Below are 133874 nucleotides of genomic sequence, written 5' to 3' on the forward strand. Positions count from 1 at the left end.
AGAAAAAAAAGCCGCAGCTGCCCTTTGGTCTGTCTGTCAGCAATTCCCACAAATAACACGGCACAATAAAATCATCGCCCAACAGGCCCACAGGCGTTTTCAAAAGGCTGCTGACGGCGATCTATAAAGCACAGTAATGGGTCACTTGTCATGGGGCGTGAAAGGGAAGATCTACGGCGGCTCTCCGGTCGCTCTCCTGGGAGCGCAATTAATCAAGGGCGAATAGTATCAGCATGCAACAAAAGCCGTAAGGTTATTACAGCCGCTGTTCTGCTGGATGAAATGCGATGATAGCGCTAATTGCAAAAAACAGCTGACCGCACACGAGACGCGGAAAGCAAGATGAAGGGCAGATGAAAAGGATGGAGACAAAAGGAGGGGATGTAAAAGGAGGAGAAGTTGTGAAGAGAGTTGGTGAAGTCAGGGCCCGGCCCGGCTGACAAGATAAGCAGGGGTGTTCGCTTACATTTCTGCCGCTCTGCTCTTGTTTTACGGCATGGTTCATTTTCATTTTGACACTTAGGATTTCATTACAGGCTATAAGCGAATCAGCTATGGGTCTTGATTACTAACACTCTGGCTGCATCCGGAATCACATTCTCTCTTGAGTGGGTACTTATTTAGAATAATTATTTCACGACCGCTAAAAACGAATGTTCCATACAGAATGAATGTGTAAATGTAATCTGGACTTACTACTTTCGCCATGTTGTCATTATCATGTGACATACCAGTCGCTTCACCATCATTCACAAATCCTCTCTCCATTTTTACCTGATGTTGGATCAGTTTTTTAAAGTTGTAAACGTTTGTAATGACACATTTGTATAATAAAAAAGGAAGAGCAGTAGTTAATTGTCTCTAATTGGACTGACTAGCCTAAATGCAAAAACAAGCCCTAGAAATGAATAAAAGAACACATGCAGTATTATACAGACACTTCATATTTAATGGTATTTGATGATTTTAATATTCCATTTAATAGATTAAAGGAAACACTTTTTGTTATGCTGGTTGAAACTCTCTTCCACGTCCTGAGAGAAATCAATAATAGAAGTGGTTTAAATATAAAAAATGTGCATATGTCTTCATTGGAAGACTTCAAAACCAAAACATTTTCATCCAATCATTGCATTCAGACAGAATGTCTTACCCGCCTGTCAACCTATGTATGCTTTACCTGCTCATCATCAGTATGTTCCTTTATGAGGCTATGCAGAGTTGTAGACAGACAGTCACGAGTGCAGTTCCTTCTGAACCAAAACTACGAGCTTATGCTGCGCTCACGCCATGTAGTAATTATGGCATTAAAGAGATGGCATCCTGTGACGTTTAACTCTGAGCTGTTGCATTTCAATGGCAACACTTTAAACGGCAAAATGAATCTGCAGCAGTCAGCTGATAAGTCAGAGCTCTTCAAGTTGTTTATGTTCATTATTATTGTAATGTTATGTGCTTTGAGATATGAGGTAGTTGTATTCTCCCTGCTGTACACGTTCATGTTTTGGAGGAGGAGGATAGCTAGCTTGCTATTGCTAGCCTCTCTGAAATTGCCTACCCTTTAACCTTTCAAGAAAACATTTGTAATTGCTTGGTAAAAGGTGTTTTTGTGTATGTTTGGGCTGGGTTTTCGTTGCATTTACACTGTTTTGACCAGCAGGTGTCACTAGCCTGTGGTGTTTCAAGGGCTTTGAAACAGTGAATCAAAGCAATGGTTTAATTGATTCAGAGTATTAAAAAGCTTTGTTACTCCAATCACTACTGAAACCAAAGGTAGCTGCTACTTAATCAGTGATTTAACAGACAGTGTAGTTTATTTGATGACACCTCTTAAAGGACTTTGGACCCCACTGACTTTCATTGTATGATTAGATTATATTCTTTTGTGTTCTGCATAAGAAGAAAACCATGAGGGTGAGTAAATGATGAAAACTTTCATTTTTGAGTGAAAATTTTCATCCCTGTAAAGGGACTATGTGTAGCTTTTTAGGTATTTTATTATCTAAAATCAATATTTTTATTCATAAATATGCCCTCAATGGTGTACAAATACCTATGCCAATGATCAGACTAATCCTCGTAAACGAAGAATTTATTATCTTTATATACATGGGACGGGTAGGTCCACGGAGGCTTCCATGTAGTCCCGCCATCTTGAAAAACTATAATAGCAGAGAGGGGCAAAAAGTACTAGGCCAACGCGTTTTCGTTCAGAACCAGCGTCTGAAGCCAGCAGAAGCGGAGGCGCAGAGCAGTGAGAGGCGCTTGTCACTGCCCCGGCAAGTTTAAAAGGATGCACTGCACGGTTATTTGTACACGGTTCATTCATACATTTGCTACGTCACAGGATAAGGAGTCCTCGTCGTCGAAAAAGTCCAAAATAGACCGTAAAAGGAAACGTGACTGGAGATTACAAAAACAAGGGTTAATGTCGGGATAGCTAATGCAGGAGAAAGCTTTCAAAAGAGACCCTGAAGTTGCCTGCTTTCTTCTCGACAGGTAAGTCAATGTTACGGTCTTAATTACAAGCTTTTTTTTTCATTGCTTGGTTGTGTACTTTATTATATAGACAGTAGAACATTTATAGTTAAAAGTTAAATAGGCTCTTTGATGAATAGCAGCTATTGAGTAAAGTAACGTTAGAGAAGGCTCTGATGATGATGATGATGATGATATCTAACAATGCATGTACTTCAAAAAATATAACGAGTACAGAAGGCATTACTACTAATTACCATAGTTAATGTTTTTCACAGTCAGTAATTGATAACTGAAATATTCTTTTTTTCGTTGTTTCAAGTTTCAGTTTGTTTTAAATAACAAACCTGTTCACCCGAAGTGCTATTATAAGACATCCTGGCATAGCTTTTTGGTACATAATGGCTACCGTAGATGCAACGCGCATTTGAAAAAGTGAGGCGCTGGAGAGCATTATTCGTTGGAATGCAAAATACAATCTCACCACTAGATGGGAGAAATTCCTACACCCAGTCCCTTTAAGTGGGAGTCGTGGGTGTGTCAGTTAAAGAATCATGTGGAAGCGAAATGTTGGCTGCGTCTGAAAGCTTAGGCATAATGACTTGTTGCCTCGCTGCCCTATCAGGCAATGACTCTTCACAAAACGTATACAGCATAACGGTTTAATGATCTACAACAAATTAGAAAGAGCTTTGGTGATAACAAAGCAATTACTTAGTTATTCCAATAGTAAGTTTTCGTTGGAAATGAAAAAGTTGGTCACACAAACTGACCACCACCTGCAACTTTCAGGCTCCAGATTTATTTTTTCGCTCAACTATCATGGAATCGAGCACGCGGGGTTGTGGGAGACCATAGGCAGTGCATGATACATCTCTGCTGCCTTCAAAAATGAATCAGATGAAAGTATCTCAGGATGTTCAGACAGAATGTGGCACCAACATTGGATTCGGACGTGCCTCGTTGCCTTCTCTGTATCCGGCCTGCAGAGACAGCATTTTTCAGCTTTCAGACACAGCCGCTGTACTATTTACGCATTTTGTGCAAAAGGCATGCCAGAAAACACTACTAGTTCGTGAGGAACGTTCATGGCAAAACTTAATTTCTCATCATTCTCTGTCGGCAGCATATGAATAATAAAATACACAGATAAATGCAACCTTTGCTGTTCACTTTGTTGCAATAGCACTTTCTAAAAGCCTTTCTTTGTCAGGATGTGAAAAGAGCTGAAGTTATATGAAAGTGCTTAACTGTGTCCATTTACTTCCAAACAATATCACTTAAATGAACCAAATCACTTGTGAATCATGATGCATCAAATCACATATCAGAATTACGACTTCAGAACTCGAAAATTCTCAGAAGGCTTTGAATTCTGATGATCAATGTAAATGAGCTTTAGACAACCAAGTGAATATTTAATAACCGCAATGCAAGCTGAAAAATGGCATTCAGAAATTAATTTACAGTACTTTCAACCGCTCCGTCAGATGCCATTTTTATTCTTTGAACCAACTGTACAGATTTATGGAATCATTGTTAGTGAAGTAGACACACATATATGTAATAATCACTTTAAAAACCACTAGATGGAGCAATTTCAGTAAATATGAATATAAACTATATAAACAATTGCTGCGTTTCAAATGAATAAATTCTGAAGGGCACTTCGGAGTGAGAACAATCATGGCCAGCATATTGAAGTGCTTAAAACTGGCCACTTCAATGGGAACCTTCAGAGTGAAGGGTTTCGAAGGGAACTACTGATGGACACTTCGCTCCCATGATTCTTTGAGCAGGCAAGCAGCGTGCACAATTGTGCGACCACTGCGCCTCCAAGATGACGCAGAAGTGCATTCCAAGGAACAGTTTTTTTTGTCCCCTATACACCTGTCTTCCCTTCGAAGCATTTCACTTCAGTAGTGTGACATACTTCTGGGGAAAACCCCATAACCCATGCAGTCACAGTACCTTACACATTTGTAGGTAACACTGAAAGTGCACAAACTGTAAAATAAAGTGCAACCAAAAAAAGTGTAGGGAGGGACCATAGACTGTAAAAAATAGGGAGGGACTTAATTTTGGGATTGGATTGGATTGGATTTGAAGTTAAGGAACGTCAGCCAAACATGGATTGTTTCCTACAGTCCTGCCTGATAATGATAAGGCAGCATTTTGAAGATTTCGAACACAGTCATTGAATTTTTTTGCAAAGGTGCACCTGTACTGTGGCCTGCAGCACAGATGCTGACTGACTATAATCCTTGTTCAGTAATTATGGGTTATGTGACATTGATCTGCAAGCCCAACAACAATCAGCAATGGTTCAGATCCAAACAAGCCATTTAACTCTCAAACACACCAGCACAGAAGATCTGGCATCGGTCGGCTGGGTGTTCCTCATGTGTTCCATATGTCCAACTTTAGTGGTCACCATCATCTCTCTATTATTAACTACCCAATCCATCGACATCACATCATCATCAGCTCTGGTATTCTCACTACCATTACCATCTTCATATCACCAGCTCAATGTCATTTATTAATCAAAATTCCACACAGTTATGAAATAAATACATAGTAAATCTGGATCACTACACTTTAAATCAGGAATAGCTGTCAATTATGTTCATGTGTGTGTGTGTGTGTGGTTGTATTGTTTTTGTTATTTTTTTAATTTGGAACTAAAATTATAACAATATATTAAAATGAAATAAATAAACAATTATTATAAAATCTCATACCATTTCCAACATCCTTTATGCTCCGTCAGTAACTCAGACGTACAACGCATTTTTCTTATTTCAAAGCTAATTTCTAATAACAATCTAGGACTTACCTGTCGTTGAGCCGTCAATAAAAGTGAAGGGATAATAACGGTCTCATTTGCTCTTCATTGTCAGAAGTAAAACCCCAGCAGTGCCAAAGACTGATAATTTCCCTTTGCGCAAAAACGATCCCGAGAAAAGCATCACCTACAGATTCAAACAAGAATGCAAATCAAATTAAAACGATTCCTGCGCCAGTTCAGAAAGTCTCAAATGAGTCCTTCAAACTCCCACTCTCCAAAGTTCCTTCAGATTCGTATGAACTTTGCGCGCTGGAACGGATCTGAATAAGCATGGATGATGAGACATTTAGTTGCAGTTATTATAACGAAGGGTTCAAATATCCATTCTAGGTTTCTCATGTGGTTGTGAAGTGAGGGCTTTGGGCTGCTGCAGTCATGCGTTCAGGATGGCTGCTCGCTGTGTTGTGTGGAGAGGGATGGTGAGGTGCTCGACTCGCCTCTCAAGTGTTCAGCACTTCAAGCATCCGGAGGAACCCATGGGAGAGGGTTCTGTGCGCGCCCGGCGCTGTGGAGAAATGGCGCCCCCTGGTGGCTACTGAGTACCGAGTCGTTACACGTGATAAATGAATGCCATTGCTATTAGATTGCAAAATATCAGACCCATTGACATCTGTACGGAAGCCAGTTTCCGCCACATATGACACTTTTATGTCATCATTTTGGCATTTTAATTAAAACTATGTTTTTTTTAAGTCATAATTTTGACTTGACATCTCATACATTTTACTTAATGTGTCAATTTTTACTTTTTATGTTTTTTCCCTTTATGTGGTGGACATGGGCTTCCATACATACAGGCGTATCTTTTCATAATCATTTATTTGAATAATTTCATAATTTAAAAAAGATATTTCTTGAAGATATCGAACTTTTGAGATAAAATGATGAAATTGTGACATACTAAAACATAAGAGATCAAAAAAATCGAAATTGACATACTAAGTCATCATTATTACTTTTATATCATAATTATGACTTTTTGTCATAATTTACTTTGTGTGTATAATTATTACTTTTATGTAATAATGTCCACATTTTATTAATGATTATGACTTTTTAATTCATAATTTTGACTTTTTAATGTCATTATTATGATTTAAGTCATAAGTTAGATTTTTCTTCTCATAAGTATGACTTAGTGTGCCCTAGTTTCAACTTTTTATGTCTTAATTTTAGTCTTAATTGTTCCCCCTTATGTGGAGGAAATGTGCTTCCATACATTTGCTTACAGGCATATATTTTCATAATAATACTTATGATAAATATTGAATATTAACACATTTTATAAGAACTTGTGTATCTTAGAGCTACAATTTTGCCTAACTCAAAAGAAATATTATCATTGAAATTTTTCAAATAAAAACAAGCATATTCATTTTTAAAAACTCTAGCATAATTTGTTTGCAGATGTAACTTTATTTGAGATTTTTTAAATGCAAAGAAATTAAGTTTATTTAAAATTCAAAATACTTTTGGAATCAAAAGTAGGGGAATACAGATCAAAACACATGTTAATGAACCCCAAATTGCACAGAACTTTGATAAACTAATCACTTATTTAATTTGTTCAGTCAATTCCAACATGATTTCCTCTGAGAAGCGAGTTTGATATTGCATGAATGATTCTGCTTTGCAAAGATGGCCGCACTTTTCTCAGCTGCCTCACAAAATGAAATGCATGTTTTTGCTCCGAATATGGCCTCTACTGTTATTCTCTATTAGATCTCACTCATAAAATGGTTCCATATGGTAATTCCAGTACTATTATGACTTCATCAGATTGCTCTGGCTTCCCACTTCCATAAGAAGCAGATGGGAAGAATAATCAATGAGGTCAGTGATTGCTTTGGCTCAGGAAAGATGCACAGTACATTAGTGTTCACCTTTAATGGCCATACACTCTACTAGCATCATAAACAAAACCCTCCCGCTGATGGCTCGTGCCTGCACAAACCGATCAATGCTTTTTGCTGTTATTGTTGCCTTTTGTACGGTTGGTCCATTTTGAGAACTTTTACAAATATAAATTTTTAAAACAGATAAATAAATCAAGATATCAGGTCATCTAATGACCCAAATGCAACATGAAGTCAGTATCAAGGTTCTCACAAAAACATTAAAATGAAAAGACAAAGTATATATTCTGCCTAAAAGAAATAAAGCCTATTTATGACCATGAAGATTAATGACACTATTTTCATGACAACACATTGTCATTACCATAATGAGTCTATTTGCAATTTCCATTATTCTTAAAGGTGATTCCTTATTGGAATACAACAGATTATTTTTTTTTTTATTATTATCTAGAGGAGCTAAAATTAGCAATAATACCATAATGTTGAAATACTTCACAGTTAATTAACTAAAATGATATATATTTCACATAACAGAATTTTTTTGCATTACGGTAATGAGAATTGGGTAGAGCCTTATCATGTAAGAAACTTTATGGTCCAATTGACTTCATTTTACATTTTATAGTGAAATATAGCAAGACATGTTCTTGACAGTGGTCATTCTTAATTATTATTTACATCTACTTAAATTACACTATAAAAAATCTGTTTTGATTTTAGTAAACAAAACTTAATTTACTGTGTTTATCCAATTAATTTGTCCAATGAGTCCAAATTACCATAACTATATATGTGTGTGTGTGTGTATGTATATATGTATATATGTATATATATATATACATATATATATATATATATATATATATATGTATATATGTATATATATATATATATATATATATATATATATATATATATATATATATATATATATATATATATATATATATATATACATATACATATACATATATATATATATATATATACATATATATATATATATATATATATATATAATACACAGTGTAGCAGTACAACAATAAGATCATGTTTAAGTGGATGGATGGATGGATGGATGGATGGATGGATAATTTTTTTTTTTTTTTTTTTTGCATTACAGTAATGAGAATGGTGGGGGGGTGTTAAGGAGGAATGTGTTATATACTGTAGGCTATATACTGTCATAATAAAAAATATGGTCCTAAAATAGACCTCTTTTCACATTTTATAGTGACAAGTTCTTGACAGTTTTCTTGATTCACCTATAAATAAATGAACATGTTAGCCATGTAAAGTGATGGTGTGATTTAGAAAACTACTAACATTTGCAGCTCTTATGCTCAGATGAACAGCTGATTTTTTGGTGCCATATGAAATTAACAAGCAAAACTGATCCAAGACTAGTAACAGAAACACAATATTCCCGTCCTCAGCTGTGGTGTTGTAGCACATAGAAGATGAGGAACATGAAGGATCTGAATTGTGGAGTAATCTGTCCTCATTATCATGATGGATGTGTGTCTGTGGGACTGCGTTATATAACCTTTGCTCTGAAGGTGCTTCATCTTCGCTGGCCGTGTAATATTCCCAAAGAATTGCTGGCAGTGCATGCATCAAAACAAAATTGAAGCAGGACGCCACTATATCCAGGTTGGAACACATGACATGATTGTGAAATAACAGCTGTGATGTAATGACATGCCCTTGGGTCATTTGCACAAACTCTGAATTCTAACGGGTTAGTGAAAGACACATGAGAACTAAGTGACAAGTGGCTCACATCTGCGTTATGCTGAGGATAAGGACTGCTCACATTTGTCCTTATTTGGAGCCAGCACTTTTGGTGCATATCTCATTTAGTCATTCGCTTAAGGGTGAAACTCAAGCCTCGGAGATAGATAGAGTGTTATATGTTTCCTGAGATTCCTTTGTTTCAGGGCCAAAAAGTCCATCACACTGTGTGGAGACGCAAGGGCATGAAGCAATTGTGACTGTGAGTGGAAGGCTGACTGGGACACAATAGTGTTTTTGTGTGTGTGGAAATACATAGAGCAAGGTTTAAGGCCAAGGTGTCATTTCATATAACTCTAACCTTCACTGAAACACGTAATTTTTGCTCAAATCTAGCGAGAATTTGATACGTTTAATAAATTATTATCGAACATAAAATATATAGAAAAGTAGATACATTTACAACGTTTATTGTAAAAAAATCAATATTTTTATTTTATTTTATTCAAATATTCAAATAAGAGTTAATATAGGCTACTCAAAACAAATTTAGGACAAAATTGTTGCTAATTTCTGGAGTATTATTTGATACATTTGATTAACTATTATTGAAATAGTTATCAAAATATATATAGAAAGAAAAGCAGATTTTAAATGTATTTTTGTTTATTGTAGAAAGTCAATATCTTTTTATTTTTTATTATATAATTTTATTTTATTTTGTAATCACACAACCCTGAGTTTGAAATTGTATTTATACATATCATAAATTAAATTAAATGAAAACAGGCATGCCATAAACTTTATAGAAAATAAACAGAAAATAAGAGTTCATACTCAAAACATATTTAGGCCTACATTTTTGAGAATTATTTGATACGTTTGATAAACTCTTGCTGAACATAAAATATATATAGTGTCGCAAGAAAAGTAGTTTTACATTTATTTTGTTTAATTGTTGATAATCAATATATATTTATTGATCATATATATAATTTTATTTTATGTTTTATTTTATTTTGCAATCACACAACCATGAGTTTAAAATTATTTATACATATTCTAAATGAAAATAAATGAAAACAGGCATGCCATAATCTTATATTATATTATAAACATATAAAATACAATTTAAAAAAGAGTTCATATACTCAAAACATATTTAGACTGAAATTTAAGATTTGAGTATTTGAATTGCATATAAAACTTCCATCCATTTGGATTACAGTTTTATTATAAACAAACTAATAAACTTAATGTGATGCATATTTCAGTCATAAATGAAACGGGTAAGATTTCTGTAGTAGTACTAATAAACTGAATTTATTTTCAATACAAAATAACCAGGTTTATTTATCATCAATAAATCCATGCATTTTAACTAAATGAATATTGCTTGTTCCACAGCTATCCAGAACTGAACCATGTTCATACTTTTTAACTGAATAAAATTAACAGATTCATACTGATTGCTCTAAGCAATTTAAATAAATACATTATTTAAATGAAATCAAATAGATTCAAAGTTAACAATAAACTATGCATGATTTTTGAGTGTAGAAATATTACCTGTTTATTATCGGTTTTCATTTATGCATGACTGATAAATATGCAACACATTAAGTTTAATAGTTTGTTATGTTAAAACCCAACATGAGGGTTTGGAGAATAGATGGATGGAGTTCATAAAATATTAGGTTTGACCTCCTAAGATGTGGTAGAAGAAATATTTCTGAAACATATGCGCACCTTGCTAAAAACAACAACAACTTTGTTAAAAAAATTCAATAAAAAAAACTCACTTCCAGGAAGACTAAAGTGTATTTCAGTCTAACAGGGTACAGCTATTCATTGAGTCAAATAAGATTGCTCAAACAAAACCATGTTCTTCATTTGAACTCTCTGTGAATGTGATGAATGCAGCTTGTCTTGAGCTTTAAAACAAAATTAAAGTGTAATGTGGAGGAAGAGAGAGAGAACAGGGAACTAATGGTTTCGGGGGAAAGTAGCTGTGAATCAATAATTCAATATGAGTTCCTGTTATTGCCAACATGATGCAACAGGTTCACAACACACAGTCATGGAGAGTTATGTACACATAACTGTGTGTTCATTTACACTTTAATCAATAGACTCTCCCAATATAACCTGTTATCTGCAGCTGGTCATACAATGGTTGATCCAGTACCTTGCATTTCCTGTGGAAAATCAAATAGAAATATTTCAGCTATGCTATGGGGGACTTGCAATTTCAAGTGAGAGCCAGTAGATGTCAGTCTTTAGCTTAGAATGAGAAAGAGTCCTGGAAAACTTTAGTGATTCATGAGTGAGTGAAAGATTTTATCTACCGTTTTCTTTTGTTTTTATAATAGAAAATGTTCAAGATTCAAGATTCAAGAACTTTATTTGCCATTTGTGCTTGCACACATAGGAACTCTTGTGCGGTTATTGCTCAAGAGTCAAGTCAGTTTAAAAAGACACACAAGGAAGACATAAATCTATCTATAAAACATATACATTGAAAATTGCACAAAACCCATTAAAAAGTGTACATTTGCATTGTGAAATTACACAAGTATGTTGCATATTGCACAAGCCCCAGAGACAACATAATATAATACAATATGATATATTATACTACAAAGTTGCGTTATAAATAAATAAATAAATAAATAAAATAAAATTGTAGAATCGATCTTCGATTGTAGAATTTTAAAATCTACCATTTCAGTGTAAATGTCATTAAAGTTGCTGCCTTAAATTTTTAAGTACTATCAACTTGGATGTTTAAGTCATTTCAACTTAAATTACATTAAGGTATAGCGGAGGTTTTTCCCTAATTTTAGAAAAGAACCGCCATCTCCACTTTTTGAAAAAATGCACATCAACACTCTACCTGCTCCCGAGAGGGTACGCCTATAAAACGTGTGCACGAAAGAGCATGCACGAGCTAATCATAGCTAACATTAACTTTTACTAGCAGTGATTTTAAATAGCATGACAAACTTTACCTGTCAAGTAGAAACTTCGCGACTGAGGCATCAGTGGGAAGCCCAACCTGTGTTTTGAGCGCACGCCATCGTGTGAATCGTGTGCACGAGCACGTACGACGGCCTTACGTAAACATATCACCAGAATGATTGACACTTAGGAGGACCAATAGTCTTGATGATCCACCCGGAAAAAGAAAATCCTCCGCTATACCTTTAAACTGACTTAAAAAAAAAATGTTGAATCTGGAATAACTTATAAAAGTTAAAAATGGCTTAACTTATTTTGGTGAGTTAACGCAATGTAAAACACATGTTGTCAACTTATTGATCATATAATTTTTTACAGTGTACTGTGATAAGTTCATTTGAAAATGTTATAAAGAAGGAAAAGTAGGAAAAGTCAGCATCTCTCACAATAAATATATTAGCATACAGTACAGGTCAAAAGTTTGGAAACATTACTATTTTTAATGTTTTTGAAAAAAGTCTCTTATGTTTGGTAACTACATTCATTAACATGAACTATTAATGAACTGCACTTCTACAGCATTTATTAATCTTTGTTAATTTCATCATTTACTAACATAATTAAAATCAAAAGTTGTATTTGGTAACATTAGTTAATGCACAGTGAAGTAACGAACAAACAATTAAAAAAACATTAACAAATACAGTTACAATTGCTCGTGGTTCATGTTAATACACGTTAAGAAATTCAACATTTTTGAAATTTAATTAGGCTAACTAAAAAAAATTCAAACAAGCGAGAAACAATCTTTTAGTGAAAAAATAAAATGTTGATTCAATTACATATGCTATGCGTGACCTGGAATAAGAAGAAAGAAATACTAAAAGTATGTAATATATTGCATGAGTAATACTATTGCACTATATTACAATTCTTCTTAAGTTTTGTAATAAAGCAGCGTTGCTTTGTTAGCTCTGTATGATGAACAAACTGAAATTTAAATTATTCAGTGATTAATAATTGGCTTAAAAACTGGGGGTCCAGAACTTACTGTCCATGAGCAAACATGGCAGATTTCAAAACCTGTTGTCTTATTTTTCATTTTGTATATTTATTTATTAATTCATTCATTTATAAGTTTGTTTGTTTACTTATTTAGATGAAATATTCCTTGGATGTCCACATAATTTGATCGTTTTGCATACTGGCCCCAAACTAATGAGATGAATTAACATATTCATATGACAAGTGCTCTGACTGTGAAGAAGTGGAAGAGCTGCTCTCCACATTAAGATGTCTGCTATAGGCAACTAAATGTTAATTACTCTTATGGACAATCATTGCAATGATAATACTGCTGATATCACTCAAAGATTATTGTTTTCAAGCACCTGCTTCATTCTGAGTGCTAAGAGACACTGAGAGAGAACGGATGGAGGTAAAGCAACATCCTGAACAATTGCAGGCACACTCTTATGAATATGATTATCTAGATAAAATGAATATTTTAATGTAAAAAAAAAAGACATAATAGTAACCATAATAGTCACAACAGATTTTTTACATTTTCCGAAGAAAATGTGAGTGCTTGCCACCATGATGCTAGGGTGTTGTAGGTGGTTGTCAGGGTGTTGCTATGTAATCTAGAGAACTAGGGTTCATCACATATCAAAAGCTACTTGCTATATATATATGAAGAGTTCAGATGCAAAAGCCTCTAAGTGCCATCTGAAATATTCTTCTAAAATGTGCATTTTTATCAAGCTTGTATATTTAAGTTCAGTAATTTTAACTTTAATGACATTTAATAGGTCATTTTCATTGCCATTAAAGTGAAATAACTGAACATAAACGTACAAGCTTGATAAAAATTATCATTCAATTTCAGATGGCACTTAGAGGCTTTTTTCTCTATATATATTTGTTTATTTAGCTGCTTGCTATATGAGGTAGTGAAAATATTTGCTGAGTGCTGGCTGCATGCAGGCTGAAAAAAAGAGAACCAGTGTGGCTAAACCCTGACACGCTTTGATGATAGAAGTGTCAGACATGGTATTTAAATGTTTACCAGTGTCATATGAAACAACAGGGCAGGCCGTATCTCTCAGTGATGGATGCTTCAAGGTCTCAGAACATGGAGAAGAGAGAGGCTCCTTCAGAAGGTTCTGAGAGAATAGAGAACATCTGAAGGCATCTTTGATTTAGTGTATTTCTCGTCTCTCACTGTGAGTGTTACTGAGAATACAGTGTGATGGCGTCTCAGACCATCGTTCCTTCTCAAGGATCTCAAGGGAAACACTGCACCCCCGCAGAGAGCTTCTGTCAGAAACACCTTGGCTTTGATTCAATAAAGATGATGCTAAATCATGTGTTAATATGTCACATTTGATATCCACATCCAAGACAGTGTATGTAGTTCGTCTTAAAGGGATTTCACTAAAATATAAAGTAGTATAATCCAATATCCATATCAGTATGGATCCATAAATTCTATATCTCTGTTACTTTGTGGAGAAGAGGAGATGAGTATCCTTAACTGAACAGAGCTGCTCACACTTACATGTTCGTTAAACTAAAACGAGAAAAAGACATGATAGGAAATGATTGTTACAATTTTTAAAGTTATAATTTATAGACATTTTAAAAATGAAATCATTTACCTGTTGAGAGTATGTTGACAGTCTGTGTATAGATGTATAGCTGAGCTCTAGAGAATCAGTAATGAGGAGGCTTTGACAGTTACAGATTTGAAAAACAAAAAGGCTGGAATACAGAACCCTAAACTCTACGCAAAGAACCATTACAGCATAAAGGGTTCTTCAGGACGATGCGGTTCTAAATAGAACTATCTACATGTAAAGAACTTTTAAAGGGGTGGTTGATAATGATTTCACTTTTCTAACTCTAGTTAGTGTGTAATGTTGCTGTTTGTGCATAAACAACATCTGCAAAGTTACAACACTCAAAGTGTAAAGCAAAGGAAGATATTTGCTTTTAAAGAAATCGTTTTTTCAGGACTACAACAAATGGCTGGTAGAGACTACACAACATTCCTCTTGGGTTAGTGAAATCACCAACCCTAAAATTTACATAAACCCCGCCCCCAGAACATGATTTATAGATTATCAAGACAGAAAAAGGACACAAGCATCGCTCTCTGTGCTGGGAGCAGCAGCTCATTTGCATTTAAAGGGACAGACACAAAACGGTGCATTTTTGCTTGCCCGTGTGACAAATTTAACATGCTATAAAAATATCTGTGGGGTATTTTAAGCTAAAACTTCACATACACACTCTGGGGAGATCAGAGATTTATTCTACATCTTGTGAAAAGGGCATTATACCACCCCTTTAAAGAGTGTAGATTTTAACCGCTATTTCAAACAGTTCAGCACTAATAGGCTAAATTAAGCCTACTAGATTGTGTTTTTTCAGTGTAAGTGTGGATTCCTGCAGTGGTTCAAGCTGCAAGACTGCCAAATGACTAGAAACGTTATTAGCCAGATGGTAGAAAACTGCACATTTCTTGTCTATTCCACCCACTGCCACTTATACCAACGACGGAAATAAGCGCAGTTACAATAGCTTAATATTTTGGGTTTAGCGTAGCTATAGAGAGTGACAATATTGTATTGCAATTTGTAGCAATTCAAAGTCAATACCAAATCAAAACTAGTTAGCACATTAGTTGTAAGTGGTTTAAAGGGATAGTTCACTTTGAAATTAAATTTTGGTATGTTTTAGCTTACCTCAAGGGCATCCAAGATGTAGGTGTCTTTTTTTCCTCAGTAGTTTCAATTTTTTTTTTTTTTTTTTTTTTAATATAAATGTATAATGAGGTTGTACATATCACAGCTTCTGTATTAGACAGATTCAGAGCTATCTTGTTTTTTTTTTTTTTTTTTTTTTTTTTTTTTTTTAGGGATTTTCAAATAATACAAACAACCGAGACAGAAACAATCAAACAAACATACAAACAAACAAACCCCAAGCGCTGCAAGTTAAATAAAATGTACAAGTGTATCTGTTAACAAAAAGCATAATAAATCAAAACAGAAGAAGCCAAAACTCTCTAAAAATAAAAATTTCAAATTTTGTGTAGGAAGGATTGGAGAGGATCCCAAAGTTTCCTGAATTTGTCCTGTTTGTGGTTGAGGTCATAAGTTAATTTCTCCAAAGGAAGAAAGGCTGACAGCTGAGAAATCCACATGGAAATAGTTGGGATCTGAGATGTAGACCATTTTAGTAATATACATTTCTTAGCCAGAAATATAAGGGTAGTAAACAGAGATTTGAGGTCCGAGTCAAAAAGGTCTTTAGGAATGTCATTCAACAAAAAAAGTGAGGGGGATAAAATAAAACGTTTCCCTATTATCTCCTGGATTGCAGAGTGGACCCCTCTCCAAAATGGTTGGATGTGAACACAAGACCAAAATACATGAAAGAATGTGCCCTTACAAGTTTTGCATTTAAAACAGAGGTCGGAACAACCTGAGAACATTTTATGCAGTCGAACAGGTGTAAAATAAATTCTGTGGAAAAATTTAAAATTTTGTTCGTGTATGGAAATTGAGGTACATTTTGGAAAGATACCATCGCAGATCTTGGTCCAATTTTCAGAATTAAACAGAACTCCTAGGTCCCGTTCCCATAGTGGTTTCAAAGAATCATACACTGAAGAATCAGAATGAGTTAGTAAGGCATAAAATTTTGAAATAAGTCCTTTGAACGATTTAACCGATAGTATGGTTTCTTCCAATTCCAATAATTTAAATCGGAATCTATTTTGTTTTAACAGAGACTCTATAAAATGCCGAATTTGAAGATATTTGAAAAAGTCTTCGGAGGGAATATCGAACTCTTCTCTAATTTGTTCAAATGATCTCAAAGTTTCAGAGGTAAACATTCCTGAGAAGTCAGACAAACCTTTAAAACTCCAATCCAGCAATCCGATGCTCCTAATCTGAATGGGAATGTCTGGATTCAAAGCCAGAGGGGAGTGTATGGATATAGTTTGGGGGATTTTCAAATGTTTTTTCACATCATTCCAAACCAATAGTGTATTATAGACAATCACATTATCATTAAGAGAGTTTATCTGAGTTATATTATTAATAAACCACAGGGAATCTAATCTTCTTGGATGGCAAAATAAAGATTCAAAATCAATCCACATAGCATCCTGCCTATTCATAACCCAGCTTGTTATCATTTTGAGTTGAGCAGCCCAATAATAAAGCTGAAAATTGGGTAAGGAGAGACCCCCAAGGTCCTTCGGTTTACAAAGTTTAGAAAGACCAACTCTCTGCTGCTTATTATTCCAGATATAACGAGATATATAAGAGTTCAAAGTTTTAAAAAACGATGTAGCTAAATAGCATGGGAGATTTTGAAAAAGATAGTTAAGTCGAGGAAGTATGTTCATTTTTATGACGTTAACTCTCCCAAGAAGAGAAATTGGCAGAGGGGTCCACTTTTCTAAATCTTTTTTAACTTTTTGGACTAAAGGAGAGTAATTTGCTTCAAATAAATGATTCAAATCAGGAGTGAGGAGAATGCCAAGATACTTAAAACCTTTTTTAGAAACCTCAAAAGGAAATTGTATCGTAGGGTTATTAAAATAATTAAAAGACATAGAAACAGACTTTTCGATGTTAACTTTGTATCCCGACACAGTGCTGAACAAAGCCAAGGAAGTCAGAACTGCAGAAGTAGAGGTCTGTAAATTTTCTAAATATAAAAGGACGTCATCTGCATACAGAGAGATGACGTGTTTTTTCCCATTAATTATAATTCCAGATATCTCAGGATTGGTCCTGATAGACTCTGCCAAAGGTTCAATAAATAGTGTGAACAATAAGGGCGATAAGGGACATCCCTGTCTGCAACCTCTACGTACTGAAAAACCTTCAGACATCAAACCATTTGTGTTGACGGAGGCAATAGAGTCTGAGTAAAGATGCTTAATAACATTAATAAAATTAGAGCTTAATCCAAATTTTTCCAAAACTAAAAACAAAAAAGGCCACTCCACGCGGTCAAAAGCCTTCTCGGCGTCCAAAGATAATATCATTGATGTTTTTTTCTGAGTATTAAAATAATGTATAGCATTAAGAGCACGACGTACATTATCCGAACCATGCCTGGATTTCACAAAGCCTGCTTGATCAGGATTTATAACCTTAGGAAGAATTGAATCCAATCTGGAGGCCAGAACTTTTGCCATTATCTTATAGTCTACATTAAGGAGACTAATAGGCCTATAAGATGAACAATCTAGAGGATTTTTATCTTTTTTTAGGAGTAAACTAATTGAAGCCTGTCTCCATGATGGGGGGATTTCACCTTTCCAGATATCATTGATCGCAGGCATAAAAATCGGATGGATATTGGACCAGAATTTTTTGAAAAATTCCAATGGGAAACCATCTGGACCGGGGCACTTCCCATTTGGCATGGATTGAATTGCTGCCCAAACCTCCTCTACTGAAAAAGGAGCATTTAGGTTAAAACGATCCTCCTCAGAACAAAACGGTAATGTAATATTACTTAAAAAGGCAGCAATGTCAGAGTCCGTCGCTTTAGATTCAGAACTATATAGCGATTTATAGAATTCCTTAAAAGTACTATTTATGACTAAAGGGTCACTAGAAATGACACCATTTATATTCCGTATCATATTAATTGACCTGTCGTTGTTTTGATTCTTTAATTGGTATGCCAGTAACCGGCTAGATTTATTGCCAAATTCATAATATTTTTGTTTAGTAAAGAGAAGAAGCTTCTGAATATGGGAGGTATGATCCATATTTAGTTTAGTTCTTGCATTCACCAGTAATTTTAAATTTGAAACTGTAGGGAATTGCTTGTGTATTTGTTCCAATCTAGTTACCTCCTTTTCAAGGTTTTTCCTATTACTATCTTTGGCTCTTTTAAGGTGGGAAGTGTAAGAAATAAGATGACCGCGTAGAGTAGCTTTGGCTGCATCCCAAATTATGGCAGAAGACACAGGAGAATCTCTGTTGTCGAGCCAAAATTGGGATAAACTATCTGAAACAAAAGATGAAAAATGATCACTGTTTAAAAGAGATGTATTAAATCTCCAATTTGAAGATCTAGGTATACTGAAGGCAGGGTCAATTTGCAAACGTACTGCTGCATGATCTGATAGGACGATAGAATCAATATGACAAGTCTGAACTGCATGTAAAAATTGTTTAGGGAGAAAGAAATAGTCCAGCCTGGAATATGAATTGTGGGGGTGAGAAAAAAATGTATAATCCCTCACTTTAGGATTTAATTGACGCCATACGTCTATCAAACCGGAGTCAGAACATAAATTATTGAGCACCTTAGATGATTTAGGGTTTGATACGTTTGCAGATGAGGATTTGTCCAGAGAGGCATTCATTATACAATTAAAGTCTCCAGCTAGAAAACCTAAGCCTTTACAATGATGAGTGAACAGTAAAATCATCTGTGTTATAAAATTAGGGGAATCAAAATTTGGAGCGTAGAGATTTAGAATTGTTACATGGCATTTGAAGATCGATCCTGTGATCATAATAAATCTCCCTTCAGGATCTGATTCTTTACATTCTAAAATAAAAGGTAGATTTTTATTAATAAGAATGGCTACCCCTCTTTTGTTCTGTGAGTAAGAAGAAAAGTAGACTTGACCAACCCAGTCTTTCCCTAGCTTTGAGTGTTCTGCGTCGGATAATTTTGTTTCCTGAAGCAAAACTATATCAGGTTTTTGTTTTTTCAAATGAGTTAGAATTTTTTTCCTTTTAATTACATGTCCAATCCCTTGAACATTCCAAGTGATAAGTTTAAGTGAACCAGCCATGAAAGGTGCGAATTAATAAAGATAAAGCGATTTTATTTGGCGAAAAAAGGCAACAGAGAGTTGGCTTACAACAAACGCATAAAACATCAAAGAAAACCTTGCAGCGCGTACCCACCCCCACTCTGTCCCCAAACGACAGAGTAAAACCCCCCATAATGAAGTCAACGAACGTAATAATCAATACAAATCCAAACTCAATTTAGTGACCACAATAACAATTCAGTCGCCAGAGACAACGGCCAAACCAAGAGACTGAATAAAAAAAAGAAAAACATAAAAACGCTATGGGGAAAAGAGAGTCCCTTAGGAATAAAAGAAAAACTATATTATAAATGGGAAGCTATAGCCTACTTAAGATTAATCAAACCTCCCAGTTATTTCAAATTACTTTGAATCAGATATAGAAAACAAAAAAGTGAGTAGCCTAAATAAAAACGGGTTTGCTCCTTTAAATAGTCTTAAAAAATAAAAAATAATGAAGGGACTCGCTGTAAATCAAGTCAATAATCCTCCTTAACAAACGAGAGTAGCAGCAAAACTACCTCAAGTAAGAGATTCCAAAAAGGCAGCGGCTGATTCAGGGGTATCAAAAAGACGAATTTGCCCGTTATGAAGACAGCGAAGCCTCGCAGGGTAGGCAAAGCCACGATACATATTCCGACGGGCCATCGATTTCCCCACGGAGTCAAACTCACGACGTTTGCGCAGGACTTCCGCCGAAAGGTCAGAGTAAAACCTTAATCTGGATTCATTGTAGAGGATGTCGCGCTTCTTCAAAGCTGCCCTGAGAACCGCTTCTTTCTGAGAGTATCGGAGAAATCGCACAAGAATACTTCTTGGAGGCTTATTCGCGTCCGGGCTAGGGACCAGAGCGCGATGGGCGCGTTCAATCTCCAGAGGAGGAAAGTCAGCAGGTAGGCCGACTAAAGTTGGAATGATAGTTTGGAGAAAGTCCGCGAGTGAAGTGGAGCCTTCCGCTTTCTCCGGGAGATTGACGATCTTTAAATTCTTTCGACGCCCGCGGTTCTCCAGGTCGTCAACCTTCAGCTGCAGCATATCCACTATCTTTTGCATAGCTGATATTTGGACTTCGCAATTGTCGCGACTATCCTCGGTATTTGAGATCCGAGTTTCGGCTTCATCCATTCGTTTTTCCAAATCTGTTGCTCGATTAGATAGATTGGAAAGAGAAAGCTCAACTGACGTGATAGATGTTTTAATGTCACCCAGAGCACTGTTTATCGTATTCAAACGAGCTTCGACAGTTTCATCCATGTTATTAACACGGGAGGCTACAGATTTGATTTCAATCAAAATCTGATCCATGGTAGTCGTCGAGCAGGTGGCCTCCGGGGTGTCAATTTCGCCATGCTTATCTTCATCAGTGGAGCACGCGGTCAGTCGAGTCCAGTGGCGTATCCAGGACATTTTTACTGGGGTGGCCAAGATGGGACACAAAACTTGAGTGGGGTGGCCATATATAGCCTACTATAAAGTAATGTTATGAAAACCCTTAAACTCTTATGAACAATAGAGGATTTTAATAATAGTAACAAAGTGCAAACTTTATTTTTAAATAATGGTACTATTTCATAAAATGTAAGATACAGTCACAGGCCTATTTAGGAGATGTGTTTACTATAGTCTGTTATTAATTACCGTAGTGGGAATATGATTTAGGCTACTCAATTAACTTGTCCATTAACTTGTCTGAAAATGCACTTGTGTTTATCTGCAAAAAGGTTCACATACACTAGATTGCAGCCTAGGCTACTTTTAATGTAAATATAATGTTAGTCGTTTGTTTTTCAATTCATAACACATGTGGACAATATGGAGTGAGCTGTAGTCTCTGTCTTATATATTCTTAAATTCTGTCTTATATTTTTTATTTATTTATTGTTTTAACAATTTTTATATTTATTATGCACTGGCCGTAGAGCATTGCAATTTCATTGTATACTTGATATACATTGACAATAAAGATTCTTACTTAGATTCTTACTTACTTTTTAAAGTCTACATTAGAGACCTGCGCAGGACGGATTTCTCCCTTAATAATTCCTAAAAAGCTGACATCTCAGTTCATCGTGATCTCACAAATCTCTGTTATTATCAATGAAACTGGCTGCATAATGAATCTTTCATAATATATACACTTTGTTTGCTATAATCAGATGATTTGCCAGTAGCCTATGCAGAAATCAGCACTGAACAAAAAGTCCATTTTGAGCGGTGAGGGGATTCTATCTTAAATGTCTCTGATTGGCCACTGCGTTCAAGAAATCAACACATATGTCTGTGATTGGCTACATTGTTGCAAATGCAAACATGTTATACATAGAGACTCTGGCCTGTAAATCGTTTCTATTTTGTTTTAGTTGTTCTTGTTGCTTTTGTGCAACAGATGAATGACAATTTATTTGTTTTTAGATGTTCAGTTTATAGATAATTCTATTTTGCGGGAGTCCCGCGAATCGTTTTACTCTCCCGCAACCAGCACACACACGAGTGCATTACCGCCCGTGCCCGCACTCGGCCATCAGATCTATATTCCCGAGCCGCACTCTGCTGCTTTGGATCCCGACCATACCTCTCAATAGACTGATTCCAGCGTTTTTATTGTTGTTGTATTGTTGCAACTGTGTAACCGTCACCGTCCTCTTGTTTCACGGACTAGCAGCAGCAGGTGCACCGTGCAGCGCACGTACTTTCATCTCATAAGTCACCTGACCTGCATGGCCAAACGTCCGCTGAGCAGAAATCAGCTCTCAAAGTCTCAGTTTGACCGTTACTGTGTTAGTTAAAAAATTTAAACTGGCCCTAAATCAGTTGATCAGCTGTCATCATTGATTGGCAACATTTCTCATTTCTTGGGTTGACGAACTTGACCAACTACCTATCAGATCTGGGGTGGCCACAGGGGTGGCCAATGAGCTTTCAGGGGTGGCCCCGGCCACCCCAGGCCACCCCCTAGAATCGCCACTGGTCGAGTCGTCGTTTTCTTTTTCCCGGTGGACGGGCCAGACGACGAAAATATAGGAAAATCTTTGTCACGAGGAGGTTTAGGCATACTTGAGATAGAAATTAACTGATTAAGTGACGTTTGCCAAGCGAAAAAAAGAACTTTAAACCTTGGTTTAGCAAGGAGCGAAGTCTCAAGCGTCCATCTTGCTCCGGGTCACGTGACCACCCCAGTAGTTTCAATTTTGATATTTTTAGGTCAAACCATTCTTGTCTGTCAGTCATATAATGCAGGTCTATGGTCACCACCTCAAAGAGCATGCACAGAGAAGTCCATATTAAACAATTCCCCATCGTAAGTACACATTGATCGCCTAAGACACGAAATGAGCGGTTTGTGTGAGAAAATGAACAGTATTTATATAGTTTTTACCTCTTGTACACTTTCCGGCGCTTGCGGAGAATAAGCCAGAACGCGCGCACACGTCACACACCAGGAAGCGCGCGCGCCCTCAGATCACTTGGATGTGGTTGTGTAGAGATAAAAACTATATACTGTTTGTTTTCTCACACAAACCGCTCGTTTCGTGTCTTAGGCCATCAGTGTGTACTTACGATGGGGAATTGTTTAATTTGGGGAATACTTACGGTGGGGAATTGTTTAAATTGTTAAATCCTACATCTACTGAAATTTCTTTGAAAGATTTGTGGTGTTTCATCTGCAGAACAATCCAAAAACACATTAAAAAGTAGGCTACTACAACCCACTGAAGATAGGCCTACAGCCTCGCTTTCATTGATCATTCCTGTAAAAAAAATGGTGCTGCTGTGAATAAGGTCTATTTAAAGGGATAGTTCACTCAAAAATAAAAATTTTGTCATCACTTGCTCTTAAGTTGTTCCAAACCTGTATGAGTTTTTTTCTTCTGTTAAACACAAAAAAATAATTTTGAAGAATGTTGGTGATCAAACAGTTGACGAATGGCTACCTAAAAAAAAAAAAATACTATGGAAGTCAATGGCTACCGCCAACTGTCTGCTTAGTTACCAACATTCTTTAATATATATATATCTTTGTGTTCAACTGAAGAAAGACACTCATGCAGGTTTGGAACAACATGAGGGTGAGTAAATGAAAATATTTTTGGGTGAACTATCCCTTTAAGTAGCCTAATGCCATTATCACTTGCATATCATATATATATATGATATGCAAGACATATATAGTATATGATATGTCTTGTATATATAGTATATATGATATGTCTTGTATTAGATAGTGTATATATATATATATATATATATATATACACACTATCTAATAATAATAATAAATGAATTCTAATCATAATAATAAACTGTTAAATTAACATTTCAAATATTGTATTTGTACTGTGCTAATAATGACGATTTTCGTTTCGCCAGATGAACCTCGGCAGATTGCGTCCTGAAATTACCTTTAAATTTACATTTTTTATTTTTACTATTAATATTATTATTATAAAAAAAAGAATTAAAAAGGCGAAATTCCTTTATAATAGTTCGCCCCTCGGTAGTCATTGTCTAATTCGGACGGTGTGTAGCCTAGTGTACATTCACAGGCTGGTCGGCTGAGAGTGCTATAGCATAGGCAGCGCTTACATCTTCCGTGCCATAGGCGGATATAAGCCTCTCTCGGGTGATGATACACACTCTCTGCAGGGAGAGGGTTTTTTTCGACGAGGAAAACATTCTCTGTCAAATCGTCACATGGGGTCAATCGCTTCCTGCATCGCGACTGAACTACTTCGTTTTTGCCGCTTGGATCGTATAGTGTTATTATTTCGTTAAGATCACCGTTCCTCGCGCGCCGCCTATGTCACATATTTCATTGCGATGATAAGCAAAGTTAAAAATGCCATGTCCTCGCTGGTGGGCGGAATTATCCCGCACGGCCACCACCATCAGCAGCAACAGCACGGATCCGCGCAGAACGGCGGCACGGACGGGCTCCCGCCGCGCTTCCCCTACAGCCGCCCCGAGTTTCTGGACCTGACCCCGGAGCTGCTGCAGTACTCCACCGAACACGCGTCCAGACCGGTCATCACGCTCAAGAGAGACAGCAGGCTGCAGTGGCGAACGGGATACGCGGAGTGAGTCGTGTTTTTGTATGTCTAAGATGCGCATACTATGAATTGTTGGTTTAAAATGATACGGTTGAAGTGACGTCATTACTGAGGAAGGTTATATGTCACGCCTAACCAAGGGCAATGGCTCATCATCATCATCATCATCCTCTACGCGCTCTAGAGTCAGCTGGGATGTTGGAATGTTTTCACTGAAATGTGTCGTAACTGCTCCGATGATGACGCAGCTTACAGTTCACGTGAATTAATCATTGCATTTAAATATGAAAAACGCTGCATATGTCAGGTTATACACTAATGGATATCCTATAGTGGTCATTGAATGCATCTTTACCACAGGACAGTGAGTACTGGTATTCTCAGTACAGTGAGTACTGGTATACAGTGAGTAGGGAATTCATGCAGCTTTAAAAACCTGCAGCTACCTGATTTCCAGGGCCTAAAAGAGTCATGGAAATGAATAAGAGCATAAAGGACTTTCTCTAGTTAATGCTCAGCTTCAGGGCTGCTGTCTTGGGAGACACCTGGGAACATTGTCCTGAGCTCCATTGATGCATTAGGGCATCATATTGGTGCATTCAAGTCATGTCAGAATGATGGTATATTTAAAGGGATAGTTCACCCAAAAATGTTTTAAGTAGATATTTTGAAGAATGTGGGCAAACAAACAGTTGACAGTGGCCATTGATTTCCATTGTATGGAGGGAGTCAATGGCTACCATCAACTGTTTGGTTACCCAGATCTTCTGTTTAGCAGAAGAAAGAAATTCATGCAGGTTTGGAACAACTTGAGGATGAGTAAATGGTGTGGGTGAGAATTTTAATTTTTGGGTGAACTATCCCTTTAAGTGTTAAGTTTGTTTAAAGTCATAATTTCCAGGGGGGATCTTATAGGACTTATGACTTTCACAGTTGGTGGAATTAAAAACATCAAGGTAATAAGTAATTGTGAATGTTACCTATCCACTCTTTACCTATGTTTGCTGTAAAATAAATGGTAATCTTATGAGATTTTATAATTTATTTGATAAAAAAATTCTTAGATTTATTATACATTTTAGATTTTATTAATATGTATTATAATAATCATGAATTAAATGTAAACAAAAAAAATACAAAAAAAAAATTAAATATAAACAAAAATGTTGCAGTAACATCACACATTGGTACAGGTGAAGGATGTTAGTGATGGGTGATAAAGGACTTTTTTTATGAAACATTTCTAGTAAAAATACAACTGCATTATCAGTGTATACATTTTAGGAACTGGAGCGTATTTTATTTAGTAAAATTCATTATTTACAAGCAAATAGAAAAGTAATGGAAATGTATTGGTAAAAAGGGATGGGAATCCAGACTTTCATCAGGCGTGATCTGTTGAGTGAAGATCAAGACCATACTTGCACTAAGTGGCCAAAGATCAAAGCCAGTGAGATGATGCAGTCTTGAGTCATGCCATCAAATTAATGATTATAATGTTGGGTGGTTTTGGAAAAAATTTCATATTTCTGTGACTCAGACCTATACAGAGCCCAGTGTGAAGAGGAGTTGGAGAGAAAACAGGCAGTGATACTGAAATATGCCCAGTTAGCCTCTGGCTATTTCATCTATTATTAACTACAGTACAAGAGAAGAACTTTGTCTGGGGCTGCGTGATGACAGAATTTGAAACTGAGCATATTCTCTTAAGCGTGGAAACAAAAATCCTCTATAGCTATTAGCTTTAGCATGTGCTCATACACAGGCTAACAAACAGCTTAAAGTTTTTATAGTTCATAGTTTTTATAGTTTATAGTCTTCACAATCCATTTTACTTTGAACATGATGTATTGAGTAAAATGTGCTACTAGAAAAACACAAAAAGAGAAGATTGTATAGTTGCTGTTTTCCATGCAATTACAGGTAATTGAAGACTAAAGCTTTCAAGCTGTGAGGAGGATGCAAAAGCACCATACAAGTATCATGGAGGTGTTCCATATGTCGTGTGGGACATGTTCTGAAGACCAAATACAACAAAATTGAAGTTAATCTTAAATAATAATCTTTTCCTGCAGTGAGTTGTTAACCATATCATTGAATCATGGAGCCATATCAGTTTGATACATAAATGAATCATTCAAATAGGTTTTGTAAACTGTAACAGCCGATTCTCTAGATTCAAAATAGTCAAAATAAGATTTCCTCCCAGTAAGGCCTCAGACGACTACAGCACACGAGAATAATTTAGAATACATTTCTAGCGCTTTTTAAGTTTTATTCAAATCGCATGTAAAAAGCGGCCAGCGCAATTCTTCAGAATGTTTCCTTTTCTGCTGTGGCTGGTTGCATTAAAAAAATTTAGTAATCTTTTTTTTTTTGGCATTTGAATCCGAAAAATATCATTATGAAATATGATATGATTGCGGCTAACTTCTAGTTGGTCAGATTAGTTCTTGTAACACAGTCTTAAGGGACAGTTCTTGCAAAAATAAAGATTCTGTCATTAATGACTAATTTATCCATGCACATTATTATCATCAATCATGTGCCCTCATGACCTTTAATCAAAAGAACTTCCCCTTCCATTTCCATCTCTTCTCTTCTCTGATGACGTGTTTATTGGCACTCACATAAGATCGACTATTAGCAAACCAAAACCATCCAATTAATTCCCCATGGTCAAAATCAAGTCCCGGCCTACATTTGCTCTTGTACAAGACACCGTTTTACTTGGATATACATGACAATAAGAAAGAAAAGATGATCATAACTTCTGTTTCATGTTGACTTTAAAACTCTGACGGCCTCTCAAAGACACATTGTTGGCTGTAGATTAATGGCAGCAGTTTCAGCAACTTCAGATTCCCCAACACACACTCATTCTCCATAAGATATTACTGAGTCATCCACTGTGGCTCATGGAGATTGGCTCTCTATGAACATGGTGCTGGCAAACAGATCCAGCATTCACCCACGCCACAATAGGTGAATTGCTGTCAATACACATGAGTGCAAGTGAACTATAATCATTGGTTATCTGTAGGGATAGGTTGACACTAGTCATTTTTTAGTCGCTCAACAACCAGCTTGTCTGTGAGTGAGTTCGACTAGTTCATCTATATTTTTTCTAGATAAACTAGTCATGTTTCAGTTTCGATATCTTGGGTGACTGCTTTAATTAGCATGCTGACACTGCACTTTGCCTAACTTGTACGTTAAACCTAGTCAATTAAAAAAAATTCACTTTTGCATTAAGAATCTCATTGTCATTTCAGTTTGACCTAAACGGTTTGTGTGCCGCATTTCTGTGTGGATTTTGAGGGATGGGTCGGTGCAAACAATATTAATCAGTCAAATAGGATACTCATTTATTTCTTTGTGTTTCATATTTCTTAATCTACTCGACAACTAAGATAGGAGGCACAATTCAAGATAAACAGTGCCATAAAAAGTGCCCATTTATTCTCTATTATTAAGCACAGTGGGTGGAGGTGAAGAATTTTGAGTGTCTTCTCATGAAGACATTATGTTTATATAGTCTGGCCTGAAGCCCTGCATTAATAAAACTCTTCTCAGATTTTCAGATCAATGATGTGAAAATGTACTAATCTAGTGCACACCATACCAGCGTCAGTTTTTTAAATGCCATGTGATTAATCACTTAGTAAATTTATAAAATATTCACTGGAAAAACAGCTCATAAATTAAATATTTTATGTTTCTTGGAACAGGTTTATTTTAATACACAGTCAATAAAGAGAAACGTTTTTTTCCTACAGAATGGTGTAGTTCTGGGATTCCACCAGCAGGGGAAAACTAGCTCATGCTAATCAGCCAAACCTTGCCCTTTTGATTATAAAATTAAATAAAATGGATAAATAAAATGGCAGCTTAGCATGACTCTTCTGCTCAAAAAAGAAAACCATTGTCAGTTAACCAGTCACCTGAGACAGGAAATGCTAGTTGCCACTTTAACGCTAGTGGTGGTAAGCCTGGCTAATAAAGGGTTGTTTTGTGGCTTTAGCTCATTGCTCTACTCTGTATGTTCCACAGATCATGAAGTTAGTTCTGCTTTCTTTTTCTTTTGCACGCACAATGGTTGTGCTTCTCTTAAAAAGCACAATTTTCCATTTAATGTGTGTTACTTTCATTTAAAGAAATCACATTATGTTGAAACCTAATGTGGCAGAAGTAAAGAAATTGTAACTTCAGAAGAAGGAACTTGCTACAATGAGACACTTCCTCTTTTGGGAGTAGCTACAGTGGGGCTTTGTCAGCTGATTCTAAATGAAAACCGCAGCATAAAGAAAAAAAAGATATACGCGTGTAGTATAATGATGTACTATTATGCTTTTTTTATGGGTATATTGCTTAAATGGGTCATGAACTGGCTTTTTAAAAAAATTATAATGTTGTCTGAGGTCAACTTATGACGTTTGCTTTTTTTTTTTTACATTCAAAAACATCAAAATGAATAAGTAATAGGCTATTTTCTACCCTGGTTTTGAGCCTAGCTCCTGAAACGCTCGTGCCGCATTGAAGACTTGGAAGTAAATGCCCACTGCTATGATTGGATAACAGTTTTGCATATTATAATGAGTTTCTTGTAAAGCGTGAATCGGTGGGCGGGGCTAAACAGGCAGTGTTGTAGCGGAGGCGGTGTTTGATACCCTTTGACGTCATAGATCCCCACTTTGAAAAACCTGTCGTTCGCTGTGCCTGGTGTCAATAAAAGCTTTTATTGGACTAACAAGGAAGTTTTTAGTTCTGAAAATTACAGGATATTCTTATAGTATGATGACCTCTTGTATGTCAAAAGCTCAAGGAAAATTAGATTTCTCAGTTCATCACCCCTTTAAAACTCTTTTGAAGTAGTATGTCTCCGACATCCCAATTTTAAGTATGCATAAAGTAAGTTGGTTGAAATGCATCTTTGCTACTTATTTCTTATTTTTACATCTTATTTTTTCTCTTAAATGGGCATATAAATATATATAGAGAGAGAGTATGATTTGACAGACAAATGTACATAATTATAAATAAAACAGAGACTTGCATGTTTCCTGTACAGTTTCTGATGTTAAATCTGGTCTTAAATAATCGTTTTTTTTTTTTTTTTTTTATGCGTAGGGATTTGTAGAAGAAATATTGAATAAGGGTCACAGACTTTTGAAGAGAACCCCTAACATTTATATAAATATCTCATCAGATCTGATGGGTCATGACTGTGGCCTCTGAATCATCTTACTGCTCTCAGCAGATTAGGAAGAGTATGGGTTTTTATAATCCAGATTTGGGGAATAATGGCTTTATGTTTCTCTTCATGTTAGACTGCCATCATACCAGAAATGATATTTAGCTTGTTCTCCTATTTGTACACATACACACACATATTCTTTTTTTAATTTAGGAAAATAATTAAATGACACCAATGATTTTGTCTCTCTCTCAGGGTGATAAATGCTGGGAAGAGCATGCTGAATGAAGACCAGGCTTCCTGTGAGCTGATGTATGTCAAGAAGATAAGTAGCAAGCATCAGCGCAGCTCCATGTTACTGGAGGACGGTGGGGTAAGTTGGTCTATGACACAACATCCTGAAAACAACAGGATGCAGCCAAACAGTTTTGTGGCTGTGTCACTGTCATCATTGTTTTGTTTGGATAAAAAAATTGCGTTTGAATACTGCAAGATACATTCTAATGCCAAACTCTATTCAAATCAATAGTTAAGTGAGTCTCCAGTGCACTTCAATTCTCGGTATCAATACTTTTTTTTTTTTTTTTTTTTTTCATTTTTTATTTTTGTTTCGAACATATTACAAATAGACAAAGGAAATACAATATAACATATATAAGTTGTAAACAAAGCAACAAAACAAACAAAGTATTTATCCACAATATTTGAATAAATAACTAATGTGTTCGAAAAGGAGCAGGAGGAAGCCAAAGCTTATTACTTCCCACCCCTAATTTCAATGCTCATAATTACACTTATGTTGTTACACATAATTACACTTATGTTCAAATACTTATGAACACCTACATAAAAAAGATCCCTGATCTACTTTTGCAATGCAGTTGTTGTGGATCAATTGAACTGGACAAAACTGGTCTCAGGTAAGATTATGAAAGATTTAGCTTGCTGAGGGAAACTCAGCTCGCTGACCCTGGCGATCACATTGAGCTCTGGCATTAGGGCTGCACGATTTGGGGAAAATGTCATATTGCGATAATTGAGGTCAATATTGCGATTGCGATATGCGATATAATAAACAAATGGTTTCATGAGTCAACTTGCTTGGTTCTCAAGGAAAATAAATGCACACACAGATTAGTGATAATCTGCCTAAAGAAAAAAGTTCTTTAGTCAAGAGCAGTGCGTGTTTTTCTCTGTTCCCTTTGTTCTTTGATTAACTTAGCGACAGATATAATTAGTGGCTACTGTGTACTGTCCCTTTAAGACCAGCCGCTGCTGTCAGAGACGCGGATCTCACACTCGCCTCATTCTCTCACGAGTCACAACTCTTCACGTTCATCATAAGACTACTCTTATGTTATGAAGATACTCGACAAAAAGACATTTTGGCATAATTGTGTGTGTTATTGTTCGTTCAAGCTCGAAAGAGAACTGGATTCTGGCATGCTGTTTTGTGCGCACGCACGATATTAGCGCGAGTCTTTCTGCGTGTCCCAGTCAGGACATTAACAGGCAGCGCGTTCTTTTTTGTCTTATCGCGCATTAATGGTTTAAAAGCATTTGCATCATGTAACACTAGCCAAAGGATGGCAAAAATTAACAGATGCTGCGTTAATTGCGTTAACAGCGCTAATGAAGACAGCATAAAACAGTGTTTTTAGTTGTTTTCATGGATTTGTGTGAACGGGATCATTTTGACATGTAAAGTATGTATGTATGTATGTATGCAAACAACGCAAAGAAAAAACTTTTTAGAACATCGTTGTCGCATAAATGTACCCTAAAGCAGCACGGCACAAAGCTTAATGTGCTTGTCTCCTAATTAGAACCCGAAATGGATATTAAGTCTGCTTTCTAAAACAAAGAACAAAGCAATGGTATGAGAATGCGCAAACAGCGGGAAACTCTGTATTTTTGTGCAGTGACATAAACACGCGCATCAACCGGATCTTTTACAAGATGTAATATAAGCATAGACTGGAAAAAAGATGGACGACGCCCCTTCACTCTCTTCCATTGGTGAAAAGTGAAGCCACCAAAGTCCTAATATGGCGCTGACATCTTATTCTGATTGTGCTGATTATTCTTAGTGCTGATTTGGGACCTGATTCTGCGCAGTAGTGAACGCGGGACTTGAGTCTGCGCAGTAGTGAGCGTGAAGTGAAGCCGATATCAAGGTCCTGCCCTCACTCCCGCAGAAATGGTTAGTACAAAGTTTACTGTGTGAAATAAACAGTTATGGACATGTAGAAATTAAAGTTGAAGCTTCAATCTCCTCCTGAAAATCCAAAAAAAGTCTGTTGGTGCCTCAGCGACTACTTCATTTAGAGGAGCTTGAATATAAGTCTCAGGTGTCCCCAGAATGTGTCTGTGAAGTTTAAGCTCAAAATACTCCACAGATAATGTATTATAGCATGTTGTAAATGCCCATTTTTAATGGAAGGAGAAACATGCTGTTTTCGTGCATGTATCTTTAAATGCAAATGAGCTGCTGCTGCCCATCCTGCTTTCCAGAAGAGGGCGGAGCCTTTACAGCTCGTGCCTCCGATACTCTGCCAAAAACTAAAACATCAGTTTGGTTTTGATTATCATCTCTTATCGCGGTCACGCTCACGTGACATTGCAGTTCTTCATCATCCTGAATGTTTATTATCTGCGTGCGTTTTAAACCCATATCAGTCTAAACTTCTGATAAATGGTTTCTGTGCGCACATAAAGCTGGATGTCAGACGGCACATCGTCAGAAGTTCTCTTTCACTCTTATTGCACTTAGACTGTCAAATACACACAGAGTTCTCATTATAAGTCGGATATGTCTGTGAACCTAAACAGCAAGTAAAGAAATCGCATGTGTATATTAAATCTGAGTAGCAGTGTAATATACAGTACCTACTGCTATATATGCTGTTAATATGAATCAAACAACAAAAGAAAAACAGAAAATCACTCTCTGCTCTTGATTGAATAACTTTAATAGCTTTAATAAGAATACATTTCTTAGTTGAATGCTGCTGTTAAATGCTCTGGCGAGGAGATAAACATGGCGGACTGTGTACAGATTACTCAGGACGGGTCTATGCTAATACAGCAGTCGTGGGCGGGGCCTGTGCAATGTGACATCATATTGCATAGAAACTGCAAACGGCTTATTCTGAGACATTGCTTATGATTTATGGGGATTTAAAAAAGGAGTGGGTGGATCTTTACCATTATAGGGTGGTTGTGTACACACACTGCCGATGCACATTTATGTTCAAACAACATGTAAAAGTTAATTTTGCATAATAAGTCCCCTTTAAATCCACCAATAAACATCAGCTAAATCAATTTTACAGATTATGTGAAACTCAGTTATGGAAAACTAAATCAAAATATAGAACAGCCTCATTGCATGACTGCATGTCTAGAATGATATATTTATAAAGCTGAAGTTTCCAATACAAGCTCTCTTTCAAAAGGCCTTTTTGTCTTTGTGAACATGTTGAAGTGAAACTTCTTTCTTTTTTTTTCTTTGTGAGAGTTTTGATCATGTGATGTGGTCCAGGCAATGTTTTCACCTATCCTGGACTTATGACCTTCAAAGTGTGCGTTTGTGTTTGTGTGTTGTATGCGGGCATAAGTCTGATCTCTCTGATCCTCATCTGCAGTTGACCCTTATATACCCTCCGTCTTACCTCAAAATGACACGTAATCCAAAGTGGAAAGCTGTTCAAGTCTGATTGATTAAACCGTCTCCTTAGATAATATTGCATTGACAATAAGAAGGGTTGTGACATCTCTTCAAGGGAGGCTTTGGTTTTGTGCAGACTGACGTATTTCTCTCTTGATCCCTCTGTTACATTCCTCTCTCTTCACCATTCTCACTTATTTTCAAGTATCTCATGTTTCTCCTAAAATTGCACAGAAGAAATAAAAAATAGAAATAAATGAGACAATAGTTGATCTGTATTGTTGACAGTAAAGCGTAAAACTTACCACCACAATTCTAGGAAAATACTAAAGAAATGTGTTTGGTTGCCAGGGCGTTGCTATGCACTTGTTAAAGTATTTTGAGTATTTTTTTAGCATGCTGCTGTTTCTATGCAGTTCAAGTGTTTTTAGCAAGTTGCTATATGTTTTCCAACCCTTAGAAAAAAAAAGTTTATTCAAGTGTGCTATTAGTATGCTTTTTAAAAACTAAAAAAAAGAAAGTATACTTTCAGTACTTCTCAAAAATGTACTGTATATACATCTCAGAAATATACTTAAAATAACACATGACTTATACTGACAGAAAAGTCTAAGTATATTTGGCCTATACTTGGTTATATTATATATTGAGATATACTCAAACGTATAATTAAGTATTATCCGCTGGATGAGAATGTTTTTTTTTTAAATGCTGGCGAGGAAATAGTTAAGGTACAGTTAAAGGTATATTTCAAGTACAAAAATGAATAAATAGGAACATAATACTTATAGTTTACTATTTATATATAATTTTATTGCACTTTAAGTATGATGTTACTTTCATACTTTCATGAGCTAAAAAAATGTGCTACAAGACAAGCATTTAAGTATAAACTATCAGTATACCTATAAGTTCATTTGTAGTATAGTTGCAGGACAAATGAAAAATGTAGTTGTAAACTAGTTGTATACTCAAAGTTTACTACTCTTAGGCTGCATCCGAAATCACATACTTCCCTACTATATAGCTGCTGAAAAACAGTATGGTACAAAAGAAGTAACATTGATATTATTAGTATACTTACTACATTAAGTATACAATTTTTTTTTTAAAGTATACTTAAGTATAAAAATTTACTTAAGTATACTTGTAAAAAATTAATATAGTTCAAGTTAATTTGATTAAGGGAAGGAGTTGTGGTCAGTTGCCAGAGAATTACTATATGGTTGCTAGTGTATAATGGGTTTCCAGGGCATTTCTATCCAATTTTTCTTTTTCTTTTTTCTTTTTTTTTCATGTTGCTATATGGTTGCTAGGACATTATTTACCTCAATTTGCTCCCTATTTAATCTAATTGATGTTTACGATAAACAATTATTTTCTCCTATTATTTCTTTTGCGTAGGTGGTTTCAAACAATCAGAAATGGACTGGTATTTCCAGCAGTGTTTACTCACGAGAGGTTATTAACCAGGACAGTGACTTCTGTCTCTCTTTCGCCTCTGCTTAAATCACGTGACGTTGCCCTCCCCCACTTAATACCCTTTTTCAACTCCTCTAAATCAATTACATCATCCTATCATCTGCTGTGTTGCCTGTCCGCAAGAGTCAGACAAACAGGCAGATAAAAAGATACCAAGAACACGTATTCACGTGACGTGGACCTCTTGCTCTTTAGAAACAGAGATCCAGCCACAAACATTTGCTGCTGCCAGACACAGGCTTTCCCGGCTGATCTGACATGATTGAGCGGGTGTAATCTTGTCAACAGGTAATGACAGGAAATTGAGATAGGACAGTATTTCTAGAAAAGCTGTGGAAAGTGTCGAGATGCCCCCCTGTGGTTTTAATAAGGCTTTGCATGTTATTGTGCAGTCTTATGTGACTCTTTGAAATACTTGATACTGATTGGTCCATTGTGGCATTCTACAGTCAGATGTTTTTGTAGAACCTTTTTTTTTTAATTGTGTAAATGACCTATGTCCCAGAAACCCGATTAATCTGCTAGTATTATTGATTTTAAACCACTTTGTTTCACTAGTCAATACCTAAAGGGGAAGCGTATAATATATATATACAATACAGTCTCTCCTATTCCAGCATGATGTGAAGAGACATTTTTAAGTAAGCCACTAGTAGTTTGAGTTCCTGAAATGTGTAAACAGCTATTTGAAAACATTGCCTCAATTGTTTGAACTAAGAGGTCAAGGTTCAGCTAGTTGGCATGATCCAGTTTAAAGGAACACTCCGACTTTTTGGGACTTTAGCTTATTCACAGTATCCCCCAGAGTTAGATAAGTCCATACATACCTTTTTCATTTCTGTGCGTTCTGTAAGTGTTATTTGACGCACACACCGCTAGCCTAGCTTAGCACAAAGACTGGATGTAAATGGATAAGGTAGCATACTAATCCCAATAAGTGACAAAATAATGCAAACATTTTCCTATTTACATGTTGTGATCTGTATAGTCACAGCGTGTACAAATAACAAGGCTATATGAGACAGAGACCATTTTTAATCGTATAAATACTGGGAACTATATTCTCACTAGGCGTAGGAGCACAGCTACTTGGGCGGAGTGATTAGCGCAGCACACGAGACGCCCTGTTGATGGTTCCGTAAACAAAACAAACGTGACTACCTAGCTAGTAGCGAACGTGACTCGTGATCATGGCTGACTTTGAGGAATTGTCAGAGGAATTTTACTGGGTATCAAACCAAGATCCAGAACCATATAGTTTTGAGCCAGAATACACAGACGAGGAGTTACAAACTTTGGAAGCTGTAAGACAAGATACAGCGAACACCCATGATTGTAAACTATAAATTTACTATCTAGTAATTGCTGACTCTATTACTCTAACTCTGAGCGAACTCTCTGCTCCTCATCACAGGGCGTCTCGTGTGCTGCGCTAATCACTCCGCCCAAGTAGCTGTGCTCCTACGCCTAGTGAGAATATAGTTCCCAGTATTTATACGATTAAAAATGGTCTCTGTCTCATATAGCCTTGTTATTTGTACACGCTGTGACTATACAGATCACAACATGTAAATAGGAAAATGTTTGCATTATTTTGTCACTTATTGGGATTAGTATGCTACCTTATCCATTTACATCCAGTCTTTGTGCTAAGCTAGGCTAGCGGTGGGTGCGTCAAATAACACTTACAGAACGCCCAGAAATGAAAAAGGTATGTATGGACTTATCTAACTCTGGGGGATACTGTGAATAAGCTAAAGTCCCAAAAAGTCGGAGTGTTCCTTTAAACCTACTGGTAGAAGCTGATACTGCAACATAATGGAGCATATTAAAAAGCATTAAAATAAAGAGCATCTTTCTTAACTGACACTTTCAAAAGTAGCTGTTTATTTATTCTGACAGTTAATAAGACTAAAGTAAATAAGAATAAAGTATACATGCATATTTATATAAAATATTTAATGTAAAACATTTTGGTTGCTTTACAAAAAGGTTTCACTTGTTAACATTTGTTAACTGCATTAGTTGACATGAACTAACAATGAGCATCTTAGTTTATGTTAATCTCAATATTTACTAATACATGTGTATGTCACTGTGAACTAACATGAACATGAATATTGTTATTAACTAACATTAACAAAGGTTAATAAATCGTAAAAGAATATATTGTTCATTGTTAGTTCGTGTTAGTTAATGCATTAACTAATGTTAACAAATGAAACCTTATTGTAAAGTGGCAGTTTTTCAAACAATATTTGTTATGATATATTAAATATTATCAATTAAAAATCTGTGTTTCAACAGGTCAACGTGGCTCGCCCAATTGCATAAGTTTGGGGCGAAGCTACCTAATTATTTGAACAATGACATACAGTGTAGGAGAGAAGAAACTGTTTTTGCAATTCTGTTTCATGCCACTAATGATGCAGAAATCACACACCTTCTCCTCTTCCTTATCCCTTCAGGACACCTCAGGCATTCCCATCCACTTCTGGGGAGTGTTTGATGGACACGCTGGCTCTGGTGCTGCTCTCATGGCGTCCAAAGTTCTCCACCGTATCATCCGCGATCGGCTTTGCGATGTCGCCCATCTTCTAGAAAATCAAAACAGCCCTCCGCCTATCTGCCTGGCCAAGAACGGGAGCCCCTTCCAGGCTGAGGCGAAGAAAGGGGCCTGCCTAGATGGAGAGGACCAGGACGGGCCCCCGGATGAGCCGCGGTTCCACATGGAGAAAGACATCAGTGTGGAGAGCCTGGTCATGGGCATCATAGAGACCGCCTTCAAACAGATGGTGAGAACTGATAGACCTGTGGTTTTAGTCTTTTTTGCCTTTGGAGGACTAGCCGAGCCACTAAAAAAGAAAATAATTATCAATGTATTCAAAAATACCAATGTAAATAAATAAATCACTTTACAAATTGACAAATATTTAAAACAATTTATTTAATGATGTTTAAATGTTTTTAGATGTAACAAATGTTACATTTATATATCATTTTAACTGCAAAATTTGCATTATTATAAAGCATTTGGCAACTAATAATTTTTAATAATGCTATTGGACATATTGTGCATATTGTGAGCAGCCAATTAATTTTTAAGGGGTCCTATTATGCCTTTTTACATTTTCAGCCTTCTTTAGTGGGCTTGTTGAGTTGCGTTAGTAGTGTGTTGAAACTTGCGGTTATGGTAAGGGCTGTGACATTTCCGAAACACACTCGAAGCAGTTGACCAATCACAATGCACTGGTCATAAATGTTTCCGACCCGTGGTCACGACGCAAAAATACTAATAAAATTATAATTTGAAAAATACTTTATATTAAAAAATAATAGAACTGTTTTTCTATTAATACAGCACAGAGTACAGGTAATGACAACCCTGTGATCTCCCAGTGTTTTACAGTATGCACAGTTTAGCATTATGTGATTAATTTACAACAAAACGAAATAAAACATAATGCCTTTATGCCTTAAAAATAAAGTGCTTTTTGAACATTCACAAACATTGAAAACCTATTCTAGAAGACCCCCAAACAAAATGTAAGACTAAAATCATAATAGATCCCCTTTAAGACATGCATGGCATGTTTTATGCGTTTAAAAATGTATTGTTTTACTGTGACATTTAATTTTTTATATTTATTATTATTATAATTTTTTTTTTTTTTTTCGGCAAAGGATAGACTTCAGAATTCACGTTGTTAGATCTAACATCCATGTGTTACTGGCACGAATAACACTGGGCATTATACATAGAATTCAGATTTTCAGAATGTGATTTTGCTGAATGTTGTGCGGATGTATGCATTGAAAACAGAAGAAAACACTGAGTCTGTGTTGTGCCACTCAACAGGACGACCTGATCGAGAAGGAGAAAGAATCTTACAGTATCTCTGGTGGCTGTTGTGCCTTGATCGCAATTCACTTGATGGGGAAACTCTATGTAGCAAACGCAGGAGACAGCAGGTAAGATGCCTTTAAAAAAGATACAATGATTAAATGTGTATATTATATTAGCAGGCTAATAGAACATGGTCTTTATTTTTAGATAAAAGAAGGAAATGTACAATCAAAAAGTTAATTATACAAAATAATTAGTTTTTAAACTTAATCTTGACAAGATGCATTGACTTTAAAGCTTTTTTTCATTGGAGTTTAGTGAGTGTAATGTCATTTTTGTATTTTTTATAATAGGTATTATATTATATTATATAGGTATAATATGTATTATATTTGCCGCAGTAAACTGATTTTTATAATGAAAGTTGGAGGAAATTGTTATTGCCTAAAATGAAAAGATTACATAAATTTGTCTCTAAGGAGAAACAGTAAAATCCATGTTAATTTTTCAAAGATGTTTCCTTGGATGTTTCCAAATGACTCAATTACTGTGACAGTTACCCATCATGATCATCTTGGGGATTTTAGCAATAAATGAGAAATATCAAAATAATGCAAATCAAATACATATATTTCTTGCTATTTACCATCCAGTGTTTCTGTAGGTTGTGACATCTCTTCAAGGGAGGCTTTGGTTTTGTGCAGACTGACGTATTTCTCTCTTGATCCCTCTGTTACATTCCTCTCTCTTCGCCATTCTCACTTATTTTCAAGTATCTCATGTTTCTCCTAAAATTGCACAGAAGAAATAAAAAATAGAAATAAATGTGACAATAGTTGATCTGTATTGTTGACAGTAAAGCGTAAAACTTACCACCACAATTCTAGGAAAATACTAAAGAAATGTGTTTGGTTGCCAGGGCGTTGCTATGCACTTGTTAAAGTATTTTGAGTATTTTTTTAGCATGCTGCTGTTTATATGCAGTTCAAGTGTTTTTAGCAAGTTGCTATATGTTTTCCAACCCTTACAAAAAAAAAAAAGTTTATTCAAGTGTGCTATTAGTATGCTTTTTAAAACTAAAAACAAGAAAGTATACTTTCAGTCTACTTTTTATGTACTTCTAAAAAATTTACTGTATATACATCTCAGAAATATACTTAAAATAACACTTGACTTATACTGACAGAAAAGTCTAAGTATATTTGGCCTATACTTGGTCTCAATCTTTTGATTGAGATATACTCAAACGTATAATTAAGTATTATCCGCTGGATGAGAATGTTTTTTTAAAAATGCTGGCGAGGAAATAGTTAAGGTACAGTTAAAGGTATATTTCAAGTACAAAAATGAATAAATAGGAACATAATACTTATAGTTTACTATTATATATATATATATATATATATATATATATATATATATATATATATATATATATATATATATATATATATATGTGTATATATATATTTTTTTTTGCACTTTAAGTATGATGTTACTTTCATACTTTCATAAACTAAAAAAATGTGCTACAAGTATTTAAGTATAAACTATCAGTATACCTATAAGTTAATTTGTTGTATAGTTGCAGGACAAATGAAAAACGTAGTTGTAAACTAGTCAAAGTTTACTACTCTTTCCTGCTACAGTGCTATGCATAAGTTTAGACACCCATACTAAAGTTGACTAAAAAGAGGAATAAAAAATCATCTTTTGGAAACTGAACTTAATGGCTTAATTTAAAAAATTAGGAAAAATCCAACCTTTAAGGGCACCAATTTTCTTTGTGAATGAATAATGTATCGTAAATAAATAAATGTTCTTCCTTAAAATACAGGGTGCATAAGTTTGGACACCCCTATGTTAAATTCCCATAGAGGCAGGCAGATTTTTATTTTTAAGTATTTAAAAAAAAATTTTTTTTAGGATACTATGCATCCTGATAAAGTTCCCTTGGCCTTTGGAATTAAAATAGCCACACATCATCACATAGCCTTCACCATACCTAGAGATTGGCATGGTTTTATTTCAGTTATGCTAATAGCTGGTTTGATTTGCATTGAGAGATGATCTTATGGAAAGTACTCCATGCCAATCTCGAGGTATGGTGAAGGCTATGTGATGATGTGGGGCTTTTTAATTCCAAAGGCCAAGGGAACTTTATCAGGATGCATAGTATCCTAAAAAAATTTTTTTTTTAAATACTTAAAAATAAAAATCTGCCTGCCTCTATGGGAATTTAACATAGGGTTGTCCAGACTTATGCACCCTGTATTTTAAGGAAGAACATTTATTTATTTACGATACATTATTCATTCACAAAGAAAATTGGTGTCCTTAAAGGTTGGATTTTTCCTAATTTTTTAAATTAAGGCATTAAGTTCAGTTTCCAAAAGATTATTTTTTATTCCTCTTTTTAGTCAACCTTAGCATGGGTGTCTAAACTTATGCATAGCACTGTATATAGCAGGAAATCAAATACATATGTTTCTTGCTATTTACCATCCAGTGTTTCTGTAGGTTGTATAATACATAACACAATCACCTAAAATAATATTATTTCCCCACAGAGCCATAATTGTCCACAACAATGAGGTCATCCCCATGTCCAATGAATTCACACCAGAAAGTGAAAGACAGCGGCTACAGTACCTGGTGAGTCAGTCACCTGTGTTATTGTCCCAATAGAATTCCCATTGTAAATCCTGTTCGTTCATTATCCTGCGTGACTGCTCCATTACCATTTTAGATCTTCAGTTCTGTAACACTTCCATCATGTTTGTGTTGATTTTGTCTAGGGCTTCCTCAAACCGGAGCTGCTTGGGAACGAGTTTACACATATAGAATTCCCCAGACGCATCCAACACAAGGAACTCGGCAAGAAGATGCTCTACAGAGACCACACAATGACTGGCTGGTAATTAAGATTCACACATATGAGGATGAATTATAGCAGCAGCTATTATACCAAACTATATACTGTATTCAAGTCTTTTACTTTATTGCATTCATAACCATTACCTGTTATTATTTCAGGGCATATAAGACAATTGTAGAAGATGATCTCAAGTTCCCGTTGATTTATGGGGAGGGGAAAAAGGTAAGTGAATAATTCAGCTTCTTTTCTATTTGACTTTTATTTAACTTGAAAAGGTTCTGTAAATGGATTTTATTTTAAGCTGCATAACAGTAACTAATCTGTTACAGACCTAACATATAATCTAATGAAGGTGTCTGAAGCTTTTTCCACACAGTTTTCACAGCTATTTATTACAAAGCAGGAGTAGTGAGGTGTTGCAAATGGGAATTGCCATAATGTTCTGCCAGATGTAAGGCAGAATAATGTATTGTTTGAAAAAGTTTGCATGTATATAAAATAACCCTTTTGCTGTCAAGGCACATGAACGTCCAACTGTGTGTGTGTGTGGTTCAGGTATATCCTACGTTATGGGGACAAAAATGTACCTACAAGGAAGGCAATACCAGACATTTTCTGAGGAAAACAGCTTATAAATCATACAGAATGTTTGTTTTTGAAAATCTAAAAATGCAGAAAGTTTTCTGTGATGGGTAGATTTAGGCTTAGGGGATTAAATATACAGTTTGTACAGTATAAAAATCATTATGTCTATGAAATGCCCCCATAAAACATGAAAACCCAACTGTGTGTGTGTGCTCGTAGGCTCGAGTCATGGCTACTATTGGAGTAACGCGTGGTTTAGGGGATCACGACTTGAAAGTGTACAACTCCAACATTCATATCAAACCCTTCCTATCCTGTTGCCCAGAAGTGAGTATATAAATGGGTATTTATGTGAAAATATTTGCAAAGCCATTTATTCTTCTTGATTTAAGTGGACAGTACACCCTCCAAGAAATGTTTTTTGTGTACATTTAAAAATACAGCATTACTGCATGAAAATAGTATAATATCATGCTCTTATCTAGGTTAAGGTGTACAACATCTCTGAGCACAAACATGGGCCTAATGATGTCCTGGTCATGGGTAGTGATGGACTGTGGGACGTTACAACCGATAGAGATGTTGCGGACGCAGTATCAACTTTCCTGTCTGGCCGTGAGCCCAATGATCCCATGAGGTGAGCGTTTGATCTTTACATCATAACTGACCTGATCACAGGTAGAGCTCCTGGAGATCACTTCATTTTGCCATAATGAAGCGCACACATTTTTCCCACACATTCACAAAATTGGTTAAGCTAAACGCTAAAGGCAAATAATAAAATGCAACTAACACCACTGTTCAAAAGGTTTGAGGTTTGTAAGATTTTAATGCTTTTGAAAGAAGTCTCACAGAGGTTGCATTTATTTGATCAAAAATATGGTAAAAAACTTAATATTGTGAAATATTATTACAATTTAAAATAGCTGTTTTTTATTTTAATATAACTTCAAATGTAACTTATTCCTGTGATGTAAAGCTGAATTTTCAGCATCATTACTCCAGTCTTCAGTGTCACATGATCCTTCAGAAATCATTCTGATATGAGACCCTGGATCACAAAACCAGTCACACGTCGCACGGCTATATTTTGTGGCAATAGCCAACAATACATAGTATGGGTCAAAATGATCGATTTTTCTTTTGTGCCAAAAATCATTAGGATTTTAAGTAAAGATCATGTTCCATGAAGATATTTTGTAAATTTCCTACCGTAAATAAATAAAACATTTATTTTTGTGAGTGAATGAAGCATAATTGCGAACATAAATGGACAACTTTAAAGGTGATTGTCTCAGATTTCAGATATTCAAATAGTTGTATCTCGACCATATCCTAACAAACCATACATCAATGGAAAGCTTATGTATTCAGCTTTCAGATGATGTATAAATCTCAATTTAAAAAAATTGACCAATGTGACCAGGGTCACATATGCTGATTTGCTGTTCATGAAATGGTAGTGCAAATCAGGTGTGAATCAGGTGTGTTGTAGTAGTTACACCAGCAGATGTCAGTATACAGTTTGTCATGACTAAGGCCCTCTATGGTCATTTTGAATTTACTTTAATGTTCAAATGATGATGTCATGTTTGTCATTTTCTGCTTTTAAAGGTACACTCTAGCAGCACAAGACCTCCTGATGCGGTCGCGTGGAGTCCTGAAGGAGCGAGGTTGGCGGCTGCCCAATGAAAGACTTGGCTCGGGTGATGACATCACCTCGTTTGTCATTCCATTGGCGGGGGCAGAGTTAGAAACATGACCAGGTTGGTCCACCTTCACTGGACAAGCACAGCAGGACACGTCCTTGGCTCCATCCCAGAGAAAGGGCTAGGAAAACCAAGAAATCCATTTTCAATCTGTCAGATGGCTCGGATGCGAGAGACGTTAAATGCAACTTTCCCTTGTCCTCCTTCTCCTCCTCCGAGTCGTACCATGAATATCGTCAAGCCCATGTCAGGTGTGAGGTGACGTCATCAAGTGCCATTCCTCTCGCTCTCCATCTCCTTTCTGATTTGTCGAACTCAACCTCCGCAAGTCAGTACGGGTCTGGAGGGCTCATAATGTTTGGGTATTCTTTAACACCAGTGGGTCATTTGAATCTGAATTTCAGCGTGGCAAAGGAATAAGCCAATACTGCTTAAACATCAACGCCCTGATGGCAAGGGAAATAAAAACGAAGCACTTTATATGTAGCAGAATCCATTTGAGCTGTAATTTAAACTGCTGATTATATTTCCTAACTGTTCTGTCTCCAAAGAATGTTTTTGTTGACTGAATTTAAAGGGATAGTTCACCCAAAAAAGAAAATTCTGTCATTAATTACTCACCCTCATGTTGGTCCAAACCCGTAAGACTTTCGTTCATCTTCTGAAGACAAATGAAGATCTTTTTGATGATATCTGAGAGCTTTCTGTCCCTCCATTGACAGCTACGCAACTACCACTATGACGCTTCAAAAGTTCATTAAGAGATCGTAGAACTAATCCATATGAATTGAGCGGTTTAGTCCAGAATTTTCTGAAGAGACTTGATCACTTTTTATGATGAACAGAATTAATTCAGGCATTTATTCACATATAAACATTCTTCAGAAAAGCGTCAAAGTGGTAGTTGCGTAACTGTCAATGGAGGGACAGAAAGCTCTCAGATTTCATCAAAAAGATCTTCATTTGTTTTCCGAAGATGAAAAAAACTTGTACGGCTAATAACAGAATTTTCATTTTTGGGTGAACTATTGCTTTAAGGTTTTCTATAGCAAGATGCAATCAAACAACAAAAAACAGTGGGCATTTCCTGTGAATGCATTGTTTTTTTGTTCATCTCAGCTGTTTCGGGTTCAGTCAGGCATAGTTTTAAATGGACCCAATGCAAATGTCTATATTCTGGAACAAGTATTAATCACACTTCTGTAAAACTAGTTGAACCAAGCTCATTTTCCCTACATCGGTACAAATATGTACATGTACAAATAACCTAAAACATCATTGACATGCACCAGGCTTTCTATACCCAAATGAACTGATTGCTTGAACTGCTGAATGACCTGTTTATTTTGCTGTAGATAAAACTGAGTTTGGTCTGAAACTGTGTCAGTAAAGAATCGCAAATCAAACAACCATGTAGATCCAAACCTGACACTGAGAAACCTGAACTTAGTCATTGGTCTTTTTGTACACCTTGAATGTACCTTATTTCCTTTACTTGATGTCAGTGTTGTGTCTGTGTAGTATAGTACATATATAAATTGATTTCTGCCTTTCAAATGATGATTCATTGTCAAAGGAGCTATCTTTGCAAATTATGTGACTAATTCTAAATAAATCTATCCTTTTTATAATGACCCTGTTGTTGTATGTTTTTGTGCTACATAAATTTGCTCTATTGTGCATGAGAAATGAGTGTTACTGGTGTTAATGGTTTATGATGTGATTTGTGCTACCACTGCACCCTGCTGTGGCGGGACAATTGCAGCTATTTACAGATACTTATTAAGACTATAATAAGCATTATAAAACCTGCGGGTGAACATGATTTCACCAAGTACAACGTGTTCCTGGGTCAAAATCTTTGTTGATCCTGGAACAACATTCCAATCAACCAATTAGATTTGGGACAAGTTTACAGTTTATGGCCAGTTTAGGCTTATACAGCCACGGTTAGGTGCTTCTACATCAGTGTTATTCATCCATCATTTCCCTCTGATTTTAGGGATAATTTATGGGTAGGGTTAGGTTTAGGGGTAGAGTTAGGATTACATTTTCGTTCAGGAATGTTGTTCCAAAGTCAACAAAATAAGTGGATCCAGGAACATGCCTTAATTGGCAAATTCACTGTGACCTAGTGACCACTGTCATCTAATTCAGACATATAAAAACATAATGTTTTTGAAAGTCTCTTATTCTCAACAAGGCTGCATTTATTTAGTCAAAAGTACAGTAAAAACAAAACTATTTTGAAATATTATTACAGGTGAAAATAACTGTTTTCTATATTAATATAACTGTCTTAAAATGAAATTTATTCCTGTGAGGCAAAGCTGAATTTTCAGCATCATTCCTCCAATCTTCAGTGTCACACGATCCTTCAGATATCATTCTTATGCTCATTTGCTTCTCAAGATTTCTTATAATTATCAATGCTGAAAAAAGCTGTGCTGCGCTTAATATTTTTTTTTAAGTTGAAAAGAACAGCATTTATTTGAAATAGGAATCTTTTGTAACATTAATGAGGTATGTTTATGGTTATACTTTTCGATATTTTAGATAACATATTATTTTATAATATATGTCACAATAGAATAATTATGTCACAATGGAACAGTCTATTATAGACTTTTCAGCCCAATTTAAACAGTGAAACAATTATGAAATATTGATCACATTTAAAACTCATGTGACAACTTCCCTTTGCTTTCATGAAAAATATTTTTTGTTCTGGAAAGAACAAGGCAGTTCCCCATTTCGATTACATCCTAATTATACGGTTCTTGTCCCAGTGCATGTCAGTGAGGTTTTATTGTGCTCACTTGCAAAATATGCTGATCATAGCACAGGAACCAGGCAACACAGACAGCTTGCTTGATTTAGCGGTCTGTGTGGTGAACGACACCGGGCAGCTTCTCTCCAGTCCACAGCTTCAGAAGAATGATGTCATTATTCTCGGTGTCGGAGGGAGGGACCGCAGTGATCCTCCTCAGTCCTCAGAGCCGAACCGCCTCCTTCACCAGAGTCAACATCCAGCAGCGCAGCGCTCGACAGTCGACACTGATTCACATTATTGCGGGCGGGTCTTCTGTGAGTCGAGCTTCGTCTCTCAGCAATAACAACGTGAAATTTCTCCACATTGCGCCTAAAACTCGGACACTCTATCGACAGGGAATATAACCCCCGCGAGGATATAAGGTATTTATGTTTTCATTTTGTGTGCATGACATCTTTACTTGACATGTCGGACTTTAGGAATTTTGGTAGAAAACAAGTTTGCCGAGGCGGTGTGGGAAAAGTAGGTGGTGGCTCGTGAACTGCGAGCTGCGATAGTTCTCATACAAGCTCGTTTATGTTTTTAATCGCTCACGGTTACGTGGGAATTATGTCAAATTTATAGTTTAAAGATTAGATAGTATGACTGACCCATACTAAACAGTGAGAATCCACATTTTAGAGTTCTATAGAGTGTATTAAAAATTACACATTTGCGAATCATAAAGCTCCGCGTGAGTTTTGGATATATTCTTGCGAACTAATTAATTGCTCGCGTTTCGAGTCGTGCGGAAATCAGTTTCCTTCAGTCATACAAGGGCGTTGCAGTCGACAGCGCTTCAGTTGAGTTGAAAACTTTTCCCTTAAACCCAGCCGAGCGACTAACTAACCTGTTGTTCCACCGAAGAGAGTCTGTCAAGATGCCATGTCTGCTTATCTATTCTAGCACTGCCGTCTTCAAATGTGCCTTAGGCCAAAGGCTGTGTTCTGTGGCAACCAAATGCTTGGATAAGACTTAAGACAGGCCTGATCTTTAATCCTTGAGGTGTTGTAGGCCATTTTACACTCCTAGCCTTGAGTTCTGATAGCCTTTGAGATATATTTCATAGTTCATATACCCAGATTTCCGTATTATGTATGATATGAGGGAAAACTGTTGTTTGTGTCAGCATGTTCCCATGGTTCTGGAAAGTGGAATTCCTAGAAATGTCAGGGAATGTCAAAAGTGTGTGTTTTTTTTTCTCTTTTGGGGCCTGGGAAATTTCTCATGGAATTTAGTGAAGTTGTAAAAGGATTTGGAAATTTGTATAGTCTATGCTCAGGTTTTTTTCCCCCCGACCTTTTAATAATCATCTAGTCATCAAATGGATATTCTTTGATTGGAAAGAGTGTTGTAATCTCACTTTATCAGTAATATGATATTGGTAACACTTTACAATAAGGACTCATTTATTAACATTAGTTAAAGTATTAACTAACATGAAATAAAAATGAGCAATACATTTTGTATACAGCTGTTCATTGATAGTTAATTTTAGTTCACTGTGCATTAACTAATGTTAACAAATACATTTGATTTTAATAATGTATTAGTAAATGTTGAAATTAACATTAAGATTAATAAATGCTGTAGATGTATTGCTAATTCTTAGTTCATGAAAAGTAATTAACTAATGAAACCTTATTGTAAAGTGTTACCATGATATTTAAGGGTAAACAAAATAGCACGGGCATGAACTAATGTTTCAAAATTTGGTTCAAAGTTGATTCTAAAACATAAGAAGTGTATTTTGCACAGGTTTTGTTATACATAACTTTATTTTTTTTCAACGTAAGTTGCTAATAGGTTGCTAATGGTTGTCCTTGTCAAGCATGTAAACCCACATCCTTGTTAGTTGTAGTAGTCCTTATTTAACTTGTTAAAAAAAAAAAATGCAATGTTTATAAAACTGATGTTTAGGTTTTGACTTTGTGTATTTAAGGTTGTTGGAAGTCCTCAACGTCTAATAATGTCAACGCCAGACCTTAATTTAGAACTAAACTGAAAAATGCCATTCTAACAACCTAAACAAATTCAACCGAACCCAGATTACAAATTGAACTGAACAGGTTCTTTAGAAAAATGCTGTTCAAAATACTTTTAGACATGTGGAGGCCAATTGACGCATATGTTAGACATAATGTCTGCCACAAGTGGAATTAAAAGGCTATTAACCAGGCCTCTCGGGAAATGACAAGAACTGAGCGCCGCCTAAATCCAAAGCTTATTAACTGTTTCCACCTTCTGTCTGTTTATTGCTTTTCTGATTATTAAATTCATTTCGCATTTGAAGAGAGAGGAAGTAGTTATATCATGCTGCTGAACTATTGAAGACTGAATGATTTAAGACTTATAATGCATCAAATATATGCAATAATGGTAAAACTTGTTGCTGTTTTCTGCAAAATCAATCCAAATCTTGAACAACTCTTCTCGTGTAATAGTTTGGTGCATTAACTTCACTTGGAGTCTGACCCCAGACTAAGATAAATGAGCTAATATGGATTAGGTTTGCTGAAAATGAAAATTGACTGGTTTCAGACCAGCTCAGCATTACAAACTGCTCCAGTGTGCTTCCTGTTGCATTAAGCCCCTGGCTGCCTTTGTCAACCTGCCATCTGGTGAACTTTGCCACACTTTTCAAATATTTTCCTGCAGCAGAAATGCATTTAAGTTCTACAGCATCTAAGGCTCATACACCATTATTATTTTTTTTTTTTTTTTTGAATCACATGAATGTAAATGTCAAAACTTTTAAAGATAAGACAGACACTACTTAGAACAAATTACAGAGTAGTGTTCTGAGACTGAAGCAGTCCCAAAATGATTAAAAATATAAAAGCTTTACATTTGAAAACTTGGACTGTGAATACAGAGAGAGGTTCTTCTACACACTCTGATGGACAAGAGGAAGTCAAACCAGGACAAAGATGTTATCACTGTTTACTTAAACCAGATCTCTTCAGTTTATTATCTTCTGCATTGATGAGGTGGTCATGAGGTCATTGCATCACTTGCAGCGTCATATGAAATGAGTCAGTTTCTGTCCCTCGTCACAAACAAAGGTGATTTCATTTTCTTCGGGTGGCTTCATTCTCAAAAAAAGATTTATATATTTGAATTGCATACAAAATTTTCTATCCAGTTGGATTACAGTTTAACATAAACTAATAAACTTAATGTGATGCGTATTTTTGAGTTTAAGATTTTTTTTACTTGGTATGCATGCAAAGTTTGATGTTAAAATCAAGTTAAAGTTAGCTTGAAACGGAAGTTGCAATGGTCTTTTCTTCCGTATTGTGATGTATATCTGAGTCAAACAGCTTCTCGATCAAAAAAAAAAAAAAATGTAGGACGGCACTTGATTTTGTCTATTGGGAATTGATTGGATGGTTGTGGTTTGCCATTGGTCAATCTCATGTGAGTGACAGGTTGTCCCACCCTCATGCCGGTAAACATCATCAGAGAAGAGAAGTCGCTGCAAGAGGGAGGGGAAGTTACTTTGATTAAAGATTATGAGGGCACATGAATACAAAAATAAAAAAAGTAATGACATGCATGGATAAATCATTTATATAAATACTGCAAAATTCCATTAAAAAAAAACAAGAGTTGTCAGTTTTGATGTCATGGTGATTTTAAGTGTGAGTTTTGGCAAACAATTTTTTAGGAGATTATTTAGTTGATTTCTCTTTTGTTACGTTACACCAGCAAGAGTCAAATTGTTATTCTTACTGTACTATTAAATGTTCCTAATATAATTCTTGGCCAACTGTCAAGTACTTCAGTGTTATTTATTCTATTCACACGTTAGTTTTGGACTTTGAACGGTAAACTCCTACAAACACTTTGTTTGGAGACCTTTCAAGTGTTGGCATTTGTATTTGAGAACTTTGCTCTGGTTGTGTAACCTTATAACCTTATTTAAGGCTAGGGTTCCTCAAATCCATCCCTGGAGGGCCACTGTCCTGCTGAGTTTAGCTCAAACCACGATCAAACTCACTCTCTCACAGTTACTCTGAAGACCTTGACTTGAAGACCTTGTTCAGGTGTGTTTAATTAGGGTTGGAACTAAACTCTTGAGGGCAGTGGCCCTCCAGGACTGTAAACAAAGGATAGATTTGTAAACCGTCTATTAAAGGAAAGGGTTAGGCTAGTTCACCCAAAAATGAGAATAAGAACCAATGAGGTTCATGCTTGTGTGTTATGCAGCACGATTGAGCTTCCGTTCTTACCAATATTCCCCTCTTATTAATTCCAGTAAGGTAAAAAAACATTTAGTCAAACATTATTATTCTGTCTTTTGGCAAAACAACTGGACTAATTCATTTAAATTTCAGACATTATTAAAGACATATAAACAGTAATAAAATCAAAACAAATTAGCAATAGCACAAATAAATACAACTGAACAAGTACAGAAATTGTAATCAAATGTAAAATAACACTGCATAGTTTACTTTGTATAGGCTAAATAAAATATAGATTAATCCTTATTAAAGCTACAAAAGTTATTTAGTCAAGATTTATTTTTTCTTTTTCATTTGTTCTCTTAATGACACAGACGGCAGCAGGGTTATTAGACTGCTGTCACTTTAAAGGGCTACTCCACTTTTTTTTGGAAATAGGCTCATTTTACAACTCCCCCAGAGTTAAACAGTTGAGTTTTACCGTTTTTTAATCCATTCAGCCGATCTCTGGGTCTGGCGGAGTCCCCAAATAGTCCCCAGCTCGGTAGACTATAGGGTTGACTATTTTCAGGCGCTGCGTCATATCATTACGCCTGCTGGACTCATGGTACGGCAGTAAAGTTTCTTGATTATTACGCAGGAATGAGAGTATAGTTCCTAGCCATATCAGCCTAGAAAATCGCAACTTTTCATTTTCCGTCGGTTTTAGTACACGATGTAACTACAGAAGAGTCAAGTTTTAAATAGGAAAAATATCGAAACTCTTTGGTCATTTTTTTGAGAGAGATGCTAATGGTCCTGTCTGCTTCAATGATCTATGCTAAGCTATGCTAAAAGTGGTACCGCCAGAACCGGAGATCGGCTGAATGGATTCAAAAACGGTAAAACTCAACTGTTTAACTCTGGGGGAGTTGTAAAATGAGCCTATTTCCAAAAAAAGTGGAGTATCCCTTTAAGGTGTCACGCTTGATCCCATACTGTTACACATGCGTTTTCTTTCTCAACTGTTTACTTTCACTTAGGACAAAATCGACTGTTTACACAAAGACATTTTGCCATCATTTTATGTGCATTTGTGCATTCAAGCGCAAGAAGACGCGTATGAGAGCTTAATTTAGTATTGCGCACTATATTAGAGACGGCTCTATGTGCACAATTTGGATGTGTGCCCAAAGAAAACAGCTCAGTACCAAATTGAGTTTTCTTTTGTGTCTTATTGTGCTTGAATATTAAAATGTGCACATTGACCTAAGTATCTGATTCCAGCATTGAAATCCATTTTTGATTCCCAACCCAAGAATAGAGTGACACAAATTTCCTTAAAAATATCTTCGTTTGTGCTTCAAAGACAAGACGAACAACACGAGGGAGAGTAATCGATGACAACTTTTTAATTTTTGGGTGAATTAACCCTTTAACTGCAACATATCATACTGCAAGTTACTATGTAGTTTGAACCTCAAAATAAATGTGTTTGGGATTAGGGTTAGGATTAGTTGGACAGTCCCCCACCCTTAACTAGAAACTAATACTAGTTATGTTATAAAAACAATGTTTGTTTTGAAAAACTTTGGGATGTGTCCTGTCCAGATATGTGACAGGAAACTATTTTAAGCTGGTGCTGTTTACATGGATTTGAGTTTCTCTCTTTTACCTCGCGCACAACTGTGAGTCTGTTTGCTTCTGTAACCTGAATTACCTGCTTTCCTTTATTTGTGTACTTCTCTTGTGTCAATAATTGTACAGGCATTTTTCAGATGACTCATTTGAGGGTTTAACATGTTTTTGAACACATGAATCATGACTTCAGTTAAAGGTCTATTTACAGGGAAATGGAAAACAGCAGGGAATTCCATGCATATCAGACTCTGCTACACAAAAGATACAATGCTGATCAGTTGTTTTCTTTCAAAGAAAAGTGTCCCTGAGCATCAACGAATTTCCTCTGAGCTTTTGTTTCTTTTTTGATATCTCGGATAGATTTCTCCGATCAACCAGGATTTCTTTTAGACGGTGTTGTGTAACATTTAAAATAACGAAACCTTTAATTACTGTCAAAAAAAAAAAAGATATGATTAATAGTGGTGTTTGGCTGTCACAATAATGAAGAATATCTCTCCTTCCTTGCAACATTTATACAATGATATATAGAAATTATATATATATATATATATATATATATATATATATATATATATATATATATATATATATATACATTATTAATTATTTAAATAAAATGTATCCCTTAAAGGGGGTTAGTTCACCTAAAAATGAAAATTCTGTCATTAATTACTCACCCTAATGTCATTCCAAACCCGTAAGACTTTCGTTCATCTTCTGAACACAAATGAAGATCTTTTTGATGAAATCTGAGAGCTTTCTGTCCCTCCATTGACAGTTACGCAACTACCACTATGACGCTTCAAAAAGTTCATTAAGAAATCGTAAAACTAATCCATATGAATTGAGAGATTTAGTCCAAATTTTCTGAAGAGACTTGATCGCTTTATATGATGAACAGATTGAATTTAAGCTTTTATTTACATATAAACATCCATCAACTCACACATCAGTTGTTGTAAACGGAAACTCAAGCATGTTTGCTTGACGTGTGAGAACCAATGCGGTTCATTCTCGTGTTATGCAGCACGTTTGAGTTTCAGCAAGAACCAATGAGGTTTGTTCTCGCGCATCAATCATGTTCGGTTAAGCTTCTGTTTATGCTCGCTGATCACTGACTAAACCGCTCAATTCATATGGATTAGTTTTACTATCTCTTAATGAACTTTTGAAGCGTCACAGTGGTAGTTGCGTAGCTGTCAATGGAGGGACAGAAAGCTCTCAAATTTCATCAAAAAGATCTTAATTTTTTTCCTGAAGATGAACAAAAGTCTTATGTGTTTGGAACGACATGAGGGTGAGTAAGAATTTTCATTTTTAGGTGAACTATCCCTTTAAGTTACATCTTGTATTAATTTTCCGAGGCATCCCTCCACAAAAATTGAGACTGAACTTTTGCTTTTTTCCTCAATTAAATTCTCCTAAAATGTTTTGTATAGCATCACATAAGAGCAACAAAACTTGTCTAATTTATTATGTCACAGAAACTGCATCTTCTTTTCTCCATTAGTTTTCTCTTCTCCCTCTCTGTTTCTAGGAAGTAAGCCCCTGCTTATGTGGGTGGATGGAGCTTGATGCGAGAGAGAAAGAAACCCAGGCCGTACTAAAAATAAAGTTCTTTCTGCTCAGAGGAAGCACAATCTGATGGAGGCCGGCTGATAAGTAGTCGTGTTAAAACAAGCCCAGACAGTGTTGAAGAGTGTGTGTTTTATCTGTGTTTGTAGTCTTTGAATACTAAGGAAGAATAGATGAGTATTGGGAGGCTTGGAACGACGATATGCACAGCTGTGCTTCCCTACTGGCACATATTCATCATGGATGCGGGACAAATCTCCTTTATCGCCCACACAAAGACCCAAGCGCAACCTCGCTCACAACGCCTTCCTCAGAATTGTCACACTATCACTAGCTCCAAATAAACAAGCGAGTTAGTTGAAATTGATGGTGATCAAAAGTGTGACAGATCAATGCGATAATACATTCTCCTCAGAGATCTCGCTAAGATAATTGAGTAAATGCTTTCCTCTTTCGCACAACTGACATCTTGCAGTTTATAATGCAAATTGATTTGAATTGTGTAGTCCAGAATTAACACTCGCCAAGAGGCAGATGTGAATAAATATTGGGTTTGCTGAGTAAATAAAATGCAACCTCATTATACAAGGTTTAAATCAAACTGTTAGAACTTTGTCTGTCGTTAAAATAAAAGATGTAGAATTTGATTGTTTAAATGAATTGACAATTTCCATAGCCGTCACTATGAAATAATCTTGACGTCTATTTGTGTTCAGAAGCCTTGCGTGCGTTGTGATTGTGATATGTGTTTTGTAGCCCATGAGGATTGTGTCCTCTGAGTTTTGCATCAGGTTCACATTAAACAGATGTTCATATCATGTTTGCGTACACGTTTTCCGCTTCTGCTCTTGATTCAGCGGCTTCCATTTGCCTTCAGGTCTGTTGTTTTGTCATGGTGGACAACATATGGCTGAGCGATAAAGATAACACTGGGATAGGCTTTACTTTAAAAAAGAGCAAAACAAGTAGTTTTGTGTCACGCTGGAGGACCAAGCATGGAAATAATTGAAGAGCTGTTTAGTGTTGAATTTTAAAGAATTTCCTGGCCACAATAATAAATAATAATAGTGAATGATAGCAGGTCTATCACGCTTCAAAATGCCAAAAACATTACAAAAGTGTCCGGAAAGTGGTCCATTTTGAGAACAATTTGCACTCAAAGACAGACTTTTTGGACTGGAGCTAGAGCTGTATGATTAATAGTTAAAATATTGCGATCTTGATTCAAACACCCACACAATCTCACTATTCGCTTGTCTATTAAACCTTTGACAAAATCACACCGGAACATTCAGATATGCGTTTGCGTTGCCGCAGTTGTCATATGAAATGGCTTCACAAACCATTTTTTCAACCACACAGTAGGCCTATCATTATTTCTGTGTTACAAATATTCATTTTAAAAGTTTTTAGTTCAGATAAACACTGATGTCTACAGAAGCAATCACAAAAAAATGTATCGTCATTGAATCATTCACTCAAGAGATTCGTTCAAAAACACTGATTCATACAGTACTAATGAAACAAGTGAAGTCTTTATGAGTGAGTCATTGAATCGTTCATTCAAAACGTTTTTTGTTTTAAATGATTCATTCAGATTAATTAAACATTTTAAACCTAAACCTCTAGTAAATTTAATTACATGTTATTTTGTTTAGTTGTCTGATCAGATTTGCGATCTCTGTTTGAGATCGTGATTCTCAATTTATCCAGAATCGTGCAGCTCTAACTGGAGCCAAAATTATTGTACGTTTCTATAGTGCAATCAGCTCTTATTTCAAAAGATCAAAATGAAAGAGTATTTTTATGACATGGAGCCGATTGTGGTTGAAGCAAATCTCGTATTTCCTCTCCAGGTATGGCTGCTATCAGGAAAAAGCTGGTGATCGTGGGAGATGGAGCATGTGGGAAGACCTGTCTACTCATAGTGTTCAGCAAAGATCAGTTTCCAGAAGTCTACGTGCCCACTGTGTTCGAGAACTACATTGCAGATATCGAAGTTGACAGCAAACAGGTTGGTATTGATTCTTGGGCGCCTCCAAACCCCCCAAAGCCTGTTTTTATACAACACATCTTAATAATATTTTCATACCTTGAGGTTTGGGGTAGTTTTGGAAATTGCTAATTGTGAAACCCAAGCTGAGATCTATAAGTAACCCAGAACGTGTCATTAGTTTTGTTTTCATTAGTCAGTTTTACCGTCATATTCATCCTGAAACCAGCTTAGAATCTGTGAACACTTGTTGTTATTTTAGTCTAATATGTCAGTATATCCTCTATAGCCTATTTATCCAAACAATTGCACCAGTAAGTGTAAAATAATAGGCAATTTTTGGAACTAAAACTATTAAAAATAATTTTCGGGAATTGAAATAAAGCTGAAATAAAACAATATATAAATATTAGATGAAAAACTTTTAAAAAATTATGGTTAACTAAAATAAAATAGGTTTGAGTAATAAAATGACCAAAACTGAAATAAAAAAACAGTCAAAATAGAAATTACATAACAAAATTACTAATTGAATAGCCATTGTTTTGGAACAGTTGTTATTGTGGACTAAAACTATACCGAAAAATCCTTTTCAGCAATTTAATTTAATCTGAAATAAAATAATATATAAATATTAGATTAAAAACTTAGTAATGTTGCCTTGTAACTAACTTAAAATAAAAGTAAATTAAAGCTATATAGAAAGAAAACAAAGAATAAAAAATGACTAAAACTTAAACTAAAATTTTAACTAAAAATATAAAAATAAGCCAATTCAAAATATGAATAAACACTATAATAGTATATAAATAACAGTGCATTGGAATGGGTGACGTGAAGGGGTCTTTTGCAGCCCTGACCACTACGAAATCTAAAGGGGACTTGGCAAAACAGGAAATGGCTGTTCTCTCTGGTTTCCTGACTGGACTCAAGATATCCCCGCCCCTGTTGCTGTGACTCGCCAACCCTATATAGCATGATTAAACCGACCACTTCATTTCCTGTGATGGAAGAGGGGTTTTTTTGAGGAAGGTGGGCTCATTCTGTGTCTCCAGCACAGGAAATGTTGAAGTCAAGGAGCAGGATGGCATCTCTTCTAAAACCCCTCGCTCTCTCAGCAGTGTTACGCTGCTAGGTTTCTCAAAATATAGAAGCTTCCCAGTGGCGAACGAGAATAAATCTTTCCGGCCTTTGGGAACATTCTCTACTTTATTCGCGCCGGTGGATAAACATATATTTTAAAGTCAACATAAAAATTGGCTCCATTTACTTTCTTAATACACGTTCCTGATTCAGCAGTGCATGTTTCTCCAAAGAGGAAAAATACATTTATCTTCATAATCTTTCTCTGAGACCCGCAACCGATATGGCATTCATTTTTGGCTGATGTCACCAATGCATGTTCTTTGAAAAACGATGAGCCATTCAAAGCATTATGGGCTTCTTTACTCTGCGCTGAACAGATTATTTTGATGTAGAGCTTCAGATCAGTGCACAACGGAGGGACAAATAGTCTCCTCTCTCAGTGAATTGAGGAAAGGTTGTGTAATGATGTGGCATCAGGCTCGGTGTATGACTCAGCGGCGGTATGAAACTAAGCTTCAGTCCTACAGCAGAGCAGAAGGGATGTAGTTTGATTCCCTCTAATCTCCCGTTTAACTAGGCTTGTGATTGGATAAGCCAAGGCTTGTTGTTGCCCTGTACAGATTATGTGAGGGAAGAGTGACATATGTGAAGGACTGATACCTTAAAGTTCATTTGTTTTTGCAGTAGGGATCTTCAATATATCTGACAACATATCAGTGTTGGCTGAATCTGAGAATAGTTTTGCAAAATAATCAGCATTTCTCTGACATTTCATTTCTCTGAAGTAGAAAGTAAACTCTCAAAATGATTTTTCACAGTTGTAAATAAAATATAGTATGTTTTACAAGAAAATACTTTTTTTTATAGATTTTTTAGTGTTGTAAAATCATTGTAATTGCTGTGTTATATTTATTAGCAATTTCTGAATGAATTTTTTCAGTGTAGAAAGGCGGTTTTAACCCACTTAGACCATCACATTCATCCAGACATTCATTTTTTTTTCACTATTAATTTATTCATAAAACATCAAATGCATTTTATACATACAATGACTTGAAAATGACTGTTGGTGACCATGTTTTGGTTGTTTTTTTTTGTTTTTGTTTTTTGTTATGCTGTTGTCTTAATAAATAAATAATATTTGAAATTTAAATATTTCAAATATTTTTTTTTTAACATTTAAATTTAGTTTGCTTAAAGGGATAGTTCACCCAATAATTATCCCATGATTTACTCACCCTCAAGCCATCCTTGGTGTCTATGACTATCTTCTTTCAGACGAACACAATCGGAGATGTATTTAAAATGTCATAACTCTTCTAAGCCTTTATGGGAGGCCTTTATTAACCCCCTGGAGCCGTATGGATTATTTTTTATGATGAATAGATGCATTTTTTTGGGCTTCAAAATCTCAACCCCCCCATTCACTACCATTATAAAGGCTTGGAAGAGCTTAAACTTATCAACTTAATAAACTTATCAAACAATTTAATGGTACACATGGTTTTCAAATCATCTAAAAAGGTGCAAATAAATAAATAAATTATGAAAAAGTAAATTATAAGCCCAAAAAATTCTATATTGGTGCATCTGCATTAGTGTAGAGAGACATTGCATCATAATAACCTGAATATATCTGGTCTAAATAGAAAGGGCTTGTGTGAAGGAGGGAGCTACACACGTAAGCTGTCTTAAGCCTGAACTGTTACTTTTAGGAATGTGTAATGCTCTTTTTTTCTTTCTTTTTTTTTTTTGCCTCACTTATTGTATAGTGGGTTGTACACTCCTAAGAGAGACTAGGGTTGCATGGTCTTAAAGTGTGTATTAAAGGAGCTGTGAACTTTAAAATGAAAATAGTTGCAATCCACTGCCATAATAAAGCTCGGGAGCGCCTGGGTGTTTATTAATATAACTCTGATTGTATTCGTCTGAAAGAAGAAAGTCATATACACCTAGGATGGCTTGAGGGTGAGTAAATAATGGGGTAATTTTCATTTTAAAGTGAACTACTCCTTTAAGTGCCCTTCTGCTTTTGTCCAACTTATTTGGTTGTAAATAACCCAAGATGTGAAGTCCAGTGTGCTGTAGAGATCATTAAGGCCTTTGACTAGCTGTTTCAACTGAGGTCTGACTCATCCTGTCCAATTTTGATCCACAGGTGGAGCTGGCTTTGTGGGACACAGCAGGACAGGAAGACTATGATCGCCTGAGACCTCTGTCTTACCCAGACACAGATGTCATCCTCATGTGTTTCTCCATAGACAGTCCCGACAGTTTAGGTAAACATTTTTTTTTAAAGAGCCCAAAATCTGCTTTATATTTTAATTGTGAGTCATCCTTGTTTGTGTCAAGGCCGTTCTTACTGGAAATACAATTCACTAAGTCATCAAATTAAGCAGGAAGTTCCTGTGTTTTGTCTAAGAGTCGAGGCGCATCATGATAACACTTGTGTCCATGACATCACTGTCCTTTATCTCCACCAGCTTCCCGTAGGAACATCCCAGTTTTTTTCCTTGTTATAATACATTCCGGGAAGCTTGAATAAATTATATAAGTTTGTGTTTAAAAGTTATCGCAGACAGTTCTGAGATTATTCAGAATTCAGCCACTTGATTCTGCAGAGTTCAAAAGATCAAGATTATAAATCACTCACATAATTCCCCCAGCAGTGAAATGGAATGAAACCACCAAACATGAATTACTTAAAGGGCACCTATTATGCCCCTTTTTAGAAGATGTAATATAGGTCTTGGGTGTCCCCAGAATGCATTTGTGAATTTTCAGCACAAAATACCCCACAGTTAATTTATTATAACCATTTGAAAATGTCATTTTTGGGGCCTGTTTTAAAAAGAGCTGTTTTGGCGTCTACCACTTTAAATGTAAATGAGCTGCATATCCCCGCCCTGCTGGACCCAGATGATGAAGAGACTCCGGCACAGAATAAACACGAATGAGAATGGACTAAACGTCTCGGAATGGTTATACATTTATGTACTTACAAAGTTTTAATCGCGTCCCCTTTGCCATTATGGATGTGCAACACACACACACACACACACAAACACACACACACACACACACACACACACACACACACACACACACACACAAACTGTGATAACGTTCGCGCAATTTTTTGAACCTGCACACACACACACACACACACACACACACACACACACACACACACACACACACACTACTGTGATAACGTTTGCTAAGTACAAACGATTTATTTTTTTTTTTCTTAAGGGGAGGGAGATAGACGTTTATAAGGCCTACTGCTAATGGAGATAGAGCAGACCTTAATTTATTTACATTTGTAAATGCTGCAAAATAATGCCTACTGAGACATAAAACTGTCTGACGTTGTTTGTTGAGACATCCTATGACGACGACAATAAATAGCTTTAGACGCATTTGTTGTTGAACTGGCTGACATCGATTGAAATGACTATTTGCTCATAAATCATAAAATACACTTACTTCTTCTGGAGGTGACGTTGGATCGCGAACAGTAGGCAACGATCCACACTTGATGATTAACTTTGACCCTCGTTCACTAAACAGTCAGTCAGAAAATGATTCTCGTATTTAGGAAGTTTAAGTGGTGCCTTTTCTTCATAAATAAAATCCATCCGCTGTGTTTTCAGTGGCTCTGATGTCAGTGAAGACTAGTATGTCCATTCTTACATCCCACAACAGAACAACTACACTTCTTAGGAGACATTACCGGCTGTCGTTGAAACAATGGAGGATGGTGTACAGATCACTGGGGGCGGGGTCTATGCCAAAACCAGATGTCAATCAAATCATGTCGGTGGGGCTTAGCTCATTTCTACGTCACAGTGAGGGAAATCTAGAACAGGGCGTTCTGAGACAGTGCTTATGATTTATTGAGATTGTAAAAAAACTACTGGGTGGATTTTTATCATTCTAGGGTGGTTTTGCTCACACACTGCCAACACACATTTATGTTCAAACACCATGTAAAAGTGAATTTTGCATAATAGGTGCCCTTTAATATCAATAATAGGATTGGATTTGTTTGGGCAAATCCCTTATTTCACTCACAGTTTCTTTGGGTCACATTAACATCATATAACAAGGTTTTATAACACTATTTGTAAGTATTATTTAACCTTTCTGTCACCATATTTTCCCTTCAAATTACAGTACCTACAAAGACTTTCTCATTATATATTATATTATATTAAATGACATGAATATGATAGTGGGCAACTGAATATAGCGCAGCATAGATTGAAAATCGATATACAAAGATTTGTTTTAATGATATAAATGCGTATTCGCTGAATGCTTGACGGTAAATGAGAAAGTAATGTAGTGTTTGTCTGTTACTATACAATTTTTTTTTTCGTATACAGTTTACTTTCTTTGTTTAACAGTTCTATCTAACGCAGGGCCGGAGTGGGGCCACTTTTCAGCCCGGGAGTTTCAGGCCCAAGACCGGCCCACTTTTTCCATGGTGGAATTCCAAATTATTTAGGAATTCTAAATTGGATAAATGAAGCAACAATTCAGCTCGTACTATTGTGTAGTTTGTATTAATACCATGGGTTAACAAATAATGTAGCCTAAAGGTTAAATAATAATTCACTTAGACTTTAAGCAATTGTGATTATTTCACACAATTCTGACTTTATATTTCACAATTCTGACTTTATATTTCGCAATTCTGACTTTATAACACGCAATTGCGACTTTATATCACACAATTCTGACTCTTTATCTTGCAGTTCTGACTTTAAGCAATTGCGACTTTATTTCACACAATTTTGACTTTATAACACACAATTGCGACTTTATATCACGCAATTCTGACTCTAAAACTCGCAATTCTGACTTTATAACACGCAATTGCAACTTTATTTCACGCAATTCTGACTTTATATCTCGCAATTCTGACTTTATATCACGCAATTCTGAGAAATAGAGTCAGAATTGCGAGATGTAAACTCGCAATTGTGAGATAAAAAGTCACAATTATCTTTTAAAATGTTTTATTCTGTGGCGAAAACAAAGCTTCCATACCTCCTGGCCTCTTCCTCCCATCCATCCTCCCTGACGCGTACCGTTACGGTAGGGCCGGCCCAGCTATCGGTAGGCGCCGGCGGTACCGCGGTGGCCCACCTGAGAAAACGTTTTGGGAAAGACGGGCTATGGACCCAACCAACTCTATAGGAGGGGAGGGGAGAACTCCCTCACATGGTACAACCCATGCAGAGGCTGCGCTCTGCGCTGTCAGAATGCGGAATGTGTGTAGCCTAATGTAACTAACGTGACATTGAAATGTAAAAGAAAAAAAAAATTCCTCGACCGGCCCAAAAGTGAAGCGGCCCACCGGGAATTCTCCCGATTCTCCCGATTACCCACTCCGGGCCTGATCTAACGTATTATACAAAACTGTTAAACAAAGACCGTGAATAATGAATATGGAAAATGGGAGCACCATGTGCTCAGGCAGCGCCATCAAAATAAAAGTCCCGCTTCAACAGGTCGGCCAAACAGAAAAACTTATCTGCCGATGATGATGTTTAAAAAATGCCAAATATCCACCGATATATCTGCCTGTCGACCACTTATAATATTATATTTATTATATTATGTATTACTTTGTTTAATAAATATAGTATTTCCAGACTTATTCAAACTATGGATACTGTAATTTGTACAGTATAATAAAAAAAATCAAATATACATGAAAAAAAAATCCGTATACATGCGTACCTACATGTGTGTATGTATTTTATATATTTATATATTATTTTATTCATGTATATTTGATAGTTTAGGGGGGAAAATTCACATACATATATGTGTGTGTGTGTGTGTGTATATATTGTGTGTGTGTATATATATATATATATATATATATATATATTTCATTTATAATGTATATTTGAAAGTTTGTAAACTCTTTTTTTATATTTTATAATTGCATATTTCTATTTTATTTTATTAAAGCTGCAGTCCAAAGCTTTTGGCGCTCTAGTGGTCAATAAACAGAACTGCATGTGTTGTGCGGAAGAACATTGTAGCCGGATCTACAGGTACTGGGCTACTCCACTGCGGGACGACCCGTACCAGTCTAAAATAGTCCCAATATAAACACTTATTTTAGGTGGACCGTAGCGATTCAGGATAAGACAAAAACATGGTTAGGAAAATGGATTCATGGTGTAATTGCTTATTATATACATTTTATAAATGTTTCAAACAAAAAAGTTACGGACTGCAGCTTTAATTATTTATGTGCGTGATTATACTGTAAAATTCAAATTTGTGTTAAAATGATATATCAATCTTGAATGTGTGTGATCTCATAGAGAATATCCCAGAAAAGTGGACGCCAGAGGTGAAGCACTTCTGCCCCAACGTTCCCATAATCCTCGTGGGCAATAAGAAGGATCTGCGGAATGATGAGCACACACGGAGAGAGCTGACTAAGATGAAGCAGGTGTGTTCCCGGGGCCTGCCGCATCACCACGATGGGGAGTCCCATTAAAAAGCTCTTAGCAGCCAGCATTACTGTCACTCCAGAAGGCCTGATCATTATCATTTGTCAAACCTCTCGTACTCGAGCGATCAGTCCGACCTCTAATAACCAATGACTGATGCTATCATGCCTCGCCCCTTAAATGATGTGTCAGCAATAGTGTTCGGTTATCTGGGCAGATGGCCTCCGTTAAATCTATTCATTTAGCGAGCGGAATTGACATTGCATGTCATAAGTCAGGCTTTAGCTGCAGACAGTGCTGCGCACAGTTCACACAGTATTATGGTTCTAAATCTTATTGAATGTGATGATTCAGTTCCAACTCATCTGTTTCGTAGGAGCCGGTTAAACCTGAGGAGGGCAGAGACATGGCCAACCGTATTAGCGCCTTTGGATACCTGGAATGCTCAGCCAAGACTAAGGAGGGCGTGAGGGAAGTATTCGAAATGGCCACCAGGGCGGCGCTGCAAGTCCGCAAGAGGAAGAAGAGGAACGGGTGCTTGCTGTTGTAAGAGAACTTTCCGGTCTTTTTCCAGAAGGATCTCCCCGCGCTGACCAGGAAATGCCAAACTCCACAAAACATTTTTTTTTGACCAAACAAACATAAATACACTGGACTGTATGTCACATTTCATGCAAACCAACAGGTGGGAAAGTCAAAAAAAAAAAAATGCATTAAATGGACAGAGGCTGGGCAGAAAGGCAGGTTAGATCAAAATATATCTATGTCACTATATATCTTGATTTAGTTTTCCTCTATGGCACAATTTTTTTTCCTCCAGTTTGTACTGTACGGATGGCGTCAGTCACAACGTTATTGTATTTTTGCATATTTATCAGTTGACCATTATAATCTGGTGAGAACATCTTCATATTATTGTAATCGAAATTAATTTAACCACGTAGAAATCTCTTAATAGCACAGAATTTGGTAATAAAAACCAGTGCCTTCATGATCGTTCCCTCCACAATTTGAATGTAAAGTGTGTGTGTTTTGAGCTTCTCTGTGTCTTCTACACAATTTTATAGTAGTGAATAACTCCAATGAGCCAATTAAATGTATTTAAAAATGCTAAATCTTCAGTAATGTTGAGTATATAGCTTTCATTCCCCAAATAAATATCAATTACATGTAAATTGGAGACTCAGTCGGGTCTAAAACCAACCAGGAGCATGACAGTTGTCGTTTTTGTCCTCCACACAGGCATAAACACACACGTGCACATGGACTGAGCTCTATAGATACTTAACTGGTTGAACCTGCCTCAAATATCCAGGCTGAGCTCATGCCGTCACATAATCTGACTGTATTGTCCTCGCATTAGCCGGCACACATGCTTGAGAATTGTTAATGCAAATATTAAATTTAAGGTGCGATCACTTTTGAAGGTTTCTAGCATTGCGAAACATCAAATAAATTCACAAACTGATGATTGTTAACGAATGTGTATTAGTTAGAAAAGGCCTCGAGTGCCTTTCCAGTTCCCACAGAATTGTGTGCCTTTAGTTATCAGTCTGTACTGCGCTCGGGTGGAGATGAGATGAACGGTTATGTCCATGCATGCGTTAGGTCACGATCAGTGTTGTAATGTTGCATGCCAGTAATCATGAGGTGTTCGGATCATCGTGTTTCTGACAATAACCTTAGCTAATCACGCAGAGTTGTGCTTCTAGAAGAGCTGTAGCTTGTATTAGCTGGTGTAGAATCCACTTCCACTACTGTGCTGCTGGTGCCATGAGATGTCTGACATGAGGTAAATTATCAACGCTACATAAATCCAGCCCCATGTTTCCTGTCCCTGTTGACTTTGAACGAGCGTTTAATTCATTAGCATGGTGGAGCCGTGTTTCAATCTGGTCTGATATTGTAAAATAAGAAAATCACAAAAAAACAATTAAGAATGTGTTCTGGGTCATATAGCAGCTAAAAATGAAATAAAAAATATATAGTTTGCATTGAGAAAATAAAAAGATTTGGGTGGAAATTTTGATGTATCATTAAAAATTTAAATATAGAATTTATAGAACTAAATTTGTATTTAATGCTACACACACACACACACACACATATATTCATACAAATTACATGTATGTATTAAAATTGGTTTGAATCAATATATATATATATATATATATCTCAATTATATACATTTATACACACACACACACACACACACACACATATATATATATATATATATATATATATATATATATATATGGTTTATTTTAAGGTGAAATATGACCCAGGCATTTCTTTGTGAGGTTCATCCAAAAAGAGTGAGGAAATTTGATATCTTCCTTGGGGTATTTTATGTTTAAGTCCATCAGAAGCACACAGATCGTTAAAATAATAACCATCTGTATAATTCTTGAAGGCATGGAACACTATGCCATGGATTTTAATTTATTAAACAGGGCATTATTGAAATACTGACTGCAATGCACTGAATGCACAAGGAACATCCCATTAGACTACGTACAAACTACACACTACTCACAGATCTTGTTCTTTATCTTTTTTTTAATGTACTAATTTGTGGAGTCCTTGATGAAATCCTCGATGCAGGAGTGATAATAGACCGCATGAGGACTACAGCAACCAGTCTTAGCATCAACCAGCTGTCTTCATATGGTCTCCTTTTCTCTGGAAGTATTCAATTTGATTTATTAATCCAGATTTTTATGAGCGCTCATAGTAACAATGCTTTGTAAACGGGACTAGTAGTAATTGTTTGAAAGAAGTGAAACCAACTTATGTTAATAAACTATTTTTTCGAAACAAAATAATGTTGCACTCTTTCTTCTTTTGTGTGAAATGACAGGCAATGAAAAGTAATCCAGCATACAAATATTGGATAATTTACTGTTGAAAAAGAATTTGGCAGGTATTTTCTGCCTTTTTTTCTTTTTTTAAGTACAATCAGAAGACATACAAAACAATACCACAACAAATTAGCAGCAATAAAGTCATGCATTCCAGAACATATTCTTAATGCCATGATATAAAACCTATTTCTTTAAACAAAAAGTTTCTCTAAAAATAAAAAAGTTCAAGATATATATTGCCATAATTTGCAATTACATATTGACATAAATTTCAGAACAGGTTTATATTGTTTTTAATAGCCATTTTAAAAATGTACTTGCTGGAAACACTGTTTCAATGAATTTGAAATGAATAATTGTTGGTAAAATAATGCTGTTTGAATGAAAGAAATGAAGTATTAATAAACTGTTGATTAGTAAAAGTGATATTGCGACTGGTCTTTGATCTACATCAGTTTGCATAATTTCTAGAATCTCAAGTATTAACTCAGTAGTATATAAATTGACTGTTTTGCTGAATAATGAAATGAATCGGTCATTTGCATTGTTTTACTGGCTGCAATCAATATTAGAGTGAGTTCAAGTGACATATCAATACTGCTTTACTGATAAAAAAGCAATTTCACATTTTCTCGAGATGTAAACTGATGGTCTCATTTGATTGTAGTGAATCTGGTCCTCATTGTTCAGCTCTCCACTCCGGGTGCACATGCTGCTGTAGTGGGCTCTCGTCCGTATCTAGACATGAACACGCGATGAGTCATACGAGCACATAACACACTCACACTTCAGGTCTGGATGTGTTACGTAAGGCTGCGTAGTGCGTACCTTCAGAGCTGATTTTTAAAGATGCCAGACGGCTGACCACATCCTCCTCTCCTTCAGCATCTTTGTAGTCAAAGCCAGTGTTGCCCTGCTCAAGCTCACAGTATCGGATAAACCTACACAATAAATGCACACTAATAAACTACTGCATACACTGTGGAACAGATTATCAGTTAAAGGGATAGTTCACCCCAAAATGAAAATTATGTCCTTAATTACTCACCCTCATGTCATTCCAAACCCGTAAGACTTTCGTTCATCTTCTGAACACAAATGAAGATCTTTCACAACTACCACTGTGACGCTTTAAAAAGTTCATAAAGAGATCGTAAAACTAATCCGTATGAATTGAGAGGTTTAGTCCAAATCTTCTACAGAGACACAATCACTTTATATGATAAACAGATTGAATTTAGGCTTTTATTCACATATAAACTATCCACTCACACATCAGTTGTGGTAAACAGAAGCTCAAGCATGTTCGTTTGACGTGCGAGAACCAATGAGGTTCATTCTTGTGTTACGCAGCACGTTTGAGCTTCTGTTTATATTTGCTGATCAATGTCTATATGTAATAAAAGTAAATTCATTCTGTTCATCATATAAAGCGATCAAGTCTCTTCAGATAATTTGGACTAAACCGCTCAGTTCATATGGATTAGTTTTACAATCTCTTTATGAACTTTTTGAAGCGTCACAGTGGTAGTTGCGTAGCTGTCAATGGAGGGTCAGAAAGCTCTCAGATTTCATCAAAAAGATCTTCATTTGTGTTCTGAAGATGAACGAAAGTCTTACGGGTTTGGAATGACATGAGGGTGAGTAATTAATGACATGATGTTTTGATATGGTATGTTATAAACAATGCTGGCAGCCAATCAGATTGAAGCTGGCTGTTTGCTCATTTTGAGTGCTACATGCTTCAAAATGGTCTGCAAGTTGTCTGCGGGGATGCCATTAAAGATTTGGACTAGTTGTCATCGGGTTACCATAACTAGGGTCTTACCTCTGCCAAGTAGGATCCTTGCTTAGGATAACTGGGTTTCCCACCACAATGAGCAGGGCTTTGGCTCTCGTCATGGCCACATTAAACCTCTGTGGGCAACAGAAAGGGTTTACTACAGGATGGCATCATTTCTCTAAACTAAGTCCAAACAGATGGTCAGAAACATGCATTAGGCCTCTTTTCCAAATAGTTCTATGATTACGAGCTTCTGTGATAAACTTTTTAACTTTTACTCTTGCAGCTAAAACAACCGGTATTAGATTCCACAAATGCCAACCAGTAGCTCTTGTTTAGCTCTATATACACTACTGTTCAAAAGTTTGGGGATTGTAAGCTTGTTTTTTTTTTTTTTTAGAATGAAGTTAATACTTTTATTCAGCAAGGATGCATGAAATTGATCAAAAGTGACAATAAAAACCTTTACAATGTCACACAAAAAAAAGTCCAATTCACATAAATGCTGTTCTTTTGAACTTTCTATTCGTTTTCAACATTGATATTAATAATAAATGTTTCTTGAGCAGCTAATCAGCATGTAAGAATGATTTCTGAAGGATCATGTGACACTGAAAACGGGAAAATTCAGCTTTGTCGTCACAATAATAAATTACATTTGAAATATATTAAGAATTAAAAAAAATGTCATTTTAAATTGTAATAATATTTCACAGTATTACTCTTTTATTGTATTTTTGATCAATTAATTGTAGCACTAGTGGGCGTATAAGAGACTCTTTCAAACTCAAACTTTTGTATGGTTGTGTATATGTATATATAATTGATTTAGTGCAGTAAAAATGGCTACTTATCCAATAGAGATTAAGTATATACACCTTCTCATTTGAGAGGAAGCCAATGTTGAAGTCTTGGTCCATCCTGACATAGTTGACGCTACTACGGACAGTAGAAACTATGATGACTTTTCTCTCCTGTCCCTGAAACTCTTCCACTGACCCCACCTGCAAAAGTCAAATAATCAAGCAGCAGAAATCACTTATTCTGAGTTCAGAGAGGCAATTTAAGGGGGAAAGAAAAAAGAAATTCACATGCCAACCTTGATTTCTTTCCACTTGTGTAACTCCGTCACAGTGTTCAGAGCTTTCCGCATTTTTTCCACCTTAAATTAATGAAAAAACCTTTTGTTAAAATGTAAAGATGAGTTTGACCCTTTTTTGCTCCAAATTTTGCCATTTTTCATTAGTAATAGAATACATTTTCTAAAAAAAAATTATCCAATAGGATTTAAAATCCTACATTTTATTCTAAGCTAATTTTACAACACAGTACTTTCTCAGTCTTGCCTGTTTCCTGTAAGGAGCGATAATGCCAATGTCATTGGCGCTGAGCTTTGGCAGGCCCTTCTTGCCCTGCGTTTCCATAAGCTTGTTGAGGTAGCTGACGATGACCTCGATCTCTGTCACGTTGAAGAATGAAGGACTGTTGGCCTCTCTTTCATCTTTCCCCATCACTCCATGAAACACAACAGGAAATCCCTGTTCGTCACAGAAACAAGAAAAGTGCTTTTTTCATTTATTGTACAATATCAAAGCTTCCTATTTTCGCCTTTTATTTAAAATCTTATCTGCATCTCCCAAAAGAGTCCACAAGTTCTGTCGTTATCAACCATAGTTCCAACAAACATACCCAAACAGCATCACAAACTGCTCTTGGGCACAATAAGCAAGCTTTTATCCCATTTAAATATCCTTACTCTATATATTTCAGCATGTCAACAATCAGCGCTGTTTTTGAGGAGGGCGCATGTGCATAAATGCATAAGGGAGTATGATATATGAGGGAACCTGCGATGAATCAAACTTCAAATAAAACAAAAGTGTATGCCAAATACTGCATGTTAATGTGATAAAAAAGTACTGGCTTTCTGTTGTGTATGTAAATGAACTATAATAATATTAAATACATTACTTGCGAAGCGAAAACGAAAAAAGAATATATTTTGAAGAATGGTGGTACTTCCATATTATTATTTGTTCTTACTATAAAAGTCAATGGCTACCATCAACTCTTTGATTACCAACATTCTTCAAAATATCTTCTTTTGTGTTCAGGTTTAGCACAACATAAGGGTGAGTAAATGATGACATTTCATTTTTGGGCGATCTATCCCTTTATTGACTGTCCTATATTGTTGAACTAAAGTGGTTAAGATGACAGAGGTGTGACCGGTTTCGGTAAATTAGTTTAAACAACAATGCATCATACTATGGTGGTTAAGCAGTGAGTTACATCATTGTACGGGACACGCACCCCTGAATAGTGACACATGCTCTAACACATAGATAACTCGACAACACTCTAAAAAATAAAGGTTGTTTGTTGGCATTTATGGTTCCATGAAGAACCTTTAACATCCATGGAACCTTCCCATTGCACTTAAGGTTTTTTATAGTGGAAAAGGGTTCTTTATATTATTCAAATGTTCTACAGCAGGGGTATTCAATTAAAGTTCCAAGAGGTCCGGTCTCTATGTTTCCTTCCCAGCTGAGGTTTCGACAATACTTTTTTGGAACAGTTATATTATTAGTATCTATTTTGCTTCTTCCTGTGTTTCTGCTACTGTTGTTATTAAAATAACCGTGTCATCTGCAGCTCTTAATGTGACGCTTGAATGAAGCACATTGGGCTCTAGATAAGAATATTATAGATATAGCTCCGAAAGATCATTACCATAAACGAGCGCTTGTGGTGTATCCGCTTCGTTGTTTTGACGCTCTGCTCACTTTAATCTGTAGAAACGGTAAAATGGCGCAATTATGTCCCGCGGTCCGGATGGTCAGCCATTTGAATAACACTGTTCTACACACTAAGAAACTTATCTGGCATCAGAATCAGAAACCTTTATTTTTAAGAGTGTAAAAACACCAGGGGCCTCATGTATCAATCTTGCGTACGCACAAAAACTTTGCGTACGCCAGCTTTCACGCTCACGGTCGGATGTACTAACAGTGAAATTAACGCGAGAATGTGCGTTCCTCCACGCCAATTTCATGTCTGGCGTACGTATATTTCTCACTGTTTTTGTCCGTTGGCGACTCTTACAGGCAATGAAGTGAAGTTGCAAACATTACACAACGAATTGTTCTACAAGTCTATCGCACCACCACCTGTGGGAAGCATTGCTATTAATTTGCAATTTATAAAATAATTTACATATATTGTCACACGAGCCTTATGGGAATATTCTATCAATTATGCAATTAAGTAAGAACATATAAAAGCATATGCAAATTGATACAACCCTTAGTCTATAAATAAAATAAAATAAAATAAAATAAAATAAAATAAAATAAAAAATAATAATATCAAATATAATATAATATAATATATATAATATAATATATTATATATATAATAATTTATATAATAATTTATATCATAATAATAATAATAATAATAATAATACCGCATTGACGGCATCAGCCAAACTCTCCCACTCATATTTTTTCCTTTTGTTATTAATTCTGGAGGACAAAGTTCCAAATAAAACATTTTTTTCTCGTTTCTACCTCCGATAGTAGCACCTCCAATTCACTTTCTGTAAAGTTTCGTTTCTTTAGCCGTTCGCTTGCTTTAGCCATTTTCTTACTGCTTTCTTTTGCCAAAGTGGGCTCATTACCATATTTAAATTGACTTAATTAAGGGAGGAGACTGGGTGGGGCGTTGTGCTCGTGCATGTGCGCTCAATTTTACGTGAATTGGGATGTACAAAGAGAATATGCGTGGGATCCTTCATACGCAGAGATGCATACATCTGTTTTTTTTTTTGTGCGTACACACATTTACAGCTTTGTCCGTACGCAATGTTTTAGTATGAATTCAACGCAAGTCTTTGTACATGAGGCCCCAGATTACACCTGGTTTAGCCACTTTACAATGTGTTTAGTATATTTCGGCAAGACTGATTCTGTTTGAACATCTAAATTATCTATAAAAAAACAGCAAATTTCTTCGCTTCTTGCATCTTCGACACACAAAAAAAACCCAAATGAGCTTTTGTGGAGCGGTCTGGTACCTCTTTAGGGAGATGCTCCCAGCGACAGAAGGCCTCCCGCTCCATCTGGTTTGCAAACACCTGCAGCTCATTCTCATAGAAGAGCTCGTTGGGGATCTTGAGGATGGCGGGATGAGACCTGGGATGGGGTGAGAATAACTCAATTATAAGTCATCCGTCAACACTTATGACATCAAAAATTGATGGGAGAAAAAATACCCCATCGGTACCTGTAGTTGCGGAGAAGTTTGGTGACGAAGCGAGTGTCATATCCAGAATGACCATCCTGGCTCTTCTGATAGAGAGAGTTCTGTTTCATTAGCCTCTCCAGGAGGGACTGACCTGTTTAATATCAAACGATATCTGTTAGGACTGAAATCTAACTGGGTTAAAGAAGAAACAACCAATGTAAAAATATAAAGGTAATCATGAAAAATATTTTGAGTACTCAGTCCGTGTAGTTGTGCCAGTGGAGATCTCAAAACAGGACCCAACTGCTGCGGGTCTCCGGCCAAAACCAGCTGGCCCTCCCCAGGGTGGAGCAAACCTTGGGCACAGAGAGCGAGCGCAATGTAGAAATAAACAATCTGTTTTTCCGTTTGTGCTCTAATTCATGTTCTCATTCTCCTCTCCCAACCCTTCCTCCTTTACCCGCAATTCCGATGATACACTCAGGCTCCACGGCTTGTCCAGCCTCATCTATGAAAATGTGTGTGAAGTGACCTATAGCAAAACCTCCTGACACGAGCCTGAAGAGCACACAAATGAATATTCCTTTTAAGCCATCACAGCAGAACATCCTAGCTAGCACAAGGTAACGTGACAGAGGATATGACTGGACTGTGACAGTACCTTCCAGCGGTGACCAGTGTAACCACAATGACAGTGTAGTTCATCAAAGCCTTTTGAGATGGGAGCAGGAAGCTGTCCTGTTCTTTATTCCAGTTACTGTGTTTCTGTAGGAATGGATATTTAGGAATACATCTTCTGTTTTATTAATATAGTTAAATATTATAGGTTAGTATGATAAATATAACATACATTTATTAATATATATTTATTAATATAAATACTTCACACATTTTATTTATATTAAATATTTAATATGATATATTTATTAAATATAATGTATATATTAAATGTGTGTGTATATATATATATATATATATATACAGTATATATATTAAAACATATCAATATTATTTAAATAGTATATAGTTAAATAATATATAGTTAAATATTATGGGTTAGAGTATTAGAAATATATATTCATTCACATACATATATATATATATATATATATATATATTTTTTTTTTTTATAATAATATTATTAATATTAACATTTGTCAATCCTGAAACAAACTGCATTGTACTGTATTCTGCACAGTGTAATTTAGATGCCATCTGCATATTCCATGTATACAGAACATTTGTGCACATGATACATACATCCTTCAAAAAGTATGAGAAGAATGGTTGTATGCCATTCTGGACATACCCCATGCATATGTCTTACCAGCAGTTTCTGCGGTACAGTGCGCGGGTCTCTACTGGGGGCATACAGTCGGTAGAGGCGATGGCCGTCCACATATCCTAATAGCCTCTCACACAGGAGGTCACAGGCACTGTTTGAGGGAGCCAAGGCCAGGATATGGGTCGTGGCTTCTGACTTATTCACCTGATGCAACAAACAAACACACATGAGTCATGAGTCACATAGATGTTTAATACTGCAAGAAACACATGAAGTAGTCCTAATGAATGCCTTTACCTGCTTTATGGCTTCCACTACTGTGACAGTTTTGCCTGTACCCGGGGGTCCAAAGATCAAGTAAGGTGCTGGTCTGGATGAGCCTGACAGGATGTGTTGCACTGCCGCCTTCTGCTCAGGGTTGTTCTCTAAATCTTTGTTGAACATCCTGGAGGATGAACACAATTAGATTTTATGAATTTTTTTTTTTTTTTTACACACACACACACACACACACATATATATATATATATATATATATATATATATATATATATATATATATATATATATATATATATATATATATATATATATATATAGCTCAGTTACATTTTGTTTGTGTTCCTAACTTATTGACATCATCAAGGAGGAAATTCCTAACACATGTGTGGATGTGCTGTAGCAGTCTATACGAGTGCAGACCTGAGATTTGGTAGTGCAGTGTGTCCAATGCTCTTTTTAGAGGGGAACAACACATCGCCCAGTTTGTGCTTGACAGCGAGCTCCACCGCCCTGTGCTGAAGATTCAAGGGGAAGCGATTGATGTTGAACTCCACATCAAACTTCATGTTGTTGACAAACTTCTGGAGAAGCCTACAAACACAAAACCAAAAAGGAATAACTTTTTACAGCTTGGATAAGATGCGTCCAAAACCAGGGTTTTATCTATTAAAAAATGTGTAACATTCTGGCTAAGGATTTGTTAACTATTTTGTCATTGAGAAATGTAAGTTCATGGTTTAAATGAAGGCTATTATATTTTTAAGACTTAATGAAGGCTATTAATGTCTGTCAAGTTTGAAAAACGGTTGAAAGAAATATTATATTTAATATAATATTATTATATTTCCTTTTTTTAATGCAATTTATTCCTGTGAATCATTACTCCAGTCTTCAGTGTCACATGATCCTTCAGAAATCATTCTAATATGATGTTTTGCTGCTCAAGAAACATTTCTCATTAATATCAATATTGAAAACTGTTGTGCTGCATAATATTTTTGTGGGAACCATTATACACTTTTTTTCAGGATTCTTTGATGAACAGAAAGTTCAAAAGAACAGCATTGAAATTGATTTTTGTATTATAGCAATGTAAAAGTCTTTATTGTGACCTCATAAATTTAATGCATTCTTGTTAAAAAGTACTAATTTCTTTTTAAAAAAATCTCACTGACCCCAAACTTATTGATCTGAGATTTATTTAGTAATTTAGTCAAACTATTTAGTAATTCAATATTTTATTAAATATATAATTAATTAAAACAGTGCATTAAAAAATATTTCACAATGTACTTACTATCAGTGGAAACTATGTAGGTTAACAGTGTTTCTAATAGTACATATTTCTTACTTTTTTGAGAAGCCGAGTTTAACTCTCTCAAGTTCTACACGATGGACATAGCCTTCATAGACTGTGACGGGCTGGTTCTTGTCCTTTGACACACACGCGTTCAGTTTATCTCCTCGCAGTACGGACGGTCTGTTCTCTGCCACCCCTGGTACCTGAGTTAAAGAGATAAAGTAATCATAAAAAAGATCGTGATTGACATCATGATATCTGTAGTAACATCTGACATAAACAAGAACACATTTGGTGATTATTTTGCTTCTCACTCACTTTGAGAATGAGCAACCTTTTGTTTTCTTTGTCGAGGGTCATGGTCTTGCCAGAGAGATCATACTTCCTGATGTCCACCTCCATCTGAATCTCTTCCAGGTATAGAAGGAGGTGAAAGCGCTCAGTGTAGTTCTTCATGCAAAGCGCAGTGTCCAGCACTCGCCTGAGAACAAACAGATAAGACCAATGCACACTCAGAAAGAGAGAGAGAGAGCTGTGTTTTCAACACAATTTCTTTGTTCTAAAAGAGTCCATGCTTGCCTCACTCTGGGAAGTTGCTGTCTTACTGAGGGTGATAGGTGCTCGGAGTCCTCCAGCTTGTGTCTGGCCAACTCCTTCAAGTAGGCTGGGTACTTAAATGTTTTCAACTTCACCATAATCTCCAGATTATGTTTGATGAAACTATAAAAATAGAATGGGAAGAAGAGTGATTCAACAACACACAGAATCTGCTTACCATTCTAGGAAGTGAGCTGCTAGTATGCTAAAAGGTAGATAGAAAAGATAAACGACAGACAGACACATATATATGGATACATGGTTGGATGGATGGATGGATGGACAGACAGACACATATATAGACGGATAGATAGACAGATGGATAGATAGATAGATAGACAGATAAATAGATGATGGATGGACAGACACATAAACGGATAGATAGATAGATAGATAGATAGATAGATAGATAGATAGATAGATAGATAGATAGATAGATAGATAGATAGATAGATAGATAGATAGATAGATAGATAGATGGACAGACAGACATATATAGACGATACATAGAAAACAGATGATGGATGGATGGATGGATGGACAGACACATATAGATACATAGAAGGATACATAGAAGACGGACAGAAGGACAGACAGACAGACAGACAGACAGACAGATAGATAGATAGATAGATAGATAGATAGATAGATAGATAGATAGATAGATAGATAGATAGATTAGATAGACAGACAGATAGATCTAACCTCTCAGGTGGGACCCCTTCTTCCACAATCCTGTTCTCTGAGCGGAGTCGTCTGTTCTGTTTGGGGTTATATGGGCTCTCTGGGCCCAATGTTTCAGCTAGTCCAGTCTGAACCACTGCCTCCAGTTCCCGGACTATGCAGAAGGGCTTAGCAGGACCTGGAGGATCCGCCTCTGGGCAGAACTCAAAGTACATGGTGGCTGGAAAGTGTCCGTGATGGTGGACTTTGTAATGCACTTCAACAACATAACTCTCACCTAGCAGGAAGACATTAATGTGACATTTTTGTGAGCATTTGACAACCTATATACATTTTCATTTGTTTATCTATCTATCTATTAGATAATGGTCTCAAAGTTTTTCTCACCTGGACAGAGGAGAAGAGGAGAAACACGGTTCACTCTCCTCTTATCCACGAGAGTAAAGCAGCGCATCTTGTGCAAGGCTGTGTAGTACGTGAAGTAGACGCAGCTCTCGCCCCGGTTTACGATGTGAAACTTCACCACGGACAGCTTCCCTAGCTCCTTGGTGATGAACATAACCTTCCCTTTGGTGGCCTTGGGGTCAGAGGTTATTTCAACACCTCCTTTGTCTTTGGTGAGCTGAGGTCTAAAACAAAGACAGACACATCTGACAATGAGTTTCAAAAGGAAAATGTGTCATTGAGAAGGGAAGCCTGTAATTACCTTCACACTATTAATAATATAGTTAAAGTTGATTTTATTTTTCCTAGACAGCCAGAATTATATCTCTGATGATCACCGTTTCACTCTGAGTTTGTTGAGGATTTCTGAAGCGAGCTTCTTCTTAGGGGTCAGGACAGGCATAGTGGTCGGAGGAGATGAGGAAGAGGATGCTGGGACAGAGTCTGTGGCTGACATGTTAGTGTTCTGCTGTGTGAAGGACTTCCACTGATCGCAGTAGTACACACGCACCTGTCAGGAGGAAAAGAGAAGAGAGATGAAAACGCAATGATTTATCTTCTTTGCTTAAAAATCGAATTGTAATGGCTTGATGCTGAAGTTAAGTAGTTTGTCACTTTTATGAGTACACTAGAAGATCTCAAAGCTTACAGAAATGGACCCAAAGACACAAAATATGATCATTTAAGTTCTCACCTTTGGTTTTCCGTGAAATATAACTTTCCCACGCCCTGTAGTAGCTTTGTTGAAAACTTTTAAGGCATTGATCACACTGGAAAATGAGGGTTCTTTTCTTCCATCCCTGAAAACAAACAATAGCATGCAACTGAGTTCAGCCTGGAAAAACAAGGCTATTGCTTTAATGTAAAAAAATGACAGTAATATCCCACACAAACTAAACGATTATATACAAAACACACTTATTACAAAGACAAAATAAAGCAAAACTTGACATGATTTAATAGCATCAAATAGATGAGTCAGACTCAGACATTGAACTGTTGACTCTGAGTCACTGTTGCAAACCTTTTAAACTCAAAGTTGTAAATATCCCGAAGTTCGTTTATGTCTGTTTTCGAGATCCTCTGCCCCAGAAACTCGAGGAAATCAAGCCCTACTTCGTAAGATGTTCTGAGCGAAGGCATTGTGCTGTTGTTTATATGTCAGTAGTGTATGTTTAGGATGTTGTCTGGTATAAGGCTAGGCGATTCCGGAATCGAAACTGACTGAATGCAGTCTAACAGTGACCAAGCAAGGGTACATCAACAAATTACCGCACTAAGGAGGATTGAAATTTTCTTCACTATTTAAATAATGCACTTAACTGCTCAAAAAAAGAAACCACTCCATAAACATTAAAGAGAGACAATTTTTCTAGCTTATATTTCGCATTTAACGTTACTGGTCAATATAACGTTAGGTGTAAATAAAATTCCATAATGAGAAACACTCTTTTGCGACACTCCCTAAAACAGTGGCGTTACATAACATCCATAACGGAGCGACCCTTTTCATGGATAGTTAATCACCTGGATGGGGCTATTTAATTCAAAACTCAATCAAAATTGGTAGATCTTGATTTTAGAAACTAGGCGTCTTCATTTCCGTCAAATCGGGGAAACTTATATATTCCAGTATTATGCATAACCAAATATGGCTTGATACAATTTGTATTGAGCAGAGCAATATATAATGGAAATTTAGACATTATAATCCCATTAACCCTGCAAGACCCAAACATAGAAAAACCTAAAAAAAAATTTTTTTTACCTTTCAGATGTTGTTGTAGGAGGCCTTTGATGCAGAAATTAAAAAGTTTTACAAAAAAAAATGTTTATGTATGTTTTTAGAGAAACGTTGTAATATTGCAACATTGGGCTTAGTTGGGAGCATGATTGTCTGAACAACAATTCAGAACAACTAAAGGTTCATTTGCAGGTTTGATTGCTTACTTGGCCCCATAAATAATGTATACATATATAACATGAATAATAATCACACATTAGTCATATTTTTTATGAAGTCATTTATTAAAAATAAAATATTAAACAGATAAATCTCTAGCTTTTTCTAGCAACTTCTTCATTCCCTTTTTTCTTTTCATGACTGACTTTCATTGGTTGTGAAAGTCCCAAAAACAGTTCTTGTCCTCTGAAAAGCAAAGGCGAACATCACACTTGCTGCATTGTGTGTTGGTGTATCCTTTATTGCAGTGTCTGCAGCGTCCTCTCCCTGTCTTCTTTGGGAAATGTGCAACTAGGTCCTTGCGTACATCCAATGGAAGGAGTGCACATCTCTTGGACGGTCTCTTCGGAGTATTCAGAGGGCTACTTGATGTCACTGTCTGTGTTTCTGGGCTCCCTTTGCCTGGAGATGGTCGTCCTCTCTTTGGAGTTTGATGTGTTGTGTTGACCAGGATGAGAGAGGATGCTAGCTGTGCCTGAAACTGTCTCCTGTTCATTGTCTCTTTGTTAGACATCTTGAGAGCTTTGCAGTCCCGCTTGTAGAGGAGCCAGGCATTGACCACAGCGAGGATGATGGTGTGCCAAAAGATGTACATGTACCAGCGACGGGATTTGATGGGGAACTTATATTTGGCTGTAAATGAGTCCAACAAATCCACACCTCCCATGTACTTGTTGTAGGCACCAACAATGTAAGGCCTCTCAACTTCAATGTAGGCTCTGTTGACTTTGTCCCAGCGTTGAATCTTCTGCACAGGTTCAGGTCCAGCAAACGATGACACAAGTGTGACAGCTCTGTTGTCATACCATTTGACAGCACAGATGTTGTGATTCCCCTCCACTCTGACATCATAGCTTCCTCTCCCCTTTTTCTTCAAACTCTTCTCATCTTCAAGGTTACAGTTGGGTAAACGCACCTGCCTGGCTGTTCCCACATAATGAATTCCCCGTTCAAGGAGCTTTACTAATAATGGAACACAGGTGAAGTAGTTGTCTGCATAGATTTTGTAGTTCTGACTTTCTGGAAGTGTGGAAGCAAGTTTCATCACAACATCACCTGACAATCCAAGTTCAGATTTGGCTCGTATTCCGTTGACACTGCCTTGGTAGACATCGAAGTCACACATCATGCCAGAGATTCCAGTTCTCACCCACACTTTGAATCCCCATGGGTTTGGCTCTCCTCGCATATATTGCTTGATGCTGCTGAACCTCCCCTTGAAAGGAATCATCATCTCATCCACAGAGTTGTGCTCTTCTGGTACCACCTGCAGGCATTTCTCTCTGAATGAGTCAAGCCATGGTCTGAGTTTCCATAGTTTGTCTTTCTTTTCCATCTCAGATACTGTCAGGTTGTTTACAAAGTGTAATGATGTCAACAGGGATTGGAATCTGTTGCGTGGCATCACATCAGCAACAGGGGAGTACCGTGTCTCTGTCTCCCAATACATACGGGTTCCAGCCATTTGTACTAGGCCCATCTTCAGGTACATGCCAAACATTTTTTCAATTTCCTTTACAGTGGTGTTTAAAGATGTTCCATGTGTCTGAAAGCTGTACTCATTTGTGTTTTGTGTCAGAGCCTCAATCATGTCTTCGGACACAAACTTCTGGAAGTATTCCCGTGGTGTGTGGAGGGAAATGTCATCTCCTGTGATATCCATACCAGAAAAATCAGTGTTGGGACTGATGAAATCTTTTTTCAGCCAGCGATACCTGTCACGGGGCATGGTGTGTTTGCTTGTTTTTGGCTCAATGTCCACGTAATTATCAGCTGGAATGTCCATGGGTGGTTGGTTTTCTTTGTCCACTTGTTGACAGACATCTTCATCTGAGTCTTCGTCATTCTCATCCGTGTCATTGAGGTCCATCTCAAATTCACTGTCACCATTTTGGATGGATTCAATCACATCCTGCACACTGTATCGCGGCTCACTCCTTGCTGGTGGCATTCTGAAAATAAAACAACAATTAATTAACATGTATAAATATGCTTTTTATATTGTAGTACATAACCTGAAGTAATAGGTTTGTGGACCAAGTGCTCAGGGTAGAAATGTTTTCCAGGCAGACAATACTGTCTGTTTATTGTAAGTTTCTTTCTAACCTGTTGCTGTCTGCTAAATGCCCTAAATGTAAATGGCATAGCCTATGCTGTCTACTTATCATGCTAAATGGAACATTCATCCCAATCACCAGCCATTTAGTCAAACTGTCTGCTAAATGCCCTAAATGTAAATGGCATAGCCTATGCTGTCTACTTATCATGCTAAATGGAACATTCATCCCAATCACCAGCCATTTAGTCAAACTGTCTGCTAAATGCCCTAAATGTAAATGGCATAGCCTATGCTGTCTACTTATCATGCTAAATGGAACATGCATCCCAATCACCAGCCATTTAGTCAAACAATACTGCCTTGACATAACAATACTGCTTGTTATGCTCTCTAATTATCATACTAAAAGGAAAACATGCATACCCCCACTTACATCCACACCCCACATTCATGAACATTTTCACCTTTCCCAGAACTAAATTGTCTGTTGATATCCTCTGGAATTTGAGGTCAGTCTGATCAAATGAACTACATTTTCAGAGATACAACTTTTAAATCAGTCAAATGTGACCAGAACACAACAAAAAAGTAGAATGTACAGGTATACTGTCCATGTATAAGAAAATACTCTTTTAGGCAGTGGTGTAGTGGAGGGAATACAACCTGTTTGAGCCAACTGCAACAAGCCTGCTATTTTGACTACCACACTCACCCAGTGTTGTATAATTGCAACAAGTATATAATAAGCTCTAAATTAAATTTGATGAATTTATTACACAATAACTACATATGTACATGCTCTAGACATTACAATAACAACCAAAAAAAATATAAAAGACATTTTACTTACTTGAATCTGATGAATCCAGTCTATTGAAACAAAGAGATGTTGTTCAAAGGAAGCCTTGAGGTGTTGTGTGAGTTCATGGCCATAAGGCGGGACTTATAAACAAATGTATGATCCAATAGCATTGTGAGACTGAACAATAGGACCCAATGACTATGTAAATGTGGTAAAAAAAAAAAAAAATATATAACAGATTGTTTTTAAGGATGGTTAAATGTAACGTTGTAATTTTACAACAAGGGGTGTTACAGGGTTAATACCATTATATTAATACCAGTACCTCAGTACAAATTAAATTCATTCATTCATTCATTCATTCATTCATTAAACAGTTGGTATATCATAATTATAGAAACAAGACGTGTTTATTTTTAAATATAATATACTTAAATACTTTTATATATATATATATATATATATATATATATATATATATATATATATATATATATATATATTTGTTACTGAGAACAACAAACATACTTAAAGGAAATTTAAGAGCACAAACAATAAAACAGGCTACAAAAAAATAAACAAAAGTAATCTTCTACAGGTTATATGCTTGGATAATACTGTAAATGGCTATTTCGCTTAAAACATGAATGACAACTTTTTTTAGTCTTTACTGAATCAAAACATTATAAAAAATAAAATAAAATAAGACATTTCTGCTAAAACGTTTACGCTAATATATTTGTCATTCAAACTTACGTGACAGACGTCGCAGAGTGCAACAAACAAACTTTACGTTGAGTAGGTAAATATGCATTTTTTAACTATTTTGTCATGTTTACGATTGGTTTCCCGTGGTGCACTTTGACAGGGCAGGTCCAATTGAGCCAAGATGGCGGACTTTGAGGAACAGCTTTCCGACGAGGAGAAGGTATATGATTATCTATTCAGGCTCCCTGATTTATCTTCCCTTGTCTGTTATTAATATATGTACACCTTTTATACTCTCATGAACATGTCATATATATTATTATGCGTAATGGATGTTTTAAAGTCTGTAAAATCCGCGATGAAGAGTGTGCTAAGGAAGCTAGCAGGCTAACTGAAACTCGATCTAATCGAAGATCGCACTCTCAGAGACGCTAGACTGTGTTAGAAGGTGACTGAGATTTGCGATTAATATGATTTTTTACTTGTATAAAGTGTATTTTATTAGATAATAGTAGCGGTTCCGGACTCCCCCAGTCAGTTTACGGACTATTCGTAGAGGCTGATTGCTGAGGTATCTAAATAAGGGGGGAAATAACTTCATCAGTATTAACAATTTATGTGTTGTATATAACATCGTGTATATTTACAGTAATGCACTTTTTATTCTCTGTCATATAACTTAACATGTTATGACAGTCGAGTGTCGTATAACAAACTTATTTTAGATCACTGTTGCTATATATATGTATGTGTATTTGTTTCTAATCTTATCGCATATATAAATGGCTTCATTTCATTTGCCGTTTTGGATTTATGTGCTGACTGAGGCCAAGGGGAAGTTCTTTCCTTGCACTGAAACAGGGGCGCAACCTCAGCTCTGGTCTTGTTTGTATTCTCAGCTGAGTGTCGGTGACCCAGCCCTCTTTCTGCATGCTCTTACATGCGCGCGGCTCTTCCGGTCTCACGCGCTCTCCCTCTGCCACAAGCCGACGCGAGTTACGGGCTGTTCCCTATGCGCGAACTCGCCCCTCCACCTCTGCAAATGATAAGCAGTCGTGTTGAGGCCAGTTGAAGGAGGAAAGAAGCATTTCAGAAATGCTTAGATGTGGAAAGCTTGTTGCAGCTGCAAACTGCTGAAGATTGAGTAGCGTAGATGTGATATTTAGATAGCCCTGATATGTTGTCTAACATCCGTGAGAGATAAAGATTGCCTAACTTATCCTGTACTTGAGGGCACAGTTTTTTATGTAAAGAAAAAAGATGAAAATAATTATAAAAAAAAATATATATATATATTATTAGTCATACGTATAGGATAATAATGTTGAACACACTATTTTACTTTGCTTTGAAATCTTAAAGGGATAGCTCACCCCAAAATAAAAATCCTGTCATTAATTACTCACCCTCATGTTGTTCCAAACACTTTCGTTCATCTTCAGGACACAAATGAAGATCTTTTTGATGAAATCTGAGAGCTTTCTGGCCCTTGATTGACCGCTACGCAACTACCACTTTGAGGCTTCAAAAGGTTCATAAAGAGATTGTAAAACGCAGTTTAGTCCAAATTTTCTGAAGAGACTCGATCGCTTTATATGATGAACAGATTGAATTTAGGCTTTTATTCACATATGAACTTTCATCAACTCACACATCAGTTGTGGTTAACAGAAGCTCAAGCGTGTTCGCTTCACATGCGAGAACCAATGAGGTTCATTCCTGTGCATCAAGCAGGTTCGGTTGAGCTTCTGTTTATGTTTGCTGATCAATGGTTATATGTGAATATTTAATAGCCTAAATTAAATCTGTTTATTATAGAAAGCGATCAAGTCTTTTCAGATAATTGACTAAACTGCTTAATATGGATTATTTTTACAATCTCTTTATGAACTTTTTGAAGCATCAAAGTGGTAGTTGTGTAGCCGTCAATGAAGGGTCAGAAAGCTCTCAGATTTCATTAAAAGGATCTTCATTTGTGTTCAGAAGATGAACGAAAGTCTTACAGGTTTGGAATGACATGAAGGCAAGTAATTAATGGCAGATTTTAATTTTTTTGGGTGAACTAACCCTTTAAAAACCCTTTCACACCCTGAAGAAGGCTGTTTGTGCTGCTACGCGTGGGTTGCTTTTTTCCCTCATGTCTTTTACATTTTCTACTCCACTTTTTTTGGAAATAGGCTAATTTTACAACTCCCCCAGAGTTAAACAGTTGAGTTTTACCATTTTCAAATCCATTCAGCCGAACTCTGGGTCTGGCGGTTCCACTTTTAGCATAGCTTAGCATACATCATTGAATCGGACAGGACCATTAGCATCTCTCTCAAAAAAATGACCAAAGAGTTTCGATATTTTTCCTATTTAACACTTGACTCTTTTGTAGTTACATCTTGTATTAAGACAGACGGAAAATGAAAAGTTGCGATTTTCTAGGCTGATATGGCTAGGAACTATACTCTCATTCTGCGCGCGCTGGGTATCGCCTCACTGATCAAGTGCAAAAGAAACTACGAGCATGCAACGCCGTTACGTTGTAAATTACACGAAATAAAAGTAATGCAAGCATAATTTTCATTCTATTTACCAGTTTCCATGTTTCATTAACCGTTATTGTTAATATTGTGTATTCACCATGGTAACTGTCGTTTCCATATTATCCCCAAAATGCCACTATTTTTCTTTGTGTTATTTTTTATATTTTTAAATGACTGTAGTGGCTCATACCAACATTGCATTAACTAAAACTAGTTTGGGACTGCTATTTAATAGCTTTAGCATAGGCCTAATGTTTATTTATTAGTAGCCTACTAGTCTTTACTATTAGTCATATTCTTACAATTCATGTTAAGTAAAGGGGAAAAGTATATATAAATATGTGTGTATATATAGGCAAATTATAACATGTTTACACAAAATTTGTTTATATATATTCAATGTAAACTTTGATAATCATAATTAATAAATCGCAAATAACAATTCGAAGGGAATAATCGGCAATTATGATTTTTGTCATAATCGTGCAGCCCTAAGGTGAAGAAACCTGTTTATTATTTATTCATTTGATTTTATAACTGTTCACTGAAATAGCTGGTTTCAATAAAACTACTTTTAACATGTCATATTTGGCTTCGACTTTGACTGAACATTTGCTCTCACTTTGCGGAAAAAATATCGGGATATATATCGTATATCGATATTCAGCCTAAATATATCGGGATATGACTTTTGGTCCATATCACCCAGCCCTACTGTACCATGAGTCCAGCAGGCGTAATGATATGACGCAGCGCCAGCGCCTGGAGTTTGGCTGAATGGATTCAAAAACGGTAAAACTCAACTGTTTAACTCTGGGGGAGTTGTAAAATGAGCCCATTTCCAAAAAAGTGGAGTATCCCTTTAATTTTACCTCACCGCCTATCAGTAATAAAGGTTAACTTTTTTGAACATTTGATTGGACAATGAAACCAAAAACACCAAATTCTTTTTGTCTGAAAATGTGCATGTGTGCTTTATTTCTACATACAGATCAAATTTAGGCTTTAGAAATGCTATGCAAGAGAACAACCCAGAGTCCAATCAGAACAACCATCAGAAAAACGTCAAGATCAGGCATGATTTTGTTGCACATATTTTAGCCTTGATGCAAAGAATGTTTTGGAGAAACAAAACTTTTTTTTAGGTATCCTAGATAACTTCACTTTCAATAGAATTGCAAGTTGTTATACGATGTGTAAGTTGACATATTTTCTTCATTAGATGGTTTGATCATTCTTACAATTTGGATTTGAACCATTGCATTCCCAAATAACGTAACCAAATGTTTTTTTTCTCAGTTAATTGTGGACAAAATATACTCAACAGGTGTTTTTTTTTTTTTGTTTTTTTGCTGTATTTGTTTGTTAGTCTGTTATGTTTGTCAGTGAAGTGGTTTCCACTGGAATGAGTCCAGAATGGGAGTCAGAGCAGGACTCGGTGTCACTGCCTGGCCCATAATGCTTACATGTGCACTGCTAAGAAAAGCCTCAACCCTGCCGCCTTCTAAGGAGTGACCCGATGTGGGCACAGTGTGTTGCTAAGGCACCATTTGACCTGTTTTCAAAGGAAGTGCATAGATACTGGCTTCATTCAGCTGATAAGTGTTTGTGGCTCTTAGAGTCTATGGAAATGTGTGTATATGCATAACACCCCAACGATTCTCAAAAGTGACCGTTTTTCTTGGGGTTGTTTTAAGGTTTTAGACGTTTTCTGGAAGCTTAGGGTTTGAATAAACACTTGACATGAATTTTGCATGTGTATGCAGCGCTCGCACTTTCTTCATAAGTTTTACTTTTCTTTTTCCACAGGTCCGCATTGCTGCAAATTTTGTCATCCATGCTCCCCCTGGAGAGTTCAACGAAGTCTTCAATGGTAAAACGTTCATGAAAAATGTATACAGATATCATAAAGACAGAAAAGCACACCTGGCATATTGTGCACTTCATTTTAAGATCTTAAGATTTTTGAATGTTTTTGAAAAAAAAAAAGTCTCTTTTGCTCAGCAAGGTTATTATAACAATTTAAAATAATAGTTTTCTATTGTAGTATATTTTCAAATGTATTTTATTCCTGTGATGCAAACCTGAAACTATCACGAAATCATTCTAATATGCAGATTTTCTGCTCAAGAATTGATTTATTTTTATCATTATCAATGTTGAAAACAGTTGTTGTCTTTGATGAATAGAAAGTTCAAAATGGCAATGTATTCAAAATATTTTTTGTTATATTATAAATGTACATTATACTGTTACTATGAACAATTCAATGCATCCTTGCTGAATAAATAGTATTAATTTCTTTCCAAAAAAATAAAAAAGTTTTTGAATAGTAGTACATGTTATGAGGAATCACATTATAATGACTATATATTTAAGTCGCAACTTGACTCGCTGACATCATAATGTTCACATGATATCACATGATGCCTTTTCTTTGGTTTCAGATGTGCGGCTACTGCTCAATAATGACAATCTGCTCAGGGAAGGGGCGGCTCAGTGAGTAGCCTGTCTTTATTGTACTATTATGGTACTATAAAATGGAGTCTAGATTCTGTCCAACAGAGGCCATTTGTGCACAACCAGTTTTCAGTGTCTCTTTCAGTTCAGAATCCCCTTCACACTATGAATATATCTATGGAGAAGTGATATATTTAGCTCAGTGGCTTTATCAAATGTCCTTGATAACATTTTGTGAATCATTAATCAGAGATTATCTGTTAATGTTGCAAATTTTAAATATGATACTAAACATTGTTTTCTGTTTGTGACAGTGCCTTTGCCCAGTACAACATGGATCAGTTCACACCTGCTAAACTTGATGGAAGTGAAGATCAGGTGATTAATGTTCACCTAACGTTCACCAGGAAGTGAAATGGACCCTCTATTTACTTTCTTTAAAGGAACACTCCGACTTTTTGGGACTTTAGCTTATTCACAGTATCCCCCAGAGTTAGATAAGTCCATACATACCTTTTTCATTTCTGTGCGTTCTGTAAGTGTTATTTGACGCACCCACCGCTAGCCTAGCTTAGCACAAAGACTGGATGTAAATGGATAAGGTAGCATACTAATCCCAATAAGTGACAAAATAATGCAAACATTTTCCTATTTACCTGTTGTGATCTGTATAGTCACAGCGTGTACAAATAACAAGGCTATATGAGACAGAGACCATTTTTAATTGTATAAATACTGGGAACTAACCGCCCAAGTAGCTGTGCTCCTACGCCTAGTGAGAATATAGTTCCCAGTATTTATACAATTAAAAATGGTCTCTGTCTCATATAGCCTTGTTATTTGTACATGCTGTGACTAATTTGGAAACTGCTTGTCAAAAATGTGCATGAAATTACTCCACCTAGACGGTCACCTTAATTTTAACCTTAATTTTATTTAGCCAAATATTTTTTTGCCATTGTTTTAGCAAACTCATATTTAAGACTAATAAAATATGGATTGTAACTAACTATCCATTATATCAATGAATAAAACTAGGTCCTGCCATACGTTTTGAGAATTTTTCTCAGAGAATATCATGTTTCACTAAAATACATCACGTTACTGGAATAAAATGGATTGTTAAAGGGATACTCCACTTTTTTTGGAAATATTCTCATTTTACAACTCCCCCAGAGTTAAACAGTTGAGTTTTACCGGTTTCGAATCCATTCAGCTGATCTCCGGGTCTGGCAGTACCACTTTTAGCATAGCTTAAAAGACTGACGGAAAATGTAAAGTTGCGATTTTCTAGGCTGATATGGCTAGGAACTATAACTATAGAATGAGAGTATAGTTCCTAGCCATATCAGCCTAGAAAATCGCAACTTTTCATTTTCCGTCGGTCTTGATACACGATGTAACTACAGAAGAGTCAAGTTTTAAATAGGAAAAATATCGAAACTCTTTGGTCATTTTTTTGAGAGAAATGCTAATGGTCTTGTCCACTTCAATGATGTATGCTAAGCTATGCTAAAAGTGGTACCGCCAGAACCGGAGATCGGCTGAATGGATTCGAAAACGGTAAAACTCAACTGTTTAACTCTGGGGGAGTTGTAAAATGAGCCTATTTCCAAAAAAAGTGGAGTATCCCTTTAATGCCATTTTCTGTTGAAAACAACTAATAGTATTTTAATTTTAATTAAAAAATTCAACTGTGATTCGCACTCAAAATTCAGCAGGTTTTTTTATTTATTTTTTATTTTACACAAGCGGTAAAGTACGCAAACGTTTCGGCTCTCAGGCTGCCTTCAGAGTGTTTAGTGTTTAGTTTGATTGGTTATTGTAATCTGCTGCTAGTTCACCCAAAAAGGAAAATTCATTCATTAATTCCTCACCTTCATGTAGTTCTAAACCCGTAAGACTTTCGTTCATCTTCAGAACACAAATGAAGATCTTTTTAATAAAATCTGAAATCTCCGACATGCGTTCACGCTACAACATCTGCTCTTGTGTCAAAACACAACACGCATGCGTCGTAGTGCTCTCGTGAACACGCGTTGGAGATTAATATTTTGTAGATAAAGTGGTAAAAAAAAGATTTAATTAAAAAGATCTTCATTTGTGTTCCGAAGATGAATGAAAGTCTTATGGGTTTGGAATGACATGAGGGTGAGTAATTAATGACAGAATTTTCATTTTAGGGTGAACTATCCCTTTAAATCTACAGCAGGAAAAAAGTGTGTATTTTAAACGGAATATTGTATTAAATTGTACTTAAACTGCTTCCAAACTGCAGGTTTTGATCACAGAGCATGGAGACCTTGGCCACGGCCGATTCTTTGACCCTCGTAAGAAACAGTCGTTCAAGTTTGACCAACTGAGGAAAGAGGCGAGTGACCTACAGTCTTATGAGGGTGAGGCAGCCCTCAGGCCGTGGAGAGATGCTTGTGACGAAGCTCTGAGGGCGTATGTCAAAGACCATTACCCCACTGGAGTCTGCACTGTGAGTTCACTAGATCTCATTTGGGTTTATGTTAAAGGAAAAGCTTGTTTAATAAAGCAGTTTGTAAGACACGTTTGCTGACAGTTCTTGTATTGTTGTCTTTAGGTTTATGCGAAAACCATTGATGGACAGCAAACCATCATTGCCTGTATCGAGGGTCATCAGTTTCAGCCCAAAAATTTCTGGTAATTTCTTTATCGTTTATCCTGTTTTTAATAGTATGACTTGAGCTTTAAAGGTTTAGTTCACCCAAAAAATTACGATTAAGTCATTATTTACTCACCCTGGTGTTGTTCTAATGCTGTATGCACGGACCACAAAAGGAGAATAAAAAAGTATCTCAGAACGATCCCATGAAATCCCATTTTATTTTTTACTTAAATTATCCTGACCTTGGATGTTTGTCGTCTTTGCATGTTCATGAGATTCTATTAGCGCTGCAGCTTACTCCGGCTTGCCCAGAAAAAGCACACACATGTAGTGAGAAATCAAGATTAATAAAAGTGTGACAAAATACAATCCATGTACTTTCTTCTCTGAGGCGAATATATCTGTTGTGTTTGTCGCAACATCAACAAGTTATCGCATTCACATCTGGTTTTGGACGGCAATAAAATCACAAACTAACCCCAGTTAATGTTGAAAATACCTTGCATTCCCTTTAAAACAATTACAGTTTGAATAGGGCTTACGTGTGAATTTCCCAGGATGCACCTGGTCAAGTTGGTTGAGAGAGCCCATTGTACTAAACGGTACTCTTAAGGGCCGGTTCGAACAAAACAAGTTTTTCTATTCCACTGCACTATATTTGCATTGCTTTTCTATGTAAACAAGCTAGACGGACGTGTTTGACTGTTGCACTCGCATCTCTTGTCTTTTGCAGCGTCTCGCGCATGACACAGCTTTCTAAGTGCTCAAGTTAAAAAGTTTAAGAACCCACGTCTCTGCGTTTTAAAGTAAAAAGTAAAAAAAAAAAAAAGACATAATAGTTGTTCACTCTTTGCTTTGAACGAGGCTCAATGCCTGATGCAGATACCGGCTTTGTTCCAATTATGATATATGATCTTTAGATGTGTGGAATGAGCTCTGCCCCACCCAGATCGTGACTTTACTGTTTCTAGATACAATTACAGTATGTGTCTTGAATGGAGAACAGGTGCACTAGACAGCAAAGGTCACCTACACACTGCACTGACAAACTAGCTTTGCTCTTTCACGCGTACAGACAGCGCAACACGTGGCTTAACGGCACAAAATAACGTCTTTCTTTGAGATGTCATATCCATAACAGATTTCTAGGAACTAAATAGTGAATGGTTTTTAGTATAATTATACAGAATTGCATGCAACATTGCTTTCTTTCCACAATCAAACTGCTAGAAATACAGTCAGTCTTGTTCTTCTTGTCTGTATGATTAATTACCGTTAAACTTCCTCCATTTCTCTGCACACAGGAACGGGCGCTGCCGATCGGAATGGAAGTTCTCCATTTCTCAGCCCACTGCTCAGGTGGTGGGAGTGCTGAAGATCCAGGTTCATTATTATGAGGATGGCAACGTGCAGTTGGTCAGCCACAAGGATGTGCAAGAGTCTCTGGTCATCAACGTAAGTTATTTGAAACGGAGTCATTGAACTCAAGACTTCCTGTTAATGAGTCAGTACAACACAAACAACCTGCCTGATAAAGGAACAGCCGGCTGCCCTAAGCATGACATTTCTAATGACAGTAGGTGTGGCGCTGGATTGATAGATGAAGTATTTTTAGTACATCTGCTAATACTGTTTGTTTTCTGAGCTTTGTTGAGTTCTTGGATTTGATAGTTAGCTCTGTTGCTGCCTGACAGTTAGACATTTATAATGTTACAAAAGATTTCTATTTAAAAAAAATGCTGGTTTTTTTAACTTTCTGTTCATCAAAGAATTTGTTTTAAAAAAAAATGAAGCAGCACAACTTTTTTTCAACATTGTTAATAATCAGAAATGTTATCTTGAGCTGCAAATCCACATATTAGAATGATTTCTGACGGATCATGTGACACTGAAGACTGGAGTAATGATGCTGAAAATTCAGCTTTGGCATCACAGGAATAAATGGCTTTTTCAAAATATATTAAATTAGAAAAGTCATTTTAAACTAACATTATGTTGCAATAAATCCGTTTTTACTGTATTTTTGATTAAATAAATGTGTCCTTGTTTAGCAGAAAAGACTTCTTCCAAAACCTTTTAAAAAAATCTTACCAGCTCCGAACTTTTGAACAATAGTATATAGGGGTGTGACGAGATCTCGAGCGTCGAGGTGACAGTCTGTCTCACGATATCAGCATTGAGTTTGTGGCGAAACTTTGCTGTTTGTTTGGGTTTCCAATAACGTGCATTTGGAAACGCATAAAAAGTCTGACACGCTTTGTTTTATTGCGATTGTTCCACTGTTATCGTTTACGTGCGTGAGTTTAGGTTGCCTTTAACGTTTATCTGGGAACGCAGCATGCGTCATTTCACCAAATTTGTAACGCAAATCAACTATAAGCCTATGCCAACACAGGAGAATGCATCAATTTGTTTCTAAATATGCAAATTGTTCATCGCAATTTCTAAATAAGTTTAAACCCTCGCTCTGAGTTTGCATGTTTTGATGTCCACATATTCTTGTTTAAGAGATTACAGTGGCTGTAGCATTTCTATCGTAAAGAATTGGCCAAATATGAAAGATTATGTGGACATTTAAATGAAAAGTTGTTTGGCCAATATTAAACAAGGGTTTGATCATGCTGTCATGTAACAACTACATTCACTAGGCTGTTGGCGCCCTCTGCAGGCATTTGTTATAATACATAATGTACAAAGTTTATATTATGTATATAATAGGGCTGTCAAAAGATTAATCGCGATTAATCGCATCCAAAATAAAAGTTTGTGTTTACATAATATATGAGTGTGTACTGTGTATAATTATTTTGTATATATAAATACACACATGCATGTATATATTTAAGAAATATTTGCATACATATACTGTATATATTTATATATAATTTATATTATATATAAATATTATTTTTTTATATATAAATTACACATTTTTCTTAAATATATACAAGCATGTGTGTGTATTTATATATACAAATTTAGTTATACACAGTACACACACATATATTATTTAAACACAAACTTTTATTTTGGATGTGATTAATCGTGATTAATCTTTTGACAGCCCTAGATTACGTATTTTAACAGTGTTCAATAAAACCACATGATTACTTGATTTTGGATCAATTATTATTGCCTCATTGTTATTATATATGTATTTTAAGTAGGGCTGCACGATATTGGAAAAAAAATTACATTGCGATATTTTTTTCCCAACGATATATATCGCGATATTGCGAGCCATCAATCCAGGCTAAAGTCAATAATTACCATTCTATGTTATTAATAATTTCACTAATAAGCAAGCTTCATTACAAGTAACAAAAAGGCCACTTAATATTTTATTCCAGAAACATATTTCTCTCAGAATTCGGTGAACGTTCTACGCAGGACCTAACGTTCTTCGGGTTCTAGGACCTGAAAAATTATGTTTTCTGTGCTGATTCAGTGACGTGTTCATGTAAACGGCACCTAGACCCAGCAAAAGTAATTATTAATAATATGTAAAATATTACAATGAGACATTTTAATTGTTTATTAAACAAGTGTTTTCTGTAAAGATTAAATTGACAATATAGCCTACTGACTCGCGATCTTCGCAGCAGTGATCGGGAGAAATGCACTTTTCATACAGATTAAATATAGCTATATTTTTTTTTTAATGGTTCTGTTTAAAAGTAGAGATTTCTGTAGATAATAGATATATTTCTTTCTTTTTTTTTTTTTTTTTTTTTTTTAGGTGTGTGAGGCGAGTAGGCTACTTTTACGCTGAGTTTCGGTTCATGGATCATAGCTTAATCTCGGGTTCAGGCGCTGGCTGCTATATTTAATTATTATTAATCATTATTAAATCCAGGAAATTGGATAATGAAATACTGATTAAAATTAAGATACAATTAATACAAAACGAAATTCGTTTTAAAGAAAGGCTTTGTGCTTTCTGTTTGAGGTCTCTGTGAAAGTTTTAAAGCAGTCTTTTAGTGCCGCTTTCATAACGGTCGCGTCCGTAATGTCACGTAACATTGTTTTTTCCTCATAAATGCGAACACGAAAAATAAACGAATGTTTAAAAAAGACAACCATCCACAACTTTATAACACTCCAGCAAAGTAGCCTACCTCTTTTTGGTCAACATCCTCATTTTTGTAGACGAAATAGGCTAGTCCCAAATAGCTGATTTTGACTTTTTTTTGCAGCGGATCCTCTTCGTCGCGCATTTTTGAATGTTGGCTGTGAGCGCGGTGAGCTGCGGCACAGCGAACCAATCACTGTGCAGGCACGCAGAACGCGTATGTCACCCCAGCAAAAAGCCATACAACAAACTCGTGTTTACTGTGTGCTACCGTTCTCTTATGGGTACTACTAACGTTACCCTTCACATCGCATGTTCCGGCGATGTGACTACCGCTCATTCGCACATCGCGATGTCGATGTTAAAACAGAATATCGTTCAGCCCTAATTTTAAGTCATTTTAAATGGTATTGTTCACAAACATGATCCGATTAATCATCTAAATAATCAACCGATTACTCGATTGACAACATAATCATTAGTGACAGCACTAGATTACTTAAAACATTTCAAAGTGCACCTGCATTGTTTTGCATTTTTTTACTTTGATTCATATATTTTGTCTTCGAAGGTTTCCTAAAAATTGTGTTGAGAAATTGGCAAAAACTCACCGCTCCTTAATAACTGTTCATATATGGTGCGTAGACCAAAAAACCCTCAAGGGAAATGATTCAGATAAAGCCAGTGCACTCTATCAATGAGGAAAAATACTAAATTTGCCAGATAAAACCACTGCTTTAATGGCAAACGTTTCAATCATGTGACCTTTCTCAATGCCAAGTGCATCATTTCCCTTAAAGCTCCAGTATGCGACTTTGGTATTTGACCACAAGAGGGCGCAGTTTCAACAATAACAAAGGCGAAGCTTGATGACGCTATGAAGGAGGTGACGATGGGAGATGTCGTTTTTTTTAATGCGTTTTCACCATCTAGCGATATATCTACATGGAATTAATGAATCATGATCACGGATGAGGTAATTTATTCGTTTTTGTATTACCTGTATGTCTGATCGTATTATTTTATTTCATCATAATTAATGAACTGCAAGGAACGTGAAATGTTATGCTATATTATCCCGTTACAACATACAGCTATTTGTCAAATGATTTGTTTGGTTAATGTTGTGCAGTTTTACGTTTTTATGGTTAATGCCGTGTTGTGTAACGTGTTCAAACCAATATCTAAAAGTAAATTTGAACGAACATTTGCAAGTAATGACTAAATATATTTTTTTAACATCATATCCGATTGTATTTAATTGTACTGCCATAAGCTCGGTCACCACACGTGATAAAAAGCCTTACCACAGTACAAAGAGCTATATAACTTTGTTTATAAGTGCTATTATTGACAGTTGCATGTCTTACCTGTCTATCAATACACTCGCGAGACCAGAGTCTCGGTCAAGTCCAAGATTGACGCGCAGCTCTCTCCATCTCGAAAACGCCTGGCCGATATTTATCTGGGTTTTATTCCTCCGTTTGTCACACAGTCTGAATGTATCCGAATATGGACGCTTTCGTTTTGTTGGCACTTCCATACTCGCCAAAGAGTTCGTGATCCATAACAGCTATAACCATACAGTCTATGGCTATAACGCTTTAACCACCACTTCCGCATTTGACCATGCGATATTCCGGTGTGGTGGGTCATATTTTTTATTTTATTCTTTTTTTATTTTTTGTCAGACGTCTTTATTGTTTATTGTGATAAGAAAAAAAAACCTCAATAAAGTTGTTGTAAAAAAAAAAAAAAAAAAAAAATCCGGTAAATCCGGAAAAAAGGGATATTGCGTCACTGAGGCGCGACATTTCTTTTCCGGGACGGCCAGTTATTTAAAATCGGAATTTCTCTGAAATAAAAAATCTTTGGAGACTTTTGAGATATTGTAAGTACACAACTGGAGGAAATATATCACACTGTGCAAGTTATTTTTGGAAATTTTATTACAAAATTCCTACATATTGGAGCTTTAAAAATGTTGTTGAAATATCGTCTCGTTCTCATGAACCCAATATAACCCAGTATCGTCACACTCAAAGTAGTATATATTTAACATCTCCGCAATTGGGATTTTGTTTAAGCCTGTACAATTAGAATAACCATATGTAAAAGAATCTTTGCTCAAGCTAATTGCTATTAATTATAATAACCTTTAATTGTCAATGTTGGATGTACAGTTTGCCAGAATATAATATTCATTTAAACAGCTTGCTACCTCAAACTTTCACTGCAAATCTCAATTTCCGAATGCGTGCAATAGCAAGACGAGAATGATAAATTAGAAAAAGCATCAGTTAAGCACCTGATGTTTTATTCCTTTTGCTTATCGTTAAGTTGTACTAGCGCCACATGCTTCCTTTCTTTGTTGAGAACATAATAAGAGAGGAAATAAATATGAAATTGCCCAGGAAATCCATTTAATTCTGAAGAAAATCACCAAAATGAAATAAAACCATAATTTAAAAATTAAATACCTTTAAAAAAAGAAACTTCCCGTTAGGAATTATGAGTGAGCTAATTTGGTGCTTTTGTTTTTGTGGTTTAGTGATCTTTTTTTTTCTTTTTTTTTTTTCTTACATCTCAACAGAATGAGGTACAGACTGCCAAGGAATTTGTCAGAATCATTGAAAATGCTGAGAATGAATATCAGGTTAGTTTTCCAGTTGATTTTGATTGGTTAGTCATTGTTTTACAGTACTGTCATTGAATGTTACTCTTGATAGAGAATGAAATGAATTGATCACCTGATCAAATCAATAATGTGCGAAGTTTGATTTCCCCTGCCGTTTGCTTTCCAGACGGCCATCAGTGAGAACTACCAGACCATGTCTGACACCACCTTCAAGGCCTTACGTCGGCAGCTTCCCGTCACCCGTACCAAGATCGACTGGAACAAGATCCTCAGCTACAAGATCGGCAAAGAGATGCAAAACGCTTAGACACACGGCATGCCTCCGCTCCTGCTCGCGTTACAAGCCAAGAGACAAGCTACGAGGGGCCCATATCTAAACTTGAACCTATACCTGAATCAAGGGCAGGGCCAAGGCGAGAAGGTCCTTCGAGAAGTGTGCTAAACATGTGTCTGTGTTTTTTTTTTTTTTTCATTTGTTTGTTTTCCAGAAGCCACGGTTTGACCTCAGCTGAAGAGACTGCCTCCTTTTCTGTATTGTAGGAGGGCTGCAAGCTTGTTTTAATGGGTTTAGCAAAAGTTTTTGCTGTTGAACAAATACCTCCCATGACACCAGTGTACAGCGTCACAAATACTTCCCCCCCACCACCAATATCACTCACGTATCGCCACCCCCCTAGATCAGCGCTCCCAAAGCTTGACACACACTGAACGTTTTGCACTTAGCCCATATGATCAATTGAGTCCATTATGTTTCCTTTTTTTTTTAGAAAGTCGACACTCCAAAGTTTTGCTTCATGTTTAGCCATTAGAAATCATGTAACCATACGTAGCCCTGGCTGGTTGTGAAGAATATCTTTACACCAGTTGCGCATCACATAATAATTGGTCTTTTTTTTAAAGCATTGTTGTAAGGTGCCATCGTTTGAATGTGCTGTCAATTGATCACAGAGAGGGTTGTGCCAAAGTGAGCATTGTATTTGTACAGTAAGTCGTTTCAGGTTACTGTTCTGTGTGAAATGGTTCCACCATCGTACTCTGGTGTCTAAGAATGGTATATATACTGTATGCAGTTACGCGAAATATTTGTTACCCCTCACTTCAGCCTCCTACCCTAGCTTTTATTGCTAACTATTTTTTACAAAATGTAAGAACAAATATGATCCCAGAGGAATAAATGATTTGCACCAAACTGACTTCATTATTTTGTGTTATAATATACGGTAACACAATTTTAATGCCATATATATTTATTTTACTTCAAATGGGGTATCAATTTGTTCTGATTGTTTGTATTGTTTAGGAATGCATCATGAATTCTGAAATTTGGCCCTGAATCGGTTCTGTTTGAGTTGTATTGGTATTCGTAATTGTTTTAAAAAGAAAATACTAGGTTTTATTTTCTATATTGTTAACACATTATATAAAACTATAAAATATTATATCAGATTATAATAACTTCTGTAATTGATGCGTATTTTCATTGGTTCTTTTCTACACACCTGCTTAAAATGCTAAAATGTTTGTTTGATTCTTTCTATAAAAAGGAATTTAAATATCAAGTGAAAGACTATGCATTTTTATGCAACAATAAGTGTTTTTATACTACATGTTTCGGCAAATGTAGTAAATCTGGATGTGTTCACACAGATAATTTGTAAACTGTTCCCAATATACATTAGCCTCAGAAATTAAGTTTTGAATGGTGATGTTTTCCCTCAGAATTTAGCGTTTATTCAACCTTTATAAGTCCCCCCCACCCCTAACATATCACACTGTCATTCAAGTATGCCAAATACTGAATTTGAATCTATTAATAAGGCTTACAAATGTGTCAAATGTGGGAATTGATTTGAGAGTAATGTGCACAGTGTGCATACTATATTTTGCTAAAATACTATGCTCTTCAATCTGAACACATCCCATTTCACTATTCGCTTAAAAGAAAAGTAGTATGCAGTAAATAGTATATACTGCGCGTTAAGCAAGCATCCATTATGTACTTGTATTAAGTTTTACATCAACAGTGGGTATAAAACAATCAACAGGAGCTGCGCCATCTGGTGGAGAGCATCGCTACAGCGCTCTCTCCTCCAGTATCCCACAATTCTAATGTTTACGGCTCGTCGGTGAAAGATGGCGGACAGCAGTGGCAGTAATCCTCAATCACCCGGTTTCACGGAGAAATTAAAATCGTGGCTCTGCTGGTCGTGGACGTACATATGTGCGCTTTGGTTCGCCATGGTCTTGACGATGGTTTACGTGCTGAGGAGCCCTCTGAAGCTGCAGGAGACCGTCAACGCAGGTGTGTGTGTTTATGATCAGCTGTGTGCATGTTTACAGCTCAACACAGGGTACATTTCTGTTCACTGAAGGAGAAGTTCACACAAATATGAACATTCAACCGTTATTTCTCTCATCCCCACGCAAACCCATACGGCTTTCTATTTCTGTGCAATATAAAAGCAGGAATTTTGAAGTCGGTGTTTTCCATGCAATGTCTGTCAATGAATGGTGACTGAAGATGTCAAGCGCCCAAAGGGACTAAAAATGACCATTAAGTATTATAACCAATATGATTCGTGCATAATTATAATTTATTTGAAGTCATACTGTAGCATTGTGAGAGAAACAGACCTGGGTTTAAGTCAGTGTTGTGTTAAGAACTTTAGTTAAAAGCAGCTGTCAAATGCAATGTTTTGTACGTTAATGTCAGTCTGACACAAAGTACATGCCATCATCTCAGTTTCAAATGGTATTAGCTAAAGACTTAAATAAAATGCCATTATAATTTTCACATTTTGTTATGCATATTAATATATTATATACATTTTTGCACAGTACAGTGTGCATGAGATGTTTGACAAATAGCAATATTCATAGGAGGAATTTGTCAACACTACCATTACATAACAAACAGAATGTAAATATTTTTATGCAAGATATGGGTTAGGTATAATTTTATTTTTTTTAAGTTAATAAAGTAATTTGTGGCCATGTATTATGAGTTGTGTTCGTAGATTTATTATAGATTTATAATCAACTAAACAAAACTATTTCTATATTTCTGTTTACTGTGACTTTAAGTGTTTCATTTCAGCATCTCAGTTTCAAATGACATCAGCTTAAGGTTTAAATAAAGTCCGCTCATAATTCTTTATTTAGAAATGTTGCTATTGGTATGAATATCTACATATACTAGTGTGGTCAAACCGATTAATCACGATTAATCGCATCTTTAACATAAAAGTTACACATTTTAATGTCACATTTTGTATATTTAGTGCAAAAATACAAAATGTGACATTTAAAAGTGTATAAATCACTCGTTTTTATACAGGTAAAGTTACAGCGGAACACCAAATTTATCTTGCCTCCCCTGAGCCCATAAAACAGACCCTCGAAAGCGTGCGGTGGGTTTGGTGGGGGTAATTGAGAATGAATGGGGGAGGAGAGGAGAGGCAATGCCTCCATCACACTATGATTGGATTTGATTGATACGGCTTTCCTGTAGCTCAATCAGTAGAGCGTTGGCGCATGCAACACCAAGGTCATGGGTTCGATTCCCAGGGAAAGTGAGAACTGTAAAGAATATAGGCTAAATGTGTACTTTGAAATGCAATGTAAGTCGCTTTTAAGCGTCTGCCAAATGCATAAATGTAAATGTAAATGATTTGTTCACATGATAAATCCCGCCTCTTGCTTTTGTGCACGTTCCTCGTCTGCGAATATTTTATATTATATATATATATATATATATATATATATATATATATATATATATATATATATATATATATATTAGTGCTGCCAACGTTAACGCGTTAACACATGCGATAAAATGTTTTCATTTTAAAAATAAACATTTAAAAATATTTAATGCAATTAATAAAGCATCCGTTTTCTGCAAGAGAACGCGCTTTCTGTGAATGTCTATGACACACAGAAAGACATCTCGAAAACGCCACGCCGATATTGATTCTTGTTTTATTCCTTCTTTTGTCCCAAAGTCTGCTTGCCATGATCCATAATGTTTGAACGAAACAACAACACTGTGAGCGTGCCGCTAAACATTACGTAGTTGTCCGCATCTGTCGCCATGGTTACTATGGTAGTACTAGCGGAAACCAGGGATAACGCGGATATTACGTCATTGACAGGCGACAAGTGAACAGGGACGGGCACTATTTAAAATTGTGAATTTCTCTGAATTTATAAATTCTTGGAAACATTTAGGAAAATGTAAGTACATAATTGAAAGAAATATATAACACTGTGCAAGTGGTTTTTGGATATTTTGATACACAATTCTTACATATTGTACCTTTAATGAGTTAAATAAAGTCTTAAGTTAACATAAAGAGTTGTGAGAGAATGACCTGCATCATTGTCAGCAGCGGCTGGTCTTAAAGTGACAGCAGCCACTAATGCTGTCTGACATTAATGTTAATCAAAGAACAAAGGTAACTGAGAAAATTACTCACTGCTCTTGAGTAAAGAACTTTTGAAGCTTTAATAAGGATTAATCTATACTTAATTTATAATTGATGCAGTGCAGATAACTTTATTCAGTTTCTGTATATTTCACAGGGCACAGGTAAATATGAAATGTATTATGGGTTTATGTGAGGATTGTTTAAGTTGTTATATTTTTTGAAGCCTAATACATTTTAAAAAATGGATAACTTTGAAGTGCACTGTAATTTTGAATGGCTATAGTTAATGAATTATATTAATTAATTAATTTTCATGGAGACATCAGTAGCTGTATTAGTATCAGTGATACTGGCCTTCATTCATAAAAAATGCCATTAAACAAGTATTTAAAATATACTGTCTTTGTTATTTCTACATTAATTTGGAAATTAACTGTGAAATTATTACATTACAAAATATATAAAAAATGCACAATGAAAATGTGTGCGATTAATCATGATTAATCACAAAAAATGTGTGATTAATTAGTTAATTTTTGAATCGATTGACAACACTAATATATATATATATATATATATATATATATATATATATATATATATATATATATATATATATATATATATATATATATATATATATATATATATATATATATCTATATCACACACACACACACACACACACACACACACATTATTTTAATGTATATGTTCATATATTTCAAAAGTGCAATGTGAATGTGATGTTTGAGTAGAAGCATTATTTAGCGGTTTATTTTAATATTAATTTAACATTTAATCATTTTATAACCATCATTTTATGCAAGATATGTGTTAAGTTTTTATACTTTTTTCTACGTTTAAAAAATAGAAGTTGTAAGCAAATAAGTCATTTGTTGCCATGTTTTATAAGTTGTGTTGGTACATATATATAATAAAAATTGTTAAAAAAAAGTTGTTATATAAAACAATCATAATTTCTGTTTCATTATCTTGTGTAATTCATCCACAGCCTCTGTGTTTTTAAACACTCTTACGCCTAAATTCTACGTTGCGCTCACGGGAACCTCCTCGCTCATCTCGGGCCTTATATTGGTGAGTCTTTTACCTATTTGTTGTAAACTAATTATGCTAGATAACAAACTTCAGTTTCAAAGCATTGTGAAAACACACTCGCTTGATTGTCTTTCAGATATTCGAGTGGTGGTACTTTAGAAAGTACGGCACTTCGTTCATCGAGCAGGTTTCTGTCAGCCACTTGCGCCCTCTCCTGGGAGGAGTGGAGAACAGCAGCTCCGCGGGACTCTTCTCTTCAGTAAACGGCGATACAGAGCAGAGAAGCAACGTTGCAGGTTTTATTATAAGTTGTTAGCTACTGGTTATCTTTCCAAACATTTCAAAGGAAATGTAGTAATGTTTGAGCTATTGTGTTATTTTTCTTTCAGAATGTAAAGTGTGGAGGAACCCACTGAACTTATTCAGAGGTGCAGAGTACAGCAGGTATATTTCTTAAATGCTGTCAGTTAATTGCCTTAATTTATGAGCTTTTAAATAAATGACTAAACATTATATTCATGATCCTTCCATTCCAGGTACACTTGGGTGACGGGTAAAGAGCCCCTGACATATTACGACATGAATTTATCAGCACAAGATCATCAGACCTTCTTCTTGGGAGACACTCAGCAGCTTAGACCAGAAGACTCTGGTTAGTCTCATGCGCTTGTACTTAAAAAAAACAATCAGAACTGCCGTTTAATCATGGCTGTTATCTGTTGTTTGTTGCGCAGTAATGCAGAAGGCCTGGAGGGAGAGGAACCCGCAGGCACGTATTCGAGCAGCTTACCAGGCAATTGAAATGAACCGCGAGTGAGTTGAATTCAATTTAACATCTTCGGACGTGACTCATCCAGTCAGAGATTTTAGAGCTGGAATGGGATATATTATAAAAAGCAATAAAAACACATGAACTAGGGATGCAGTGCACAATATGTTGGTACCATTTTGATTATTCCTCTTTGATTTTATCATATTGGTCAGTATTGGATATTTAATGTCACTTAAAGCTAATCTTTAATAATAATTTAATAACACTGTTAAAAGTGAACTTTAGCAAATATCTAAATGAATACTCATTTTTCATACTGTGCATTATAAAGTGTCTTAAATTCACTTGTATTTTATCATAAATTTAATTTATTTAAATGTAAAAATTATACATTTATTTAGTATATGTATATATAAATTATATGGAATTTTAATGTAAGCCATGTACACTGGTGGTCAATAGTTTGGAATAATTAAGGTTAATGTTTTTAAAAGCAATTTTAATGTTTTTGAAATTTAAATTCATTTATTTGTAAAAGTTTGTTAGTTTTATGTAAATGTGCTCACCTGTTTAATAAAGTACATGTAGGAGCGGTCGAAGTCTCGGACGTGGAGCTCTCGTTTATATACTGTCTATGGGAGCTCTCGGCATCTCGAAAACGCCGCGCTGATATTGATTCTCATTTTAGTTCTCCTTTTTTATCCAAAGTCTGCTTGCTATGCTCCATAATGTTTGAACGAAACAACAACAGCGTGTAGATAGACATTGCGAACTACAAAGTTGTCCATGTCAGTCGCTTTGGTTACTATCAGACGGCTCTGGTTCATAGCTCTGGTTGCCATGGCAGCACGAGCGGAAACCAGGGACAACACGGATATGACGCCATTGGCGGCGACAAAACGGAAATAAAGAAACGGGACGTTTCTCAAATTAAATTACAAATTTCTCCTGGTTTGAAAGTTGTTGGAAACAGTCGGGATAATGTAAGTACACAACTAAAAAAAATATATATACCATAGATATAGTGATTTTTGCTATTTTTAAAGCAAAAAAGTTACATATTGTGCCTTTAATACATCCGAGTTGATTTGACAGATGCCAGATCTTCTAATCGTGATAGCTGATATTTGGCTATTTTCGTTCTTCAAACGAATTTGCGGATTTGACCAAAATATCTGGATTAAGTTATCTGAGATTACCGCACGTTCTTGTGTTCATTGGAAAGGACAGATATATCAACACTCGAAACCATGATCAGCAATGCAGCGATTGGCTGGCGGCAAGACAGCAACGTAATGACATCATATCAACATTCCTGGACCTTTATAAGGAAACTCGTTTGTTACATGATTCCCCATTATTTCCGTTTTATTTCAGTGTTGTAATTAGCAATTCATTTAATTTTACCTGTGAATCAGATTTGTTAAGTAACATCATTTATTAAAGTTTCTATTGGTCAAAAACAAATTCTAATGGCACAGCAGAAGTTATCTGCAACTCCTGCGCTGCATCAAACCACTGACATAATAGCTGCAAGTTAATGCGTGGCTTATGTGTGTAAGACTCCAATAAAATTCTTATCTAATTATTCCCTCACGAATAAATCTCGCAGTGAGTAAAACTGTCTGTGTATATTATGATAGATTACACCACATTATAATATTATTTTCAAATTAAATTTTATTATTATTATAAGAGCCTCACTGAGTCAGAAGACTTCTCGCCCCTATGAACACTATCACTTTGGAATAAAGGTCTCTAGTTTTCCACTAACCTGCTGCGCAGCAATAACCAGACAGACTCCAGACAAAGCCTCAAAGACAAATGAATATGCTTTAATCACAGAGGATCTCTGACTAATTTCACAGAGAATCCCCCTGACAAAAAGAGTCCAACAGTTTATATAGAAAAAGTGCATAACAAAGGCAACATGATCCATTGCATAATTACTCTCTAATATGATTGGTTCTTGATATGTATAATTCTCTGTTACTAGGTAAAAGCAAATCTGGATTCCTTTACTTCAGCTTGCAAGGGTCATGAGGTTAAATATATATATATATAGTCTAGTTTGGTTTCCTCTTTTGTTGTATTCAGACACATATTCAGTGTTGGGAATATTTCGGTTTCAAAAGCATAGAAATGTTAATGTTATGATTAACTAAATATTTCCTTCATATACATTTTAAAATAACTGAATTCTATGTGAATGTATTATAAATGTAATTCATTCCTGTGATGGTAGTGATGAATTTTCAGCATCATTTTCAGCATCACATGATCCTTCCAATATGGTAAAAAAATATCTGACACTGAAAAGCCAGTAATTACTTCCATGTTACAGTTTATACACAGGCAGTCAAAAATTTGTGTAGATGAAGTTTCCTTTTTCTAACTCTCCAGCGTATGATTCTGTTCATTGCAGATGTGCTGCAGCGTATGTGCTCCTTGCCGAGGAGGAAGCCACAACCATCACAGAAGCTGAACGGCTATTCAAACAAGCCCTTAAAAGTGGTATGAGACTTTCACACTGTCACACACATGCCCTCAGCATACAGTAACTCACGCTGTTGTTTTCTACCGTTGCGTTCACAGCCGGTAAAGACACCAATCTTGTGGTCTACATCAAGCGCAGACTGGCCATGTGTGCTAGAAAACTGGGTCGCATCAAAGAAGCCGTAAAGATGATGAGAGATGTGAGTGAAGCAATATAACACAAATAATGTTCAGGTCTGTATATTTTAATGATTATTCTAGCGCAAAGTCTTGCCCCATAGATTATCATAGTAAGTGCTTTACTGTAAATTTGATTCTGTTTGTTTGTTTTTTGACCTGAGGGATGAGTCAAAAAAAACAAACTTTGGTAATCAGCAACATATTCCTGTAACTTTAGTGCAGGTACATAAATTCACATTTAGTGTAGGATGTTGTAACATCCATTGAATATTTTCAGGGCTAATGAACATAACATTTCCTTTCCAATTCTGCTCTATTATGAAATTTTAACTGTGAAAGAGGAACTTTAATTTACAAAAAAGTATTTTAAAATATCAAATTATTGTATAATTATTTTTATTCATTTCATTGTTTATGTCTAATGCCTGCTACAGATTCTGTGATTTCGGCAATCCTATAAGATCATTACAAATCACACCGTACGACATGGATCTAATAAACTTGGGTACGACAAATATGTAGACTGTACGGTGATGATGACACCTATTGAATCGTAGGCTACGACGCCTACGGTCTAGAAATGAGCAATTGGGTTTTTTATGTGAGGAGGAAGCGAAAGAGAAGAATATGGCAAGGGAAAAGATTGCAATTTGGCATGCCAATCTGGCAAATTGAGCTTTAGGTAAGTAGTTATAGTTTTAGCGCCATGTCATGTTAATCAATACTCCATTTCATGTTGCTTTTTTATTGGCTAGTCAGTAGATATAGGTCGTAGCAGCAAACTCACTATGAGATGATCATGCTAAATTTCTGACACTGTCAGAAAATTATCGCAGGCTATCTTTGGTCTCAAGACTGTGACAAAGATCATCTTTGAACCTCTCTTACTGTATGACGCAGGACCACCGTTTAGGAGAAACCTCACAGAAGAGAAACCACAGAAATTGCTCATCTTTCGTCTTGGACAGCCCAAAATCGTACAATGTGTACCGGGCATAAAATATTGATGTTATAGTTATAAGTCATCAATGTAAGATGTCATCCATGTAACTCTAGAATATATTCTGTTATCATCAGACAATAATTTGTGCTTAAAATTTTAAATACTTTTTTATGAATGTATTAGAACTTGAAATGTCTACTTGTATCACTCGTAAGAACTTTTATTTTATTTTGTAAGTGGCATCTCATACTTCAATTATACTCTGTTTCCTGTTTCCCTGGACAGTTAATGAAAGAATTTCCTTTACTGGGAATGTTAAACATTCACGAGAACCTTCTAGAAGCGTTATTAGAGCTGCAGGCCTACGCAGATGTACAAGCAGTCCTCGCAAAATATGATGGTGAGCTCATTCAACTGTCACATTACTGTACTCTTCAAACTGGACCAGAAAGTGATCGATGTTTCACTAACTATCTGATGTTTCCTCCACTAGATATCAGCTTGCCTAAATCAGCCACTATATGCTACACATCTGCCTTACTGAAAGCCAGAGCGGTGTCAGATAAGTAAGTCTTCTGCATTCTGGAAGTATGAAATGATGCAAACAATTGTCTGTTATGTCTAATAATGAACAGCATATAACCATATCATAGCATAGGTAATGTTTATGGATGATAGTTTGCTGAATGAATCTGAATGTGTGTCGTATGGCAGGTTTTCACCTGAGGCAGCGTCTAGACGAGGTCTCAGCACAGCAGAGATGAACGCAGTGGAGGCCATACACAGAGCTGTGGAGTTCAACCCACATGTACCAAAGGTTCGAAATATATATATTTAGATTTGCTTACCTCCAATTAAAAAGAAAAAAAGCACCTTATTATACTTTATATTGCAAAAATTGAAGTTTCTGGGCCACACATCGGCTTTATCTCACTGATATTCATGAGTGCAGGCATATTGTCATGGCCAGAAGGTGATGCTGTTGTAGTATTTACAGTGAAGCATATTGTAATCATCTGCACTAAACTGAAACTTTTCTAACACGCATTGTTCACAGTTTTAACATTCAACATAACTGCAGGTGAGGTTGTCGAGCCAAGGCTGCCAAACATAGATTTGCGTAAGCTGTGTTTAGGGTGAAAGTTATATCACCTTTGGTTTGTCTTTTTGCCCTTTAAAGATGTTTTGACCCCCATCATCTGTTTCTTTCTTTGTACCTGGCTTCAACTTGCCGCTTTCCAAAACACTAGATCCGACTTCAAAGTACACAACCTCTTCACACCCAAACACACAGTCTCATACGAAAGGGTATTGTGCACCACAGACGTGCTGTATCAGACTACAAAGAGCACCTGTTTGAGATGTGCAGCAAATATAAACACACACACACATACACCTGGTATTTCAAATGCCAAGTCTGGCCCTAAGGCAAAAATGAGCTAGAATTTGGGCAATGCAGTGATATTTTACACTGTTACACAAGCAATAAGGTACAAGAGAACGTGACTGTATTTACAATAAATTATTGAAAAATGGTCCTTCATATCTTTATTATGCTGGAACGGCTTCATAAAAGCAAAAAGGCACTTAATGACATGCTGAATGTCATGATCTATTGTACTTTATTGCTTTATACAGTTATTAAAAGTATAAATTTACTTTTTATAAAGTTGACAACATACACTATCATTGAAAATGTTGGGGTAGGTAAGATTTTTTAAAGTTTTTGAAATAAGTCTCTTATGCTCAGCAAGGCTACATTTATTTGATAAAAACAGTAATATTATGAAATATTATTAAAATTTTAAAAATAGCTTTTCTATTTTAATAAATTATAAAATTATTATTTGAAGCATAATTACTCCAGTCTTCAGTGTCACATGATCCTTCAGAAATCACTCTAATATGCTAATTGTGCTACTTAATGTTTTGTCAAAATTCAGATTTTTGTTAGGATTCTTTGATGAATAGAAAGTGTTATATGTCACTGTTGATCAATTTAATGTGTCCTTGCTGAATAAAAGTATTAATTTCTTTCAGAATAAAAATTTGCCCTTTGAACTTTTGAACAGTAGTGTATGTTTCTGACTATTACAGTGGGCAAAAATGGTACTATTAGTATAATTCATAAAAAAATTTGGCATTTGTCAAATGCATTCAATTATTGCTAAACACATTTAATTTATATCTAACACATTAACCGACATCCCAGAAATGTGCAAAATATAATGCATGATGTCATCCATCACTGGACACCCGCACCTCCCCTTTGCATGGCATCTCCAAGACCACTGTAGTGTGATGTCATCGCTCAGGGTCCGTACGGTCAAGTGAAAAAAGATACGAGACAGAGGCTTATGGGAGTTCAGCAGGGGCTTAAGAGGAACATCCACATGAAAGAGACCCATCACTGACACTTGATCCGCCATAAAAGACCGTGTTTGTGTGTGTGCATGTTGCGTAGGACAGCTGCCTGTCAAATGTCAGCATGATCATAAAGCTAAATTACCCATGTCTACGAAGCACATGTTTGTGTACATTCTGACACATCCACTGCGGTGATTTTACAGAAAGATATGTTGGGATATTTGTTTAAAATGCAGAAGGTGCGCTTGACACATTGTAGAGAATCAGCCGAATCGAGTTGTAATGTACAATAATCACAGCCAGGGGCATTTGGGAAGGTTATCCTCTGGATAATACCATTTAATCCTGCTGTATTGCCCTCTACAACACTCACCCTGGGGCCCGGAGCCGGGGACTGACTGCTCTCTCTCACACACATAACATGTTATTTCTGTCAAAACTCTTTATCATTGAAGCTTGTTTTATTAGATTGAGCTGGTCTCGCCATGAAAATAGCTATACAATAAATAATACCTTTTTTGTTGTTGTTGATGTTCATTTCACTAATGAGAGTGGCTTTTTGCTTTATGGTAATCAGAATTGGGGTAAATGTGTTTATTGTCCTTTCCTTGTGTGTCGTTGCAGTATTTATTAGAGATGAAGAGTCTGATTTTGCCACCTGAGCATATTTTGAAGAGGGGAGACAGTGAGGCGGTGGCGTATGCTTTCTTTCACCTGCAGCACTGGAAGCGGGCAGAGGGGGCGCTCAACCTGCTACACTGTACCTGGGAAGGCAGTGCGTACAGTGCACATCTTTTATTTTTCACACACCGTCACATTCTTGTATAATAGAAGATTACCATTCTCATTTACCATGAAAATGTTTGCTGTAAAACAAAATGTAAACGATCTCACCTGATGTCAGTCAACATCTTTTGGCTCTCGTAGCTTTCCGGATTATTCCGTACCCTCTGGAGAAGGGTCATCTCTTCTATCCTTACCCAGGATGCACAGAGACCGCAGACAGAGAGCTTCTGCCTTGTAAGTCTACACTCTGTTTATACCTGTATTTGTATACAAATAGTAACTGTTAGCACGAGCATAGAGTGTGGAAATTATGAACAATAATGGGAAAATCGAGTATTTGTAGACATGTTTTAAGGATATGTCTTTCTTTTTCTTCCAGCGTTTCACGAGGTCTCAGTGTATCCAAAGAAGGAGCTTCCTTTCTTCATCCTCTTCACAGCGGGCCTTTGCTCCTTCTGTGCCATGTTGGCCATGCTCACACACCAGTTTCCAGAGCTCATGGGGGTCTTTGTCAAAGCTGTGAGTATCTGCACTCCTCAACAAACCCAAAAGTGTTTGGTTTTTGCCTTCACTCTCGTCCCTCTTTGCCCTTTAATATTTATTTATTTTTTTGTTTAGAAGAGAAAGACACAATCACTGAACTTCCAAGATAAACATTTCATTGTGTTGCAAAATAAGAATGAAGTCTCTGTCAATGGCACTCTAGATGGTATAAACCACGGCTCCTTATGAGACCAACAACTGTCTGTGATGTTGTATTAGTGGCAAAAATGTCGTCATCGCGTTTGGACGGTGTTTCGGGTTGAGCACGCGAGTCCCCATTTCGCGTGGTGGTGTGCACGGCGTTTTTGTAACTTTGCGCGCAGCTCCGCTTTCGCAGATACACGACTTCGAGACGGCTGTGTCCAAGCAGGTGCATCTATATATATATATATATTAGTACTGTGCAAAAGTCTTAGGCATGTTAATGAAAAACTATGCGCAAGTGTACCTGGACAAAAGCCGTTTTAAACGCAAAGGGTCGTTACACCATATATTGATTTGAATTAGTTAATAGAAGTTAAATCATAAATGAATTAAATTTGGGATTTTATTTTTGAAAGCATTCTCACTTTACAGCATTTTAACTCAAGTGCCAGTGCTTTTCACAGTACTGTAGCTTTGCAGGAAGGTTTCTTCACGCATCTTGGAGACGTTCCCGCAGGTCTTCTGGATTTAGTTTGTCTCAGTTTCTTCTGTTTCTTCATGTAATCACAGACGGACTCGATGATGGTGAGATCAGATCATACCGGCTGTTGTCAGACTCCTTGTGTATACACAAATCTCACTGGATTATTACAATTAATGGCAAAAAGAATGTTTGGAAATGTAAACTGATATTTCCTACTGACACACTACAGCAAAAGATATAAATAACTGACTGAAAACCATTTTTTTTGAGGGGGGGAGAATTAGAAATTCTTTTATAGGAGAATTAGAAATTCATCTTGGGACATTTGGCACTGGCACGAGTGACCAAAGTTGTGGATATAGCAGCCCAGCCATGAATATTGACTCTGTGGATCTCCTGATGAACAGTTTTGGTGGAAACAGGAGAGTCGAGGTACACATTTAATTCTGCAGTGAGTTGGGCAGCTGTGGTTTTATGCTTATTAGATACAATCCAGGTTAGTACCTGGACATTGCTTTCAGACAGCTTCCTCTTGCGTCGACAGGTACTCCTGTTGGATGTGGTCGTCCTACGTGGTGGTATGCCGACATTATTCTGGAGACCATAGCTCTCGATACACCACAAAGACTTACTGTCTTGGTAACAGATGAGCCAGCGAGACGTGCACCAACAATTTGTCCTCTTTTGAGCTCTGATATGTCTCCCATTATGCTGTGTGGTTTGCAATATTTTATGCACAGCTGTGCTCTTGCTCTGCTAATTCAACCTCACTCTGGTCTTACTGATGGAATGTAAAATCAGTGAAGATCAGCCACCAGGCCGCACATATATAAGCGTGAAACCTCCAACACTATATTGGCCAGTGTTTCATTTTCATTATCCAACCCCTGTATATCCACAAGACTTCAATCAAGAGCTTATGTACGGTCCTCAGCTTCAAGCAAGTCAATGAAATAGGGTGGAAAATGGATAGAGCAGAAGTGAAGACGAGCATGCGTTTAAATTGTTTGGACGCCATCCCTTAAGTCCTTCCGATGCGCATTTCGTGGCGGTGCATTCTTCTCTTATCATTGTTTACATTCATCTGTGGTAATTAATAGCGAGTGATTGATTTCAGAACACACTTGAGTTGTTGCGCTAGGCCTCACCTCCGAGATGCATTCAAATTCGCTCTAGTTTCCGTTACACTCCCTTATTTGCCCGCGCGCACACATGCATGCTTTGTTCCCCGTCCACTCCAAACATCTTGTTCTCCTTGGGGAACATTACCCTAATTTTTAATTGCAATAAATTCCTGAATGTGACGACATGCAGCCTCAATGGCCTTTCTCTTTTTATCAACCTCGTTTGTCATCTTACAACACATATTTACGTTAGCACTATCTATTTCCTGGATCTGCGTTAAAATGGATGATACCCCTCCAGCTTCCACTCGGCCCAGTTTTCCTCCCTATCCGACGCGCGGCCCCAGGCTTCCTTTCCCATATTCCGTCATAAACATCTGTTCATCCGTGAAATGTATCGCTTCATAAACACATTAGGGGCTTGTTTATGGTGGATAGAACTGTGGAGGTTTCAGTGTTTTTCAAAGGAAAAACTTTACAGTCTTAAAGTTGGGTGCCATCCAGAGATTTTTTTTTTCTCTCTTGTTTGTGTCTGTCTGGACCTCCATGTAGTATCCCAGAAGGATAAACTCTATCATACTTACATCTAGCACTTCAGGCACTTTAAAGGCAACTTTCTGACAGCTTGTGGCTCAGACACTCAGATAGTCCATGAATGAGGCCGACAACACAAGAAACGTGTGCAAAAGCACTATTACGTTTTTAGTTTCAGGTTGTACAGGTGTTTCTCATGGACCTCTTGTCTCATGTCAACATCATTTCACATCGGCCATGATCACATTTCAGTTTAGGGCTAAAATTCGTAGTTGACCGTTGTCATTTTTGTTGTGTTTATTCTGTTATTGAGAGGAAAGCATGCAGCACTTTTACATATTAAAAAAGTCGCTCTCAGCAGTACGGACTGCGTCAGTATGTTCATTAATAGTGTATCGCTGCAAAGGTAATATTTTGCTGGCTGCAGATAATTTAATGGCCACCGGTGTCGCTAATAACAAATAAAAGTAAATCTGAACATATACAATTATAGTATAGTTCTAAATATATAAATGTAAATCTGTATATATACAGACAGATATAGGTCTGAATATATATATATATATATATATATATATATATATATATATATATATATATATATATATATATATATATATATATATATATATATATATATACACTCACCTAAAGGATTATTAGGAACACCTGTTCAATTTCTCATTAATGCAATTATCTAATCAACCAATCACATGGCAGTTGCTTCAATGCATTTAGGGGTGTGGTCCTGGTCAAGACAATCTCCTGAACTCCAAACTGAATGTCAGAATGGGAAAGAAAGGTGATTTAAGCAATTTTGAGCGTGGCATGGTTGTTGGTGCCAGACGGGCCGGCCTGAGTATTTCACAATCTGCTCAGTTACTGGGATTTTCACGCACAACCATTTCTAGGGTTTACAAAGAATGGTGTGAAAAGGGAAAAACATCCAGTATGTACAGTCCTGTGGGCGAAAATGCCTTGTTGATGCTAGAGGTCAGAGGAGAATGGGCCGACTGATTCAAGCTGATAGAAGAGCAACTTTGACTGAAATAACCACTCGTTACAACCGAGGTAAGCAGCAAAGCATTTGTGAAGCCACAACACGCACAACCTTGAGGCGGATGGGCTACAACAGCAGAAGACCCCACCGGGTACCACTCATCTCCACTACAAATAGGAAAAAGAGGCTACAATTTGCACGAGCTCACCAAAATTGGACAGTTGAAGACTGGAAAAATGTTGCCTGGTCTGATGAGTCTCGATTTCTGTTGAGACATTCAGATGGTAGAGTCAGAATTTGGCGTAAACAGAATGAGAACATGGATCCATCATGCCTTGTTACCACTGTGCAGGCTGGTGGTGGTGGTGTAATGGTGTGGGGGATGTTTTCTTGGCACACTTTAGGCCCCTTAGTGCCAATTGGGCATCGTTTAAATGCCACGGCCTACCTGAGCATTGTTTCTGACCATGCCCATCCCTTTATGACCACCATGTACCCATCCTCTGATGGCTACTTCCAGCAGGATAATGCACCATGTCACAAAGCTCGAATCATTTCATATTGGTTTCTTGAACATGACAGTGAGTTCACTGTACTAAAATGGCCCCCACAGTCACCAGATCACAACCCAATAGAGCATCTTTGGGATGTGGTGGAACGGGAGCTTCGTGCCCTGGATGTGCATCCCACAAATCTCCATCAACTGCAAGATGCTATCCTATCAATATGGGCCAACATTTCTAAAGAATGCTTTCAGCACCTTGTTGAATCAATGCCACGTAGAATTAAGGCAGTCTGAAGGCGAAAGGGGGTCAAACACAGTATAAGTATGGTGTTCCTAATAATCCTTTAGGTGAGTGTGTGTGTGTGTGTGTATATATATATATATATATATATATATATATACACGTCACACGTCACACGTCACACGTCTTGACTGTTTTCTCTCCCCTCTCTCTCTCTCTCTCTCTCTCTCTCTCTCTCTCTCTCTCTCTCTCTCTCTCTCTCTCTCTCTCTCTCTCTCTCTCTCTCTCTCTCTCTCTCTCTCTCTCTCTCTCTCTCTCTCTCTCTCTCTCTCTCTCTCTCTCTCTCTCTCTCTCTCTCTCTCTCTCTCTCTCTCTCTCTCTCTCTCTCTCTCTCTCTCTCTCTCTCTCTCTCTCTGCAGTTCTTCAGCACCCTCTTTGCACCACTGGGCTTTTTTGCAGACAAGATGGAGAGTTTTATGCCCTCCTGCCTGTGGCATCAACTTGCAAATGTCTGACGTACACCAATTCATACATACTTGCACTCAGAAACACTACTGTACATGTAATATGTGTAAGGTCCCCAACTGTACTGACAATAAAAATGTTTTGGCTCTTTGACACACTTCTCTTTTGCGACGGTATTTGTTGTCATCTGACATTATTGTGTACATGTTGACTAAACGCCCGTCTCTCAACCTCTATGCCGTGACTGCCTCTAATCCCGCATAAATATGCCTGCTATGGCCACGGGGCAGGTCACCACAGTTATATAGTGCTGATGCAATCACTGAGGAGGAAAGAGACTGACCTTGAATAGATCTTATTCACAGTAGTGCCATCTTTGATTTTTAACTGGAATGAAAGCGAGGCTGTAAGGGATAGACTTACATCTCTTCAGTGGGTTGTACTATTATTTAATGTGCTTTTGTTAGGCTCTGCTGACGAAACACTGCAAAAATCTATAAATATCTAAATGTCAGTAGACAAAAAACTCCAGACTACATGATTTGTGTAAAAATATAAGTGATCTAGGAGCATTTTACAGCGAGTGCCGTTGAAAACATGTTAAGTCTGTCCCCCACAGCCTCGCTTTCATACCTGTCATGACGCTGCTCTGAATACTGAAGATTTGGCAGTAAATCATGTGTCTGTTTTTAGAAGATCTCGCAACACAAAGTTCACATCCACAGCATGAGGGTGAGTTGGTTACACATTTGAAACGGTATGTTCACACAGAATACTATAATAGTCTTTCTTATAGAATGAAGGCTTGAGATTGTAATTAAGACATTAGAAAAAACTGTCATAAATGTCACTCAGTTTGTGATGATGTGCTGTTCTACAAATGAGGCAGATCTGGGTAATGGTTGATTGAATGTGTCTGACAAAATATGGTTACACATCTTTACATTTTGTCAGGCAGAAAATACTTAAGATGTACCAACAAAATATTAAATGTTTTATAAACATGGGTGGCAGAGTTAAAAAAAAAACTTAAGAAATTCAGTTTTTATTTAACTGTTCTAACTTTCAAGAGGGCTTTGCAGAGATATGCAAAAATGTAACAATATTTTATGCAAAAATTATAGTATTTAGATTCCAAAATACAGTTTTTACTAACGTTTTCTTTCTGTTGTTGTGGTTCAACCAAAAATTATTATTTTTTTAAATAATTTTATAAACATTATTCTATGGCTACCCATATTCTTCAAAATGTCTTCTTTTGTGCTCAGCAGAAGAAAGAACAGCTTGAGGGTGGGTAAATGATGACGGAATTTTCATTTTTGGGTGAACTATCCCTTTAATAAAGGTAGATTCATTGGCGGGCTTTTAGAAATTACGTTCCGAGCAGAGCCAGTGACTAATGAATGGCGCACGCGGGAGGCAGGGCAGTAAAACATATCCCCTTGAAATAAATAGGCTACCATTATCTAATTTGTACACGCAAGGTGCTAAATTTGTCTCACATACACCTTATTTTTAACGTAAGAGCAGGCGCGAGCGTTTTTAACTAGAACAAACTTGAATGTGTTCACAAACTTCCGATTTGAGCCGTGTCCAGTTATTTTACCTGTACAAAATCAGTTCGCTGTGCTGCTGATGTTGCAAACTGGTACTTGTTATACTATTATTTTAATTATCTTAATCATAAAGACACTGGTTTGTTGAGAATAGTTGTATCTTTTATTGCACCTTTAAATTCTTCTGTTATTAATTAAGCAGCTAATAAATAGCAAGGTCTCTCGCACATTTACAGGAAATAGTTTACTTGCGCATTAAAGAATTAGGTGAACATACATTTTCATGGTATTTCTGTAAGTTATATAGGATAGTTGTAGGTGATAAAAGATTGAACAATTTTAAATATGCAAAATTTACAAAAACAAGAAGAGAATTAGAATAGGTGTCTTAAATGGCAGCAAATAGGGTTGTACAGGTGGGTCTGGATTTGGTCAGGTGCAAATGGTGAACTCTTTTCTGTTTGACTGTTACAGTTTCTCAGTGTCATTATTCAGGTGTAAATTATTATCCAGACCGCTGCTGAAGTAGCAGCTAACCGTTTTGTCACATTATATTTGAGCCATAATCTCCATAGATTGAAGGGTAAGAAGTTCCTCTGATGTGCGAGGATTATTTATGGGTGCTTGGCTAACTGTTATTTCCATGTTTCCATATGCCACTTTGAGTTTTGTAAATAGTGTGTTTTCAGATTGTTTTTTCCCTTCTGTATATTGTAGCTACTGTAAATAGTCAACATCCCTAAGTGGGGTTTACCAACCTGTAAATAAACACTCTTCTCCGTCGGTTCATGTCCCGCTCGGAGCGCTTCCACCTCGTCTGATGTGGGGACGGAGTCTTCTAAACCAGGATTCATAATTAATATTTTCTCAATTTGGAATGGAATACTAGCATAATGCTTGTACAGTATACACTTAATATGACATGAACATATGAAACAATAATTATAATGCAGTTGTGATATACTTTTTCATTCTTTTTTGTCATGTACAAAGTTTCTTAAAGTCATATGTGTAGTATTATACCTAAGATGGCTGCTAAAGTTACAAAGCATTGTTCAAAATTCTTTCCCAGGTTTCGCTCCAGTGTCTTTAAAGCACAGCTATGATCTCAACATATTTGGCATGGACATGGATGTTCACAGCTACATATGAGACGAAAGCATGGTGTCTGATCATCAAACGTCCCGCCACCACCTGTTTTCTTTGGCAGTCGCCCATACAACGGTCAGACGGGGTTGTGCAGGGTCAAGAATAAAGCTTCATAAGGTACTGAATGTAGAATAGAAAAGAGCCACAAAGACTGGCAGTGTGACGCACAGCCACTGTAGATCTCATCCCACACAGGAGAATGCTTATTCACTCATATATTTGGAAACAAATGCTGCTTAAAGAAGGTAACGTCTCAGGAAAACATCCTGGCGAATGCCTGTGACGGATGAGAATATGTTTCGCTTGATACCATCACAGGCACGTTTATTGTGTGCTGACAGAGCTGGTGCCCTACAGCTGGATTAAGTACATTTGGCGCTCTCCAGGGGTCTGGATTTGTTCAGGCTGGCAGTTTACTGCAGGCTTAAGCCACAGAGTGTAACAAAACCTAGTGACAACCAAGCAAATAATATTTACAGCAAATACTGTCCCATGAGATCCTATACAAATGTTTGCATTGTTAATTTAAAGCTGTGTGTATTACAACGTATCATGCCACTCTTAGAAATGGATCTTGCCTTAGGATTAAGGGTTTAGTTAATGCTTTATAAAGCACTAAGTAGTAAACTAAACCATGTAACTCGTCCCACACTATTTGGGTGATGGACTTGACTGATACCTCAAATTATGTGGTGTGTTGAATTCATGGCAAATTCATATGAATTTGTACGATCTCATTCGTACATTTCCATATGATCTGCTCACGTCCCACTGGTGGTAAGGTTTAGGGGTGGGGTCAGAGCCGGTCTCGAGTCCCACGGAGGAGCTCCGGGAGGATAAAAGGAGTGAAGACAGTGAAAGATGAGAGAGGAAACACTTATGCTGTGTTTTATTATGTTTATATGCAACAGTCCCTGAGGGGCTGCCACTTTACTTTAGTTTTGTTTGTTTACTTTTGGATTCAAATTTATGTTTCCCTGAACAGAAACCTTGCTACAGTTTTTTTTTTTGTATGATTCAAACTGTACAAATTTGCTACCATTTCAACAGTGTAAAATAGTAACATTTTCTCATGAGATCAGGTTAGCCTTATCTATGGACTAGAGAATTATACATATGGGTGGGCCAGTAAGCAATCACCTAGCAACTGCATAGCAACACCCTGACAACCACCCACAGCAACCTAGTATATGCACAAGGTGTTTTTGTTGCTATGTGGGCGTAGGTGTGGTCAGAATGGGTGACAGACCGTTGTAATGTGGTTGCTAAGGTGTTTTGGGTAGTTGCTAGACCGTTGCTATCTCGTTGTTAAAGTGTTCAAGGTGGTTGCTAATACTGCTATTTGGTTCCTGCAATTGCATAGCAACGTATCAACCTATACACACACAGAGAGATTCTGATAGGGTGTTCTCTTCTGGGTGGTTGTCAGAGCATTACTATGTGGCTGCATTGTTATACTGTTGCTAAGGTGTTCTGGGTGGTTGCTAGTATTGTTATTTGGTTGCTAGGATTTTCTGGGTTGTTGCTAAGGTTTTGCTTCCACATCTCTTCATGGATCTCACCATAGATATGTATACGTAGATGCCACATATGCGCCAGCCATCTTGGAACTGTCAGCGTGTTCTGTATTAACTCAATATTACAGGGTTTTAAACTATGGTAGTCTCGCGTAGCCAGACCTTCAGACTGACAGCAGAAGGTCTGGGCTCCATCGCAGCTTTTCTTGGCCAAGGTTCGAGTTTGACTGACATGTGATGCAACCAATCATAATTTGTTATATTCCACCTCATGTTTTGGGGCGTGCCAATATAATGTCATAATGTCGATGTCCCTACAATAACAGATGCCTTCATCATGTTGTTATGTGTTAGTTAAGCAAAATCATCTGCTGAAGTCTATTGCAGATATAGATATTCATACATGCGCCTAACTATGGTTGCAGACGCACAGTCATTTTGCTCTCGAATTTTCACAGACCGGGTTTGACTGTTCCAATATGGTGGACGACTAACGCATAGCGGCCCATAAAAACAGCCGCTAAGAGGAATCTATATACATCTATGGATCTCACTCCTCCTTACATCTTTAAGCAAACATTAAAGCCTTTGGTGCTCCCCACAGGAGTGCTGCTGTGCCTCTGTTTTGCATTGAAAGTTTTAGAAGAGCTACATTCTTGCCAGCTGACTCACAAGATAAGAGTTTTTATGTGTTAATCCGAAGCCGGCGGCCTGGTAAGCTCCATCTGACAGCAAGCGTGCTAACGCTCACACCCACTCGCTTCTGGGAGCCAAGCCACACTCGTCCCTAAAGGTCACGTATATATAACGCTTATCTCCCCTATAAATCTGCCCTCAAGACCAAACACTTGCTCTGGATCTGTGGACTAAAGCCTACAGTGGGAAGTTCACAGTACCCAATGCAGCATTCCTGTATGAGCAAGGGTATTTGTAGGGATGCGTTTAAGTCGTGGTTTAAAGTACAATTTCAGTATTTTATGTATATTTTAAATATCTTCTAATACTTATATATTTATATTTTGCTTGTGATAAACCCATCACTTTTATGCTAAGAGCTTGTGGATGGTAGCCAGGGCGTTGCTATATATTTGCTAAGGTGTTCCGAGTGTGTTGCTAGGTTACAGTATACAGTTTCTAGGGTGTTTTGGGTGGTTGCCAGGGCATTTCTATGGAGTTCCCAAGGCGTTCTGAAGGGTTTTCACTGTGTGTTGCAGTCACCTAAAGAATCCACTTAATGCCACATTCAGTATTGTTTGCCATGTGATATGAACATTTTAATAAAAATAGTTTACAAAAGTAATAGCACACCTCTCCTCAACACATTTTCATGATTTAAGGCAACATTCAGGTCCGCAGCACAAAAGGTTATGAAGTGTAACATTTAGGGTCATGGAGTTTGAAAAACTCATTCTTAATAATTGCATGCCTTTGCATATATCACTTCATTTAATTTTTAAGCGTCATTTGAACCTTACCCTGTACCCTAATATGAAAGTTTTAAAGGATATAATTGTTCAAGTTTTTTCAACTTTGAAACAGCTGGTTTGTTTTCAGCATAACAAGATCGTTATCTTGGACAATTGACTGAAAGTGAATGCAGTTGTAAGGACCACACACATATTGGGCTCTGAGGACATGGTCATGTGACTCGATGAATATACACAAAGTCCTCTCCGAAGAACAAAAAGTTGTGAATGCTATTTTAGCTTTCAGCGCCTTGACTCTATCAATATGTCCTTGTACGGATTAGTGCGCTAATTAAAATGTTAGCCGATTCTGTTTAGGAACATGCATAAATTTCAACACTAACCACATAGTGGTTACACACTGCCAAGGGGGTAATTTTACAATGTTCAAAAGTAAACATACTCTGACATGTTTTCCACAAGTCTTTCTCAACACAGAAGTTTTTCTGGCAAAGACAAGGTGTGAGGTGGAACTGTTGAACAACGGAAAACATAATCAGACTAGCTGTGGGAAATTTCTGACATTCCACAATTGGAAAAATGTATCTTTGGATGCAATGCTGAAAATGAAGTAACAATAGAGAGCTATTGGCTCACTTTGAGACAATTCAATCTTGATATAAGAATTACAGAGCCAAAAACAAATCTGAGCAGCTCTGGCTTTACAACATGACACCAATTAGAATGGCTTGAGATCAGAATCACTTCTGTGCAGGATCCAAAATGAACACTCGCTGAATGCCAAAAATCAGTAAACAATGGCTTTGGCCAGTTAATAAAGCTAAAAAATTTAGTTTTTTTAGGAACTGCAACATTATACATGGTTTAATTCAAGCATTGAGAATGATCATCTGAATTTTTATTATATAAGTGACGTTTGGAATTCTAATCAATGACATATCAATCTGTTTATTAATGTTGGAAAGTTAAAATAATTGTATTGTGAAGCTAAAGTTAATTTCATTATTCATTATTTAGGTTAATTAAATAATTCAATATTTGTTTAAAAATATATGCATAATTTTTTTTTTTTAAGAATTTTGTGGCAATTTTATATATAATGGCCACAAAAAAAAAAGAACACTTTGTATAGCAACGGCTTTCCATTTTGGTCTCTTTCGCCAATGACATTTTGTACAATGACAAAATAAGCTTGCATGGCCTTTACCTGACAAAGTTTCAGGTTGCTTTAGATTAATGGGGCCATCATTTTGGACACTGGCATTACCGACCAGCATGACAACCCAAGCGCTTCATTCACTCATCCATCTTAACAGCAAATTTAGAAACAACCGTGTTGTCAAACCAAGGTGCTTCATTCAGACCAACAAAATAAATGGCTAAGAATGCGAGTCATGCTAACCTAACTATTTTTACTGCTCAATCTCAGTAAGCTGCCGTCTTATTTTAGCAATGATTTGGCATTTAGTGTGGGTTTTACATGAGGACATAAGTATGAAGCAAGCAGTAATACATTCAGAGTGGCCATTTGGCTTCAGTCATTTTTCAAAGTAGCTATTATTTCATGCACATAACATCTTGAAGGTATTTTGTTTGGTTGCTACTGACTGTCTCAACCTAAACTAAAAGTATTTTCAAAGACTTGATGCTTGAAGCATTGCAAACTCTGGTTAATCCAGCAACCTGAAGTGCTCATTGTGTGCACTTTTATTCTCAGATACTAATCTAGCCATCAGATTTGAGTGTACATCATGAACAGTTTATAGTCTGATGGTTTGGACTTTTTATTTCAATAAACATCACATTTCAATGAGAAATCCATCAGGGAAAATATTGACTTGATCGTAGATAAGTTCATCGGAACCAAACCAAACAAAAATGCTCATATTTGAAGGGATGTTTAAGTGCATAGGTATTAAAAAAGATAACTAGAAATGAAATATATTTCTCTGATATACAATGACAATGGTATATGTGTCATGATGATACATTGATCATTGATCTTATTCTTTCGTGCACAAGTTGAGTATTAAAATCATGGTCCATGAAGTAAATGAAGGGTTACTCAGTTATCACTGTTAAACAATATTTTTTACAGCGCCCTTCAAAGTATCATTTTGGACAATTAAATGGAATTATTCTTGGCGTGAAATGCGATTTATTGCTATGTTCTTTAGGAAGCTTGATGCTGTGATTGTTCTTTCCCTAAAACTGCATTATTGCATTTATCACAGCTGTCCAAAAACGTAATTCGATGTATATAGGCACACATATTATCAGTTAAAGGTGTTTTACAGTTTGAAAATAGTGAAAGAATTGTGTCCTGATCACAGTTCGTTCAATAAAACACCAGACAATGCCCATTGTATAATTTCCCATGACACCCACCGTCTACCAGTGCCCCAGACTGGCCTGTGATCACTGCGCTTGCATCATTGAAGGCGAATAAAGTTCAGGGTTCTGCAAGTGGAGATCAGAGCGTTATAGTCATAAACTACACATCCTGCAATGCATTGGCCCACTTTAAAAACCTGAGAACAGAAAAGCACCAGTAGCTGCTGATTGGTTACGATCACGGCAGTCAAGTCAAATCGAGCCAGTCGGGTTTCTTATGTGGTTTACAGGTGTGGACGTCCACAGTTTCCTCACAGTCCCTGCACTCGACAGCGCAGCACCATTTGAACTTGCACTCGCATTTGGTCACACGTTTTACACGGGTGGTGTCATACCCGCGGCCGCAGCACATGACCTCACAGCCGTCCATGCCCCTGGAAGACTTGTTGCACACCCGTCCTGCTGTGCCCAGAGAACCTGAAATATAAATGCAGATCTTTTCAGTTACAGTAGTAAAATTATTCCATTGTGAGTCAATAGGCCAAACATGTTTTCTGAGATCAGGACCTTTACAGAAATGTACCATGTTTTCTATTTTTTGTTTTTTTTTTGCCATGGGACAACTGCGCTATTTTCAAGTCTAGGTCGCATTCCGCCCCAAAACCAAAAAAAGAAACAGATTATAATAAAACAAAAAATCTAAACGTTATTAAAAACATGCAAAATCAAGCATATTTTAGGACCTATTTTAAGACTTATTTTGCATTATGACTTTACGTTTATTGGAACTGAGGAATAAAAATGTGCTTAATCGTCATTAAAATATTGGACTTTTTGGATTTTGGATAAAAATTTGGATTTTTATAATTGTCTTTATTCTGGTAGTTCTCATTAGATTGTCATTACTATAATCATTTTTAACAAATGTAATACATTTAAATGATTACTGTATTACAGAAAAAAATACTTAAATGCAATAATTTGTATGTAAATGAGTGTAACAATTAGAATTTAATGTATTTTTTTTCCTTTGCTGTATAACAAATTGGAGAAATGTGCTTAATACTGTAACAATGCAAAATCTAAATAGTCCTTAAATTGAAATATGACTCTTTTTGTCAATTTTGCCCAGTTAAGGTCCTTGCACACTGAGTCCGAAATTTCCGTATACGTTTTTTTGTATTCAACATTCAGTGGCTCCGAATTGTCAAAACACCTCTCAAAATGCTTGCTACAGATGCGAAAAACCAAGAAAATCAAACCTGATCCAAAAAATTTTTTATGACCGACAAAAGTTTCTGAGGCAGTGTGTAAACGGGATTGACACAACGTGAAGTTATATTTATTTTCTTAATGTGCGAAAATTTCGGATGCTAATTTTGGACTCAGTGTGCAAGGACCTCTACAAACAAAAACACTCAACACTCAGCTCTTTGTTGCTTACCTGCCGATCGGTCCATTACGCAATAGTCTGGAGAGTTCTCAACGTACACTAGATCGTTTTTGGTTGTTCTCTTGTATTCTCGGTCTGCAACCATGAAGCCTGTACCATCCTGGTTCATCATGACCTCCACAGCAGTATTGTACTTCTTTCTCAAGTAGTCCCCTGTTCGCCGGAAATCAGTCATAGCCAACCAGCATGTCCTGAGAGCACATGACCCACTGACTCCATGACACTTGCATTCAGTCTTCATAAAACGCTTGACTGCCTAGAGAAAACAAAACTCAGCCCATGACCTATGAACCACTCCATAACCCAGATTAAACAGTTAAAAGTTTTTCTAATTAGCTTGCTGATTCCCCCCATTTGAGAATCTTGACACTTACCATTCTCCCACAGCGGTTGTTGTGCAGATTCATCAGTGCTCTGGCATCTTTGACCATCCTCTCTCTGGCATCCACAAAAGCTTTGGCAAACTTGATACCGTAGTTAATGTTGTCGCTACAGCCGCCCCAGTCGAAGTCCCCTTCTTCATCGCTGGCTCGGCCTCTCCTGTGTGTGTCGCAGCCGCAGATCTTCAGCTCTCCTTGACTGCATGCCCTGGTGATGGCATAAACTACACCCGCAGAGGAAATTGCATAAACGAATGCTGCTTCACGGCTACCTGATGGAGGAGAAAAGTTTCATATTAGCATGTTAAAAATGTGGTACAGTTCTGTCCTTATAGTGTATAATTTCAGTGCCAAATGGGTTATGCACACTATCTCATGTTGACTTCAGGGTGCTTTCACACTGGCAGTTTAGTTTGAAACGGGTCACGGTTCGTATGAAAAATTGTTAATGTGAAAGCTGTCATGTGGACACATGAGCGCACCGGGTAATGAACATAAGAGGTGATCGGAGTTAGTTTGCACTGGAACTGTGGCGTGATTTGCATGAATGTGAAAGCAACTCGCACTTGTTCAGGAAGTAAAGCAACCTGTGTATGTGTTTTAGTCGAGAATTATATCATTAATTCAAAAAAACACGATGATTGATCCTTGGAGAGGTGATGAAGTAAGAGTGAGCATGTGTTACCAGTCCTACTCTACCTGCTCCAAGCAGGACTCGAACTCTGGCATGGGAGACGGGAGCGATAACGCTAAGGACGCTAAAGACCGCAGCCGCTAGCGCGCCTCTTGAGATCAGGGGAGTGAGGTTTACATGCACAGCTCTTACTGGCCTACGTCAGTTACACATGCAGTGTCATAATGTAGAGCGAGTGCAATCAGAGCAGCAAATGAATGGCTCGCAATCCGCTGTCTCCTCAAAAAGTCAGTTTGCAAGCAGCAGAAAGCCATGTTCATGTGATGCACATACACTAAACCCAAGCGTGATTCACTCTGCTGCGCATATTAGCACCAAATTAATACAAAAACACAATATACTGACCCGCGTTCTACTTTCTGTCATGCGCTGTGCATGTTTTTGATGATGAAAGATGAATGCAGATGCACCAGGGTTCAATAGAATCAAGTGAGTGTGAAACCAGACAATCGCACTCAGACCGCAGCAAACGTGCTTACTTACAGTTGTCAGAAAGTGTTTTAACATTAAAAAAGTAACTTTTCAGTAGTTTTAAAAGAGACAAGCAAGCTGATGAGGTGTAATGCTCTTAATATGATGTTAAATCCACTGTGCTTTTGTTATATCAACTCTCTGACATATATAAGCTCCTTGGCTGAGCTAAGTGCGGGAGGCCACCCTACAGCTTTCTAACATTCGACTGATTCAAGCTGACACTCCTTCACCTTTAGTTTCTTTGGTCGATTGCACTCATAGCCTTGAGGTGTGTTTTTTTGCCAAAGTAGCGCAAAATGACCCCTATTTTGCTCATTTTCCTCCTCCAGCTCACGCACTGAGCCAGAACAGAGGGTGATATGTCAAAAAGAGCAGCTTTGTCTGTCTGCCAGAGTCATCTGCACAAATATTTACATCTCCTATTACTGTTTATACATCAGCCTGTAGAGAACCCCCTCCGACTAGCCACTTGTATTTGGAGAACATCCACTCTCTCTCAGACTTTCTCCTATTCTTGCGGAGACCTTTTTGTCCCTACCAGCATGTAAAGCTGTAATGCCTTTACTGTACCAAATAGCTCTTTATGCAAAATATGCTTTCTTATATCTTTCTTTTGATTTTGGTGTGGCTCTGACATGTTCATGACAGGTTGGGTGAGATTCAACTCTGCACACAGCTTTATTTGAACTAACAGTTTGATACTTTATGAAATATGGGTTTTTTAAATATGATACAGGGCTGCATAGTTCATGTCTTATTACTGTGTGATGATGATGAAGTGTAGCATAAATACTGACTGCGCAACATGACACGGCCGAACACAGTGCGGTCTCGCTCCAGCGTGCTGCAGTTCCAGCGATGGTGTCGGAACTGGTGCTGGCATTCTCGGATCCACTCTTTGGCTCCCTCTCCAATGGATTGCATGAGGTCTGGGTGTCTTTGGCAGAGTTGCCTCTGCTTGTTCACCAGCCCTGGAATGTTGTCGCATATGACCCGTGCACCTAATGCACCAATGTACCTGCAGAAACAAACAGACGCATTGTTGACTAAGCATCTGACAAATGAATAATTGTAGTTTTCCATTGCAGTAGTTGGCAGTCTTGTGATAAGAAATAATCTTGTAATGCATAATTGAATCCATCCCACTTGAACATCAGAAAATGACTTGGTCTTCTCTTCTGGGTCATCTTTACTGGAGACCAAACCTTCAAAGTTCATGTTAGCCACTAGTTTGGCACACTTTTTTTTATTTGTTTTTATGTTAGCCGCACTTTAATACACGGTTCTTTGGAATGCTTGATTCTCACTTGTCAATCATTCAGCGGTCAAATATTTTTGCGTAAAGACCACTAAATTGTATAACTGTCTGTTTTCCCAGGCAACAATTTCCTGTTGTACTAGTTTCTTCTCACATAATTTCAACTTAAATCAATATTTCATGCCCATTTCTTTGTGATAATGATACCCCCATGATTTTTTTCTGTCAGCAAAAATGTTTTCCTCAAGGAGTCTTAAAGAGATAGTTCACCTAAAATAAACTTCCAGGCCAATCTCATGATAAAACGTAACTATTACAAGGTGGGCATTGTTTAATTCATTTTTACAAAGTGATTAGTACGAGTGAAAGATTTTTATTTATTTTTTTAAGCGTATGAATGGTCTACCTCTACTCTAAACCGTCAATGAGGACGACATGAATTTGTATGAATTCATATGAATTAGCTACCAATTCACCAAAATATAAAATAGTTACGAATTGCCATGCTAGAATTCTATCATCACATACTCAACCCTCATATCGTTCCAAACCTGTGTGATTTTCTTTCTGCTGTGGAACACAAAAGAAGATGTTTAAAAAAAAATCAGGCAAAGAAAGTCAATGGGGTCCAATGTTTTTGTTCCAACGAAGAAAGAAGTCATACAGGTTTGGAGCAGCATGAAGGTGAGTAAACCATTTTTGGATAAACTATCCATTAAAGGACTATTTCTTACTCCATAATTTAGGACATTCCAGCATGTCCTATTTCCTATTGTTCTGTGTTGAAAAAATGCAAAAGATTTGCCATTCTGGTATTGATATTTGTGTTGCAGGTGTAGCATTTTCCTATCCTACACTTTCTGTTGAAGCGCAGCACACAGACACCTTCAGCGAAGTTTACGCTGTGCTCACGCGCCCTTGTCTCCTTCCCGGATCTCGTTCTCCAGTCAGTCGTGTCTGGGTTTGTGTGACAGCACTCTGTACAAACCTACTGAACAATTTCCACTCCTCTTATGGCTGTCCCTGTCCCTATCGCTCTCCCCCTCTCTCTCTCTCTCTCTCTCATACTGACATACTAGTGCAAACATAAGACCCAATGAAAGACTTATTCCTCTCGCTATAGCATCCATGGGAGGGCCTGGTATTGCCGGCTTTGCACGGTTGCCCTGTTGATCCTTGACACACAGAAACACAATCTCGCTCTGCCTCTCTGTTCCAGAACACTTATCAGCTGCATGCGGCCGGGATTGGGAAAGGCTGCTGCACGTGAGCCAGAAAACCGCTACGCGTGAATTGATTGCAACGATGACAACAATCCCCATAACTGTATAAATTACCATAGGAACTGAGAGATATTTATCACCACTGACTCACATGGATTTGGGCATGCCGCCATGGCTGTCTTGCGGACTCATGTCGTCGAATCCCCGCTGCCTTGTTGAGGGCAAAAGGGGCCATACGTATAGTTATTTCAACAGAGATTATACAAATGATAACCCTCCTTTTCCCATTCATGAAATACTGTATTATTGTCTTATCGTGTGCGTTTGAGAGAAACCGAGCATTCATTTTAATTGAAAGTATCAAAAAATAGCGTGGACTGAGATTATGTTGTTTACTCAGCTGTGGGGCACTAGGCAGTGTGCTGACTATGTTGATATTGCTACCTCTGAGACGTGATGGGGAACTTTTGAATGCTGCAATTAGACGTTTTTAAAGGCGAAGTCTGCCATTGTGTCATCATGTCTGCTGTTATACAATGAAGAAATGGAGATGAAAAGCAATAACTTCTGAACCAAGTCACTTCAGATCTATATCACCCCTAGCAAGTGTGTTTATATGGTGTGTTAGCAGCACACAAGTAGGTCTGCTGATCCAGCCAAGGCCTGTTATAGAACAGTCTGTAATGTGTTGATCAATGTCAGGTTAAGACATCAGACTCCTCTGTCTTTACTAACAATTGCTCTGAAAAATGATTAAACGCAGCACTGTGTGCATTTCTTTCACTAAGAAAACTTTTTCACTAATATTAGTATGATACCTTTTTACTATTTTTTTATTTTAATTTTTAGAACTTTTCATTTGTCATTAAATATACCTAACTATAACTGTACACCACTCTTCCTTCATTGAGCTCTGGACTATGAATGGAATTGGTCTAGACTGAAGAAGAAGAAAAACAACACACACACGTATGTTTGGTTAACTATCTTTGTGGGGACTTTCAACAGACGTAATGGTTTTATACTGTACAAACTGTATATTCTATCCCCTTACACTAAACCTACCATCACAGAAAACTTTCTGCACTTCTACATTTTCAAAAAAAACTCATTCTGTATGATTTATTAGCTTGTTTCCTCATGGGCATCTCAATTTAGGTCCCCACGGTGACACGAGTCCCCATGAGTCTATGCGCATTCAGATTGAAGTCCCCACCGGAATAGAAAAACATGCACACAAACACACACACACACACACACACATATATGAATGCTTTAATGCTTATATATGCTTTTTACATTATTTTTAAGTCAAATTAGACAGTAATTAAATTAATTTAGACTGAATATAAATGTATATTTATGTTCCCTGAAAAACAGGTTTTATTAGTAAAAAATATATGTTTTATTATTATTATTATTTAGACATGCATGGTTTAAATTCTTGGAACTATAAATCAATTTTAATCTCAAAATCCTTAAGAAATGCTACTGTATTTCTTGTACTATTCTAGGTGATGAAACTTGTGACTTTCTGCTGGGTGGATCATAAAACTGAAAAATAACAAAATCACGTTGAGTCAACAAAAGGACGTGAGTCATTTCTAGAGATGGAAAGAACTTGAGTTGGAATATTAATTAGAATGGCAGGAAGAGGAATTTACTGAACTGCAATGCAAAGAAATGTAACCCAGTTAATGCATTCTGGGAAATGACGTGTTCTTCCACCCTGATATACAAAAGTGAATGTATTAGACTACATATGACGATAAGCTAAATAAAATTTAAATACAAGTTTTTTTTTATCTCGATAAACTTTGCTTTTCTAGTTAAAATTAATTCCTCTTAATTGAAATTTTACTTTTACTTCCTCATACTAATCTATTAATTTCCATGATAATTTGGAGAGATCCTGGTGTGATCAATCGAGATCCTATACCGGATAAACTGAAATTACTATTTTTGGTGTTTTAATTAACGATTCTTGTTTTGATTGTTCCCAAACTGTAATACAAATTCATTGAGTGTACTTTTAGGATTAGGAAAATTACGGTGAACAACCTAATACTAGCTAGCCTACTAACTGACAACAGTTCTATTAGTTTTATTTTAGGTCTTTAACATTTCGAAAAGAAAATGAACCAGTGCCAGGCTCTTGTGCCACTTTAAATAAATAATTAGAAACACCTACCACCAAGACGAGTCCACACTGGGAGTAAAAATGAGCAGCATTAGGATAAAGAGCCGGTAAATCCGGTGAGCGCTGCCGCTCGGTTCACGGCGTGACAGAAATCCGTTACGCGCGCGCTGTCTGTCCCTGCATCCAAGTCCATCAAACTCTGGCATGTTGTACACGGGCAGTTTGTAAGGGGAAAAAATTATCCAAAAAAGTAAACGAAATGTCACAGGTTCATTACGGCTCTTGAGATACTGTATTCCTCATAATTCAAAACGCTGTAGTTAATATCGATAAAGGTACTGTGAATGAAAAAAGAAATATCCGACCATGTAAAATATGCATTAGTATCCAAGTGAGTTCCTTTCACTCGAGCAGCAGGAGGAATCTGAAAATGTCTATGTTAAAATAGTTATCACGGTTCCTAATTGCGTCCGGACCGGTCCATTGGTTGAGGTACAGTAGGCTATCTGCCCTGCAGAATCAGATTCAGAGGGATATCTCTGGTTGGTGGGGGTGTCATTGGCTGGCGCTCATTGGCTGGAATCAGCACGAGGAGACGAGATGAATGAGTGCGCGTCAACACACATTTCCTGATGCTGTCATAGATAACAGCCGCGCTTTTCAACACACTGTCAGACGCTGAGGCGTTACTCTCACAACTTACAAAGAAGTAAACTATCGTTTTTGGACACTACAATGATGGTAAAACCATGACATTTTTGTAGTACCTTGGATTAACATAATAATATAAGTGTATGTCTTATTTAGTAATGCAATATTGTTATACCTTGCCGTGACTTAATTGTTCGAAAGTGTTTGGAAACTTAGGCTACACTTAAAATGTACGAATGTCTTCGCAATTATAACAAACAAACCAAGTTCCTCTTATTTTAAAGGCAGATAGCACAAGATCAATATTTAAAAATAAAAAAGTAAAAAAAATCTCAAAAAGAAGTATGTTTAAATTAAACTGAATATCTATCTATCTATCTATCTATCTATCTATCTATCTATCTATCTATCTATCTATCTGCCTTATAACATGCTTAATGTAATATCAGGCCAGACATCCAGTGTTTGTTTTGGTATCAACATGCCAAACTGGCCTGTGCAAGTCTATATATAACACAATGAATATCTTCTCAGCAAAGATAGTAGCCAGTGCTCATATGGGACGTATGTAGTGCTCATATGGGACATTGTAAATGTATATAATAACCCCACCTTGCTCATAAACACCACTGGTATTAAATGGAGGACGAACTGTTTTACACACAGTAATGCACAGTAAACAACAAAAAGCTCCAGAAAGAATGCACTATCCTTTAGCTTCCTACCAAGATCATTAATGGATGAAATATGCACATTAGGGGATACGTTTTCATAGTAGCTTATCCTTATTTACTTATATTAAAAGAATATACAGTAAATATGTTGTATTAGAATTTTTTTAAAATACTTGGAGACAGACATTCACATATAGCCCACATATAGGCTATCTAGTATATACTAGATATAAGTCCTGTGCAAATTAATTAAAAATACAAAAGTTTGCTAAGATTACTAACGTTAAGTATTAGCTAGTGATACTTGCCTGCAGAACCACCACTAAATACTGATTAAATACCAAATCTAGTTCCAAAGGTAGCTACTATTGGAGCTCATACAGTGCAGAGCATCACTTGTATCATTTTGTTGTCTCTAAACAGAGTATGACCAGAATACTTAACCCTTTGGGACCCAGGATGTGCACCAATAATTAGTGACATGTCCTTTCTGTACTGAGAGGTCAGTGCCCTCCCCTCCCCTGATCTAGAGGAGCTGGTGATTATAGCAGTGTGTGGGAGACAGATTTCACCAGGCCAGGCATGCGTCCCTGTCGGCCTCGCAACCTCGACCTACTGTCCCAAACAGGAATGTTAATTAGCAGCATCCACCAGAGGGGGTGACCATCCACTGACACAGAGGACGTCTACAGATAAACCAATGTAGTCAGCAGAAATAGCAGCACTGATATTTTAAGGGACATTAAAGGAATAGTCAAAATTGAAATACTTCATTATTTATGAAGTACATAATGTAAAGAATGACAAATTCAAATTAGATTTTTATAGCAGCCTAGATTTCATTTATATTAAATTAAAATTTAATTTAAGTTGAGCCCAGTTCTAAACTGAATAAGCAGTGAATTTGCGCTTGACTGGAACCTGGTAAGACCATTGTGACCAGGGGGGCAGAGTGGCACATACTTCATGCGTGTTTGCTTCGCTGTTTCCCGGGCCACACACACTCGCACACATATACACACACACATAAAGAGGGGATTTAGGATTTAGGGAGAGGCTCCTGGCTGGTTAAACTGTGATCCCTGCTCCTGTTAGTCTCACATGGATGCTTGTGATGCATACACATTTTTCACACGCTTTGTCCCGAGTTTAAGACAGCAGATGCTGGAAGATCTAAGGGTCAGTTGTGCTTTCATTATAACGTCAAAATGAGAATCATACATTGACATTGACTCATTTCTGAGTAAGTAAGTGTTTAAAGTCACCAATAAATGCAAAATTGTTAACACTTATTTTTATGGAATATTTACTATAAATGATTAGTCTGTGCATATCATTATTTATTTGTTTAAATGTAATATTTAATCGAAATAACTCTCTTACAGTGTCATCTCTTCTCTTCTCTGATGACGTGTTTACTGGTGCGAGGGCGGGACCACCTGTCACTCACATGAGATCGACCAATCAATAGTAAGCCACAACCATCCAATCAATTCCTCATGGACAAAAGCAAGTCCCGCCCTACATTTTCCTTGTTTGAGATGCAGTTTCACTTGGATATACGTCAAAATAGGGAA

At 36.6% G+C, this 133874-nt stretch overlaps 8 protein-coding genes across 14 annotated transcripts in view; 4 read left to right on the forward strand and 4 right to left on the reverse strand.

The window, feature by feature from the left end:
- Window positions 1–12014, reverse strand: part of tafa3a (TAFA chemokine like family member 3a) — a 113453-nt gene extending 101439 nt beyond the window's left edge. Inside the window, exon 1 of one of the 2 annotated variants that reach the window (XM_081380266.1) lies at window positions 11934–12014. The gene's annotated coding sequence lies outside the window, so the exon portion shown is untranslated. Of the gene's footprint in view, window positions 1–5317; window positions 5738–11933 lie in introns of those variants that run through there. The other variant, XM_081380268.1, reaches the window with a different exon arrangement.
- Window positions 12015–20453: 8439 nt separating this feature from the next.
- Window positions 20454–45802, forward strand: ppm1j (protein phosphatase, Mg2+/Mn2+ dependent, 1J). Of its 4 annotated transcripts, none has more exons than XR_014031228.1 (11): window positions 20489–20646; window positions 30254–30371; window positions 37619–37945; window positions 39010–39122; window positions 41568–41652; window positions 41796–41914; window positions 42034–42097; window positions 42680–42787; window positions 42946–43097; window positions 44075–44574; window positions 45074–45802. XR_014031228.1 is itself a non-coding variant. In XM_081381010.1 (10 exons), the coding sequence occupies exons 1-10, from the start codon at window positions 20609–20611 to the stop codon at window positions 44220–44222; spliced, it is 1272 nt and encodes a 423-aa protein (XP_081237136.1). In that variant the 5' UTR covers window positions 20454–20608; the 3' UTR covers window positions 44223–45802. The 4 variants fall into 4 exon arrangements, 2 of the variants coding, with proteins under 2 accessions (XP_081237136.1, XP_081237135.1); XR_014031229.1 differs by lacking the exon at window positions 20489–20646 and adding an exon at window positions 24367–24828; XM_081381010.1 differs by having other exon boundaries at window positions 20454–20646; window positions 44075–45802.
- A 1204-nt stretch (window positions 45803–47006) lies between these two features.
- rhoca (ras homolog family member Ca) lies at window positions 47007–64924 on the forward strand. Its single transcript, XM_081380265.1, has 5 exons — window positions 47007–47364; window positions 56226–56383; window positions 59607–59727; window positions 63802–63932; window positions 64310–64924. Exons 2-5 carry the CDS (start codon window positions 56228–56230, stop codon window positions 64481–64483), a joined length of 582 nt encoding a protein of 193 aa, XP_081236391.1. The 5' UTR covers window positions 47007–47364; window positions 56226–56227; the 3' UTR covers window positions 64484–64924.
- A 1573-nt stretch (window positions 64925–66497) lies between these two features.
- mov10a (Mov10 RNA helicase a) lies at window positions 66498–78674 on the reverse strand. 2 transcript variants are annotated; one of them, XM_081380256.1, is made up of 22 exons: window positions 78448–78674; window positions 78118–78223; window positions 77762–77934; window positions 77367–77608; window positions 77001–77256; window positions 76278–76418; window positions 76017–76179; window positions 75750–75901; window positions 74819–74989; window positions 74414–74561; window positions 74159–74320; window positions 73493–73596; window positions 73292–73389; window positions 73089–73187; window positions 72871–72982; window positions 72662–72779; window positions 69930–70121; window positions 69683–69745; window positions 69462–69587; window positions 68629–68717; window positions 67629–67741; window positions 66498–67538 (listed from the first exon to the last, which is right to left on the reverse strand). In XM_081380256.1, the coding sequence occupies exons 1-22, from the start codon at window positions 78564–78566 to the stop codon at window positions 67480–67482; spliced, it is 3006 nt and encodes a 1001-aa protein (XP_081236382.1). In that variant the 5' UTR covers window positions 78567–78674; the 3' UTR covers window positions 66498–67479. The 2 variants fall into 2 exon arrangements, with proteins under 2 accessions (XP_081236382.1, XP_081236383.1); XM_081380257.1 differs by having other exon boundaries at window positions 77686–77934; window positions 78448–78666.
- Window positions 78675–79534: 860 nt separating this feature from the next.
- LOC308699122 (piggyBac transposable element-derived protein 3-like) lies at window positions 79535–81337 on the reverse strand (the record flags this gene model as incomplete). Its single annotated transcript, XM_081379711.1, has 1 exon — window positions 79535–81337. The coding sequence occupies one exon, from the start codon at window positions 81335–81337 to the stop codon at window positions 79535–79537; it is 1803 nt and encodes a 600-aa protein (XP_081235837.1).
- A 1741-nt stretch (window positions 81338–83078) lies between these two features.
- On the forward strand, window positions 83079–98850 carry capza1a (capping actin protein of muscle Z-line subunit alpha 1a). Its single transcript, XM_081380264.1, has 9 exons — window positions 83079–83175; window positions 87296–87359; window positions 87934–87985; window positions 88261–88324; window positions 90225–90431; window positions 90537–90616; window positions 91886–92036; window positions 97247–97309; window positions 97458–98850. The coding sequence occupies exons 1-9, from the start codon at window positions 83137–83139 to the stop codon at window positions 97596–97598; spliced, it is 861 nt and encodes a 286-aa protein (XP_081236390.1). The 5' UTR covers window positions 83079–83136; the 3' UTR covers window positions 97599–98850.
- A 500-nt stretch (window positions 98851–99350) lies between these two features.
- Window positions 99351–115526, forward strand: st7l (suppression of tumorigenicity 7 like). Its single transcript, XM_081380260.1, is given in 16 exon segments — window positions 99351–99593; window positions 102740–102822; window positions 102920–103079; window positions 103173–103227; window positions 103320–103435; window positions 103518–103596; window positions 105981–106069; window positions 106072–106154; window positions 106156–106251; window positions 107460–107574; window positions 107668–107740; window positions 107889–107991; window positions 110166–110316; window positions 110469–110561; window positions 110707–110846; window positions 115322–115526. Coding segments are annotated over 16 exon segments (1701 nt in total). The 5' UTR covers window positions 99351–99424; the 3' UTR covers window positions 115418–115526.
- A 5318-nt stretch (window positions 115527–120844) lies between these two features.
- On the reverse strand, window positions 120845–131483 carry wnt2ba (wingless-type MMTV integration site family, member 2Ba). 2 transcript variants are annotated; one of them, XM_081380262.1, is made up of 6 exons: window positions 131024–131483; window positions 127149–127369; window positions 125178–125455; window positions 124795–125059; window positions 123566–123827; window positions 122771–123476 (listed from the first exon to the last, which is right to left on the reverse strand). In XM_081380262.1, exons 1-5 carry the CDS (start codon window positions 131176–131178, stop codon window positions 123598–123600), a joined length of 1149 nt encoding a protein of 382 aa, XP_081236388.1. In that variant the 5' UTR covers window positions 131179–131483; the 3' UTR covers window positions 122771–123476; window positions 123566–123597. The 2 variants fall into 2 exon arrangements, with proteins under 2 accessions (XP_081236389.1, XP_081236388.1); XM_081380263.1 differs by lacking the exon at window positions 131024–131483 and adding an exon at window positions 128465–128564 and having other exon boundaries at window positions 120845–123827.
- Between the last annotated feature and the right edge of the window lie 2391 nt (window positions 131484–133874).

The sequence above is a fragment of the Scardinius erythrophthalmus genome, assembly GCF_964197995.2.
Source record: "Scardinius erythrophthalmus genome assembly, chromosome: 12".
In the NCBI taxonomy this organism is placed as follows: domain Eukaryota; kingdom Metazoa; phylum Chordata; class Actinopteri; order Cypriniformes; family Leuciscidae; genus Scardinius; species Scardinius erythrophthalmus.

Excerpts from the sequence above, each read along its gene's own strand:
- ppm1j (XM_081381009.1), top strand. The coding sequence starts at position 24,572 with ATGATAAGCAAAGTTAAAAATGCCATGTCCTCGCTGGTGGGCGGAATT. Across the intron at positions 41,653-41,795 it reads GACAGCGGCTACAGTACCTG|GGCTTCCTCAAACCGGAGCT; the intron begins GTGAGTCAGTCA and ends GATTTTGTCTAG. Across the intron at positions 41,915-42,033 it reads GACCACACAATGACTGGCTG|GGCATATAAGACAATTGTAG; the intron begins GTAATTAAGATT and ends TTATTATTTCAG.
- rhoca (XM_081380265.1), top strand. The coding sequence starts at position 56,228 with ATGGCTGCTATCAGGAAAAAGCTGGTGATCGTGGGAGATGGAGCATGT. Across the intron at positions 59,728-63,801 it reads AGACAGTCCCGACAGTTTAG|AGAATATCCCAGAAAAGTGG; the intron begins GTAAACATTTTT and ends GTGATCTCATAG. Across the intron at positions 63,933-64,309 it reads AGCTGACTAAGATGAAGCAG|GAGCCGGTTAAACCTGAGGA; the intron begins GTGTGTTCCCGG and ends TCTGTTTCGTAG.
- mov10a (XM_081380256.1), bottom strand. The coding sequence starts at position 78,566 with ATGCCTTCGCTCAGAACATCTTACGAAGTAGGGCTTGATTTCCTCGAG. Across the intron at positions 72,983-73,088 it reads GGCACAACTACACGGACTGA|GTCAGTCCCTCCTGGAGAGG; the intron begins GTACTCAAAATA and ends GATATTAAACAG. Across the intron at positions 69,746-69,929 it reads TCGCTCCTTACAGGAAACAG|GTGGAAAAAATGCGGAAAGC; the intron begins GCAAGACTGAGA and ends CATTAATTTAAG.
- capza1a (XM_081380264.1), top strand. The coding sequence starts at position 83,137 with ATGGCGGACTTTGAGGAACAGCTTTCCGACGAGGAGAAG. Across the intron at positions 88,325-90,224 it reads TTGATGGAAGTGAAGATCAG|GTTTTGATCACAGAGCATGG; the intron begins GTGATTAATGTT and ends TCCAAACTGCAG. Across the intron at positions 97,310-97,457 it reads ATGCTGAGAATGAATATCAG|ACGGCCATCAGTGAGAACTA; the intron begins GTTAGTTTTCCA and ends TTTGCTTTCCAG.
- wnt2ba (XM_081380262.1), bottom strand. The coding sequence starts at position 131,178 with ATGCCAGAGTTTGATGGACTTGGATGCAGGGACAGACAGCGCGCGCGT. Across the intron at positions 125,456-127,148 it reads CGGCCGTGTCATGTTGCGCA|GTAGCCGTGAAGCAGCATTC; the intron begins GTCAGTATTTAT and ends CTCCTCCATCAG. Across the intron at positions 123,828-124,794 it reads CGTAATGGACCGATCGGCAG|GTTCTCTGGGCACAGCAGGA; the intron begins GTAAGCAACAAA and ends TTTATATTTCAG.